Raw genomic sequence first — 113,166 nt, forward strand, 5'->3', positions numbered from 1 at the left:
GGGGGATAGAGGCTGACACACGCTGGGGGGAAAGAGGCTGACATGCTGGGGCTGGGGGGGAAAGAGGCTAACACATGCTGGGGGGGAAAGAAGCTGACACATGCTGGGGCTGGGTGGGAAAGAGGCTGACACATGCTGGGGCTGGGGGGAAAGAGGCTGACACACTGGGGCTGGGGGGGAAAAAAACTGACACATGCTGGGGCTGGGGGTGAAAGAGGCTGACACATGCTGGGGCTGGGGGGGAAAGAGGCTGACACACTGGGACAGGGGTGAAAAAGGCTTACACACTCTGGGGGTGAAAGAGGCTGACACACGCTGGGGGGGAAAGAAGTTGACACACGCTGGGGCTGGGGGGGAAAGAGACTGACACACGCTGGGGCTGGGGGGGAAAGAGGCTGACACATGCTGGGGCTGGGGGGGAAAGAGGCTGACAGATGCTGGGGCTGGGGGGAAAGAGGTTGCCACATGCTGGGTCTTGGGGGGAAAGAGGCTGACACACGCTGGGGCTTGGGGGGAAAGAGGCTGATATGCTGGTGCTGGGGGTGAAAGAGGCTGACACATGCTGGGAGGTAAAGAGGCTGACATGCTGGGGTGGGGGGGAAAGAGGCTGACACTCGCTGCGTGGTGAAAGAGGCTGACACGCTGGGGCTGGGGGGGAAATAGGCTGACACACGCTGGGGCTGTGCCGGAAAGAGGATGACACACGCTGGGTCTGGGGGGGAAAGAGGCTGACACGCTGGGGTTGGAAGGAACACACGCTGGCGGGAAGAACGAGGCAGAGACATGCTGGGGATGGAGGGCGAATGAGGCTGACACACTCGGGCTGGACAGACTGAATTTACTGACTTGGGGTGGCAGTGAGGGGTGGTGAGAAAACAAGGCTGGGCAGTAGGACAGACACTGTATTTAATTACTGGGGAGGAGTGAGGGGTGGTGAAAAAATGTTGGGGTGGGGGTGGGCCCAAAGCATATTCTTGCACCTGGGCCCACCACTCTCTAGTTCCGCCACTGACCACGTGAATGTGTAAGAATGAGACTATCATTATTCATCTGATAACAGCTCAATGCAAAGGCACAGTGATAACCTGGTGTATAGACTGATAAACCAACACCATAAGGAGTCTTTATTCACAACTTACATAATCAGGAGGAGATTTTGGATATGAATTTCTCCTTTTAATAATATGTGAATTACATTATACTGACACCCTGATACAGTGTTATGATATTTTTATTCACGAGGTATAAGTAACAATATAACAGCAATATTGCAGTGATGCTCTGATGTTAGTGACATAACTTCCTTATAAATTGGTGTGTCATATTCATTAAACACAGCGCCAACAGGATTACTATTTGTGACATGTTAATTACAATACATGTGAGATTGAATCTGAAACTATGAGGATATAGAGAGGGTGTCTGGCCACTCATGTACATAGCATCTAGAATGGATAGGAAATAATTAGAATAATTGATAATTATATACAATGATTTCATCCATCATTATAGTCGTTTAGTTACAATTATATTTCACGCAACAACACATCAGTGGATCTGCCTTCTCTTTTTTTACTATATATGTGTGTTTTGTTTGATATCAATTTTTAAACCTTATATTTCACTGTATATTTCCCCTCTAATTGGGAATATTTATTTTAAGTAATAACCAATAAAAGTTATATTTTACTTTATTATTTACTTTACTTGTGCACCCATTACCAACAACTCCTTTTCTCTTTTCTAATTATATGATCTAACTTAGTTGATTAGGGCTGCCCCCCAGTTACTCTATGAACTATCGAGCCAAGATTATATAGGGGTCTAGAACTAATTCAGCAGAGTGCAGATACTTTCCCCTTTTTCCTTTTTCCCCTTTTTTATGAATATATACTGTAGTAACAGGAGCTTTTGTGCAGGAAAAATGTGCCCCCATTCCCCCGACCCCAGTGTGCGTATCTCAGCCCCATTCCTCCGACCCAGTGTGCATCTCTCAGCCCCATTCCCCCAGCCCCAGTGTGTGTCTCTCAGCACCAGTGTGCGTCTCTCAGCCCCATGCCCCAGCCTCAGTGTGTGTCTCTCAGCCCTATTCCCCTGCCCCAGTGTGCGTCTCTCAGCCCCATTCCTCCGACCCAGTGTGCGTCTCTCAGCCCCAGTGATGCGTCTCTCAGCCCCATTCCTCCGACCCAGTGTGCGTCTCTCATCCCCATTGCCCCGGCCCCAGTATGCATCTCTCAGCCCTATTCCCCCGGCCCCAGTGTGCATCTCTCAGCCTCAGTGTGCATCTCTCTGCCCCATTTCCCTGGCCCAAGTGTGTGTCTCTCTGCCCCATTGCCCTGGCCCCAGTGTGTGTCTCTCAGAGTCATTCCCCAGCCCCTGTGTCACCCCGGCCCTGTGTTAACTCTGTCCCCCCCAACCTATCATGGATAGGTCTATTAATATTAAGGAGCTCAAATATATATATATATATATATATATATATATATACACACACTTATACAGTCAGGTGCATAAATATTGGGACATTGACAGAATTTTCATGTTTTGGCCTCTATTCACCACCACAATGGCTTTGAATTGAAACAAACAAGATGTGCTTTAACTGCAGACTTTCAGATTTAATTTGAGGGTAATTACATCCAAATCAGGTGAACGGTGTAGGAATTACAACGGTTTCTATATGTGCCTCCCACTTTTTCAGGGGCCAAAAGTAATGGGACAATCAACTGAAAAGCTATTTCATGGACAGGTATGGGCTATTCCTTCATTATTTCATTATCAATTAAGCAGGTAAAAGGTCTGGAGTTGATTCTAGGTGTGACATTTGCATTTGGAATCAATTGCTGTCGACTCTCAATATGAGATCCAAAGAGCTGTCACTATCAGTGAAGCAAGCCATCATTAGTCTGAAAAATCAAAACAAACCCATCAGAGAGATAGCAAAAACATTAGGTGTGGCCAAATCAACTGTTTGGAACATTCTAAAAAGAAAGAATGCACCGGAGAGCTCAGCAACACCAAAAGACCCGGAAGACCACGGAAAACAACTGTGGTGGATGACAGAAGAATTATTTCCCTGGTGAAGAAAAACCCCTTCACAACAGTTGACCAAATCAAGAGCACTCTCCAGGAGGTAGGTGTACATGTGTCAAAGTCAACAGTCAAGAGAAGACTTCACAAGAGTGAATATAGAGGACGATGTAAAACATTGGTGAGCCTCAAAAACAGGAAGACCAGATTAGAGTTTGCCAAACAACATCTAAAAAAGCCATTACAGTTCTGGAACAACATCCTATTGACAGATGAGACAAAGGTCAACTTGTACCAGAGTGATGGGAAGAGAAGACTATGGAGAAGGAAAGGAACTGCTCATGATCCAAAACATACCACCTCATCAGTGAAGCATGGTGGTGGTAGTGTCATGACGTGGGCATGTATGGCTGCCAATGGAACTGGTTCCCTTGAATTTATTGATGATGTGACTGCTGACAAAAGAAGCAGAATTAACTCAGAAGTGTTTTGGGCAATATTATATGCTCATATTCAGTCAAATGCTTCAGAACTCATTGGACGGAGCTTCACAGTGCAGATGCACAATGACCCGAAGCATACTGCAAAAGCAACCAAATAGTTTTTTTTAAGGCTAAAAAGTGGAATGTTATGCAATGGCTAAGTCAATCCCCTGACCTGAATTCGATTGATTTCACTTTATGAAGCCAAAACTGAAGGGAAAATGCCCCAAGAACAAGCAGGAACTGAAGACATTTGCAGTAGAGGCCTGGCAGAGCATCACCAGGGATGGAACCCAGCGTCTGGTGATGCCTATGCGTTCCAGACTTCAGGCTGTAATTGCCTGCAAAGGATTTGCAACAAAGTATTAAAAAGTGGAAGTTAGATTTAGGATTGTTTAGTTTGTCCCATTACTTTTGGCCCTTAAAAAGTGGGAGGCACATATAGAAACCGTTGTAATTCCTACACCGTTCACCTGTATATTTATGCACCTGACTGTATATATATATATATACATATATATATATATATATATATATATATATATATATATATACTTACATACATACTTTTTACATCTGCCAATAAAAAAAGTGGATTTAAAAAGTATAGCTTTCGAGAGAAAATTTTTAATGAAAATTGAAAATAGAAGTTACAGCCAAAAATTAGCACCCTTTCCCTGCTGTTGCAAGCTGCTGCCAGAATAATAAATGCCGAACCTGCAGTATATGCTTTTTTTTATAAAAAACTCCTCTTCTGTTCTCTGCAGACAGGCTGTCACTGTCAGCTCAGTCTGTCAGCGACAGCGTGGATGAGGCCGCGGTGTCCTCCTCCTCCTCCGGGCAGCTCACACAGCACCTCCGCTCCTCAGTAACACAGGAGCGCGCACGGACTGACGCCATGATATCACCGCTCGCTCATGCACCGTAGGCTAATTCTGATTGGGCCAACACAGGGGAGGCGGTGCTGTTGTCTTTCTAGGTCCTCCCGGTCAAGTGCGGGCTTATGCAGCCGCATTAAGGCCAACCTGACTTTCAGCTATTAATTAAAGTTCAAAAAAGCAAAATGGTGGCAGAGGCTAATGGGTGGTCCGGTGCACCCCCGGACCACCCCTTAGTTTCGCCTATGCTGGTTATGGATAATACAGGGAAACCCTACTCTTTGTCCCATGTATTTCCAAAACTAGGACCGGCTTGGCTGAGCCCAGTGCTAGTTGTGCTAAATACAGTGGACCCCTACGTCTTTTGTCCCCGTATTTTGACAACCAGCACTGGCTCTGAAAAGCCCGGTGCTGGTTGTGTTAAATACAAGAGACCCCTATATCATTTGTCGCCTGTATTTTCACGACCAGAACCGGCTGTGAATAGCCTGTGGCTGGTTGTGTTTTCAAGAGTGGGCTGCCATTTTTTATTTCACTATATATTCAATCTTTTTTACACAGATGCATGGATGAATCTCGCTGATCCATCCCTGCCTCTGTGTCTTATTGATTTTTTTTTTGCAAAGATGCTTGTAGCACGGATCGCATGATCCGTACGTGCATCTGTGACAGAAACTTGCATCACGGATCTCACTGATCTGTGCAAGCATCTGTCTGCTATCACGCACGATCTAATGATATGCAAATCATTAGATCGTGCTCGATAGATCTTGTGTCACATCATACAGCTTTTGCTGCATATCGTGTCCTGGAGTGCCGGGGAGAGTTCAAGGGATATCGTTAATGAGATCGTATCATTGCCTACATCATTCCATGTGTAGAGGCCTTCAAATTGAAAAAAAAAACAAAAACATTTGCGTCTGATTTGAGGAGACATTCTGATGCTTCCAGCCACTTGGTTAATTATTAGTTGAATAATCCATCTATTAACTTCAATATATTTCTATTGTGTGGCAGGATTTTTTGAATTTTGTGTACTATGGGCCTGAATCAGCATGGAACGCAATTGCGATAGCAGCTGCATAATCGCACGAAATGAAGCTGCAAAAATATGCTAATGTCTGCCACTGCTCAGCCAGCATAGAGACGCCCACTACCACTTTCTCAAATCCATAATACCTCGCAGTACCGTGTATACATCGGTAACATCACAAACAATTACAGCAGGTCTGACCTGTCTCAGAAATTGCAAGTCTTGTGGGATGCAGTGAGTACTGTAATCGCAGTGGCTAATTTATGCACGCCCATGCAATGGCATTCAAATGAACAGGCATGCCTACGTTTCTGCAACTACTCCCCCGTCACCCCCTCCAATACTCACGGCATGTCACCCACTCTGGGATGGATTCCTGTCTGCGTGCGTAATCCCAGGGTGATCGCCGTGTGAAGTCACGCCTCCAGCTGCAGTGCAGTTTCATCTCAATCAGGTATGACAAGGGGAGGGACTATCAGTGAATAGGTTACAGAGATACCGTTTTAAAAAAAATCACATATTGCGATTAAGTTTAAGACTGAATCTGAAAAAGGGCAAAGATGTTTTGATGTCAGTACAGGTTAAATAGCTTCTTACTGCATTCTATGGGCAGTCCGTATTGTCTCACCACCCAAAGCTATGTGTGTGGCATGGACTTCGGCCCAAGACTCCTCTTGTCGAGTCCTACCCACCAGGGCAGCATATTGAAAAGGTGCAAAATCAGAAAATTACTTCCAGGTATCCCTGATGCACTTACATTAGTTATTTGAGGTCACAATAATAATAAAAAATTAGACAATGTTTTGGATTGTTTCAGACAGACATTAACTTTATTTTGGATTTTGCTTAACAAAGGAATTAGCCTATAACAGCATGGAGGATTTTAAATTGTGTAGAAAGTAGTTATATGGAATCTGATTGGACAGGTGCTGACTGGTGTGAATATTATTCCATCCTACTAATTCTAGAGGCTACAGGGCTGGCTCTACTATTAGGCGAACTTAGCTGGTTGCCTTGCAGGCCAATATTTATGGTGCACCTAAAGCACTGAATGAGTGACATGGAGGCGCAGCACCAAGTAATCATTCAATGTCAGTGTTGGCTTGGGGAATGTGATTGGGACCTGTATAGCATCTGTTTAGCAGCCGGTTCAAATCCCACAGGAGAAGATCCCGACGCCGGCTGGTAAGTACCCTAACCCTCCCCTCTCCCCCCCCTAACCCTATCTCTCCCATTGGGGTGCCTAACCCTAAAACTCCCGGGGTTGTGCCTAAACCTAAGTACCCCCTGGGGGTGCCTAAACCTAACCCCCCCTTCCCGCACCGTAACCTAACCCACCCTGGGAGGGCCTAAACCCCCCAAAAAACCTAACTAACCCCGCCACACTCTCTAAACCTAAAACTCCCCCACTGTGGCTAACACTAAGGACGCCCTAGTCTTATCTCGTTCGGGCTGTCATCCTTTCGGCGTTCTGGCATCAAGATTATGATAGGCGACTGTATTTCGAAGCCTATCTTTAGTACTCCATCGAGTTTCTCTTGTCGGGATATAGACCGGCGCCATTTAGTCCGCCGGTCTATAAACTGCATCCCATGATGTCCCTGTCCATTGCCACAATTCTGGACTTAAGGGAACAGGAAATGTCGTCGGCCTTCCCCCCTCCTCAGCCTTCCCCTGTGCTTAGGTAGGAAGCAGCGGGGAGAGGTTAGTGTTGTTTCATGGGTGGGTATGGCATCCACAGCACTTGTGCCATGGACGTTTCTTTCAAAGTATTGAGTAAGTGAAATGATTTTTCTAGTTTATGCAGTAGGGCAAAAACAAGATTTATGGGGAGATTTATCAAATCAGAGAGAGATAAAGTGGAATTTCACAAACAAATTTGGAATGAGGCGACTAATTCACACAATGGTTTTGGAAGTTTCACTTATTTCTACTCTTTACCATTTCTCCTATAAATTTGGATAATGTATTTGTGTCATATATGTATTCAGTTCCATAAACAGCTAGTAGAATATATTTCTAAGTTACATATAATGCATGCTAAAGCATCAGTTATTATAATGTGAATTGTATTCAGTATGTGAGCCACCAACTGACCAACATTAGTTTACAAATCAAATCTGGAACATTTTCACATTCCCTATGTTCCAAGTACAAAACACAATAAAGACAGCATAGCAATAAGACAATAGTATTGTATCTGTAGTTATTTATTAATCCATTTCACATATTCTTTAGTGAGACGCGTGTAGACATCTGCTCCATTGGGAGTTCCACACAGTATTGATCCAAAAGAAATGGTACCTTTTTGGAATCCTCCACAAATTAGCGGCCCACCAACATCACCCTGGAATGAACAGATTCTTATTAATCACTTATATATTTGATTAAACCAAAAATGTTTACAGTTTGGCACGTCTGTCAAATTGTATATTTCTGTAAGGGCATATTTATTAAAAAATATGCAGGCAAAAATGAAGCATCCCCAGAATGTACTGTAGGGGGGGCTGCAATATATACCGGAGATATCTTCTGTGGTCTCTTTATTTTTCATCGCAAAATTGTGAAATTTATCACGCATTTTCCGGATCCGCATCCATCACCCCTTACTAGCGCATGTGTAGTCTGATAGTTGTTCATGCACATTAGGCTTGCCGGAGCCGTACCTGGAAATAAATATTGCTTCTAACTCTTTGCCGGTATTGCTTCTTATCAGAGCCCATATCTCGCCGAAAGACATTAGATAAATGTAATATTTTTATCATTTTGTATTACCACGATACATGGTCATAAGAAATTTTATTTAATAGGGCAAAATTCACAATGCTGGTATATTTGCCACTATTAGGGGTATTCAATATGGGTGCGATAACATCGTTTTTTCCGTTAATATCGCACTTTTTAACTTTTTTGCGTTAATATCACTGGTTTTAGTTTTACACCGTATTCAATTTCAAAGACTTATCGCAGTTTTGAAAAGTCTTTGATAAAAAACGGTGATAACTTTTCACTATTGAATAGGTGTCGAAAAAAAGTGCAGAATTGGGGTTTAGGGGTGTAGGCTTAAAAAAAATAGCCTGCACCCCTGAGATTGACATTTAAAAAAGAACTGTGTCAAAAAAAGTAAAAAAAAAATAGGGACACCCCAAAAAATGAATTTAAAAATTGGGGTGCAAAAAAAAAAAAAGAGGGAAAAAATTGTTAAACAATAGACAAATAGGTTCAGGGCTATTCTGCAAGTATGCGGCAGGTGTTTTCTAGAATAGAATTATAGCGGCAGGTGCACAAATGCAGAATTTTTAAAAACTTACTTTAGGGACATCAAAATATGCTAGTACCCATTTTCATGTACCCCAAATTTGATGGGACCACTTAAAAAAACGAAAAAAATAACCTAAGTGCTCTTCTGCATCACTTCTTCAATGTCGGGAAAAAAACACCTGCTGCGGCTATTTAAATCCCCGACTTTCAATTAAAGGCTAAAACGGGGGTACCCATTGTGTTCCCCCATGTTTTTACAACTTTAGGGGGGTCTTACAATTATTTTAAGGAAAAATTTGTAACTTTACGCAAATCCAACTTCGGAGTTTCCCATTTTCGTTAATTGATATTGAATACGGGGATAAGCGGGAGCGCCCACCATACCTTTACGCAGAAAAAAACTCTGATATGAAACGTTAACTTCGCCAGGGAAGTTAACCTTTCATATTGAATACCCCTCTATGGGGCTTATTCATCATACCTAAAATGGCCCGTTAACCACGCCATTCATCATCAGGGGTCTGACTAAGACCACCTAATATTCATCAAACTCCGAAAACTGAAAGTTTTCAGAGTTTGCCTGCGAGAACAAGCGCCATCTTCAGATGGCGGTTGTTCTCGTAACCACACTTTTTCCTATGGGAAGAAGTTCTGGGGATGCGAAGTAGGATCCCTCCGCCGCCTCTTCACTGACTCCCCGGTGGCTTTGTGTAGATGCGGCAATGGGGGACAGGAAAGTAACACAGCTACTTCCATAGCTGCGTTATACCAAACAGCTCCTGATGATGAATAGGGGCCTTAATGAGAAGAAGTCACCATAACCACTTCCTATTCAATCTGTTCATTTCAGGAAATAAATAGTAATTGTACTTTCAAATCCATATACAGTAGCTGCTGCATTCAATTAGGCCCTGATTCAGAGCCGGACGCTCTGACCAGAGTGCTCGCTCTGAATCAGGGCCCACCTCCATAAATATGGAGCGTCCTCCTGGACGCTCGTATAGCTGTGGGTCACCACCCACAGCATATACGAGCGTGCAGGATGATGGTCGCAATGGTCTTGATCATCGCGACCATGGCCACTGCGAGCAGAAGCCTGCGGTTGAGTTTTTCAACCGCAAGGCCACTAGTGATGTCAGTGGGGCCGGCTGCTGAAGGTAGGCGTTCCCTTGGGAACGCCTCCGTCTGGCAGGCACGCCCCCGGCACGCCCACCAAAGGGGACGTGCTGTCAATCAACATCGACAGCACGCCCCCTTTGATCAGACACTACAAGCGAAGGAAAGTCCTTCGCTCGTTGCGTCACGCGCATGTGCACGACAGAGCTCCCTCCGTCGTGCGCATGCGCAGTGCAGACCATCGACCCACTTGCGAGCGGACAGCCGCTCGCGAGTGGGTCTGAATCAGGGCCTTAGTTTCATTTTGAGATTTGATTAAATATGTAGGGTTCTGAGCACTCAAGAGACTGGGAAAGACAGAGGTAAGTGATTTTATGTCAGCACATACCTACGCTTACATGCTCCCTCCCCATTGAGATCCCTGAGGTGAGGTATAAGTTGGTGGTGCAGGGGGCGTGGCATGAACTGTGTAATTGCAGACCCGCCCCCACGCCCACTATGCAATGCCGCTATTTGTGGCATTGCGCAGCTGGGGGCAGGGCCATGATGACACATTTAGCTGTGACTGGCATCATCAAGTCCCCAAACATTTTAGTCTGTATGCAGACTTTCCTCAGGGGTTATTTGCCTTCAGTCTGGACATTTATAGGTACTTAACATTCTGTGTAAGTTCTGCAATAATGTATGCAGAGCTATTGGTGCTGATCCTGCCTAACTGAGTCTGTATCAGCTTCTTTTATGGATTATGGCTCTCTACAGAAATCGGTATGTAATGCCGGTAGCCGCTGGAACAAATACCGACAGCGGCAGCCCGGCGGCTTGAAATCCTGACACCTTGAGGTAAGTACCCTAACCCTCCCCTCTGCCCCCCCTAACCCTAACCCTCCCTAAGGGGTGCCTAACCCTAACCTCCCCCCTAGTGCCTAACTCTAACCTCCTCCCCAAGGATGCCTAAACCTAACCCCCCCTCCCCGCACTCTAAACCTAACCCTCCCGGGGGGTGCCTAACCATAACCTCCCAACCTAGTGCCTAACCCTAACCCCCTGGTCCCCTAGCCTAACCCTAACCTTCCCCGGGGAGGGGTGGTGCCTAACCCAAGGTTCCCCCGGGGATCCCTAAACCTAACCCCCCCATCCCCGGGCTAAGTGTATACTTACCCGGCAAAGAGGATGATCGGTCTGGCGTCCTTGGAGTTCCGGCATCGGGGTTTCGATGCCTATTTTAAATCCCTTCCCGGGTCTACACTGTTGGGATTGAGACAGGCGGCCGCTCATAACTACATCCCCTCTCTACATGACTGAGTAAATTTGGATGGTATGATTTCTGAAGTATCTCCTCCCCTTCATATTCCCTCCACAAAAAAATGTACATAAAAAAGAAACCATAGAAACCAAAATAAACAACAATATTGTAGTATATTTCAGGCAAGTATTGATTCCTCATAATAGATTTGTGCTCCAATTACCTTTGAACAGGGGCGGATTGGCCCTTTTATTTTGCAGTCAACATCCCGGTGGGCCGATTAGATGTGGGGACGCTTTTCAATTGTGGCACCGCCACCCTAATTCGCGTCACCTGGCTCATGTAAAATACAGTGTTACACAGGCAGCCAGGCTGCCTGTCAGTGCCTGCCCATGGCTAAGCCTCTCTCGAGAAAATTGGCCAGGCTATTAAAGCCCCACCCAGCATGCCGTCTCTGTCACACGCCGCAGTGCCATCGAGGGGTTAGGAAGTGTGCAGCGAACACACCAGCAGGCGCGGGACCGTGACGGCTGGCGTGACCGCGTGGGGTAAATTACGGGACCGGGGGCCTCACAGGCAGTCTGTCAGCCCGATTGTGTCCCCTCCACTCTCCGCTCCCCAGGCTGTAAAGTGTGGAGTTTAATTTCACAGCCTGGGTATAGGGCAGAGTGGAGAGGAGACAATTGGGCTAGCTGCAGTCAGTACCTGGTGGTAGCAGTGGTAGGCTAGTTACCAGAGGGTCAGCAGATCAGGAAAACCTGGGCTGGGGGTTTATTTAAAATTAAAATTCATGAGATCATCCCCAGCCGGAGAAGGACGATGCCTATGACAATGGGGCTGGGCTGGCTGCTTTGAGGCTGGGACTGGGAGACCTACAATAGCAGCACTGCATGTCAGGTGACATGACAGGTCGGGGCTGGGCTGATCATAGGAAGATGGGGTCTGGGGACAGCTATAAATATCGCTCATCTGTATCAGGGGGATGTCTGGGGTGGGGGCACTGGGGGGGGTGATTATTGATGATCTGAGGGGGGGTTATTCTGTACTTATTAGAGATGATCTGTCTGTGGTGGGGGAGGGTCAGAGGGAGCTAATCTTTGCTAAGGGGACATGATGATCTGTCTAAGGGGGAAAGGGGATTTGCTGAACTAGGGGGATATGATCTGTCTGTGAGGGAGGGGGATCTGCTATACTAGGGGGAGATAATTTTGCGATAAAGGGAGATGATCTGTCTGTGGGGGTGGTGGCTATTCTGTGCTAGGGCAGGAGGATGGTGCTGGGGAGAGGTAGGATAATGCCACTGGGGAGATGGGGAGCGTGGCTTGAGGACATGGCATTTCACATTAGGCCACACCCCTTGCCACAAGGCCACACCCAGTTTTCAGGGCACGCACCCCAGGCGTGTGCACATAGGGCCACTTTCACAGTTTTTTCCAGATTATTGATTGGTAGGAGACCCTTCTTGGCCAGAGAATCTACAACCAGATCTCATCCATGTACGGGCATTTTATATCATTGTAAAAATAAATAATCTTTATTTCTAATACTACACTATGGTACTTTTTTTTTCTACATGTAGAGGTACACCGATATCCCGACAGTAAATGGGGTACAGACGCCGGCATCACAAAGCGGCAGAATCCTGATCGTCCGGACGGGTAGGTAACGGCAAAGTCCCCGGAGAAGGGGGGGTTAGGTTTAGGCACCACTGGGGGTCGGGTTAGGGTTAGGCACTTCCCAGGAGGGTTAGGGTTAGGATACGGGAAAGGGGGTTAGGGTTAGGCACCACTGTGGGGAGGTTATGTTTAGGCACCCCCATGGGAGGGTTAGGTTTAGGGTGCGGGGAGGGGGGGTTAGGGTTAGGCACCCCCTAGGGAGGTTAGGGTTAGGCACCACCAAGGGAGGGTTAGGGGGGTAGGGGTAGGTTAGCCTACTTACCCACCACTGCCGGAATTCTGATCCACCCGGCCTTCCGCTGTCAGGATTTCAGCCGGCGGCTAATCATACCAGTTCTGCCTGGAACATACTACACTAGTTGTTTTTTTCTATTTCTGTTTCTCTCCCTCTCTCTCTCATTGATAAGGTGGTAGTGACATCAGATGATCTAAGGTCATTTATTTCACAGTGTATTGATCTGATACTCACATTACAAAAGCCCCTAGCTGCTTCTTTCCCGCTGGTGCACATCATGTCCTTAGTGATTCTCACTGTTGGCCTCCACTGTGCGGCACATACCTTCCTGTCCAGGACGGTCACTCTGGCCTCCATTAGCTTGCCTGACGTGCCAGGTTTTTTGTTATCAGTCCTCCCCCATCCGATTATATCACAGACACTGCCGGGCTTAGCATCAGTACATTTCTCAGGAAACAGAACAGTTTTCACAGATTTCGTTAAGTTCGCTTTACCCGACAGCTTTAAAGGGAAAAGCAAATTTACATTAGGTATTTAATCTAACGCAACAAGCCGTATCAAATCATGTGATATTGGTGGCTTGAATTTAAGGGCATATAGTGTGAAAATATACCATCATTCATAGACCGCCCTTTCATTCATCTATTGCTACCTACAAAATGGTTGAACAATTATTATTATTTACGTATTATTATAATTATTATTATTATTATTATATTTACAATTATTATTATTAATGTTAGACATTACTTTCCCCACTTTCTGAGTATTGCCCTGGGCTGAGCAGTTTGGGCTGGTTACTGCTTTGTCAGGGGGACCCCACACTTAGTGTCTCCCTGTAATGGCAACACCACCTCGGCAGGTTCAGTCCAGTTCTGGTTATAGGAAAATAGAAGAACACCGCACCAGTTCCCCCCGATTTTCCTGTACCAGAACGGGCTCAGAGGACCAGGGCTGGTTATGCTTTTTTTTTGTGGGGGGACCACTCTGATTTTTATTCCAATCTTTAACCTTTTCTTTACACTACACACAGAAGCACTGCACCGATTAGACTGATCTGTGCAGTACCTCGGCACAACACGCAGCTCACAGGCACTTCTATTCATTTCTTCTACTCCATGTTCTATTGTGTTTTTAACATGATTCTTAGTAAATACATGAGTTGTATTTCTGTCTATGAAAAGTATCCATGTGTGGTTCGATGGTCTATTGACTTCTATTTGCGTGTTTTCTCATCTACTTCATTGTGTTTTGCACTCGTCTTTGCTGTAAGTAAATCTCCAAGTTGCAACATCAGGGAAAACTCGCACGGGAATGCAATCTCAGCAAGACATAATTCTTAGGTATTACTATATACCCCCAAGTGTAACTCCTGGGACCTATTCATCATCGGGACTTAAATATGTGGAAACTATTGTTTCCGCATGGTTACTGGGCCATTTAACGTATGATGAATAGGCCCCACTATCACTCTTACTGCCAGTCCATACTGTAGCAGTGACTATTGTACATCAGAGCAGTGAAACTCTCATATTAATATAAGAAGTTAGAACCAGGGAGGTAACTTACAGTTTATTGTATCCTTTAGTAATAAACTGAAAATATGATTATAAAGACTTATTGGCTTCTTACTTTCTTTCAAAATCTATTTAGTGGATTTTAAATTTAGTATTAGCAGCATTAGTATTAGCAGCATTAGTATTAGCAGTATCAGTATTAGCAGCATTAGGATTAGCAGTATTAGTATTAGCAGTATTAGTATTAGCAGTATTAGTATTAGCAGTATTAGTATTAGCAGCATTAGTATTAGCAGCATTAGTATTAGCAGCATTAGTATTAGCAGTATTAGTATTAGCAGTATTAGTATTAGCAGTATTAGTATTAGCAGCACCTTTGTGTGTCTTCTTGTTTTTGTTTGTTTGTTTGTCTAAGATGTTGTTTGATGTTTGATTGCATATATGTGTATGACGTGTGTTTATTGATGATGGAGATGTAACAGGTGTAAATGAAATACTCCTTATGAGAGTCACAGGGCCTGAACGCACGTTAGCAGACGGACGCACCCATCCGCTGCGAGAATATACTAATCAATGCATACGGACGGAGACCGCAGCACAAGATGCAGACGCCCAGCCCCATACTAAGCCGCCCATCTCCCTTTACTCACAGCCTGATCAGCACGCAAGATAGAGTAAACATCGGTAACATCGCGAACCATCGGAGCCATTAGCATAATAGTGGTTGACCTCACCTGTCGCAGGATTTTGGCCACTTCCTGTGTACACCTTACTGTATGGCTGCATATGTCACCGGCTCACCGCACTGCCTTAATTATGCATACCCCTATAACGGCGTTATAACACCTGCGTTCCCTTGACCACCCTCCGTCACCACCCACAAACGGCACTTCCTGTCAATCAATTTAAAAAGGGTCTGAAAATACACAGCGTGTAGTCTGTGTACCATAACCCTTTTGCACTGGCTAGTTTGCACACGCACAGTGCGCTGCATACGCATGCGCAGTGCAAAAACATTAGCCAAAATCGTGCGTTCTCTCCCTTGCGTTCCTTGCTGATTTAGGCCCCCTGTGCTCTCTATCTTCTGCATGTTGTAACTTATGTCAGGTTTACTCCTTTAGGGAGTTTTCGGCATAGCAACGATCAACACATACAGACCACACTTGCTGACATTCTGGCTGCCCCTTCCTGGATAGGGTAACCAGGTCTCCACAGCGGGGGGCGTGATGCGGCATATGGGGGCGTGACCATATGCCATTACCCGGCAGTGAGGGTGGAGCATGATGACACGATTATGTCATCGTGGCCCTGTCACCACTGCAAAATGCAGAGATTGGCGGCATTGTGAAGCAGGGGGTGGGGCTACGATAACATGTTTCAGCACAAATCGCGTCATCGCCCCCGTGCTTCGGGTGTGTGTATGTGGGGGTGCAGGGGGTTCAGGGGTATGCGGGTGGGCGGCGGCCAGCCGGGAGACTTGCCCACTTTTCCGGTAGGCCGGGAGCGCCATCTGATTTTTGGAAGCCTCCCGGCTGTTCCTGGAGGGTAGGCAGGTATGATACAGTCCCACATTAAAGTCTGACTGTGGTATGGAGGAATTCCACTTCACTCCCCGCATGACTAGGAAGCAAGTGGACTTTACCTAAGTGCAGCATTGTGTATGGGACCCGCACCCACACCCCAGCTCACAGCCCTTAGTGGCTAGTTCAGTTAGTTCAAGCTACCAAGTAGCTAATAATCAGGGATGTATAGCAAAGACACAGAAGTCTGGACTATACAATTAAGGTTCTCCCTGGAGGAACAACCAAATATCCGCAGCAGGTCCCATACCATCATTGGGCCATGTAGGGGGTCCTCACAACTACAACAAAACACTGTGACACTCATTAATAAAGAGTATTTAATTTACACTTCCTATGTCTGCATCATCAATAAACACACACCATACACGTATATGCAATCCTCCTGAACAACATCTAATACCATAAGTAGACACACCAAGGTGCTATAGCTTCAACAACTGTTTATCATTGTTATATTACTAAGAGACTGGATGTCTCCAGTTGAAGTTGCTCCATATACACTTGTATATTGCCCTAAGCACTGGATCCTAACACTCCCCTTGTATGTCCTTGTGTCATGCTTTATGTACACCCTGTTTTCCCTACTGTCCGGCACTTGGCACATTTTGGTACACTATAAACAAACATACAATATTAATTGAGGTACATCTTCCTGGAAAATGAAACAAAAACATATATATGCTCTATAAAGGCACACATGATTCCATGTAGTAGATAATACATTGGGAATTTACCTTTAAAAGCAGGAGATTATTAATGTGTTTTTCTTTATTACATTTTGGATGTGGAATTGCTTGTATAACTGTGAAATGCTGTCTTTGGCTGTTTTTGGTATTCTTTATAGAGTGAACACCGAGGTCAACAGTAGTTGTCTTATCCCTACAAACACAAAAGAAAACTGTCTAATATACAGTATGCACAGACATTTCCTTTCCAGGCCTGTAGTGACATCATAGGGAACAAGTTAGCCACTTTAGCGTTGGGTGCCTTAGCGCTGCAAAGTGAATACTTTAAAATAGTACAAAACAGTTAAATGAACATGAGGTTAGAGCATATGCAAAGCACTGGCAAATGCAATATTCATTTTCCAAAGTAATATAAAGAATGAAAATTTCCCAAAAGCATACTGTAATAAACTGCATAATACATTTATTTATAATGAGATATGTACCTTACATGCAAAGTTCCATGTTTTGCAGCATAGATGTCAAAACCTAACAACATGAGCATTACAGCAATGTACATCAGACATAGTAACTGTCTATTCAAATACCTGCATATAGGCAATATACCAGCACAGCTGAAACACCACCCTATAGTCAGGACTTCAACATGGATACTCCAGGCAGGGGCGCCGAGAGGGGGGAGGGGGCGGGCACTAATTACCTTGCCCCAGGCTTGCTGGAGGGGCCTGGCGGGGGCTGTGTGCTGTATGCTGGGCTGCAAAGGTAGACTGCTTGCTGCTGCAGCAGCAGTCTCCTCTGCCAGTGGGGAGAGCGATTATCCTGATCACGCCCCCCCTGGATTTACGCTGGGCTGAGGGGCTCACTGCGCCCCCCTCCCCAGCACGCAGCACAGTTTCGTAGTCCTGCAACTATATTTTTTCTGTTTTTTTTTCTTAAGGGGGCATGGCCACGCCACCCACGATTAGGCCATGACCCCTTCACCCAGGCCTGACTCCAGGTACACATGCCCATAAAGCACTGCACAACAACAAAGAAGCAAAAGATCCTTGGCATCTGTGCCTGTGCACCACAACTGCAGCTCATCCCACAAAGCGACAAGCTCCATGTACAAGTGCAGGCAGCCCTCGCCTACAAAACGGGCAACACGTATTGTAGAATGGTCCAAGTCGCCATCCCCGTTCCTCTTGGGGGAGCTGCGTGTGATCTCGCAGATGTATGAAAATTAACATATATAAAGTTGTACAAACATGAGTAGCTTTTCGAGATTTTCGAGATTTACGATTATACAGTATATCACGTTCACTAATCAGCCCCCAGATGTAGTCTTCCATCATGTTCTTGTTATAATGTCCTTGGTAGCAGCGTTCAAACTCCAGTATGTCCTGGAGAAAGCACTCGCCTTGCTCCTCTGAGTACGCTCCCATGTTCTGCTTGAATTTCTCAAGATGTGCATCAAGAATATGGACTTTGAGGGACCTCATTGTGCCGAAGTTCCTCAATAAAGTCTCAACCAACTCTGAATAGTTTTCAGCCTTGTAGTTGCCCAGGAAGCTGCGAGCCACCGCGATAAAGCTGGTCCAAGCTACTTCTGAGCGAACTACAGGATCTTCTTGATCTGTGGTCCCACAAAAATACTGGGTTTGACCTTTGCCTCAGACAGCTTGGGGAAGAAGTACTTGAAGGCTGCTAAATCTTTATCTAGAGCTCTAGCAAATTGTTTCATGAGGCTCAACTCGATGTGTAGTGGCGGCATCAGCACCTTTGGAGTCCATAAATGGCTCCCACTTGACGTTATTCATCCCCACACAGAACTCCGTCCACAGTGGCCAGTGTTCTCTGTCGTAGTTGCCCTTGGTGTCACTGCTGTCCCAAAGGCAAAGGAAGCTGGTAAACGTGGTAAAACCGCCTTGGAGACCCATTATGAATCCCATCATGTTGAAATAAGAACATTTCAAAATATCTCTGACCAGGTCACAAAAGCATAGTTTGTGGGAAATAATTGTCACTTTCTATACTCTTGGGGCATAGGCACTTAGGAAGTTACACTTCAAACGAAAGGACAAACAAAAAAATTTTAATTTGTTACATTGGACCTGATTCGCTACGATCGGTCCGGCGTCCTGATTAACATAGACATTGGTATTTCGACGCCTATGTTAAATCCCCTGCAGGGATTGTAGTGGCGGGATTGAGACCGGCCGCCATGCGGCAACCGGTCTCAGAACTACATCCCCTTGCACGAGCCCTGACCTTATTCAGAAATTGCTAATATCCACGCACACTATCAGTGCTATGGCTGCTTATGGCTAATTTATGCATGGCCCTGCAACGGTGTTGAAACACCCTGGTATGCCTGCGTTCGCCCGACCCCCCCCCCCCCATCACCACCCACAAACGGCACTTCCTGTCAATCACTCTGCTCTGTGTCTGCAATCACAATTCTGTTTGAAATTGCTAGTTCTCGTACGTGCACTGCGATGTATATGCATGCGCAGAACGCAGCAATTGACCGATTGCGTGAGTCTTTGCAAATGTGTTCCTTGCTGAATCAGGCCCATAGTGATAATCAGATATCAATGACCAATTTAGATACTACATATAACCTAGATATGTAAGTCTAAGGCAAAACATGCTCCATGGTGATCACCAGAGCAATGGTATTAAGCTTTTCCAGATGATATACTGTCACTGAATCCATTAGTTATAATAATTGAATATAATTACAACATATGTTCTGGGGACTTAAGATCTTTCTGAGGAAACCGGAAGTGCTGGAGGCTGTAGTCAGAAGTCCAATTTCTTTGCAGCCCGGACCAGCAGGGAATTTATCCTCACTGAGGAAACTATTACAGAGGACATTCACCTCTCATCCAAAACTTGCTGTAATGTGGGGACAGCTCAGTATCATGAGAGCCAACAGTATTCCTCCAATTTGGGACTTGGAGCTGCACAGTGTCTGCACGAGTGGCAGGCCATTACCAATAAAGTTGGTAATTGGAAGCTGATTGGTAGAAGCTGATTGGTTGCCTTGGGCAACTTCTCCACTTTATCACTCTCCAAAGCTTGATACATCTCCCCCACAGCCAGAAAGTAGGTAAGCATGCCTCTACGTGCCCCCATTTGTACTGGCTTGTAAAGTCCAGAAGCAGGTACATGGAATGCGTATGAAGTCCCGGTGGGTGAATAGCCGGTTCATATCCCGACGCCGGCAGCCCGAAGGGAGAAGATACTGACGGGGCAGGTAAGTACCCTATCCCTACCCCTCTCCCCCCATAAACTCCCTTAGTGGTGCCTAACCCTAACCCCCCATGCCGCAGCTTAAACCTAACCCTCCCGGGGGGGGGTGCCTAGCTCTAACCTTCCCCCAGGGATGCTTGAACCTAACCCTCCCCCTTAGGGGTGCCTAACCCTACCCCTCCCCAAACCTAACCCCGTTACGCTCCCTAAACCTAACCCTCCCCCACGGCTAATGCTAAGGGCGCCACGGACTTACCTCATTCGGGCTGGCGTTCCGGTGTCGGGATTAAGATAGGCGTTGGTATTTCGACGCCTATCTTAAGTCCCTTGTCGGGATTTCCTTGTCAGTATTAACTACATCCCAAGGGAAGTATGGAGGTAAGAATGGAAAATCTACCAGTCTTTTCCCCATATTTGCCTAAGTACATAGATGCCAATATGCTTATACATCTGAATAATTGTAAAAAGGTCATCAGCTAATTTTTCTTTAAATAGCTTTGAGAGAAAAGTGTTATTTTTGTTTGACTGCTGGTATCTGATCTTGTGTTTTCACACCTGTAACAGGAAAAGTCTCACTTCTAACTCAGGATGTTTCATATCAGCTCATCACATTTTCACTATTGTTTTTTAAAATGTACAAATGGGGAACATTATCACAGTTCCTGTAACTGCTGTCCACACACTATACACCTCTTATCTCAGCATATTCCAGCTCATTAATGGTTAATATTTTTTAGGTTACTGAATACAAAAAATGAGTCATTTGCTGTAGGATTACCTTTATTCTGTATAAGTCTGTATATTAGCCACCAGCAGCCTTAGGACATCACAGAGTTGGATATTTGTTTATGACATACAGTATATGCAGCCCTGCCAGTCACATGAATAATCTGTACGTTTAAACTACCAGGAGCTGGATGGGCTAGGGCCAGGGTGGCATTTATTGAGTGGCTGTGGCAGGTTTTTTTGAAAAACATTGTTTAAAGAAATGTACTTTACTGAGGGCCTGATTCAGACAAGCTCGCAAGCGGGTACATTGGCAGGCAGTGCGCACATGCCGCATGCACACTGCGCGTGCGCAAGTCCTGGAGCTTGCGGCAGACGAGACCCTGCCACAAGGGTCTTGTCGCAAGCCCCGATGGTTGGCAGTCCGGCATGGATGAGATGCAGATGCTAAGGGGATGGGGGGGGCTGACAATGCCTGGTCTCCCTTCTGAGACTCCTGCTCTGCTCTCTTTCTAGAAAAGAGCACATTATCAAACATATGCTGAGCTGTCTACACTTCAAGTGAGGGGTGTGTGGCTACACCTGGTAGGGGCTGTGTGCAGAAGCTGCCCATTGTACATAAACGGGCATGGTGTGGCCATGCCATGGTGGGGTTGGATGCTCCTCTTGCACTGCCATGCTCACAGATAGACCTGCCTATTTTGTACCGCGCCTCACCCTCTTGGCACCTCTAATGCAGAGTTGTTGACAAAATGGACATAAAAAAGTATTCTTAAAAAAAGCATGGAAAAATAACATACTTCTGCCTGTGTGAAGAGCCGTACACAACATGAGATGCATTAGCCCTTGTATTGGCAGCATATGCGTCTGATTTAAGACAAGTTATCATCATCACAGTGTATTTGTGCCTGTACTGTAGCCAGGGATGGACAGGCCCATAGGGATACAGGGGAAATCCCCGGTGGGCCCCACTCCCTGTGGGCCCCACCCCCTCCTCTAGGAGTGGAGCAGGATCATGGGTGAACTTGGGTGCTTGATTTGTTTCTATGAAAACTACAACAAGATTATCCCTCCTGCCAATCAAAGTGGGTGGTGCTGACACACCCCGGTCCCCTCTTTTATAAAAGGGCCCTGTTTCTTGCATGTCCTCTCTAATAGTTGCAAAAGGAGGGGGATTTAACCCCCTATTGTACCTCAGCACACTGAATAATACCTGCAACAATATATGAAGACTATATGGTCATAGAAATTCAGAGATATTAGTTGCATGCATTTGCAAATACATGGGAGGCTGCTGGGCCACGTCACGGCTTCTCCGTTACCAGCAGTCCCTAACACTAAGGGGTTCACGTCCGGGGCGCAGTGCACCCCAAAAAACGTCCAGCCCAGGCCCCCCCCCTCAGGGCATCAAACGAAAATGGAAAAAGAGTGACAGTGCAGTGTAAAGTATAGCTGTGTGTGAGTAATCATTAAGTGTGGAATGAGAGGTTAAAATATATGTGAAAAAATACATGAATAATAAACAAACATAAAAGGTGATGTGAAAAGCAACTATGTGTATTAAGTGGTGATGCCCTGAGGAGGCCCAGCCAGACCAGTCCCGGGGGCCCTACGCCCAAACGCTCACCCCAAATGTAAAATATACCAATTATAAGGCCTCATGATAAAGGCACATATATAATTTTGTCAAATGTAAGGCCTCATGATAAAGGCACATACATAAATGCATCCAAATTGAGAGCCAGCTTACCTGGGAGTCACCCCTGGGAACTCCAACTAGCACTACTAGAACCAGCATGCCCTACTAATGCTGGCTCCTCCATGCAACTCCTAACAAACAAACAAAAATGGCAGCTGCTCAATCAATCTAGCAGTACTAATCAGGTGCATGAAAGGGAGGGGTCATACTAAGTAGCAAAGGAGGGGGATTTAACCCCCTATTGTACCTCAGCACACTGAATAATACCTGCAACAATATATGAAGACTATATGGTCATAGAAATTCAGAGATATTAGTTGCATGCATTTGCAAATACATGGGAGGCTGCTGGGCCACGTCACGGCCTCTATGTTACCAGCAGTCCCTAACACTAAGGCGGGGAGGGAGGATGGCTACCAGGGCCGGATTAAGGGGGGGGGCGACAGGGGCGGTCGTCCCTGGGCCCCACACACAGAGGGCCCCCACACCAGTGGCGGATCCAGGGGGGGGCGATTGGAGCGATCGCCCCCCCCTAGCACAGTCCGGATCATGCGCTGAGCCTGTGCTGTGATCGGAGCCTGTGTAATGCACGGGCAGCGCATTACACAGGCTCCGATCATAGCACAGGCTGAACCACAGCCTGCTCATCTCAGTGCATGATCCGGGGGGTGTGTCAGTGTCATGCTGAGGAGGGAGAGTGCACAGCCAGCCAGCTCCTTGCACCCTGCTGCTGCTGCAGGTCAGCTAGAAACCACCCCCCTGACGACCAATCCCCCCTTCTGCTTTTCCCAAAATGGGGGCGGAGCCAACATGGCAAGCCCCGCCCCCATATGACCCGAGATTCGCGGCAGTACAGCGTGAGGGGGCGGGGCCTAATGAAGTGAGCAGCAGCCTACATAGAATGTAAGTTTACTATAGTCTATATGTGTATATGTATGTGTTTAAGTGTATATATGTGTTATTGTATACTGTATACAGTACTGTATATGTTAGCGTGTATATGTGTTATTGTATATACAGTATGTGTTAGTGTGTGTGTATACTGTGTATGTGTTAGTGTGTATGTATGTGTTAATGTGTATATACAGTATGTGCTAGTGTGTGTATACTGTGTAGGTATATGTGTTAGTGTGTATGTGTATACTGTACATGTGTGTGTTAGTATGTATGTTATAGAAAACATGTTTGCTACATATGTATTATATGTGTGTGTCCGTGTTTAACGTGTGACTACTCTCCAACATGACCCGTTCCATTAGGTACAAAATACTCTGCTCCTGGACTTAACACCTAATGTATGATTGCAGTCACTTGTGTAGCACTAGGTAATTGATTAGACAGGTGATTCACCAAAGGTGACTGTAATCATAAATTAAGAGGGAAGTCCAGGAGCAGAGCATTTTGTACCTAATGGAACGGGTCATGTTGGAGGGTCTGCATATGGCGGGGGAACGGGTAGGCTCCATGTGGCTTGGTGGGGGCCCCCACAACTTAGTTGCCCCAGGGCCCCCAAAAGGCCTTAATCCTGCCCTGGTGGCTACACAAACGGAGGCGTTCCCGAAGGAACGCCTGCCGTTTGTGGGAGGCACAACTGACATCACTAGTGATGTCAGTGGAGAGCTTTCTGCTCTGTTAGAGCAGGAAGCTCTCTGGGGCTTGTGACGGGCAAGACCCTACCACAAGGGTCTCGTAGCAAGCCCCGATGGTCGCGACCATCGCGACCATCACCTGGTCGCTCGCAAAAGCTGTGGGTGGCCGACTTTAAAAAAAAAATTGGACACCCTGATTCAGAATGGGCGCTCTCAAAGAGCATCCGGCTCTGAATCAGGCCCAGTATTCCTTGTATTGTTATTTTAGATCAATATATCCCTCCTTTTCTTACACATTCTTGAATATGCTGGTGATATAAAAAGTATATTAGTAGTAGAAGTAATAGCAATACTATTACTATACTAATACTACTACTAATATTACTACTAATAGCTTCATAAAATGAAGTTGGAACCATTCTTATTTTCAGTGATTAAATTGAATTCTTGTAATTTCAATACACTGAGGATAACAGTCTACTTAACAGAGCAAAGCAACTGAAGAAGAAAACTGAAATGTCCAAAAGGTGGTGCACTAGAGAGTTCTTATATTAAATTAAAACATAACTTTTATTATTATTCAATAATATCAAAAAAATGAACAGCGAAAATTAGTTAAAAATAAAGAATGTGACAAAGAATAGAATAAGTGTATTAAAATTAATACGGCGTCCTCGCTACACTCCCAAATCTTTTTGTAACCCTGTTTGTGACTGCAGATTGGTTAAGTTTAGTGCCTCCACCCAAGCTATTTACTGTTATAATGTAGTATGGGTCCACTTGGGCAAAACCCACCTAATTACTAAATTAGTGTTGCGTTACATAAAAACATAATTTACCTGCTATCTGTATAATTCTTCTCCACTGAATTCACTCTTTGAAATATCTCACCTAAGGATTATTAAGTAAATAACACCACAGTACAAGTTTCTTTTCTATATTTTGTGATAACTTCCAAACAGAGTTTTAGAGGTTTTGTACTACTAACATATTGAATAACACATGTTTATGTTGCAAATATATTAGAATAGTAGTTGTAATACAATCAACCATACTCTTATTATTAATATAGCAATTTATATAATACCTAGCAAATAGCTAACAGGATAAATATCCTGTATATTATTACATGCAAACACTGAAAAACATCACATATGAAATTATTTAGAAAAGTCTATGAATGAGTCTATCACACAATAAACAGCCTGTGGTGTGCCTTTAGTCCTGCATCCGGGAGTAATCCCAATTTGTATCTAACAGAAGGATGTCCTCTGCTATAGTTCGCTTAGACTGAGCAGTATTTAGCTTGCTATATGTTCCGGGTAGTGTTTTATATCATATCCTGAGGACGGGTGCCGTTAGTACAGCAAATGTGCTTCTCCTGTCTCAAGTCCAGAATCCCGTTTAATATTGGCAGCTATTGTAGCGAATCACCTTGTAAAGTTATTTTCTTCTGAAAACAGAACCTCAGTAATATTGCTACTACAGTCTGCTTTTTAAGGATGTCTCATGGCCCCAGGGATTAGTTAGTGTAATAATGGTAATCTAAGCCAGAAGGTAATATCTCTGTAAATGCAATCACTGCAGGTCTAAATTAGTCCTATCTCTCCCCCAGCACTTTTCTCCATTTGGCTATTATAAAAGTTTTATAAGAGTGACTCCTAAAGCTGCATACACACACAATGATTTTTTTAATGATTATCGTTAAACGATAATTGATGGCAAAAATCGTTCACTTTCTGAGTCAAACGATGAACGATTATCGTTCATGCGCGTTCACGTTTGTAGTTTGTCGTTTGTAGTTTGTCGTTCAGTCAGACTTGTCAACTCAACGATTTTCATTAAGGGAATATGCAAAAATCTTTTGTAGTTCATAAAAATCGTTCATGACATTTAGTAAATGAACAACTTTAGTAAACGATTTTAGTTAATTTTTTCAAGGGAAAAAATCGTTTACTCAAATCGTTCATTAAAAAATCGTTGTGTGTGTATGCAGCTTTAGTGATAGCCAAATAATTCTTATTATATACTTCAGTATACTCTGCATTCAGACTGACAGCTACCTCAGCAGTATCAGCAGGGAAGGGTGAAATGAGGGGATATATAATGTTTGCACAGCAAATTCCTGATAGATATTTCTACTGTGAGGCAAAGAGGATGTAAATGCTGTTACTTGCAGTGTCTCTAACAGCTTCACTCCCTCACAAGTTAGCTAACTGAATTCCTCCTGTATAGCTGAGACCAGTGTCTGCTTCACCTCCCCTATCTCCCAGTGTTGTAATGCTGTGTTACTATCTGGGCTCACCACTCCTGTATAGCTGCTCCCAGCTGATTCCTTATGTCAGTCAGGCAAATCTCTAGCAGCTGCCTCCGCCTCCTGTCTTCTCAGCTGGGCTGCTCCACTGCTGATTGGCGTCACACAGCTCCCTGCCTGACCTCCACTATCTCAGTGGCCAGATGCTGCTGCGGCTACTCCTCCGATCTGACGCTGCTGCTCCGCAGCTCAGGTGTGTGCTGCTCTGCTCACACTGGCCTGACTGAGCCTGTTACTCTGTCTCTGCTGTCCCCTCAGCTCTTAAGCCAGACAGCATGGAGGTTATCAGGTCCGTCAGCTCTGGAGGGGGATCAGGAGACTGGCAGTTACTGCTGCTGCAGTGGCATTTATAACCTTGCTGACCTGTCCATGTGCTCTTTCTAGAACCATCCCTCCATGCGGTGTATGAGGTGCAGTAAATCACTTACACTGGGGCCATGTTTCACCCCTTCACACTTTACATATTATAATTATACACAGTCATATTAAACACATACAGATACAATACTATCTTAAAGATGTAATATACACACATATAGTTCTATTTTATTTTACATATTTTACACCCTATATGGATTATCCCTCTTTCTCATACTTATTAAAGGGTGTTACATTTTACTACCAATTAAATGTCATTATTAATTCCTATCTGTATTATCAAATAATATGTGCCTTCACATTTGGAATGGCAGGTTTTATAGGTTAGAAAAATAATGCCATATAGTAGATCAGCTAGTATCTGGTATATTGTATTCAAAATTAACAATAGGTCAAAGGTGGTTTCTAGTGAAACACTCAGTTCTATATGATTCTTTGCACTGAATAACAGGGATCTATTTTTTCAATGCAGAATATTGACCTGTTTTTATATTAGGAGTATATCTATTTTGTACATACTCTTGTCAATAAAGTATTGATAAGTGGTTCTACTGAAACGTTATTTTCCTAATAGTGAATAATTGTTCAGGTGTGATTGATGTTTTCACATATCAGTTCACATTAATTAGGAATAGATGGTACCATATATCCTATAAGGTGTTCAATCAGAATTGCACAAACTCTTGTTCACTCAAATACATATTATTTGGTTTTAAATAAAAGTGCCTTCTGGGAAATAAATATGTAAATCGTTATTGAATATATTATCCATAAGTCTCCATCTTTCACACTGGCAATAGAAGTCCAGGAAACGAACATATGTAGTTAGATATACTGTTGTGTTGTCGTCTCCTGTTTATGTGCACTGTAAGAGAGTTCCTATAATATGTCTCTCATATATTTAATCAGACAGTAATTTTAATACACTTATTCTATTCTATTCTTTGTCACATTCTTTATTTTTAACCAATTTTCGCTGTTCATTCAGAACTCTCTAGTGCACCACCTTTTGGACATTTCAGATTTCTTCTTCAGTTGCTTTGATATTTCCTAATGTGTCCATGGTAGCACCCCCCTTCCTTTAACTACATAAACAGGATATTGTGGGGAAATTAAAAAAATAAATATTATACCCTATAAATTCTTGTGCGACGGGGTCAAACCCATGTTACTCAACAGAGCACCAACATCATTTGTTGAGATAGTATTTCAGATTTTAAGTGTATATTATGTATATAATCAATGACTAATGTCACTAGTATGTCCGAAGCAATAGATGTAATAGAGATACTTACAATTTTGGATCTGCAACATTATTGCTACAAGTAATGGAATCCTTAGTAGGCTCATGTTGCTCAGTTGCCTGCCCCTTGTAACTGATCTGAATGGTGTAATGGTATACTTGCTATAATAAAGCACTAACTTGTTGAGATGTGGTTTTGGTGTAATGCTATAGATTATTAGGTTACTTTTATGTTTTCTTCACTCTGACTGTATGATCACATGTTGGGAACATCTGCTGTGTTACAATTATGCTTTACAGACTTAATCAAATGGAGAATATACATTTTTGACACCAGTGTGTGGTTTTAGTAATGCTTTATTGGAGGGAACATATGAAGAGTCAAAGAAGATGAAAGGTTTATTCTTGTAGCAGGTGAATAACAGATTGAACATTAGGTACAGATAGCTGGGTACGGTTTACTATAATAGAAAGAGATAAACATGATGTAATCATATAGAAGAAGAGCTAAATCTTGTTTCTCTTTGTTTCTTTCTCAATCCATTTGATGTAGTCATGAGTGAGGAATGTGTAGACGCTTGGTTTGTGAGGGTATCCGCAGGTTACATTGGGACCAAATGAAACAAGACCTCTGAACATGTTCTTGCAGATTAATGGTCCTCCAGAATCACCCTAGAATACACAATATTATTTCATAAGAGTTTCTCCCATTTCCATGAAAAGATGTTTAAAAGTGAATTAAAAATAATTTGACAGTGACATGACTACTGGTACACAGTAACATATCTACTGGTATACAGTAACATGATTATTGCTACACAGTGACATGAATATTGGTACACAGTGACATGGCTATTGGTGCACAGTGACATGACTATTGCTACACGGTGACATGAATACTGGTACACAGTAACATGACTATTGCTACATGGTGACATGAATACTGGTACACAGTAACATATCTACTAGTATATAGTAACATGACTATTTCTACACGGTGACATGAATACTTGTACACAGTAACATATCTACTAGTATATAGTAACATGACTATTGCTACACGGTGACATGAATACTGGTACAGAGTAACATATCTACTAGTATATAGTAACATGACTATTGCTACACGGTGACATGGCTATTGGTACACAGTGACACGACTATTGCTACATGGTGACATGGCTATTGGTACACAGTGACATGAATATTTTCGTATAGGCTCTAGGGCTGATGCGGAGTCAATATTTCGCCCTTTTGTGATGTGCCTCTTGCATGGTTTTGTACTGCATATGCTACAGAAGCTAGAGTAGGCAGCTGAGGGGGAAGCAGGGGTGCCAAGGGGAAAGTGAGGAGACTCTTTATCCAGGCTCGTGATGGTTGGAGGGGCCTGGTAGGGGCCCACTTCTGTCTCCCCCCCCCCCATAATAGATAGATGCATATCGGATGGTAAGAGAGAAGAGAGAGATGACTGACTCTCCAGTCCAGCACACACACTGATTTGGCCATGTCCCCAGTCCCCCTGCCCATCACCGCTCTTGGCGGCCCTTTTATTATGTAGGCAATGTTCAGTGAGGGTGCGTTGATGATATTGTGGGCTGAGCAGGTGGATGGGGCAGATAGGATCAGGGGCGCCGAGAGGGGGGGGAGACTGCTTGCTGCTGCTGGTGGACCCAAAGCAGAAGTAGGTTTTGACTTTTATGTGAAGTTTCTACTGAACCCACCATCGGTATTTTTGGACACAGGCCACATATTGAGTTGCATTCCTACTTATAGGGTTGGTTCTATAGACCAGGAAGTGGATGCAAATATTGGAGCAAAACTATTTCACATGTTTTACTTTATATAGAATACATTATTTACTTATTTCAAAATGTTAACTTTTAGCTCAGTTAGGACCCTATTTATCAATATTATAGGTTGAGTCTCCCATATCCAAAAATAATACGAAATACAGAATTTTTTCATCATGACTGAGATAGTGAAACCGTTGCATGGTTCAGTGTACACAAACTTTGTTTAAGGCACAAAATTAGTAAAAATATTGTATAAAATGACCTTCAGTCTGTGGACCTGATTCAGACCCGTTCGCTAGATGCGGCCGCTTGCTCCCAGCGTATGGAAATTTGGCTAAGTGACGTCAAGGCAGCCGCTCGCAAGGCAAGTCATAAGCATGCCCACTATGTCTGGGCGAGCGATCACTTTATGTTTGTAGACTCCCACCAGCCTGTCTTAAGACTCCCACTTGCGTACGTTATCTCCCGGAAGTGTATGAAACCATTGGTACATCGATCACCATCGGAACTGATCGCAGCACTTGAGGTTGACTATACCCTGCCGCAAGCACTGCGAGCACTTCAGTATCTAAATCAACCAAATGACGTGTCCTATGACACTGCCTGGTAATTATGCACGCCTCTGAAATGGCGTTCGGATTCTCAGGCACACCTGTGGCCGCACCTCCACTCCCCCCATTTCTAGTGGCCTTCCCCTGTTACCACCCACAAACAGCTTGACCTGTCACTCATTCTGCTGGGCTGTCTATGCTTGGCGAGCGAGAGTTTCCCCATCTTCGTACCAGTTCGTGCACGCGTAAAACAAAGAGTATGCATGCGCAGATTGAAAAACATCGGCCGCGTAGGAGCGCGCCGCAGCTTGTGAATGCGTCTGAATCAGGCCCCTTGTGTATAAGGTGTATATGAAACATAATTGAACTTCATGTATATACACAAACTTTGTTTGAGCCACAAAATTATTGAAAATATTGTATAAAATTACCTGCAGGCTGTGTGTATAAGGTGTATGTATATAAAACATAAATGCATTCTGTGTTTAGATTTGGGTCCCATTCCCAAGATATCTCATTAGGGTATACAAATGTTCCAAAATACGTAATATTCCAATATCCAAAATACCCCTGGTCCCAAGCATTTTATATATGGGAGACTCAACCTGTATTTAAAAAAAATATATGAAAAAGGGTGTTTTCGCGCCCTTTTCACATTGTTTTAGTATTACATTAATGTATTAAAAGGTTTATTGGAGCAGTTTTCATGAAAAACTGCTCCAAGCCCTTCAATTCGCATATTTTTAGTAAGCAGATCTCATTTCCCATACTTGCAATGGAAAATACTAAGGGGTAAACTTACTAAGCTGAGAGTTTGGGCATTTTTTCTCACTGTCAAATTACTAATGTCAAACTTGGGAGAGAGATCTCCTTTGCTACGGGAAAATACTGGAGAGTTAGCAAACTCTCTTCAATTCACCATCGGGAAAACTTGAGAACCTTTTCACTGGTGAAGATAGAATTCTGGAATTTACCAAGCAGAGAGTTTCGAAACTCTCATGAGATGGGCAAACTCTCCTGCAAAAACTTGTGAAAAAAATACACCTGCCTGTGATCTGAGGGCCTGATTCAGAGCCGCTCGTAAGCGGCCGCTCGTTCGTTCCGACCGATGTTCGCACAACTGCACATGCGTACGGATTTTAATACGCATGCGCGAACCAGTCAGTGCGGCCGAAAATCGTGTGCTCGCTAAATAGCGAATGCTTGCTATTTTGAGTGACAGAATGAGGCGTTTGTGGGTGGTAACAGGGGAAGGTGTTTGAAAACGGGGAGTGGAGATCCGAACGCAGGCGTGCCAAACGGTCAAAACGGGCGTTTTAAGGGTGTGCATAATTAACAAAGCAGCGTCATCGACCACGTCACTTGGTTGTTTTATAGTCAGAACTGCTCGCATGATTGTGGTAGGAAAAACCAACCACAAGAATAGCGAGCAGTTCATACGCCGTCCGATGTACTCGATTAATCTAATAAATAGCGGACATGACATAGAGGCGTGAACAGATCGCAAAGAGCGAACGGTTAATTTAAATAGCCAGCCCCTTTTTCTGTACGAGCGAGCGCAAATAGCGTCCAGCTTGAATTAGGCCCTGAGAGTTTAGCAGAAACATACACAGATCGCTGTTATCCATGTATGTTTCTGCCTGTAAATACAGAAAATAAATTTAAATATCAGAAAAAAATTAACTTAGGGTCCCCCCTAAAGTTTAACCAGCCCCAGGCTTGCCAGCCTGTCCTGGTTTCTAAGATTATGGGGAACCTTTTGTTCCCCGTAATCTTAGAAACCAGGACAAGCTGGCAAGCCTGGGGCTGGTTAAGCTTTAGAGGGGGGCCCTATGTCATTTTTTTTAACCACTTTTAACCCGTTTTTTTAACAGGTACAACATAAGCAGACCAAAAAAAAAGATATTTGTGTAGCCGGATGGCGCTGGATATTCAAATATAGAACAATAAATATGGTACTTAGTCCTTATTGTAGATGGAAGATCCTGAAGTATGTCCCTTTATATGCGGAATTCTCGTGGTCTCCCAATGTTGTTCATTTAATACATGAAAAAGAATAAATACAGAAAAAACTATCTTAAGAAGGCTGATGGATTTTCTTTTAAAGTGTCTATATGTAATAAATGTGAAGAAGTAATATAATTCTTATTAGTTGGTCAGGTATAGTGGGAGCATACCCCGACTCACGTTCAAATAAATAAATGTTATGCCAAAAAGGTTTCTTTGTCCTTTTTATTCATTAAGAGTTGTTTTTCTGTGTGTATGCCGTATTCACAAAGAGAGGGTTGGGTCATGCGTACCCTACTCACGTGGTAGGTGTCTTGTATTCTGCCTATAAAGGTTTCTTTTGGTTGTCAACAGAGTTCCCTTTGTAGTTTATCTCCATATAGTAGATCCTCAAAGAAAGAGGAATGGTGCCATGTATAATATAATATCTTTAATAATACACAAACTGACATAAAACACAAAATACATAATTAAAAAAATATGAAAAGTGATGACCTGTTAGTTTGATAGATAATGCCAGGTCTCCTGTTTTGTTATCCAGCAAGTTCCTTATAACCAACGCGTTGCAACCTGTCACCGCAGGTCTTTTTCAAGGTATAAGGATTGGTACACACTTGGTTACTTAAATACCCAATGTGGCCAATTAATTAGACATAGGAACTTGACTAGTGTGTGTTAAAGAACATGTGCATAAAAAACCTGAATATAACCAATTACAATTCATGTTCCTGGGCTGAAAATAAGCCCAGTTGTTATCACTTGTCCATTTATTTTCAACGGATTTACTTCCGGACGTGACGATGTGTGTGTTCTCATAAACACTCCCTGGCCATCCGGCTCCGGCCTCCCACGTGTGCGCCATCCAAATTTCTCCCCCCAGAGCACATGGTATCCACGCACATCAGCCAGTGGGCGCAGCGAAAGTATACCACCCGCATGGTCCGTCAACAAAACCGGAAGACGCGTCACTATCTAATGACGCTCTTCCGGTGACGGACAGAGATGGTGCGGAAACATAAGGGGTGAATTGGTCTCCTTTTAGCGGAGTATCCATGTTGAAGTCCAAAGTGGCACAGACCGCAACATTTCAATTCATTGGCAGCATCCACCTCAATCTAAGGCATAAAGTATAAAAACTAGCAGCACACGAATAGGACATCATGCAAGGAAAATGCCTGAAATGTTTAGGATACTTAAACTACGTTATGTAGTCTCCTAATTACAGAGCATCCTAGTGTAAACAAGAACAATGTGGAAAATACCATAAATAAATAAATAGCAGCATTCATAATAATAAGATGTAAAACTAGCAACATATAAATAAAATATAAAAAGACATGCAATCTATAGATAAATCACTAGGCGCAACTGAAAGTAATATCATAACGAAGGCCCAACACTTAAAATAAATAAATAACTTAATAACAAAGTTAAAAGTATAGGTGAGCAAATATTTTAAAAGATTTTTAAAAATTAAGACACATTTACTATAAAAACCATTTGACTTCAAAGTCTTGGTTAAGGCCGCCAGCGGTTAATGTTTTATATTTGTAAATCATTTTCATTTCCTCCCTAGCAATCGCCGTCATGTTGTCAGTACATCGTATGGGCTTTCTTACTATTTTTAATCCCAAAATTTTTTTTATCCCATCCGTCGCACAATGGTGGATATTTTTAAAGTGGGCTGATAATGAATGTGTTTCTACACCTTTTCTAATACTCTTGAGATGTTCTCCTATCCTAGTTTTTAAATTCCTTGTCGTCCTCCCGATATAGTACATCCCACACTAGCACTCAATAGCATAAATAACATTTTTGGAGTTACATGTAGTAAATATGGATATGGGAAGAAACGGAAAAGAGGAGGGGTCTGACACGCAAACCAAAGAGGAGGGTTGTAGAGTTAAAAGAACGCAACCAAAATATTGAAACTACAGATGGCAGAGTCAACATTTTTAATCTAAGCACTTATGTCTTGAACCATAATGAAGAATCAGTCCTGAGTAAGGGTTTGAAATATGCCCCTTCTACTAAAATAAATGACTTCTCCATATACATTGACGTACAAAAATATGTAAGAAAACTCACAATAATTTTTTTTTTTTTTAATGAAAGAGCGTGAAGACCCCAATGTATTAATGGAACCAGAAACTATATCCACGTTCAGGCCTAAATCAACTTTTTTTCCATCCCATCTAAAAGGTAGCTTTATTGACACCTTTTCAACACAAATATTGGAGGATCTAAAAGGGATAACAACAAAAAAAATAAAATATAATTTAACATATGGGGAGAGGAATGCACTGAAAGAACTGGCAAAAAGAAAGGATTTTATTATAAAGCCTGCTGATAAGGGGGGGGGCAATTGTCCTGATGGACACCGCAAAATATGTGGATGAGGTCTTGAGGCAACTCAATGATATTAATACCTATAAGAAGCTAAGGAAGGACCCTACAGAGAATTTCCAAGACGAACTAAAAATCCTGATAAAAGAGTATACTGATATGGGGACACTGATGGATATGGAGTCTAATTTTTTAGTTAAGGAAAATCCTGTCATTCCAGTCATATACGTATTGCCAAAGATCCATAAGGACCCAGTATGCACCCCAGGCAGGCCAATTGTGTCGGGGATCGACTCAGTCACAACAAACCTTTCAGAGTTTATCGACTTTTACCTACACTTGCAAGTTCTAAATCACATCTGAAGGATACACGTGATTTTTGAAATAGATTATTAGATGTTGAATGGGAAGATGATTACACAATGATAAGTGCAGATGTCAGCTCCCTATATACTATTATTAAACATAATCAGGGCGTGTAAGATGTTAAGTTAACACTGGAAGGATCTTTTATTGAAAGTAATTTGCAAGAGATTTTAATTCAAGGTATTAACTTCATTTTAAGACATAATTATTTTCTTTTTAAGGATACCTTTTACTTACAAGAAGTCAGTACCGCGATGGGCACCAGGTTCACACCAAGTTACGTGAATATTTTTATGTGAGTGTGGGAGGATTTAACTATTTGGAACCACAACCCTCATAGTGCGAACCTGGTGCTTTGGTGCAGCTATATAGATGATATATTTTTTATTTGGAAAGGGGAGAGGAGTCTTTTAGATGATTTTTGTACTAAACTTAATTATAATGATAGAAATATCAAATTAACATTTTATATTCAGACTGAACGAATTAACTTTTTAGATGTGACGATTTATGTAGAAGATGGAAAGATCCAAACTAGAACCTACCAAAAACCTACAGATTCCTCGGCATATATACAAATGGGTAGTTGCCATCACAATCAATGGCTTGAATCTATTCCAGGAGGCCAACTGAAGAGGATAAGAAGAAACTGCTCAAAGATAGAGGACTTCAAAGACCAAGCCGAAAAGATGAAAGAAGCATTCATAGCTAGCGGGTATGAAGAGAATATGATATTGGAAAAAATAGAATCAGTAACGAAGTTGGACAGAAAGAAATTGTTAGTAACCAAACCTAAAGAAACTAAGGATGAAAAATTTAAGTGGGCTTTCATCTCGGATTTCAATTCCCAACACAGGGAAATTGAGAGGATTTTTAGAAAGCACTGGTCGATACTAAAAAGGGATCCGGTTTTGGGAAAATGTATTCCCCAGAAACCAGTACACATTTATAGGAAGGCAGCAAACCTCACCACTAAATTGGTTAAGAACGCACATCTAAATCAAGAGAGTTTAAATATTAATAAAACTGTCGGGTTTCATCGATGTAGCTTATGTTTAGGGTGTCGGATTGTGAAGAAACCTGGGAAAGAGAAAAAATTTGTGACTATTAATATCAATGGACAAGATTTTACCATATCCGAATTTATTACATGTAACTCCAAAAATGTTATTTATGCTATTGAGTGCCAGTGTGGGATGTACTATATCGGGAGGACGACAAGGAACTTAAAAACTAGGATCGGAGAACATCTCAGGAATATTAGAAAAGGTGTAGAAACACATTAATTATCAGCCCACTTTAAACATATCCACCATTGTGCGACGGATGGGATAAAAAAAAGGTTGGGATTAAAAATAGTAAGAAAGCCCATACGATGTACTGACAACATGACGGCGATTGCTAGGGAGGAAATGAAAATGATTTACAAATATAAAACATTAACCCCTGGCGGCCTTAACCAAGACTTTGAAGTCAAATGGTTTTTATAGTAAATGTGTCTCAATTTTTAAAAATCTTTTAAAATATTTGCTCACCTATACTTTTAACTTTGTTATTAAGTTATTTATTTATTTTAAGTGTTGGGCCTTCGTTATGATATTACTTTCAGTTGCGCCTAGTGAATTATCTATAGACTGCATGTCTTTTTATGTTTTATTTATATACTGCTAGTTTTACATGTTATTATTATGAATGCTGCTATTTATTTATTTATGGTATTTTCCACATTGTTCTTGTTTACACTAGGATGCTCTGTAATTAGGAGACTACATAACGTAGTTTAAGTATCCTAAACATTTCAGGCATTTTCCTTGCATGATGTCCTATTCGTGTGCTGCTAGTTTTTATACTTTATGCCTTAGATTGAGGTGGATGCTGCCAATGAATTGAAATGTTGCGGTCTGTGCCACTTTGGACTTCAACATGGATACTCCGCTAAAAGGAGACCAATTCACCCCTTATGTTTCCACTCCATCTCTGTCCGTCACCGGAAGAGCGTCATTAGATAGTGACGCGTCTTCCAGTTTTGTTGACGGACCATGCGGGCGGTATACTGTAGCTGCGCCCACTGGCTGATGTGCGTGGATACCATGTGCTCTGGGGGGAGAAATTTGGATGGCGCACACGTGGGAGGCCGGAGCCGGATGGCCAGGGAGTGTTTATGAGAACACCACATCATCACGTCCGGAAGTAAATCCGGTGAAAATAAATGGACAAGTGATAACAACTGGGCTTATTTTCAACCCAGGAACATGAATTGTAATTGGTTATATTCAGGTTTTTTTATGCACATGTTTTTTTAACACACACTAGTCAAGTTCCTATGTCTAATTAATTGGCCACATTGGGTATTTAAGTAACCAAGTGTGTACCAATCCTTATACCTTGAAAAAGACCTGCGGTGACAGGTTGCAACGCGTTGGTTATAAGGAACTTGCTGGATAACAAAACGGGAGACCTGGCATTATCTATCAAACTAACAGGTCATCACTTTTCATATTTTTTGGATTATGTGTTTTGTGCTTTATGCCAGTTTGTGTATTATTAAAGATATTATATTATACATGGCACCATTCCTCTTTCTTTGAGGATCTACTATATGGAGATAAACTACAAAGGGCACTCTGTTGAAAACCAAAAGAAACCTTTATAGGCAGAATACAAGACACCTACCACGTGAGTAGGGTACGCATGACCCAACCCTCTCTTTGTGAATACGGCATACACACAGAAAAACAACTCTTAATGAATAGAAAGGACAAAGAAACCTTTTTGGGATAACATTTATTTATTTGAACGTGAGTCGGGGTACGCTCCCACTATACCTGACCAACTAATAAGAATTATATTACTTCTTCACATTTATTACATATAGACACTTTAAAAGAAAATCCATCAGCCTTCTTAAGATAGTTTTTTCTGTATTTATTCTTTTTCATGTATTAAACAAACAACATTGGGAGACCACGAGAATTCCGCATATAAAGGGACATACGTCAGGATCTTCCATCTACAATAAGGACTAAGTACCATATTTATTTTTCTATATTTGAATATCCAGCGCCATCCGGCTACACAAGTATCTTTTTTTTGGTCATTTTGTATATATTGGTATTTTGTGAGTCTCCCTTTTTTTGTGTTAGGTCGGAGGCAGCAGGTTTTGCGCACTATACTATATAGTCAACTTTTCTGATATCTTAGTGTCTATTTCTCACAACACAAGCAGCTTACACATTTCTCACTGATATGTGCAGGCTGCTTGCTCAGGAGAGTTTTGCAGAGAGAAGACGCTGCAATCTTGAGTGAGTCATCTCCTGCAAAACGTGCTACTCGGCAAAGAAATCTCATTCTGCTTCACCATCGGCCATCTCACTCTCAGCTAAACTCACTTTTTTGTAAATTTGAGGGTCTCAGGAGCTTCAAATCACCCGAGTTTAGGTGAAGCTAATCGAGTTGAAAAAAAAGCAAACTCTCCTAGACTCGATTCTTAGTAAATTTACCTCTGTTCAGAATGAATAAAAATTAAATACAGTGAGATATGTGCGGAGGGGATTCGCAGGGACAGGGGGCTTTATCGCAAGCTCTGTCCCTGCAAGTGATAATTGATACATCCCTGTGATAATTCCTACATTTTCAATGCAAATGTGGATTGTAGTAAATAGAGGCCTTAGAGATGAATCATTTCCATGTATTTAAGTTGTGCAGATACAGTAGGATGCAGTAGGAGTTATATTAAGGAAAGTAACTGGTTTGGGTGAGAAATGTAAGTTCAGGAGTGTCTGCCCTGCCAGAAGCTCATATATTGTAATCTGCCCTTGGATGTCTCCATCTCTTTCCATAGGTATGTAATCATGGTGATGCACCTCCTTTATTATAGTCACATACTGTACTTACATTGCATACATCCTTTCCTCCACGTTTTTCAGAGGTACACATCATATTCTTTGTAACTTGTAGTGACCTCAGAGATCTCATCCTGGCATTACATGTCTCTCTGTCTAGGACTGCAAGACTGACTTCCATCAGCTTGTCGGGAACACTGACTTCCATCAGCTTGTCGGAATTCTGGACACCGATGCTTTTGGTTCTACCCCATCCTGCAGCCTCACAAACAGTCCCTCCTTTGACATCAGTGAAAGTTGTGGGTAATGCCAGGGGTTTGACAGCTTTGTTTAGCTGTGCTTTGCGAGAAAGCTGTCAAATAATAATAATAATAATAATCATGATAACAATAAAATTATAATTATCATCTTCAAATCTGTTACGAAAAACAGGAAAATATTTTCAACAAGTTTAAACAAAGCACTATTTGTATTATTATCTTACATTTTTAAGGTGCCACAAAGTGCCCTTAGCACTGTACAAGCAATATATATACTAACAGTGTAACTTGACCAATCATAAGTATAATACAGTGTAAATTGACATATGATTGGAAGAGGGGAGATAGATGCAGAAGTGGCTAGTGGGGCATGTGCCCCAGTGCTAGACATGGAGGCGCCAGTCAGTGCCTGACAAAGGGAAGGGGTGAGGTAGCACTGGCATGTGTGCATAAGAGAATGCATTGGTACTGCCTGCTGCACTAGTACACACAATGCAGCTATCACACACTATGACTGACTCCTATGAGACAAAGCACCTTGGGCCCACAGAACATGTTCTGAGCTTTATTGAAAGAGATGATCAGCAGCCTCATGGGAATGATCTCATCAGAAGTTGCCTGCTCTGCTGCAGATTGTCACCTACAGAACCCATGGACCTTTTGCCAGCCCTGCAGCCTATGAAAAACCAAAATTTTGAATGGTATTATCTTGATACAGGAGGAGGTTGGGGATGTCTGATGGCATGTGGAGGACATCTGGTGGCAAGTGGAGGACATCTGGTGGGATTATGAGGGAATCTGATGAAAAGTGAAGGGAATCTGATGTCATGTAGGTGAAGGCTTGCATGTGTGTGTGGGGTCTGATTTCTTGTGGAAGGGGTATGACTTTATGTAGAAACAGGCTGGTGGCATATGGGAGTAATCTGATGGCATGTGGAGTATGTTTGATGGCATGTATGAATGACTGATGGCATGTACGTGACATGTAGGGAGGTGTTAGTGGCATGTGGTTAGGTCTGATGGACACTCGCCATATGGCGTATTGAGGTTAGGTGTATGAAGACACATCTGTATTTTGGTAACTAGGAAGGAAGGAGGCATAGGAAAGGATACAACAATATCCTTATTACATATCACAAGTAACATATAAATCAACAACAATTATCACAACCTAATGGAACGAGTAGCCTGGTAGGTTTCAGAAATTGGAAACTATAACAACAACTTAACTCTACACCAGGAGCGCTAATCGCTAACAACCATCAACAATAGCATAGTCCTTATAGTAAAGATGTCAAATTCAATTGCAAGTCGTTGGTAATATTCCCACAAGGTTGTAAAGCAATTTGTTAGAGCCCAATAGAATAGCTGAATAGATATTACGATGTCTGGTTAGGGATTCGGTCAACATCCCGACAGTCGGATGCAAGCGCTTAGAATGCCGGTGCCAGAATCTTGACCACCATCATCCCGATGGTAAGGAGCTGGGTTAGAAGGAGGGTTACTGTTAGGCACTAGGGGGAGGGTTAGGGTTAGGCACTAAGGACCTCATTCAGAGGAGATCGCAAGAAGCGATCGCTCTCTCTGAATGAGGGCGGCCGCTTCTGGGCTTTTGGTGCGGCCTCCTGGTTGCAAGCTAAGCTGTGGGTTACCACCCACAGCTTAGCTAGTGACCAGGGTGATGGTCGCGATCCTGATCACCATCGCGACCATTGGGGCTTGCGACCAGACCCTAAGGTTGGGTCTGGGCACTTGCAAGCCCCAGGGAGCTTTCTGCTCTGATCGAGCAGGAAGCTACCCACTGACATCACTGATGATGTCAATGCGGCCTCCGTTTTGGAAACCACCCCCCGGACCGCCTACAAAAAGGGGCGAACTATCGATCAACATCGACAGCCGCCCCTTTTGTAGAGAGCTCCGAAGCGAGAGAGTTTCTCTCTCACTCTGGGGCTTGTGCACACGCAGTGCGGCCGCTGCTCGTGCGCAGGGCCACCCATCGACCCGGTTGCGAGCACATTGGTGCTTGCAACCAGGTCTGAATGACCTCCTAAGTGTGTAAGTGTCGATATTTTAAATCTGTCAAGCTGCCAACATCGGGATTCTGACCGCCGGGATCCCGAGCACCAGCATCCCTTACCCAACCCTCCGGTTACTAGGGGAGATGTATTATAGCGGCACTTATCGTGTTGTTATAACACTTCCTGCTATGTCTCTTTACCGAGATGAAGCAAGAAGCCCTAATGATGAGATGTATTACCATCTCTTCTGTCAGACAAGGGGAGTGATAACTCCCCCCTCTGGCGATCCCTGCTAGAGACCACAGTGCATCAGCCTAGTGCTGATGCGCTGTGTCTCAGTCCCAGCTAGCTCCCCTCAGCATGCGTGGGATCTCGCAAACATCGCGAGATCTCACGTGCAGCCTTGGAGCCGGCAGCCTGTCCCTATGCCGACAGTGGCACTCTGCCAATCATACATGTGCGCTGATGCCGCTTTGGTGGTTCATACATCTCCCCCACTATGTCTTGCTGTTTCCAGAGGCTCGGCACACCCAACTTGACAGGAATCTAGGACCCAAATGTCTTGAACCCAGTTCACGAGGTTACTCCAGAGGCCATTGTATGTAGAATAGCAATGATGAGTCTTTGCTATAATCACATGGGTCAGATGGGACTGCAACCTCAAATTTAACCTTTGTAAGGATCAATTCATGTACAGCCCATCCTAGCTGTTGGATGAATCTTTTATAGGTTCCCTTACACAGATACCTTTAAATATTTTCACACACATATTGGCAGGAGGTAAAGCAGTGGTGTGACAGTGCTACCAATTAAGTATAACATGTACCTATTTGATTTTAAACATCCTTTAGCTATAAATTCAGTGTTTATAGCTAAATGCCAATCCTCTGTGATCGCTATGCTGTCGCAGAACAACATAAGGACACCCATCTTTCCTTACACACATCTGTAATGCTTAGCAAGACTGTAAAACCATCGGTAACATCGAGTACCATCGCAGCCTCACACACACTTGCAGAGCACAAGCTCTGACCTTAATCATAACTTGCTAACCTCATCGCACGCAGTGAGTATACAAGCTGTGGAGGGCATCGCAGTGGCTAATTTATGCACGCCTCTGTAACAGTATTCAAACACACTGGCACACCTGAGTTTCGCCAACCACCCCCCTGTCACCACTTCCAAATGGTACTTCCTGTCAATCGCTCTGCAATGGGTCTGCGTAGCCACTGCGATCACAGTGGAGTGTTCGCGCACTGCGATGCATACGCATGCCAGAACGCAACAATCAGCCAACTGCATACGGAATCGCAATTGCGATCCTTGTTGAATCAGGCCCAGAAAGCGGTTGTCCATATTAAATGTTAAATCCCCCCCCCCCCCAAAAAAAGGGAAAGAATAGCTCTAGATTTGGTGAGGGCAATAAGCAGCACCCCAGCTGTTGTAGAACTACCACAACCCAGCATCCCATATCATAGGTTCTCAAACTCAGGGCCTGATTCAGCAAGGAATGCACAGGTGAGAACGCACGCACTTGGCCAGTGTTTTTGCTCTGTGCATGCATCGCAGTGCGTGTGCGCAAACTAGCCAGTGCGATCGGATTATGGTACACAGACTACACGCAGTGTGTGTGCAGACCCTCTGCTGTTAATTGACAGAAAGTGGCATTTGTGGGTGGTGACGGGGGGTGGTCAGGGGAATGCAGGCGTTGTAACGCCATTACAGGGGCATGCATAATTAAGGCAGTGCGGCGGCATAAGCAGCCATACCGTAAGCTGTGCAAAGGAAGCGGCCAAAATCCTGCGGCAGGTCATGTCAACCACTATTGTGTGTATGGGTCCATGGTTCTCAATGTTACCGATGTTTACGCTATCTTGCGTACTGATCAGGCTTTGAGTAAAGGCAGATGGGCGGCTTAATATGGGGCTGGGCGTCTGCATCTTGTGCTGCGGTGTCCGGGCGTATGCATTGATTAGCATCTTCTTGCAGAGGACGGGCGCGTGCGTCTGCTAGCGTGCGTTCCTTGCTGAATCAGGACCTCAGTCCTCAGAAGACCAGAGCAGCAGGAGAAAAGTCTCACACTTCCGAAAAGCTGTCTCTGCCGAAAGAACACTGTTTTGGAAATGATAATTAAGTAAAGGTGATATGATGAGTGCCTCAGTTGCTTATATTGAACTTGCGAGTTCAACCCTTAATTATAACAGAGCACATTGTTTTCTTGAATAGACCCTTTTATCTTTCTCCACTTTATCACTTTCCAAGCTTTGATAAATACGCCCCCAAGTTTGAGAACCACTGTGCTGCATTCTGCTCAAAGCTATAGCTTATTACTCGTTTTGAAATCCATTCAGTTCTCTTTAAGGGCTCTATTTATTAACATTATTTTTACTAAAATAAAGTGAAAAGGGGTGTTTTCACACCCTTTTCACATTATTTTAGTATCACCTAAAGTTACTACAGGGCAATTGGAGTAGAATTCCTAAAATTTTACACCAAGCCCTAATTATCACTTATTTTTAGTAATCAGATCGCATTTCCCATAATTGTAATGGGAAATATGATCTGGCCAAAGTTACTAAAAATAAAATGTGAAAAAATACCGGGGAAAGCCCTGTGATAATAACGCCACCTGGAGGTGGCGTTAATCAGCGTCTCTCCCGGTTTCCGGACTCCTGCACCACTCTTACGCGCCCAGAGCCGGCCCCAGTGATCAGCTGTGTGGTCTAAGCAGACCACACGCTGATTCACTGTAAAAAAAAAAAAACTTAAAAAACCCCAAAAACTTACCTGAGTCCAGGGACCGGTGATCGGGATCGGGGCTCCGGGTGATGTCCTCCCTCCGGCCAGCAGGTCTCCCATGCTGCACTGGAGCCAGGTCGTCACCTGACCGGGTCCCAGTGCAGGATGGGATGTCAGCTGACCGGAGCCACGGAGGACATCACAGGAGCACCGATCACCGGAGGTAAGTGTAATTAATGGAGGGGGGTCACGATTGCGGGGGCGGGGCTTAGCAACGGCCGGTTGCCACATGTGCTGGCACTTGTCACAGTATTTTGCAAAAATACCGTGATAAGTGTGCGGAGGGGATTCAAGGGACAGAGCTTTCTCGCAAGCTCTGTCCCTGCAAGGGATTTTTAGTAAATAACACACTACAATCTACATTACAAATGCGGATTGTAGTAAATAGAGCCCTAAGGGCTCTATTTACTACAATCCGCATTGGTAAGGCAGATTGTAGTGTGTTATTACCGACTGAATTCGCATTGCGAATTCCGGCAATATCACAGGGATTTACTACAAATCCTTTGCAGGGACAGAGCTTGCGATAAACCTCTGTCCCTGTGAATCCCCTTCGGAGCCTTATCACAGTATTTTCGCAAAAAATACCGTGATTAAGTGCCAGCGCATGCGCCGACCGGTTGCCGCTGCTAACCCCCCTGCCCCACCCCCCGCAACCCCCCTCTCCCTTACTTACACTTACCTGCATGCTCCAGGCCTCCGGTGATGTTCTCCATTCCTCCGGTCAGGTGATCTCCCATACTGCACTGGGACCCGATCACCTTATGACCGGGCAGCATTGCACTATGGGAGACCAGCTGACTGGAGGGGAGTCATCACCGGAGGCCCGATCACCGGTCCCTGGAGTCAGGTAAGTAAAAAATTTTTTTGACTATTTTTTTTTTCTTTTTTTTACAGTAATCAGCTTGCGGTCTGTTTAGACCACACAGCTGATTACTGGGACTGACTCCCGGCTCTGCTCTCCCCGTTAGAGCAGGGCAGGAGGCCGGTAACCGGGGGAGACCCTGGATAACACCACCTCCAGGTGGCGTTATTATCACAGGGCTTTCCCCGATATTTTTTTCACATTTATTTTTAGTAACTCTGGTCAGATCACATTTCCCATTACAGTTATGGAAAATGCGATCTGCTTTACTAAAAATAAGTGATACTTAGGGGTTGGAGTAGAATTTTATGAATTGTACTCCAATTGCCCTATAGTAACTATAGGTGATACTAAAATAATGTGAAAAGGGTGTGAAAAAACCTTTTTTCACTTTATTTTAGTAAAAATAATGTTAATAAATAGAGCCCTAAATGAGTTGTGTGGAGCTCTGGAGACTTGACAGTTCAATTTTATAGCTTCATGAGCTCATGGCAGGATCCAGCTGCAAGCTTCAGGTAAGAGAAGGATCCAGGAAGCACTACCTGCTTCACTGTATGGTGGGCAGGTTACATTAAGTGTGGCTGCCCAAAGGTGGACAAGGCACTTCGTATTTCAGGTAGTGACATACATATCTTTTCTCCTGGAATTCATGGGAGTCTCCCGATTTTTCGGGTAGCCCCCCGCTCTCCCGGAAGGGTAGACACTTCTCCCACATTCTGCCCATTGCCTAGTGAAGTGGGCAAAATGGGGAGAATTTCCGCAGCGATCGTGGGTCCCCGTATAGGTGGGCAGGACCTAATGACACGATTCTTCATGAATCGCGTCATTTAGCACCGCCCCCTATTTAAATTTGAGCCAATCACGTCAATTTACTGGGAATGGGTAGTGATGAATGTGCTTCAGATGCTGGTCAGAAAATCCCACATTACACTTAGGGGCCTATTTATCATTAAATATTTGTTGCATATTCCCTGAAAAAAACCCCCAGTTTTTGGGGAATATCTGCAAATATTTAGTATCTCCCCAATGTATGAAGGAGGGACCGCAGTAGGTATCGGAGGATGCAGTATCAGTCTCCCTGACTAAGGGGCCTATTCATCATTACTAAAAATTCTATGGGGTAAATTAGGTTTAGAACTCGCATGGAACTGCCTAATTACCGCAGGAATTCATCATTCCTCCTCTCCATCAGTATCTAGTCTGAAAAGCGTCATTTTTGCAATGACAGATTTTCGGGACATAGATACTTTTCCCTCTCTACTCTAACTTACCGCAGCTGTAATCAGTGCTGCGCATGCGCCGTTACATTCACAAAAGCAGCTCATGTGCAGCACTGCCTACATCTGCGGTAATTATAGGACAGAGGCTATGGGCCTGATTCAGCAAGGATCGCAACTGCTAATAGGCACTCAATCGGCCGATTGTTGCGTACTGCGCATGCATCACAAGCCACTGTGCAAACCAGCCACTGCGATCGGAACTGCGATCGCAGAGGCTATGCAGACCCACTGCAGAGTGATTGATAGGAAGTACCGTTTGGGGGTGGTGACTGGAGTGTGGGTGGTTTGGGAAACGCAGGCGTACCAGTGCATTTGAACGCCATTGCAGGGGCGTGCATAAATTATCCACTGTGATGCCCTACGCAGCCTGAGCTCTCACTGCGTACAGGAAGGTTAGTAACTTCTGTTTCAGGTCTGACCTTGTGCAAGTGTACATGAGGCTGCGATGCTACTCGATGTTACCGATGGTTTTGCAGTCTTGCTAAGTATTACAGATGTGTGTAAGGTAAAGTGGGCGTCCTTATGTTGTGCGGCGGAGGCATAGTGATTGCAGTGGATTAGCATATGATCGCAGTGAGCCTACGTGCATAATCGCTATTGAAATCGCAGTTGCAATCCTTGTTGAATCAGGCCCTATTTCAGTGTCCACTACTCCCTCATTTGAGAAAAGTATATTTCTGTGGGAATGAGAAATCCTTCAGCCATATAATACCTGATGGTATATTTACCTCAGATTCTGAAGTGAAATTTTAATGTAACTATTCTTGTTCTTCTCCATAATATGGTAATTATGATGCTATCAAAGATACTGTAAATAAATATATATATATAAATAATATGGAATTCTCACAGGGAAGCTTGTTAAGGCAAATCTATTTTTTCATTCCCTGGAACTGCCCGTAGCAGGCAAATATATCCTGTCCAGAGCTGACAGAACAGTTCTGCCCATAGTTGACATCAAGTGGAGACCTGAAATTTTATTATAGGGTACTCTCATGATAAACCCTTTGCTTGTCCTTCCCATATTGAATAATCCACAAGTCCCTTTTCTGTGGCAGATGGGGAGTCTGAGGCAGTAACTAGATGGGACAGCTGTGTATTAAAGTCACATTGTGCATTTAGGAATTTCTGTCAGAGACTGATGATAGAAGATATAGGCTGGGATGTACTAAATGGAAATGCGATAAAACCCCAATTTTCGGTGGTTTTACCGCATTTTCCATATATACTATTGGGTGGCCGCCAGGGCACCAACGCGGAGGGTGACGGCAGATTTTGCTGGAATTACCCTATAGAAGCCTATGGGCTTCTACTGAATCGGGTCCCTCCCAGCATGCCCCGTGGCAGCCGCGTCACTCTGCACATATGCAGATGGACACCCAGGTCATAAACCCAGAAGTCCAGGGTGCAGCAGTGATCGCAAAGAACTAATCGCATATGTTAGTACATATGTGATCAGCAGGGATGTGGTGACCAGGGTCGACGAGAGGGGGGGAGGGTACTATTTACCCGGGCCCGGGCTTCCTGAGGCCCGGGTAAATAGGTCCGGCACTGCCCCCTCCCTCTCTCACAGCAGCCCAGCACACAGCGTGTGCTGAGCTGCAGTGGGAGACTGCTCATGGCTGCTGAGCAGCAGCCACAGCAGTCTCCTATGCCTGTGGGGGGGAGCAATCACACTGATCACACCCCCCCTGGCTTTACACTGGGCTGAGGGGGCTCAGAGCGCCCCCCTCCCCAGCGCAGCGATGCTTCTTGGTGCTGCAAAACAGGTTTTTTTTCTCGAAGGGGGCGTGGCCACGCATCCCGCAATTCGGCCATGCTCCCTTTTATCCGGGCCCACCGTGGCTCTTGGCAGGCCTGGCAGTGCCTGACGGGATGTACTCTGCAAGGTTAGTACATCCCGTCCATAGCGTTGGTTTCTGTCACAGTTACAGTATATATATTTTCACCCCTGACTGTAGCAGGCTCGATCATGCTAAAAAAATTTTTATAGACTTGTCACTGTATCATCATCATCATCATCTTTCTCCTTTGGTATTAGTTGTGAGGAAATAAATAAGTAAATAATAATCCCTCAGACTCTGAGGTAAAAATGGATTCTGACCATAATGTCACGATCATTGCTGTACCACCTCCTGCCAGTGGTGTCGCTGTCCCGGTGCTGCCTTCAGCACACCTCAGACTTTTTATGTTTGCTTACCTGGTCTATTTGCTAATTAAGCAGTTGTGGGCAACACTTAAGACTTACCAATTTATACCTGCTCCACTGTGTGTTCTGGGCTGATTGGCTGGACACCGCTGATGCTTCCTTCCCGTTCCTCAGCATCAGCTGTGTCCAGCCAATCAGCTGTGTGAGCTGTGACTGAGGCATTGACAGGAGGACAGCACTTGATCAGAGGGGAGGACTAAGCTCTTCATTTCGATACAAGAGGATTTTTGAGGACCTATCAAAGAAACCTTGATGAGCTTCTTGAATGTTCCCTGCCTGTAAGTAGGGTACGTGTTTGCCTTTGTATACCACCTCCAGTTGTTGTGATTTATATATCGGGGGACGAAACGAGGAGGGAAGGTAAAGTTACCTATATAGGATTTTCCCAACTTGCTTATATATTTCAAACACCCAAAAGGAAGTGTATCTAATATCGAACCAAAGGGGAGAAGGAGAAAAAGAGGATTAAGTAGTTCTCTTTTGGACATTATATTTATTCTTTGAGATTTTGATATGCAGCGCCATCCCGTGTGCAGATTGCTTTTGTTTTATACTGTATTTTGAGTAGGGTGATACTCGGAATCTGTACAATAGGAAGGCTGCAGGTTTTGCGCACCCTCTCCTGACACTTTTTTTAGTATCAGTACTGGATCATGTTGGAACTGATGATGAATTGCAGTACTGGTTCGGGTTGGGACAGATGATGATGAATTGCAGTACTGGATCAGTTTGGGACTTAGGATGATGAATTGCAGTACTGGGTCGGTTTGGAACCGATGATGGAAGTATTGGATGGGGCTGATTGTTGGAGGTATCGGCTGGAAACGATAGAGGTAATGTTTACAAGTCTCTGAGGTAAAACCAGACTGGAGTGTTAGATGGAATAGGAGTCTCGATAACTACACTTGGAGCTGGAAAATAACGGCCTGGGACCATTCAGATTCGGAGTACCTGGGAGCTCAGCACAGAGCTGTAACTTCAGCAGAAACTATGTTGTGTTGGCAACAGAGGCCAGTCAGGAAATGGAATTTATAGGCTGCACCCATACTGTGGTTTAGGAGGGAATTCTGGTGTGCAGCTTGTGTGCCATCATGCTGGGATGACACGCTGTGAGCAAGGGGCTGCTGAGAGCCATCTCCATGATCAGTGACAGGACAGTGAGTGGACAAGGCAAGAGCAGCGCAGACAGACTTCAGCACCAGCCAGGAGCAATGTGCAGAAAGAGCGGGCATCTGTGATATCCGGGAGTGATGCACAAGCGGACCTCAGCGCTAGCATGACACAGGGGGCACGAGTCTTGTTGAACTTCTGTTGTATGATGATGACATTAGTTATATTTCTACACAGGCATCTTTCAGACCATGTGATCTCCTTTGAAAATAGTGACTACTGACTGAAGTCACCATCTGCCCAGGGAGGATCAATTTCTTCAGAGATTCCCCATTACAGAGAAACCACCATATAGGTAAGGTGTATTTTGATTTAGTATACACAAAAATAGTAGTATTTTTTATTTTTTTGAGTGGGCGCCAAAGTGACTTGTCGCCCTGGGTTCTACTTGGTCTAGAAGCGACCCTGCCTGCTTCCAGTACATGCTTCGAATAATGGTACCTGACTCCTCTAGATAAATTGGGAGTAACAGAGAGTTTGGCTCTGACTTACAAAAGCCCACAATTGCTCTCAATGATTTAGTTGCACTAACTGGAAAAATTATAGCTCTCTCTTTGACTTTCTTCCATGTACCTCTCCTATGCAGGAACTCACAAGTTCTCCTCATGTTTCTTACAAACCTGTCACTACTAGTCAGGCAATATTTTACCTGTCCTCCCATGTCATATGGGAGATGTCCAATTGGTATACACAGGCCTCTGTTAAGGAATCGGTTGTAATGCCAGGGGCTGAATAGCCGCTGGATCAAATACAGACAGCGGAAGACCGACGGCTCGAAAAACACGACTGGGGGTGGTAAGTACCCTAACCCTCCCCTCTACCTGGCCTACCCCTAACCCTCCCTTAGTGGTGCCCAACCCTAACTTCCCCCCGTTGATGTCTAAACTGAACACCCCCTAACCATCCCGGGGGGGGGGTGCCTGGCCCTAACCTCCCCCTTCCCCTAGCCAAACCCTAACTCTCCCAGGGGGGTTCCCAACCCTGTCCCTAAATCTAAACCCCCCGCGTCTAGAACCTAAGTCACCCGGCTTACCTTCGTCCGGTATGCCGGGTGTCAGGATTTCGTCGTCGGGCTAATGATAGGCGTCTGAATTTCGATGCCTATCTTTAGTCCCATGTCAGGCTTTTAGTGTCGGGGTTTCGGTGGCCAGGATAGCAGCCGCCGGTATCCTGACTACAGCCCTCTGTTAGACCCTCCTGATTTTAACTATAACATCAGATGTGTCTCCACTGAGATAGAAAGATATTTACAAAGAAAGTAGAGGGTGAGAAATGCACAGGACTATATACTAACCTCTCCCAAATCCCTAGGGATTGGTAGAGGTGGAAAAAGATAAATATAAATTAAACCAACTATGTACACTTGTACCACAAATGGAAACCTGTCACGCTTGGCGCTGGGGAAGTGGAAACTCTGGGTCCGGTTTGCGGGAGGAAACGAAGGCGAGGGGCCTGGATATATGTTCTCCTCATCCACAGCTCTTGAGTGTTGACGAGACCTGGGCAATGGTGCGGAGTCTAACCCACAGGATGGTGTTCGCCAGTGACCCCTCCAATCGGGATTTGGGCTTAGCTGCACCCTGTGAGCAGGTCACGGTCCTTTGACCAGGTACCCGAGCTCAGTGGGAATTGGAGACACAAATAACTGTGGCCCTAATAAGAGATGCCTAAGATTTAAGGCACTGTGGAGTGATCCACAAACAACGTAAAGAAGTCTGGCAATAGTGTAGCACAAAGTTCACTAGTGACACGTTTAGCACACAGGCAGATATGGTAATTCACTGTTGTATGAAGTTCACTAGAGGCTCGTTAGCACACAGGCAGATGGTAATTAACTGTTGCACCTGGTTCACTAGAGACTTGTTTAGCACACAGGCAGATGGTAATATACTGTTGCATGAATTTCACTAGAGACATGTTTAGCACACAGGCAGATGGTAATTCACTGTTGCACAAGGTTCACTAGAGACACATTTAGCACACAGGCATATGGTAATACACTGTTGCAAGAAGTTCACTAGAGACACGTTTAGCACACAGGCAGATGGTAATACACTGTTGCAAGAAGTTCACTAGAGACACGTTTAGCACACAGGCAGATGGTAACTCACTGTTGCACAGGGATCACAGTAACGTCTTGGCACACAGGCAGAGATGGAACACACTGTAGAGGAAATAGAACGCCAGGAACCTGGACCGGAACTCAACTGGGGACTAGGAGACAACCGTTGTTCAGGCAGTTTGCAGAAAGGTGGATGCAGGCTATATACCCCACAGAACCCTTTGATAGGTGCACAGCGATCAGCTGACGCTCACCTATCCCAGGCCGGAAGTACAGTCACATGGGCCGACTGACATGGCGGCGCCCATGCCGGGAACCCCGATTCCAGACACCGGACCGCCCGCAGTCCCCTACGCATGGAGAGAATGCTCAGCGTCCTCTCAGCCGCCGCGCCAGCTGCCCGACCGCCCGGGAGATCAAAGGAAGCCGGCGAGGAGGTAAGGCCGCGCTGATCCCCGGCAGAGCCCTGACAGTACCCCCCCTTTCAGGGTGGGCACCGAACACCCCATAGGCTTATTTGGAAATTTCCTATGGAAGTCTCGGACCAACCGTGAAGCATGCACATCGGAAGCCTTGACCCAAGCCCTTTCTTTGGGACCATAGCCCCTCCAATCGATGAGGTATTGAAGAGTATTAAACTTAAGGCGTGAATCCAAGATCTTCTCCACTTCAAACTCAGTACCCTGTAAAGTTTGTACTTGAGGCAATTTGGGAGGAACAATTTGAAATCGATTGAGCACCAGAGGACGTAAAAGAGAAATATGGAATGTATTGCAGATTTTCATTTGTGGAGGAAGTTCCAACTTATATACTACTGGATTGATTATCATAATGCGATAGGGGCCAATAAAGTGTGGAGCAAGTTTCATCGTGGGTACCTTCAAACAAATGTTCTTGGAAGATAACCAAACCATATCCTAAACTTTTAAAAATGGAACACCCAAACGTTTCCTATTGGCAAATCTCTTATAATTCTTTGAGGATTGTACCAAAGAATGGTGAATTTTATTCCACAGGGTTGAAAATGACTCAATCTCCTTGACTGCTGCCGGAACTTCTACCGCTGGAAGATGTTCGAAGTCAGGGACTCGGGGATGTCTACCGAGGACAGTGAAGAAGGGTGTGGACTTGGATGACGAATGATACTTAAAATTGTGAGAAAATTCTGCCCATGGTAGAAGGTCCACCCAATCATCCTGAGAAGATGATACAAAAAGCCTGATGAAGGTCTCAAGTTCTTGATTAACCCTTTCGGTTTGACCATTCGTCTGAGGGTGGTATGCTGAAGAAAATTTTAATTTAATTCCACATGTATTGCACAGGGCTCTCCAAAATTTGGCCACAAATTGGACCCCATGATCAGAGATTATCTCCTTAGGGAGACCGTGTAATCTGAAGATATCCCGGATGAATATTTTAGCCAATTGAGGAGCCGATGGCAGACCAACCAGAGGAACAAAATGTGCCATTTTTGAGAAGCGATCCATGACCACCCATACCGTATTGTGTCCCTTGCATCGAGGTAGCTCGGAAATGAAGTCCATAGAGATATGAGTCCATGGGGCAACTGGAACCGGTAATGGGCGTAATGGACCCATCACCCTCCTGTGAGGTGTCTTATGCTGCGCACATTTAATACAGGGCAGGACAAATTCTCTGACATCTCCCTTCATGGTGGGCCACCAGTAGGAACGTAGTAGGAATTGATAAGTTTTAGTGATTCCTGTATGACCAGCAAATAATGAAGCGTGAGCCCGTGTCAACAGTTTTTTACGTAAACTGGGAATAACAAAATTTTTTCCCGGAGGCGGAGAGGATATCTGTGTAGGAGCGAAAACAATTGGATCAAGAATTGGACGTATCTGCGGATGGTCCTCTTCCTCTACCATAGTCATAAAAGAACGGTAGAGAGCATCCGCTTTTTTGTTTAAAATGCCTGGGCAAAATTGAAGCCTTAGATTGAACCTGGAAAAAAAAAGAGACCATCGGGCCTGCCTTGCATTCAATCTATGAGCAGTTTGTAGATAAGTTAGGTTCTTATGGTCTGTAATGACCGTAACTGGAAATCTAGCTCCTTCCAGAAGATAACGCCATTCCTGTAGTGCCAAGCGTATAGCTAATAGTTCCTGATCTCCAATAATATAATTTTTCTCTGCGGGAGAGAATTTCCGGGAGAAGAATCCGCAGAGGTGGATCTTCCCATCTTCAGCGATCTGAGACAATACGGCCCCAATTCCAACAGAGGATGCGTCCACTTCTACCGTAAATGGTTGATCCAGCTGAGGCTGGCGGAGAATTAGGGCTGTGGAAAATGCAATTTTTAATTTTTTAAAAGCTTGTATTGCTGGATCAGGCCAAGAGGATGGGCTGGCTCCCTTCCTTGTTAGAGAAGTGATAGGAGAGACCAATGTGGAGAAATGTGGAATGAACCTCCTATAATAATTTGCAAAACCCAAGAAGCGTTGAGTAGCTTTCAACGAAGTAGGCTGAGGCCAGTCGGCAATAGCTTTCAGTTTATCAGGGTCCATTTGAAGAATTTTTCCAGAGATTATATGCCCCAGGAAGGGTACCGAGGTCTGATTAAAGAGGCATTTTGACAACTTTCCAAAGAGACGATGATTTCGGAGACGAGACAACACTTCTAGTACATGCTGATGATGGTCTTGTAAGTTTGCAGAAAAAATTAAAATATCATCGAGATAAACTACCACAAATTTATAGAGAATGTCCCGAAAAATCTCGTTGACGTAGCCTTGAAATACAGCTGGTGCGTTACAGAGTCCAAAAGGCATTACCAGGTACTCGAAGTGTCCATCCCTAGTATTAAAAGTGGTTTTCCACTCATCCCCTGCCTTTATCCGAATTAAATTGTAGGCCCCGCGTAAGTCTAGTTTGGTGAAAAACTGAGCTCCTCGGACCTTGTCGAAAAGTTCGGAAATCAGGGGTAGTGCATACCGTTTCTTTATCGTCATTTGGTTTAGGCCCCAATAATCTATACAAGGGCGGAGCCCTCCGTCCTTTTTCCCTACGAAGAAGAACCCTGCTCCAGCAGGAGAGGATGATGGCCGGATAAATCCTTTAGCAAGGTTGTCCTTAATGTACTCTGCCATAGCGGTAGTCTCAGGAACAGATAATGGATAAACATGGCCACAAGGAGGGGTCTTCCCCGGAAGCAGGTCAATAGCACAATCCCATGGTCGATGCGGAGGGAGTTTATCTGAGTTACGTTCTACAGCTGTAAGCTTCTACTTATTGACCTGCATGGGTTCTTCTTCACTACTAGGAGAGAGAGAAGACTGGTTCACAGGAGGAGTACGGACCTGAAAGCATTCCCCCCTGCCTCTACTAGCCTGCTGTTCCCGATGGCGAAGGTCGATCTTGATGCAGAGGGAGATGACATCAGCAAAGGACTCCGGTAAATCTCTGGAGGCCAACTCGTCCTTCATCCTTTCTGATAGTAAATGGAGGAAGGATGCCTTGAGAGCCTCCTCGTTCCACTTTAGCTCAGATGCCAGGGTTTGAAACTGAACTACATACTGACCAACAGATCGGGTCCCCTGGCGCACACGAAGCAAATCGGATGAGGCTGAAGCGGAGCGGCCTGGTTCGTCAAAAATCCTTTTAAATGCTGAAACAAATCCTTCGTAATTTGACACAATGGGGTCAGCTCGTTCCCACAGGGGAGAGACCCAGTCCAGAGCAGCCCCGGTCAACAGGGAAATAACATACGCCACCTTTGCTCGAGAGGTGGGGAAATTCTGGGGAGACATTCAAATTGGATCTCGCATTGGTTAATAAACCCTCGGCACCGCCTGGGATTACCATCAAATCTCTCCGGGGTTGCCAACTGGAGACGAGATTTAGATCTCGAAGCCCCTTGAGGCAAAACAGGTGGAGGGGGTGCAGCGGTTGCAGCTGGTGGAACCGGGAGAATAGATACCAATGTAGTTTGGATCGAGACCAGCTGTCTAGAGAGCTCCTGCAGGTACTGGGCCACTTGCTGTTGGGCTGCCTCCTGGTTATCCATCCGAGAGGCCAGGTCCAGAAGGGACCCTGTACCTTGGGACCCAGCGGCTTCCATTGTGCGGCCTGAACAAACTGTCATGCTTGGCGCTGGGGAAGTGGAAACTTTGGGTCCGGGTTGCAGGAGGAAACGAAGGCGAGGGGCCTGGATATATGTTCTCCTCATCCACAGCTCTCGAGTGTTGACGAGACCTGGGCAATGGTGCGGAGTCTAACCCACAGGATGGTGTTCGCCAGTGACCCCTCCAATCTTGATTTGGGCTTAGCTGCACCCTGTGAGCAGGTCGCGGTCCTTTGACCAGGTACCCGAGCTCAGTGGGAATTGGAGACACAAATAACCGTGGCCCTAATAAGAGATGCCTAAGATTTAAGGCACTGTGGAGTGATCCACAAACAACGTAAAGAAGTCTGGCAATACTGTAGCACAAAGTTCACTAGTGACACGTTTAGCACACAGGCAGATATGGTAATTCACTGTTGTATGAAGTTCACTAGAGGCTCGTTAGCACACAGGCAGATGGTAATTAACTGTTGCACCTGGTTCACTAGAGACTTGTTTAGCACACAGGCAGATGGTAATACACTGTTGCATGAAGTTCACTAGAGACATGTTTAGCACACAGGCAGATGGTAATTCACTGTTGCACAAGGTTCACTAGAGACACGTTTAGCACACAGGCAGATGGTAATACACTGTTGCAAGAAGTTCACTAGAGACACGTTTAGCACACAGGCAGATTGTAATACACTGTTGCAAGAAGTTCACTAGAGACACGTTTAGCACACAGGCAGATGGTAATACACTGTTGCAAGAAGTTCACTAGAGACACGTTTAGCACACAGGCAGATGGTAATACACTGTTGCAAGAAGTTCACTAGAGACACGTTTAGCACACAGGCAGATTGTAATACACTGTTGCAAGAAGTTCACTAGAGACACGTTTAGCACACAGGCAGATGGTAACTCACTGTTGCACAGGGATCACAATAACGTCTTGGCACACAGGCAGAGATGGAACACACTGTAGAGGAAATAGAACGCCAGGAACCTGGACCGGAACTCAACTAGGGACTAGGAGACAACCGTTGTTCAGGCAGTTTGCAGAAAGGTGGATGCAGGCTATATACCCCACAGAACCCTTTGATAGGTGCACAGCGATCAGCTGACGCTCACCTATCCCAGGCCGGAAGTACAGTCACATGGGCCGACTGACATGGCGGCGCCCATGCCGGGAACCCCGATTCCAGACACCGGACCGCCCGCTGTCCCCTACGCACGGGGAGAATGCTCAGCGTCCTCTCAGCCGCCGCGCCAGCTGCCCGACCGCCCGGGAGATCAAAGGAAGCCGGCGAGGAGGTAAGGCCGCGGTGATCCCCGGCAGAGCTCTGACAAAACCCTTATATGTTGGTGGTGCTCCCCAGAGTCAGGCAAGGATCAAAAAATTTAAGAGAAAAAGAAGACTCTTGTTTTGTGGGCACCTTAATTGTAATTATTTAAAGTATTAAAATATAACCTTTAATAATATACCTTTAAAAAATGGTTGAACATACAACATGCAAACCTAAAATTTAAATACATATAAGAACGATTTCCTATATGAACTCAGGAACCTGCTGTGACAAATCAATAATTTGCAGCAGATATTAATAATACAAATCCCATCATATGATTAGCGAATTAATTAAATCATTACAATCATTGCACATTGGAAGCAATGTATTTATAGAAACACACAGTATCACAATGCACATACAATTGAGCCAGCCTATTCAATAATTATATCCGCAAGTCACTGCACTGTAAATAATTTGTCTGAATAGTGAAATGATAACCTGCCAACATCTAATACCAGTTCCCATTAACTTCCTGATGATCATTGGTTGAAAAGTTACCCAGCCAAGATATATCGCTTATGTCTCCTCTCTGATCAGAATGCTTCAATCCAAAAGTCAAACATATTGTTGCTGTGTACATTTGCACAATTTACATATATTGTTATTGCATGCATATGTCTACCAAAGAAGTATCCTATGCAATAGTGCATTGGTAATATAATATAATTAATGCAATGAATCCCTCATCTCAAACAAGGGCTTAATAGTCTCTAAAAGTTATACACAGACAGCAGAGAACTTTCCACTCCTTATGCATTCATAAAATAATTTAGTAAGTTAGATATTCAAATATTAATAAACAGATTAGATAGAGAAACTCAATATATCCAGTAGCTATAAAGTCCAATTGGTAAGCGACCGGATTTATGACTTTCAAAATTTGATAAAGCCCGTTGAACCGTGAAGCAAATTTCATGCTTGGCACCTTCATTTTGATGTTTTTAGTAGAGAGCCAGACTTTGTTACCAGGCTTCAACAGGAGAATGGCCATACGTTTCCGGTCAGCAAACTTTTTGGAATTGCAAGACTTTTTTTTAAGGAGGCATTAACTTTTTTCCAAATTCCAGAATATGATTCAAGAAGTTTTGAAACCGCTGGAACTTCTAACAGGGGTAGATCTTGGAACTCTGGTACCTTGGGATGTCTACCAAACATTGTGAAGAAAGGTGTAGACTTTGTAAAAGTATAGTATCAGAAGTTTTGGGCAAATTCCACCCAGGGTAGTAGATCCAGCCAATCATCTTGAGAAGATGACACAAACAACCTTATGAAGGTTTCCAGTTCCTGATTCACTCGCTTGGTTTGCCCAATAGATTGAGGGTGGTATGCAGAGGAGAACTGCAGCTTGATTCCACAAGAGAAACACAGTGCTCGCCAAAATCTAGCCACAAACTGCACACCCCTGTCGGACACAATTTCGGATGGTAGACCATGGAGATGAAAGATCTCACAAATAAAAGTTCTGGCAATTGAGGTGCAGAAGGTAATCCAAGCAATGGGATAAATTGAGCCAGCTTGGAGAACCGGTCCACGACCACCCAAACAGTGTTACAACCTTTAGAGGCAGGCAGCTTAGTAATAAAATCCATGGAGACATGGGACCATGGCCTAGTAGGAATAAGTAGAGGTAGTAGAAGTTAGAGCATTTTTCTTATACTGAGGACATTTGACACAAGAAGCGATAAACTATTTTACATCTTTAGCCATAGATGGCCACCAGTAAGAGCGTTGTAATAGTTTGAGTTTTAAAGACACAGGAATGTCCAGAAAACAAAGAAGCATGGGCCCACGTAAGAAGCTGTTTCCGGAGTCAGAGACTACAGTCCAGAGATTACAAAGATTTTACCTGGAGGTTGAGTATCTAATTGGGTTTGAGCAAACAACATTGGATGAAGTATGGTTTGAGACTCAGAGCGATCTACATCTTCCCCGACAGACACAAATGCCCTTGACAGAGCATCTGCTTTTTTATTTAGCTTACCAGGGCGAAACACAACTTTAAAATCAAAATGAGAGAAGAGAAGTGACCATCTTGCTTGTCTGGGATTGAACCTTTGGGCAGTTTTTAAATACAGAAGATTTTTATGGTCTGAAATTATGGTAACAGGAAACCTAGCCCCCTTAAGATGATGCCTCCACTGCTCCCAAGCTAGTTTCATAGCTAAAAGCTCTTGTTCGACAATGATGTCATTTCTTTCCGCAGGAGAGAATCTTTGTGAGAAGAACCCACAAGGATGACTCCGGCCATCTGCGGCCACTTGAGACAATATTGCTCCTTCTCTGACAGAGGATGCGTCAACTTCCACCGTGAATGGTTTTTCTAAATCTGTCTGGTTAAGGATGGGTACAGACACAAAAGATTCCATGAGCATCTGGAAAGCTATCACTGCGGAAGGAGGCCTGAAAGCGGGATTAGCACCTTTTTTCGTGAAAGCCGTAATGGGGGCAGCAATAGCTGAAAAATTATGGATAAACCTTCTATAATAGTTCGAAAAATCTAAAAATCATTGAGTTCCCTTCAAAGAATTTTGCTGTGGCCATTCCCTGATGGCGTTCAATTTTTCAGAATCCATTTGTAGGGATTCTCCGGAGATAATGTGACCCAGAAAAGGTACAGAAGATTTTTTGAAAATGCATTTAGAGAACTTTCCGTATAAATTATGTTTTCGGAGCCGAAAGAGAACTTATTTGACATGCAGATGATGAGATTTGAGATCCTTAGAAAACATTAGAATGTCGTCAACATATACAACAACAAAATGATAAAGAATGTCTCGAAAAATTTAGTTGACATACCCTTGGAAGACTGCTGGGGTGTTGCACAACCCAAAGGGCATTACCAAGTACTCGTAGTGCCCATCCCTGGTGTTAAAAGCAGCCTTCCACTCATCTCCTTCAGGTATACGAATGAGGTTGTATGCATCCCGAAGGTCAATAGTGGCTCCTTGCACCTTGTCAAATAATTCAGAAATGAGAGGTATAGGGTAGCGGATTTTTATAGTAATGTCGTTGAGACCTCTGTAATCAATACAGGGCTTAAGAACCCAGCCCCAGCCGGAGAAGCAGATGGTCGAATAAACCCTTTTTCCAGATTTTCTTGGATATATTTAGACATAGCAGAGGTCTCAGGTACAGAGAGAGGGTAGATACGGCCTCGAGGAGGAGTCCATTTGGATGGGGTGGTAACTTATCCGCTGCCTTCTCACAAAAGACATCTGTGAAATCACGGTATGGTTCAGGTAGTGGGACAGAAATGAAGTCAGATGAAGACTTCAACTTTTGTATACAACTTGGAATGGACCATACAGGAAGAACTTTAGGCATGTACTTGTTATGACAATTGGATCCCGATGCCAACACGTGCATATAGGTCCAGTCCAAAGTTGGATTATGGATTTTCAACCACGGTAAACCTAGAACTAAATCATGAGTGTAACTGGGTAGAACAAAGAACTCAATCATTTCCTGTTGAAGCGCACCAATGCAGAGAACAATAGGTACAGATTTGGAGGATATGATCCTGTTAGGAAGGTTTAGTCTAGGAGGGTTATGCTGTTACAGCCTTGGGGCAGGTGACCTTGGCTGACTGTGGCCTGTGGGCTGTGAGCAAGATGTGGCCTTTGGGCCGTGTAGCAGTTTTGAGGGCTGGAAACTTGGCTGGTTGCGGCCTGAGGGCCGTGAGCAAGATGCAGCCTTTGGGCCGTGTAGCAGCCTTGAGGGCTGGTATGCCTTGGCAGGTTGCAGCCTGTGGGCCGTGAGCAAGATGCTGCTTTTGGGCCATGTAGCAGCCATGAGGGCTGGAAAATTTGGCTGGTTGAGCCTTTGGGCAGTTTTTAAATACAAAATATTTTTATGGTTCGAAATTATGGTAACTGGAAACTCAGCCCCCTGTAGATGATGCCTCCACTCATCCCAAGCTATTTTTATAGCTAAAAGCTCCTGGTCCCCAATGATGTCATTTATTTCCGCAGGAGAGAATCTTCATGAGAAGAACACACAGGTTTGCGCACTGAAGACAGCGAGTGCACTCCGTGCCGCCTGGATGACACACGCGGCAGGGATCTGGAATACACACCGTGTCACCTAGGTGACACAAGCGGCAGGTGGCAGATATTATACATTTATTCATTGAGCCACGCAGATCAATTTCAGCTTCCTCGGATCTTCTGCAGCTTCGACAGTATTCTCGTACTGTAGGCCAATTTGTAGTAACATTCCAAATGACCGCAGTACAATGGAACGATGCTGTCAGGTTTGGATTATTTTTTTGACCCAGGGTGGATGCAGAAGAAAAAACTGGAACGGGTTTGCTTGCAGTATTGAAATGCAGCAGGTTTAATAGAAGTATTATAATTCATGAAATGGTGATGAATATATAAACTGGCAGAAATAACCAAGTCCAAGTGATGTGTGGCTGAAAACAAATGTCTTGGCAGGAAAGCAAAGTTCAATTAGTAAGGCTGGAAACAGGTGTCAGGAAGAGAAAACAAAGTACTGGAGTGGGTTCATGCCGCCTCGATGGTACAAACGGCAGGCAAGAAATAGAGTTGGCAGGATCACTGGAACTCGACTGGAAACAACAGGAGACTGACCACAACCGGAAACAAGTGAAACGCTTTCACCGGCATCGGAGCAGCGTTTGCACTAGAAGAAAATAGAAGTAGGAGCCAATCCAGATCAATCCTGGCATGATGGACAGGAGGCAGGAGGAGTTTCATTGAACGCTCACCCGGCATTCGTCTCGCCCTGCATTTGCAGTGCGGCAGCTTGTGACAGATCCCAGCTTCAATGGTTAAGGCTTCTTGTTTCCCGACAGCAGGGAACATGATTTCAGAAAATGACCTGACCCAGCACAGTAGAGGCAGAGTTGATATTGCATCTGACGACTCCGTTCAGCTGGGGTCAACCGAGATTTGTTGACCTGCATGGGTTCATCTAGATGGGAAGAAGATGGACCTCGGATGGTATGAGAGATAGCTGGACGGGCAGAGGTATGGAATTCACACCCCCGATTAGCTTGTCTTTCCGGATGCCGCAGATCAATTTTGATACACAAGGAAATAAGATCAACCAGGGTGTCAGGTAGATCTCTTGAAGCCAGTTCATTCCTTCATTATTTTGGACAGACCATGCAAGAAGGCTGCTCTGAGGGCTGCATCTGTCAAGATCAGAGTTGTTGTACCTGGTGAGTCACGGTCTCTGCCTGTGCAGGTGCTTTGGCGCGGCCCTACCGGTGGGGGTGCTGGTGGCTGGAGGTTGGCGCGATGTGCGTGTGGATGTCTGAGGGGTACAAGCCATGTGGTGACAGGTAAGACTGGCAGTGCTGCCACACTGGGGATTGCTGGGCGCTGCCATTTTGGTTTTGGGCATGTGACCTTAATGGGCTAATCAGGTTGGAGCATCTTGTGTTTACTCTCAGTAGCCTATCATGCAATTTTCCATGGTACTTAAGGGTGTTCAGCACATCCTCTAGTTGCCAGTGCAACGTATACACAGCGCAAGCTGTGTGAGAGTTCTCTGTGCTCCTTAGCTCAGTGTGATATTTTCAGTCCCAGCAGTGCTCTGTCTCCTGCTCTGTCTCTATCACAGGCTGTTCCCAGATACCCGCATCTCCCCTGCTATACCCCGTTACTCACCCCAAGGTTTGTGTACCCTCCAGCTCTCCGGACTCAGAATCCACTCCATTACTTTGTTTTCTCTGCCTGATATCTGTTTCCAGCCTTACTAACTGGACTTGGTTTTCCTGCCAAGACATTTGTTTTCAGCCACACATCACTTGGACTTGGTTATTTCTGCCAGTTCATATATCTATCACCATTTCATGAATTATAATACTCCTATTAAACCTGCTACATTTCAATACTGCAAACCCATTCCAGTTTTTTCTTCTGCATCCACCCTGGGTTAAAAAAATAATCCAAACCTGACAGCATCGTTCCATTGTACTGCGGTCATGTGGAATGTTACTACAAATTGGCCTACATTACGAGAATACTGTTGAAGCTGTAGAAGATCTGAGGAAGCTGAAATTGATCTGCCTGGCTCAACAAATTGTGACACAGGTTAGGGGTCCCTCTCCTGGGTAGAGGACTCCTTCCTTACACACACACACACAGCAGCAGGGAAGCAGCACACCAGTCTGGATGCAAGTACAAGCTGGTCGGCGCCAGTCTTTATTGTACAATGTCAGAAACATAAAGAAAACATAAATATAAATCCTAGCCCTGTCGGGGCACTAACTTCACAGGTAGTTCCCTCACTACCAGAACCTGGCAGGGCCTAATGCCCTCGCCAGCATCAAAAGCACAGCACAACACTCACAGTTAGGTATCCAAGTGTCTCTGAGCAAACTCCTTGTCTGCTCTCCCAGGTGAGACAATCAGCCCTAAACACACTAGGCTTATATTGGCCACTCTCAGGTGGAAAACTAACAAGCCTGATACCAGGCTGCGAGAACCAAAACCTGGAGTGGCCGTGGGTGGAGCCCTCCCTCTCCTCTCACCCACAACCCCCAGGTCCCAAACCGGCTTTTCAAAAAGCCGAAACTCAAGCCTGCTACACTGCAGACTTTCTCCTGGGGGTTTAAAACACAAAAGACAGGAATCTGGGACAAATGTACCTGCCACAGACCATTTTACCAGTGATCCTATCACAGAATTTATGCTTGAAAGCTTTAATAAATTTGTCGTAGTTGGACACCAATGGATCTGCCCGCTCCCATAAGGGCGACACCCAATCCAATGCAGCACCAGTAAACAAATAAATAATGTAAGCTATTCTAGACCTTGGAGTGGGAAAATTTTGCAGCAAGTATTCTAAATTGAATTTCGCATTGCTTGATAAAACCCCTACAATTCTTAGGCTTGCCATCAAAATGGTTAGGGTGGACCAAGTGAAGGTGAGATTTGGGGAGTACCGGAACTCCCGGAGGATTAACAGAAGAAGCTTGAGAAGGAATCCAGGCAGTGAGCAAGTTTTGAATAGAAGCAAGTTGATGAGAGACGTCCTGAAGATGTTGTCCCATATGTTGCTGGGTTGCCTCTTGTGCCTCCAGAAGAGACAGTAGAATCTGGAGGACTCCTTTACCCTGCGACCCGGCGGCTTCCATTTGGCCTGTGCAAACTGTCAGGCCCTGGTATAGATTGTCCTCTGCTTTGTAGTCAGTGGTCGGGGGGCTAGGGTGAACTGGTAGTAGAAGACGGGGAAGCAATATATAAGTCTTCCTCATAGGCTACTCTCAGATGTTGATGAGATCTTCTCTGAGGCGCGGAGTCTAATCCACTTGATTCGCTGCACCAAGTGAACAGGTCGGTGCCTCCAGAGTAGGTATCTGAGAAAAGTATAAAGACAAGGACAGAGCTAGGAATGTACTGGAGGAATAACAAGGAGTATCAGCAATGATGAGGCAGATGCTGAATAACGATCGGTACTGCTCTGGTGATTTTGATGCTGTATAGCAAGGATTGGTTGCTGGGTATCCAGATGCTGAATAGCGATAGGTATAGCTCTGGTGTATTTGACGCCATATAGCAAGGATAGGTTTCTGGGTATCCAGATGCTGAATAGCATTAGGTATAGCTGTGGTATATTTGACGCCATACAGCGAGGATAGGTTTCTGGGTATCCAGATGCTGAATAGCGATGGGTAACACAAGGAATCCCAACTAGAAAGTGAACACTAGAAAACAGTGTGGAACCTAGGATGAACACTAGTGAAGCAAAGTTGCACAGGCAACTTCCTGTTCCAAGAGTCAAATTGAAATAACCCTATGTAGCTAGTCATTGGCCGAAGAAAGCAGCTGACCGACCGCAGGTTACCAGTGGAGGATACCAATCAGATGACACGAAACAACATGGCGGTGCCCAAGTCTACACTCGTGGCAACCAAGACACGCACACGAAGGTTCTAGCAGACTCTGGTTCTACTCAGCCACTACCGGTTACTATGTCCGAACACTTGGGAGCTTGAAGACGCCGGCAAAGGTAAGAGTAGTGGCCGATCCCAGGCCGCATCCTGACCCCTGCACATTAGTAAATAACACCCTATGACAGCTATGTCCTACATAATCAGAATGGGGGAAATATTGCTTTGCATGGAAGCTTTGGACATTTGGCAGGAGACCATAGAAAGTAACACAGGGCCTAAATCAGAGTTGTACGCTATTTGCATCGCTGCTGCATCACCCCAGTTTTGTAAAATGGTCACTGTCCCCACCCCCACCCCCAAACAGCCGCAGCATGTCAATCATCTTGTGGCCTAGGGAGTACTCTGAACAATATCGCAATCACTGTACAGATTTTGTGCATGCGTCAATCGGCCACCACAGGACTTGTAAGCAAACCATTGAGTTTGCATACAACTGAATCAGTTGTATGCTAAAGCAATAGACCTGCCTGGTAATATTAACTAACTGGCAGATTCCCTTTCCTCTACTTGGCTACCTTGACTTCTTTATCAGACACTGCGCTAAATGTAATGGGGTTAAAGTAATAGAGTCTGAGAACATGCAAACTCCCATGATTTAAACTCTCATCCAGATGTTTTCCCATTTTGAAGATAAATCTGAACCAATGTGAGAGATTACTGCTAAACTATCACATTTTCTAAACTCTCATCCCATTTCATTTGGCCCATTATGTATATTTCTAAGGGCTCTATTTACTACAATCCGCATTTGTAATGCAGATTGTAGTGTGATATTACCGAGTGAATTCGCATTCGAATTCAGGCAATATCACAGGGATTTACTACAAATCCCTTGCAGGGACAGAGCTTGTGATAAAGCTCTGTCCCTGCGAATCCCCTTTGGAGCCTTATCACGGTATTTTTTCAAAAAATACCGTGATCAAGTGCCCGCGCATGCGCCGACCAGTCGCCGGTGCTACCCCCCCTCCGGCGCTAAGCCACACCCCCGGTGCTAAGCCCCACCCCCCATGATCGCGGACCCCCCGCGACCTCCCCTCCCCCCCGCGACCCCCCTCTCCCTTACTTACACTTACCTGCATGCTCCAGGCCTACGGTGATTTTCTCCATTCCTCAGGTCAGGTGATCTCCCATACTGCACTGGGGCTCGATCACCTGATGACCGGGCAGCAGTGCTCTGTGGGAGACCGGAGGGGAGTCATCACCGGAGGCCCAATCACCGGTCCCTGGAGTCAGGTAAGTCATTTTTTTTTTACTATTTTTTTTTAGGTTTTTTTACAGTGATCAGCTTGCGGTCTATTTACAACTGGGACTGACTCCCGTCTCTGCTCTCCCCGTTAGAGCAGGCCAGGAGTCCGGTAACCGGGGAAGACCCTGGATAACGCCACCTCCAGGTGACATTATTATCACAGGGCTTTCCCTGATATTTTTTCACATTTTATTTTTAGTAACTATGGTCGGATCACATTTCCCATTACAGTTATGGGAAATGCGATCTGCTTTACTAAAAATAAGTGATACTTAGGGGTTGGAGTAGAATTTTACGAATTCTACTCCAATTGCCCTGTAATAACTATAGGTGATACTAAAATAATGTGAAAAGGGTGTTAAAACACCCTTTTTCACTTTATTTTAGTAAAAATAATTTTAATAAATAGAGCCCTAAGACGCTGGATACCCTTTTAGCTTTAGCATTTGTAAGAAGAGGAATTGAGCTAAGTGGCAGATTTTACCTAGGGGTTGCAGGGCTGCAGCCACCCCCAGTAAGATCCGCCACTTCAGTGAGCCAGTTGCATTCCGTGACTGCATTGTCTACACTGTGACTTTGCTGTGGCTTCCCATTGGAAGCGCTACCTGCCAGTCACACATAGGCCTTGCATCCCCAGAGAGAGGTGTTTTCTCCCCCTGGGACTGTCAGTCCGGGCTGCGATCAGCCAAGAGCATCTTCCAATGGAAGGCGCTGCTCTGCCTTTCAGGCAGCCCCACATGGGTTCCGGCGCCTACCAGATCCATTGTGCAGGTGTGGGGCCTTGCCGGCTGGACCAGCAACAGCATCCCCCCTCATGCAGAAGGCTCGCAGCTGGCTGAGCTTGTTAGAAGTGGAGAGTGCTACTGCGCAGCCATCAATATGGCTCCTCTGGTTGACCGTCAGTACTGTTACAGCGCACATTGACCGCTGTTCCAGCACCTGCACCCACTACCGCATATCTGAGACAGTCATCGGCTGGTGATCTGTGAACGACGTCGTTCACAGACATATCGCGTTGGCTGTGCTGCACAGCCAATGGACAGATATATCTGCAGACATATCTGTCCATCGGCAAGTGTGATCAGCCGATCGCCCAAACACATACAGCAACAGCAGCGGGGAGGGGGTCAGGGCACGACCCCCGGCCCACCGCTGCCTAGAAGATGATGGTCATTCAGTGTATATGAATGACCATCACCTACATGTATAACTGCAGATCACTCGATGTGCAGCTAGATCTTTGCAGTGCATAATAAACCACACTGTCTGGGTAAGCTACACTGGACTGGCTCTTGGGTCATCTTGCAATCCCCTGGTGTGTACATTTCACTAAAACCACCACCTGTGCACACATTGCCAACAGAGAGATAATTTCCTTATTAAGTTTCCCATACCCATGGTTTCTCAACCCCCGGAAGTGTACCAAATTATTCTCAAGGCTCATACCGAAACATCTCTTATGTAGAATTCTTTATTAGCATCAGACATAGTTAAAGATGATAAAGAATCAAACTTTTACATTGTCTCCAATTTTCTACTTACAGAGGTGTCACCGAGTCTGGTGACATCCGGTGTGCACTCTTACTATCCCTGCATGGCAGTGGCGCGTCTGAAAAGTGGGCATGGCCTAAAATAAAGGGGCATGGCCTCGCGGGGGATCCCGATGACTTCACTCTGGGGGCAGCCCAGCATTGCCGGAGATGCAGGGCTGCCCCCTGAGACTGGGCTGTCAGCATTGTTGGCTCCTCTACTATGACAGGAGTTGGGTGCTGCATGAGAATGTCACACTGACTGCAGCACCCGACTCCTGTCACCAGGGCCACCGTCAGGGGGGGACTGCCGGGCCCAGAGTCCCGGGCCCGGAGAGAGCGGGGGCCCGGGAGACAGCAGTGCAGAATATATGAATCAGCAGCCGGGAAGACACAGCGCCACCGGCGGTATTTGATATATGGTGCCGGCCGCAAGAATTTATAGCTCGCGGACCGGCAGCCAATCAGGAGCAGCCATTGCAGCCGCTCCTGATTGGCTGTCGGTCCGCAAGCTGTGATTGGCTCGCGGGAATCATCATATTTCAATTACTGCTGGCTGCGCTGTGTCTACCCGGCTGCTGATTCATATATTCTGCACTGCTGTCTCCCGGCCCGGGCCCTCTGAAGAAACAAGGTAGGAGGAATCCCTGCCCTGTGCCCCTCCACCTGCTGCAAGAAACCAGCAAACCTTCCCTGCCCTAACCCTCTACTCCAGCCAGCCTTCCCTGCCCCATGCTCCCCTAGTCCAGCCAGCCTTCCCTGCAACATGCTCCCCTAGTCTCGCCAGCCTTCCCTGCCCTGTGCCCCCCTATTCCAGCCAGTCCAGCCAGCCTTCCCTGCCCCATGCTCCCCTAGTCTAGCAAGCCTTCCCTGCCCTGTGCCCCCTCTAATCCAGCCAGTCTTCCCTGCCCTGTCCCCCACCCCAGTCCAACCTTCTCTGACCTGTGCCTCCCCCCTAGTGTACCCAGCCTTCCCTGCCCCCCCTAGTCCAGCCAGCTTTCCCTACCTTGTGCCCCCCCCAATTAAGGTCCAGCCTTCCCTGCCTTGTGCACCCCCAGTCCAACTTTCCCTGTGCCCTCCCAGTCCAGCCTTCCCAGCCCTGTGCCACCCACTCCCATCCTGCCTTCCCCACCCCAAACTTTGAGAATTTTTAAACTGGGTCATGCACTATTGACGGCTGACCCCCCCTGTGTAGCTCCACCCACATTATACACAGCTCCACCCACCTCTGCGCCATCCCCCAGGGGGTTTGTCAGTACCGGGCCCCACGATTTCTGATGGCAGCCCTGCCTGTCACTGCAGAGGAGCCGGCATTTTGGTGTCACCCCCCTCAAAGGTGACACCCAGGTATGGCCGCACCCCCACACACACCCCCCTTTCATGATGCCACTGTCTGCTCACCTCGCTCTTACCACTCTTGTTAAAATTAGGGATGCGCAGGCTCGGATTAGTGAGGATTTTGGTGCCAAAAATTGTGTCTCACAAAAGGGCAAAATGTCATCTTACATGGACAAACATCATCATTCCTGGACAAAAGTCCAAGAAAGATGATGTTTGTCCATGAAAGATGACATTTTGCCTCTTTCTGAAACATGATTTTTGGTGGGAAAATCCTAACTAATCCGAGCCTGCACATCCCTAGTTAAAATATACTGAAATTATTTGTCACCTGTAGAAAACCTCACTGTACAGCTAAACCCTCTATGCCTACTGGATGCAGTTTGTTACATGGTAGCGGCTAGTATTACTATTTCTCAATCTAAGGGGCTTTATTTACTGGGTGGTGCTGCCTTTAAAACTGCTTCAAAGTCTTACCTCTTCATACTATCATGCACATGGCAAGCTGGTCATCTACACATGCTGTACGTTTGCAAAATACTATGGAGACTGGTAATCGGGAGGCTTACTAATACTGCCTATACCCTCCAATTAGCTTGAAGGGAATTTTACCTCACACTCTGATATACCCTCAACTTCAAAGGATTGTGACTGCAGTGCAGATATTGACACTACTCAAAGTTTTGTAACCATTGATGGTCTATGGCTGATAACAGGTGTTTTTGCCATTGATGTCGCAGCACTGATGCTAAAAACACTGGCGCCGCAGGTCCGATGGCCAAGGTCTGTGCATGCGCAGCTTTTAGCCATCGATAGTTATATACTAATGCTTTTAAACCATCGACCATCAATGGCCATAACTATCTCTCACTCCTTGGGCCTGATTCAGAGCCGTTCGCTATTTGCGGTCGTTCGTTCAAAAACAAGGGGTGGCTATTCAAATGATCCGTTCTCAAATTGCAGTCTGTTCACACCTCTAAGTCTGAACGAGCGAGCAAAACATACGCTCGTTTATTTGATAAAAACGCCCCCTGGCCGCACGCACCATACGTCATGTCCGCTATTTATTAGATTAATCGAGTACATCGTACAGCGTATGAACTGCTCGCTATTCTTGTGGTTGGTGTTTTCAACCGCTATTTTGCGAGCAGTTCTGAGTTAAAAAAAACCAAGTGACGTAGGCAATGACGCTGATGTATTAATTATGCACTCTCTTAAAACGCCCGTTTTGACCTTTAAGCACGCCTGCGTTCGGATCTCCACTCCCCGTTTTCAAGCACCTTCCCCTGTTACCACCCACATACGCCTCATTCTGTCACTCAAAAAAGCAGGCACTCGCTATATAGCGTACAAACGATTTTCGGCCGCACTGACTGGTTCGCGCATGCGTACTAAAATCCGTACGCATGCGCAGATGTGCGAACATCGCTCGGAACGAGCGTACTGCCGCTAGCGAGCGGCTCTGAATGAGGGCCCTTGTCTTTCTGGCTTTGTGTAGCGCCATCACAAATAATTAACTCTCCTATCCTCTCCTGCAGGCTTGCAATGCTTCCTGGGAAATGTAGTTTATCCAGCACTTGTAGTTCCACAGGTTTAACAGTCACAAAACATCAAATAGCAGGTCACTCTACTGGTGATCATCAACAGCTCTGCCAACGATTGTTGCTGGTTTTAAACTATTGAACACAAACCATCAATGGTTTTGCACATGGACAGTCAGTGCCTGTTTAAAAAGCATTTGTGTTTCACCATCGGGCTCAGCCATCGATATTATACCATCAGTGGCTGATCAGAAGATCAAATGTGCGACCGATGGTCCATCTTTGTAGCTGCAGATTTAAGACGCCGCCTGTGGGCATCTCTGTAAAAATTCCTGCGGAGGCATCATTTGCGTATTTTCACAGAACCAATGCATACGGAATTGCAAACGCAACGGGATTAGCGCCCATCTCTGAATCAGGCCCAAAATAATGACTCTCAATAGATGTACACTGGATTATTCTTACCTGTACTAGCTGGATGTCATTGTCCAATGTTTTTGTATTGTAATAATAGTGTTTAATCCACCTTGAGACAAAATGTTGCTGGAAAAATGAATCTCGACGTGATACAGAATGGACACCAAGATGAACTTCAGTAGCAGCATTACTTAGAGAAGGAAAGAAGAAATAGAAAAATATTATGTATTTTCAGAATATGGTGTTACTGTACATTTCTCGTCACTCTGGGAACATTCCTTTCCATTCCATATGCACCTTAATGCCCCCAGTAGTAGTGCCACTTATGCAGTGCCTCCAGTAGTAGTGCCACTTATGCAATGCCCCCAGTAGTAGTGCCCCATATGCAGTGCCCCCTGTTATAGTGCACATTATGCAGTGCCCCCAGTAGTAGTGCCCCTTTTGCAGTTCCCCCAGTAGTGCCTCTTATGCAGTGCCCCAGTAGTGCCCATTATACAGTTCCCCCAGTAGTGCCCCTTATACAGTGCCCCCAGTAGTACCCCTTATACAGTGCCCCCAGTAGTAGTGCTCCGTACATATAAAACATACAGCCACACATAATTATACTTACCCGAACCCTCACTCCTGCCTCTGCCTACGTCCGCTCCTCCGGTCCCCCCCGGCACTATGGGAGAAATGTCATGACGTCTCTTCCTTCACCCACTGCGGGAGCCGGAAGGTGGAGCTCATGAGTGATCTCCAGCCCAGCACCGGCCCTGGGTGCAGCAGCCAATAAGAGTCTGTCTGACCCTTATTGGTGCAGTGCTAAAACAAGTTTTATGGGTAAATTTACTAAGATTCGAGATGGTCCCGATTTTCAAAGTGATTTAACTCGCTGAAATTCACCAAAATTCGGGTTATTTAATCCCTTTTCTTTTACCAAATTTACCAACAGGCGATTTGAAGCTAAACGAGTTTGCCGATGGTGAAGCAGAACAAGATATCTCTCCCGAGTAACTCGTTTTGCAGGAGATTAATCACCCGAGATTGCAATATTTTCTCTCTGCAAATCTCTCCCGACCTAGCAGCCAGCACATATCAGTGAGGGTGTGGTATAAGAGATAGACAAAAATTAGTTAGACAATGTCTAGATCTACCCCAGTTGTTAGACAGTCAATAGATCGACAGGTACAAAAGGTCGACACCATACAGGTCGACATGTAAGAAGGTCGACAGGTACAAATGGTCGACAGAGTCAAAAGGTCGGCATGGAAAAGGTCGACACGAAAATGGTCGACACATTTTTAAAAACATTTTTTGCATAAATACCATTCTGCCCCTTGCGGGCTCTCCTCACTCGCCATGCTGCGGACACGGTGGCTCGCGTCGCTCGCCACATGGATTTATTCCCCCTCCATGCCCACTTGGATGGTAGGGAATGACGTTGGATGCTAGGGAATGACGTTGGACACTGGCTCATCTTAAGTGCCTAACCCTAAACCTAAAAAAAAAGTTGATCATTTTTGTGTCTACCATTTTCATGTCGACCTTTTGACCCTGTCGATCATTTGTACCCGTCGACCTTCTTACATGTCGACCTTTAGTGTGTCGACCTTTTGTACCTGTCGACCTTTTGTACCTGTCGATCTATTGACTGTCTAACAACTGGGGTCGATCTAGACATTGTCTAACTAATTACTGTCTATCTACAGTCCGGCACCCATCAGTGAGATATGTGCTTGCTGCTTGTGTTTTAAACCTAGTAAAAAATAGATACATTTTTAAAAAACAAAATGACATGAGGTCCCCCCCAAAACACTAACCAGCCCTGGGCTAGCCACCCTGTCCAGGTTCTTAAAAATACAGTGAAAGAAATGTGTAGTGTTTCACTGTATTTTAAGAACCAGCACAAGGCAGCAGGGACAGAGCTGGTTTTCAATATACGGAGAAAAAAAAATTACATGAGGTTCCCCGTATATTTAAAACCAGCCCTGGACCCTTTCTAATGGGGGACTGATGCCACAGCCAGGGGTGCTCTTTCACCGGGCCCCCCAGCCGCAGCATCAGCCCTGACCACTAGTCAGCCCAGGCCAGGGATCCCTGAGGAGTTGGTGACCCCCCCAATAAAGGGGTCACCCTCTCCAGGGCACCCCTGGCCTAGGCTGAAAGCCCAGAGCTATCCCCGCCACCCCTGGGCAGTGGGTGGGGGGTTGATAGTGTTTGGTGTTGTGTAAAATTAAGATTGATCATCATTGTCTTTAAAGTGGAAGTACAGGTCCCAGCCAGCCTCCCCGGCATGCTGGTACTTGGAGAACCACAAATACCAGCATGCAGGGCATTAAGGGCCCACTGGTCCCTGTACTTCAGCTGTGATGAAATGGTTAAATAAACACACAACACACCTGTAAAATAAAGCTTTATTACATACATACATACACATACATACTCACCTGGTTCAAGATGTTCACGTGGACTTGTCATCGTTAAGTATTTATTTGGAAGTATCTGTAAAAAAAGATCCAACACTCACCTCTCTGTCCCAAGACGTTCTCCGTAGAAATCCAATACGGGCCCCTGATACAGTGTAAAAGCAAGCTTCTGCATGGTGTTACACTGCGCTACTGTCTGCTTGTGGGAACGAGCAGACTTCAGTCGTGGGCCGCCGGCCAATCAGCAGCGGCTTACATTAGCGGCCGCTCATTGGCTGAGACCCACATGGAGGAGCCGCTCATTGGCTAAGCCCACGTGGGTCCCAGCCAATAATTGGCCGCTAATGTAAGCCGCCGCTGATTGGCCGGCAGCACGCTACCGAAGTCTGCTCGTTCCCACGAGCAGACAGTAGCGCAGAGAAAGAGCATGTAGTAACATGCTGTTACACTGTATCGGTGCCCATCTTGGAATTCTGCGGAGAACGTCGTGGGACAGAAAGGTGAGTATTGAATCTTTTTTACAGGTTATTCCCTTTGGATACTTTACAATGACAAGTGGACGTGAACATCAGGAACCAGGTGAGTATTTATGTGTATGTATGTATGTATGTATGTATGTAATTAAGCTTTACTTTACAGGTGTGTTGTGTGTTTATTTAACCATTTAATTATAGGTGAAGTACAGGTACCAGTGGGCCCTTAATGTCCCGCATGCTGGTACTTGTGGTTCTCCAAGTACCAGCATGCGATGGAGGCTGGCTGGGACCTGTAGTTCCACTGTAATGACAATGATGAACAATCTTAATTTTACACAACACAAAACGCAATCAACCCGCTACCCACCGCCCAGGGGTGGTGGGGATAGCCCTGGGCTATCAGCCTAGGCCCGGGGTGCCCTGGAGAAGGTGATCCCTATATTGGGGGGGGGGGTCAGCAACTCCTCAGGGATCCCTGGCCTGGACTGACTAATGGTCAGGGCTGATGCTGCGGCTGGAGGGCCCGCTCGGGCTGCAGGCTATTCTAACCTTGCTGGATCTTTACTACTGCACCTATTGGACTGAGCAGGCACCCGGTAATTTTATTTGGAGCCTCCATTGACTATTCACAATGCTTTTGCAAAAGAGGGATTGTTCTATATCTCTGGTGTTTTAAAATACTCATTCTACATAATTTCTTCTTAAAACTATAGCCCTCATTCAGAGCCGCTCTCAAAAACCGAGCGCTTGCTCTGAATGAGGGCAGCCACTTTTTTTTAAAAGCCAGCCTCCTGGCCGCTCGCAAAGCTGCCTTAGCGAGCGGCCAGGTGATGGTCGCAACCATCGCGACCATCGGGCTTGCGACCAGACCCTTGCAGTAGGGTCTCGTCTGCTGCAAGCCCCAGTGAGCTTCCTGCTCTAATAGAGCAGGAAGCTCACTCCTGACATCACGAGTGATGTCAGTAGGGCCGCCCCCAAATGGCAGGCGTTCCTTCGGGAACGTCTCCATTTGGCCAGCCACCCCCCAACCCGCCTACAAAAGGGGGCGAGCTGTTGATCAACATCGACAGCCGCCCCGTTTGTAGCGATCCCCGGAGAGAGTGAATTTCTCACTCGCTTCGGGGCTTGTGCGCGCACTGCCCAACAATCAACCCGCTTGTGAGCGCATAGCGCTTGCGAGCTGGTCTGAATGAGGGCCTATATTATAACCATATGTTTGTGTTTGTTATAACATTTAGATTGCATATTATGTTTATTAAACTTGTTATGTAAATTTTTGTATAGATCGCTCACACAGTATTTATTTATTTATTATTAATTGATACATTTATATATGTTGGTTTTCCTTTTTTTTGTTTAATTTACATTACATTTATGCGCCGTTTTTTCTAGAAAATAGCTTTTAGGTTTGTTTTTCTTGGAAGCGGCGCATGCGCAGAACTGATTACAGCTGCGGTGATACAGGAGCAGACAAGGAAAAGTATCTATATTACTTAAAACTGTCATCACAAAAATGCCAGCTTTTCAGAAGAGATACTTATGGAGAGCAGGAATGATGAATTCCTCCAGTAATTAGGTAGAACTCAGGGCCTGATTCAGAGCCGCTCGCTGTTTGCGAGCGATCGCTCTGAATCAGGGCGTTTTTTTTCTTCCTCCTGCCCGCTCGCTAAGCTATGGGTGGATTATCACGACCATCGGCAATGCGAGTAGACCCTAAGGTAGGGTCTCAGCACTTGCAATGCCGAGTGGACTTCCTGCTCTAATACAGCAGGAATGCCACTACTGACATCATGAGTGATGTCAGTAGGGCCGCCCACAAACAGCAGGCATTCCTTCGGGAATGCCTCCGTTTGTGCAGCCACCCCCCTATCTGCCTACAAAATGTGGTGAGCTGTCGATCAACATCGACAGCCACCCCGTTTTGTTGCAAGCCCCGGAGCGAGTGAAGGTCTCACTCGCTATGGGGCTCGCGCATGCGCGTGCACACTGGGCCACCATTGACCCACTTGCGAGCGCTATGTGCTTGCGAGCGGGTCTGAATCAGGCCCTCAATGCGATTTCTAAACCTAATTTTATATGATAATGAATAGACCCCATATTAACAAAAGTACCTGTAAGTTAAGTATAAAGCTGAAGCAGGCATGGTTGTACTGTAATAATTACAAGTATAGTAATCATACTAAATGGGTACCTGACCGTTTCTATTTTATGTTGCAAGCAAATAAAAACAAATACAGTTACACAACTCATTTCCCTTCCTGTATAGTCCGGGGCTGGTTTTACATTATGGTACACTGATCCGTGCAGTGCTTTGAATCCGCCTACTGTTCAATGCTGTTTTGAGGGCATAACCGCATGACACGCCCCCGTTCATGTCATGCTGGCGGCTTGCCAAGTGCATTGGAAGCTGCTGGGCATCCCCCCAACCTCTCAGGGCATAGTAGAGCAGCTCTGCTATTTTGGTGTCACCCCCTCAGATGGTGACAGTGGGGTCCGCACCGTTCTAATGACACCACTGCTCTTGCATACCCCTGTGTAAAATGTGATGCACTTACTGGTAATTTTAATCTTCAAACTAATAAATACTTACACTACACAGTGAGCTGCTGTTAGCACCCAGTTATCTTTTATTAAAGTTCCTCCACACGAGAATCCCCCTGTTTTCAATAGAGCCATGTACGGTCTAGAATGAGGAGCAGCTTCTCTCCCACCTATGATTTTAACACATTCACCTGCAGAGAGATAAAGAAAAAACGTACAGGAATAACATAAGATGCAAAGTAGCCAGAGTTTTTTTCCCCTAAAAATTATGGTAACTAAGGGCTTACATGAAAGTGGGTGGGATGTACTAAGAGCAGAAATGCGGTAACCCCCCCCCCCCCCCCTGAAAATTAGGTTTTAAAATCAACATCGAAGTGTTCCTGGGGCTAAATCACACATTTACTAAAATGTTGATCGATTTTGATTGATATTTAAACTGGAAACTGTTGGCCCAATCAGAGAGATTACTGGAACGCTCGCCACGAGGTAACAATAGAACAAACAGAGGAGCGCTGGATCCAGATAACAATTTAATAAGTTATAATAACACAATTGAAAACCACAATTAAAATACATTATAACTACTCACAGCCAGAGATTCAGTTAAAATGCAAAAATACATGTATAGCAACCATATATCGATTCAATTACAACAGTAATGAATTGATTATTTCAGTGTTGCTAGTACCAGTCCATATGTAGAAATCAATACTGTAATTAGTCCATTAATGATTTTGGGGTAAATTTAAGTGAGAGTTTTTAGAAGTGGAGATGTTGCAAATAGCAACCAATCAGATTCTAGCTATTATCTTCTAGAAGGTGCTAGTTAAATGTTAAGCATGCCTCCCAACTGTCCCGCTTTGGGCAGGACAGTCCCGTTTTTCGCCCACTCGCGATAAGCTCGCCCCTTGCCGCTAGGCTCCGCCTCCTTTTTTGGTCGTGCTCGATATGCCCCACTTTTATATTCAGTAATGTTGGGAGGTATGGTTAAGTACAATCTGATTAGTTGCTATGGGCAACATCTCCACTTCTAAAAACTCACTTAGTAAATAGATTATTTTTAAAAAGCAAATTGTAGATAGGCCCAGTTCACACAGAGGCCCTGATTCAGAGCCGCTCACGAGCGCTTAGGAACGCCTGGCGTTTGTTGGGAGGTCTTACTGATATCACTACTGATGTCAGTAGTGGACTTCCTGCTCTATTAGAGTAGGAAGTCCACGCGGCCGTGTGGCATCCAAGAGCCGATTGTAGGGTCTTCTCGCAAGGCCGATGGTCGCGATTATTGTGATGGTCTCCTGGCAGCTCGCACAAGCTGTGGGTGGTCTCCCACAGCTTAGAGAGTGGCTGGTGAAAAATAAATAAATAAAAACCGCCCACAAACCCAGCGAGCGTCTAGCGAGCGGGTCTGAATCAGGGCCAGAGTCCAACAATGTATTAGTAGAAGCTGTTAGTAATTAGCTTGTTAGTATTACTTATGGACTGGTTAATTTGCTGATGTCCCAGTAAATAAATACACACTGCTGTAATCCTCACCTCCTGGCTGCTGGAGATCCTATTATGCAATGCCACAGGAGGGCAGCGCAGTACTATAAATACATAAACAGGTTCTTATTCTTACTTCCCAGCTGCTTGATAACAGAGCCCACAGCTTAGGGAGAACAGTCCCATGTGCAAATTAGCAATCAGCTTATATTTGCAGTATAAACTGCTGAACGTGGGGACCCAGTCTCCGTTTCACAGACTCAGCTGCTCCACTCACAGCCGGCCAGCTTCCCACTTATAGGCAGTTTTACTACAACTCCAGAAACGTGGTCCCCGGCTGCACCAATCTCTAGGTTGTGTGGCTGGATGCAAAAATGTGCTAAACAGCGTCCGCAGATGTGACTTCACGCTTTCTCCCCCTTTTCCGATCAGTGGCTTCGTCAGAATATATGTACATTTCTGCATTTTAATTGCATCACTGGCCACGTGAAGTTATAATCTGTTTATTCTAGGGATGTGCAGGCTCGGATAGGTTCGAGTTTGCACGCCGAGTTCGGATTTTTCCCTCCAAAAAACGGGACTCAGAAAGAGGCAGGACGGTTCTCGCAGCCTGGTAACAGGCTTGTTAGGGTTTCCACCTGAGAGTGGCCAATATAAGCCTAGTGTGTTTAGGGCTGAGTGTCTCACCTGGGAGAGCAGACAGGGAGTTTGCTCAGAGACACTTGAAAATCTATCCGTGAGTGTTGTGCTGTGCTTTTGTTGCTGGTGAGGGCATTAGGCCCTGTCAGGTTCTGGTAGTGAGGGAACCACTTGTGAAGTTAGAGCCCCGACAGGGCTAGGATTTATGTTTATGTTTTCTTTATGTTATTTCTGACGTTGTACATTAAAGACTGGCGCCGACCAGCTTGTTCTCGAATCCAGACTGGCATACTGTTTCCCAGCTGCTGTGTGTGTAAGGAAGGAGACCTCTACCCAGGAGAGGGACCCCTAATCTGACTGTGTAACAATATATATATATATATGAGACCCATGGAAGAGATGGAGAAGTTTTTTGGAGGTAAAGTCAGGAGAAACTAAAGTGGAGGGGATATCTAGTAACAAGGAATTCCTTTATTTTGAAGAACCACTAAAGTTCCACTTGTCAATCACGCAGAATGCCAACTTCCATTCACTGCGCATGTCCAAAACTGAAACACAGCATACGCAGTTGTTATTTTTTTTATCTGAATATGAAAAAATCAACTACAGGTTGAGTCTCACATATCCAAAATGATTGGGACCAGAGTATCGGAATATTCCGTATTTTGGAATATTTGGATATGGGAGACTCAACCTGTATACAGTTGTTTTCCCAATATTTAATTCGAAAACTAAAATGCAAAAATGATCACAATTCCCATTTTTGCTGAAAATACATGATGTCTGACGGAAAGAAACTGGATCTTTTTGCATTTTTTTATACATCTGTCCCATTACCACTAGGGGGGTGGAGGTTAATATTGCTGGGCATTGTTTTTTACACTGGGGGGGATATTTTTGATGGAGGGTGGGAAATTACATTTCAGTGGGGTCCTATGGACACAGGGGTTGGGAGGGTGTATAACACCCCCTGGGTAATTTTTTTTTTAAATAAAATATTTAAATATATTTTAAAAAATACTCTTTAAACTTAATTAGTTTCTGTGCGGTTTTGACAAAAATAATTGTCAGTCAAGGATGTTGGTTCTGGCTACGGATGGAAATAGCATAAGATAGTAAATTTGCGTGTTGCAGCTGTTCGCGCTGTTGCGATTGTCTTGTGTCCATCCAACTCAGAATCAGGCCCTTTATGTTTTTGTGTATATTAAATATGTATACATTGCTTTTTTCAGATGATACTCAATTTTGTATCATTCTCAATTCAGATTTTTAGATACAAGAAGAACTTAAAGAAATAATTTCAGAAATTAATAAAATACGCAACTGAGGCGCAATAAGTCTTGTATCAACCTGTACGTTTAGGTAAGTAATGGCATGGCATAATTTGTGTGTGTATATATATATATATATATATATATATAGTGCATACGGTCAATACATAATCCGCAAAACTTTGCTCGGTGCTTCCATTATGCAAAAAAGCAACACATAGGTCTAAGGGTGCGGCACTCAGAGCATTATCATAAGTAAACTACAGGCACACAGGTCTGCTTCAATCTGTGTGCCTGTAGTTTACTTATGATAATGCTCTGAGTGCGGCACCCTTGGACATACATATATATATATATATATATATATATATATATTACACACCCATTCCTAAGAACAAAGAATAAAATTAAATGTCCAGCTATATATTCATACACCCCTGCACAGATTGGGATGAAACCAATGCGAGGTGGTCCAGTTGGACCCTGGCCAGGTTTTAGGGGGTTTAGGATCCTGGTCGGTCCTCCCATTGGTGTAGGCTGGGCAGAACTTTGACCAGGAGAGCCTGTCCTGAGCCTTCTACTGGATGGATTTGGATGAAAAATTCTGAGAGTGGTAACATTGGATCCCAGAAGACATACTAGGAGCCTTCCACTGGATGGATATGGATATGGATGAAAACTTCACAGAGGGTAGCAATTGATCTGGGATGCCTAATGGAGTGGTTAGGGTCTCGGTCAGACCTCACAGTAGAGTGCGCCGGGCAGAACCTTCCTCATGGGTGTGTTGGAAGACATGCTAAGCTGCTAATTATTTTTAAAATGTTAACAGTTACATCCAACTCATTGATAACTTAATAACTTGAAGAATTAAACTCGGGCAACCCTGGGTACTTCAGCTAGTATATACATATATATGCACTATGATAACTTAAAGAAAGTTTACAGTTGTTGGTTGAAAGTCTTAGTAGTGTTAGTAGTAAATATTAGTAGTAAATGTACATGTACACGACATGACAATGTAGAGAAAACATAGAGTTATAGGTTGAAAGTTTTAGTAGTAAATATGAAAGTCCCATTACGCTACTGGAACACAATGTAATATTATAATGAAGTGTTGTTTACACTAAAGAATATTGTGTCTTGACAGTGTTATTAATAAGTGCAAATTCATATTAACCTTAAAAAATATATTGAACTAAGAACTATCAATATCCATCATTAAGTGATGTAAAGTCACCTGTAACTTACATTTCTGTAGGAGCAGAAACGCTACTAGAAGATGTTGGATCCAGAAGAGAATCATATTCACATCAGCTCTCCTGCCTGGGCAAAGACACATGCAGACTACACACCCAGAGTTTTATCTGCTATAAGTAGAGGGAGTGGTTTCACTTTCAGTCAGTATTCAATGTATCATCCTTACTCAAAGGGATAATACACCACCCACTATTATTCAAAAGGATAATACACCATCTGTATGAAAGTAGAAATTATTTGTTTCTTTTTAAATGCAGTCATCTACTGTATATAATAAATGCTTTTGTTTGTTTATGAAATATACAGTGTGTATATCATACATATTTTCATTAAAAAAAAGCAATCTAACCCTTCCAGATGTCCTTTTTATGCCATTAGACCCCTCCACATGCCTCTTATATGCCATCACACTTCTCCAAATGCCAGTTTTATGTCATAAGGTCCCTGCACATGACCCTTATATGCAATAACTCTACACCACATGTCTCTTATAATCCATATATGAACTAGGGGTGTGCACCGGCCACTTTTCGTGTTTTGTGTTTTGGTTTTGGATCTGGATCTTTCTTTGTGTTTTGGATCTGGATTGGTTTTGCCAAAACCACCCTTCCGTGTTTTGGGTTCTGGGTTTTGTGTTTTGGATCTGTATTTTTTTGAAAAAAAGCATAAAAACAGCTAAAATCACAGAATTTGTAGGTTTTTCTGCTCCTATGCTATTATTAACCTCAATAACCTTAATTTCCACTCATTTCCAGTCTATTCTGAACACCTCACACCTCACAATAGTGTTTTTAAGTCCAAAAGGTTGCACCGAGGTAGCTGGATGACTATGCTAAGCGACACGAGTGGGTGGCACAAACACGTGACCCATCTAGGCGTGATACTGCAGAGGCAGACAGGATGGCAGTTTGAAAAACTAGGCCCCAAACTGTACATAATGCAAAGAAAAAAAAGAGGTGCAAGATGGAATTGTCCTTGGGCCCTCCCACCCACCCTTATGTTGTATAAACAGGACATGCACACTTTAACAAACCAATCATTTCAGCGCCAGGGTCTGCCACACAACTGTGGCTGAAATGATTGGTTCGTTTGGGCCCCCACAAAACAAGCTGGCAATTAATCTGTCCCTGCACAAACTGGCTCTACGGAGGCAAGATGTCATCCTCATCCTCCTCATCCACCGATTCCTCACCCTCTTCAGTGTGTACATCCTCATCCTCACAAAGTATTAACTCGTCCCCACTTGAATCCACCACCACAGGTCCCTCTGTACGTTCTGGAGGCTGGTCTCCCTGGAAGAGCTGATAATTCATTTTGATGAACATCATCTTCTCCACATTCTGTGGAAGCAACCTCCTACGCCTTTCGCTGACAAGGTTCCCGGCTGCACTAAACACTCTTTCGGAGTACACACTGGAGGGGGGGCAACTCAGGTAAAATAGAGCCAGTTTGTACAGGGGCCTCTAAATTGCCTCTTTTTCCTGCCAGTACAGGTATGGACTGTCTGACATGCCTACTTGGATGCTGTCACCGATGTAATCCTCCACCATTCTGTCAATGGTGACAGTATCATATGCAGTGACAGTAGACATGTCAGAAATTGTTGCCAGTTCCTTCAGTCCGGACCAGATGTCCAAACTTGGTCCTGCCTGCCCTGCATCACCGCCAGCGGGTTGCTTAGGATACCTAAGTTTTTTCCTGGCAGCCCCAGTTGCGGGAGAAAATGAAGAAGGAGCTGTTGACGTGTCACGTTCCGCTTCAGCTGACAGTGTGTTCACCAGCAGGTCTTTGCACCAGGGCGGATTAAAAAAAAAAAAAATCTGCCTCCAGTCTGCTCGCATAGCTGTGGGTGACCACCCACAGCATGTGCGGGTGGCCTAGCGATGGTCGCGATTATCGTGACCATCAGGCTTGCGACAAAACCCTTGTGGTAGGGTCTCATCTGCCGCAAGCCCAAATCACAAATGATGTCAGTAGGGCTGCAAACAAATGGCAGGGGTTCCTTAAGGAACGCCTCTGTTTGTCCAGCCACCCCCCCACCCGCCTACAAAACGGAGCGAGCTGTCAATCAACATCGACAGCCGCCCTGTTTTGTAGCGAGCCCCGGAGCGAGTGAAGTTCTCACTCGCTCCGGGGTTCACTCGCCCTTGGGCTCACGCACATGCATTGTGCATGCTGCGGACATTTCATTGCCACCTGTAGCCCTTACATTGTTTTATGTGGACATTTAATATTTTATTTTTTTCTGTATGGACATTTGTTTTTTATGGTTCCAAGTGGAATTAAAGATTTTTTTAATGAGAAGCCTTGCTTGTTCCAATCTTCCATGAAAAGTGGTTCTTAAAGAAACCAATATGTGCAAGAACCAAGGGGGATAAATGGTGAGTGTATGTCCATATACCCTTACAAGTATGATGTGCCTGAAGAGAGAGAAAGTATAAAAGAAATCTTTCAGTGAACGTTATTATTTACCATATGTTGAGCTCTATCCATTATATGTGGAAAAGAAAAAATCCCGTTTTGGAGTGAAGAGACTCTCTGTGATAGAGGTGGACCTCTCACATGTCCTACTATAGAGACTGCGCTACTGATACTATCTCCTGTTGTATAAAGGTTGTGTATTTAGGTTGGGGTGAACCTGAGATAGGACATAGCAGCGGTCTCTGGTTGTGAGTCACAGCTATTTCCCCCTTTTTTTGAATACAGAGCAATGATTAGGAAGGAACCAGTCCTGCAATAGCCTTGAGGGCTGGATCTCTTGGCAAGTTGCGACTGTTACAGCCTTGAGGGCTGGTGGCCTTTGGGCTGTGAAGCAGGATGCGGCCTTTGGGCTGTGTAGCAGCCTTGAGGGCTGAGAACACTTGGCTGAATGTCACTGTTGTGCGACTTGTGCTGCCAGGTTGACACAACAAGCAGCAATTGGTTAAGAATTTTCTTTAAAAAAAATTAAAGGGGCATGCAGGAGATGCTGTCTGTGGCCATTACAATTTCTGGACATTCATAAAACATAACATTAAAAATGTGAGACAGCAATGCCCCAAACAGCACATAATCGAAAGGAAAAAGGTGCAAAATGGAATTGTCCTTGGGCCCTCCAACCCTTGGGCCCTTATATTGTATATATGAAACAGGACATTCACAGTTTAACAAATCAATCACTTCAGTGACAGGGACTGCCACTTGTGGCTGAAATTATTGGTTTGTTTGGAACCCCACAAAACAAGCTGCCAATGCGCAGTGGACATTGGTGGCAATGATCCCATACACAAACTGGCTTTACAACATAGGTAAGATCAGATGTCGTCATTGTCATCCCCATCAGTGTGTACATTCACTTCTTCACACAATATTAATTCGTCCCCGCTGGAATCCACCATTACAGACACTTTTGTAGTTTTTTTACTTAATTGCTGGTAAAGGTCTTCCTCATGGAATTTGTAATTCATTTTGATGAACATCATCTTTTCCACATTCTGGAGAAATAATCAATTACGCCGATCACTGCCAAGGTTCCCAGCTGCCCTGAAAACTCTTTCACAGTACACACTGGAGGGTGGGCAACTTTAGAACAGCAAACAAGTTTGTGTAAGGGACTCCAAATTGCCTCTTTTTCCTACCAGTAGTGAAACAGACTGCCTGACATGCCTATGTGGATGCTATCCCTAAAATAGTAATCCACCATTCTCTGAATGGTGACCATATAAGACAAAGTCACGGTAGACATGCCACTCATTGTAGGCAGGTCTTCCAGACCCAACCAGGTGTCATTTGTTTTTGCTGACTGATCTGCATCACCACCAGCAGTGGGTCTCTTAAGAAAATGTAGTTTCTTCCTGGCAGCTGCAGAAACTGAAGGTGGAAAAGATGCCGTGTCACGTGCCACTTGAGCTGACAATATTTTCACCAACAGCTCTTTGCATCTTTTCAGATTTATGTCCATCTGAAAGAAAGACACAAGGTATGACTTAAACCTAGCATCAAGTATGGTCGCCAAAATATAGTGATCTGATTTCATGAGATTGATAACCCTTGGATCCTGGTGACGCAAGTGAAGGGCTTGATCTACCAGTCCGACATACCGAGCGGAATCACTCCGTTTTCAGCTCCTCCTTCAGTTTCTCCAGCTGCTTTTGCAAAAGTCTGATTAGGGGAATGACCAGACTCAAGCTGGCAGTGTCTGAACTAACTTCACATGTAGCAAGTTCAAAGGGTTTGAGAACCTTGCACAACATGGAAATTATTCTCCACTGCGCTTGACTAAGGTGCATTCCCACTCCTCTCCCTATGTCATAGGCCGTAGTGAAGCCTTGGATGGCATTTTACTGCTCCTCCATCCACTGAAGCATATAGAGGATAGAATTCCACCTAGTTACTACCTCTTGCATCAGCTGATGGCAGGGCAATCTGCGTGTCGAAGTTTAGAGATTGCTGTTGCTCCAATATTTGACACGCAGTTGCTGAATGCCGAAAATGTCCCGAAATCTTACGGACCACCGAGAGCATCTCCTGCATGCCCCTGTCATTTTTAAAAAAAATGTTGCACCACCAAATTAATTGTGTTTGCAAAACATGGGATGTGTTCGAATTCACCCACATGTAATGCTCGCACAGTATGGCTGGCATTGTCAGAAGTCACAAATCCCGAGGAGAGTCCAAGTGGGGTAAGCCATTTTACAATGATTTTCCTGAGTTTTTCTAAGAGGTTCTCAGTGGTATGCCTCTTAGTGAAAATGGTGATACACAGAGTAGCCTGCCTCTGAATGAGCTGGCATTTGTTACATGCTGCTGCTGTTTGCACTGTTGGAGACATTACACCTATCCAGTGGGCTGTCACAGTCATGTAATATTTAGTTTGCCCTTTCCCACTTGTCCACATATCTGTGGTTAAGTGGACAGTGGGCACAGGGCCGGTGCAAGGTCTCCTGGCACCCTAGGCATTTCTTCAGCCTTGTGCCCCCCCCACCCTTGGATAGCTACACAAGCCCTTATACAGTGCCCCCAGAAGTGGCCCCCTATGCAGTTATTCCAGTAGTGGTTCCCCTATGCAGTGCCCCTTTTATAATTCCCCCAGTAGTAGTCCCCCCTGCGCAGTGCCCCTTATATAGTGCCCCCAGTACTAGGCCCCCCTGTGCAGTGCCCCTTATTTAGTGCCCCCAGTACTAGTCCCTCCTGTGCAGTGCCTCTTATATAGTGCCCCCAGTACTAACCCCCCCAAGTGCAGTGCCCCCAGTAGTAGTCCCCCCCAGCAATGTCCCAAATAGTAGCCTCCCCCCAGCAATGCCCCCAGTAGTAGCCTCCCCCCAGCAGTGGCCCCAGTAGTAGCCTCCCCCCAGCAGTGCCCCCAGTAGTAATTGTGCCCCCAGTAGTAGCCTCCCCCCAGCAGTGCCCCCAGCAGTGATCTATCCCCCAGCAGTGATCTCCCTGCCAGCAGTGCCCCCAGTAGTAGTGCAGTGCCACCAATAGTAACCTCCACCAGCAGTGCCCCCAGTTGTGATCTCCCCCCAGCAGTGCCCTCAGTAGTAGTGTGGTGCCCCCAGTAGTAGCCTCCCCCAGCAGTGCCCCCCATAGTGATCTCCCCCCCAGCAGTGCCCCCAGTAGTAGCCTCCTCCCAGCAGTGCCCCCAGTAGTGATCTCCCCCCCAGTACTAACCTCCCCCCAGCAGTGCCCCCAGTAGTAACCTCCCCCCAGCAGACAGACACACGCGTATACTAAAAAACAATCCACTTACCTTAATCCCCGCTCCGGCATCCGCTCCTCTGCCCCCCGGGCGGTCGCTCTGCATGATGGGAGAGACATCATGACGTCTCTCCCATCGCTCACTGCAGTAGCCGGAAGATAGAGCTCATGAGTGAGCTACAGCCCGGTTCCAGCAGTGGGCGCAGCAGCCGATGAGAGTCTGTCTGACTCTCATCGGCTGTTAAAACAAACACACAGCTGCCGGTGCCGGCGGCTGTGTGTTTGTTCCTAGTAGGTAGTCGGACTGCACTTATGTGTGGTCCACAATACTGCCCTGCAGGGCCGGCGCTCTTAGGCAGCTGCCAAGTTTGCCTAGTGGTAGCGCCAGCCCTGAGTGGGCACAATGGCATTTCAGAGGACATTAATAAGGTTTTTTTATGTCCTTGTACAGATTGGGAATTGCTATTGTAGAGAAATGGAATCTAGAAGGGACATGGTAGCGGGGACACAGGACCTCCATTAACTGTCTAAAACCCACTGCATTAATGGCAGATACTGAATGCACATCTAATACCAGCATAGCTGTTATGGCGTCAGTAATCCGCTGTGCAACTGGGTGTTTGCTGTCATACTTGTTTGCCAATGCAAAGGATTGTGTGACAGTCAATTGTTTGGTTGAACTTGAACTACTAAAGTAGTCTTCTTCCTGGTCCCCTTCTGGAATGAAGATCCACTCATAATAACAGGAGCAGCAGCAGGCGTAACACTCAAGGATACTTCTGAGGAACAACTGATAGGAGAGGAGTCAGTCCTTATGAAATTGAATGCAGGACTACTTTCGATCACAAATGAGGATACTGATGATGATGCAGGTGTTGGTGGTGGAGATTGCAGGCGTGTGGATGCACATAGAAGGGAGCAGCTAGGTGACACTGGACTGATTGTTGTCTGTTTTTTTGTCCCCAAAGTTTCAGAATTTTAAATACCCTTTCCAATTTGATGAATGCGATGCAAGTGATGTAACAGGGAGGAGGTTCCTAGATGGTTAAGGTCCTTACCTCTACTCACTGTTACATGGCAATGGTTACAAAGGGCTTGGCAAAGGTTGTCTGGATTTATGTGGAAATAATTCCACACATGAGAAGTGGATTTTTTGCTCCTTTGCCCATGCATGCCAACAATGGGATTTTTCCCACCATGGGCAACAAGTGTTGCCTGATTTACAGATTTTGAACAAACACCCACGGCATCAACATCCTCATCATCATCAACATCCTCATCATTCTTGTTGTTATCGCCAACTACAAAAATATCCTTCTCATCCTCCTCGTGCAATTCCACAGAAGCATCCTCGATTTCTACGTTAGCATGTTGACTTGTGCTGCTCATCCCCACATTTGCAGAGGGCACACAAATGGTGGAAGTATGATCCTCTTCAAGTTCAATATTAGAAAGGTCAGGCTCACACATGGCAACCGCGGACACACTTGGACTCTCCTCGGGGATCCGTGACTTTTCGGAGACTATTTTACATTTTTGTACCTCTTCTACAAGCAGAGGGGCTTAAATCATCACAACTAGAACCGCCAGTTATAAATAAAGGCCAAGGCCTTATCCTTTCCTTGTCCCTTCATGTAGTTTATGGCATATTGCCAATTTTTTGTTTCTCTAAAGCTGACTCAGCTTTAGATTTTTTTTCTTTAACAGGGTAAAAGTTGATTTTTTTTAGCCTGACTTTTTGGCCTGACTTAAGCCCTGGTACATCAGTCGTCAAAGATGATGTTGATGGCCTTGCATCGTCATCATGATTGCTGCCGGCAGCTACAAGACTGGTATGTGGTTCTAACTTAAAATGTATGAACTGCGCTGAATACCTAAAATAAGCAAGATGCCAGTTGATATTACTAGGACGCAATGGTTAAAAACCTCATAAATATTTATGATATAATTAATCAAAGTATATGCATATATATAATCACAATACAGTATATCAACCACATACATATATAAATTGTGACGGCAATATATAAAACTAATGTATAAAAACTAAACAAAACAGGATAGTAACACTGTAATAGAAAGTATCAGATTAGTTGCAAACCGTGAAATTGATGTAGAAACCTCTTTTGTTGTAAAGAGAAATTATTTGAATGCAAACCACAGTCAGCATAATAGCAGCAGCAGCACGATAAAAAAACGTATAATATATACTGACAATCCCAAATTGATAGAGAGAGATTATTGATATAAATCCATGGTCAGCATAAGAAACACAGATCCTGTAACATGGGTCAAACTTATTAGTCAGCGTGTGATGATCTGACAAGCAATCCCCACTTTAAAAGAATACTGTTACTTAATAAATAACAACAGCAGGTGTTGAGATCTGTGTATACTAACAATCCCAAGAAAATATGGCTCCGGTCTGTACACGGATATCACGTATCATCTACCGCACAACACTAGCTTGTGATGTGCCAATAGAATTAAAAGTCACAATGTTGCAAAAGGAAAAATAAAATGAATCCGTGTATGCTCATGGCACTGCCGTGTGCTTACTCACGCTTCTGCAGTTCCGAATATGCTCAACCTCTCTAACCGAGTGTCCTCGGAAGCTATGGGGAGCAGTGGTAAGTGCTGGTAATCCAAGCCCGGCCGGGCAAAAAAACAGAGCAACTCTAAGTGCAGCGCTGGATAATTTCACCTTCCCGATGCAGACAGCGCTTGGCTAATGCCGTGTGGTATGGGAATTCTTTGAGGCATTTCGTCACGTACCACGTGACTTTATCAAAAATTTGAACTCCCACAAGGGTTTAATTAGATCTGCTGCAGTTCACCTCAAACAAGTAAGATATTTTCAGATTGTCCCATTAGAAGCGCTTAGGTTATTGTGGTATGTGGTTCTAGCTCTCCTGTCATGTGACTGTTCTCCATACTCACTGCAGTTTTACAGCAGTGTCATCAAGCAATTATAGCGCAGCTACGTTGTGGCTAATGCTGGTGGTGTGGATAATACGCACAAAAAATTGTTTTTATTTTTTTTATACTGGGGATGAAGAAGAGCACCCCTGATGGATAGAGCACCCCCTGGACAACACAGCAGAACATCCAGCCCCTATGGACAACAGCCAGCCAGCCCCTATGGACAGGACAACAGTCAGCCAGCCCTTATATGGATTAATATGGACAACAGCCAGCCAGCCCCTATGGACAACAGCCAGCCAGCCCCAATGGACAGGACAACATCAAAACAGCCAGCCAGCCCCTAAGGACAACAGCCAGCCAGCCAGCCAGCCCCTATGGACAGGACAACAGCCAGCAACAGCCATCCCCTATGGACAACAGCCAGCCAGCCCCTATGGACAGGACAACCTCAATTATGCACAACAGCAGCACAGCACAGCTTCCTCCCTCTTCACTCTCCACAACTGGAATGAAAAATGGCGGCGATCGCGGGTCCTTTATAAAATCCAAAACCCGTGAGAATCCAACAGCGAGATGATGACGTTTTGCCTTGTTTTGAGATCTGATTCAGGCGGGAAAACCCGAACCGGCTCGGATCTGACTCGGATCCCCTAAGTTTAGGTGGGTTTGGATCTCTGAGATCCGAGCCTGCTCATCTCTGGAAGAAACTGTGCCCTTCTTTTTGAACAAGGAAACATAACTTTTACCTTTTACCTTACCTTACTAGTTTATAAAAGTATATAGGACACAGTGTGAAGAGGCAATACCCATATCTGGCACTGTCATGTTCCCCTAAAACGTGTGAGATAGAGTACTTCATTAGAAATATGTGTGTCATCCTTAGGTTTCCTACTTAAATGTGTTAAAAAAAATAGGGGAACATGAAGTATACCACATCACAGAACAAGATTAGAACTTTATCTTTTTAAAGCAGAAATGGAATATTACAGTAAATACTGATCATTATCGAAGGATTAATCATCAGACAGCATCAAAATATCTGTATTTTTCAGTCACTGTAAGAGAAAAAAATAAAGCATCAAAGTAATGGTGATATGCCCCATTTATAAATAATTAAGATTTGGCGAGTGACCTACAGCATCAGATATTGAACACAACCAAGGCAGCTAAAGAATGAAGATACAACTGAGGGACTTAAGCTGCGTACACATGGTACGATATCTATGAACGAACGATATCGTTCAAAGATATATCGTTCATATCATTAATTTTTATGCAGCGAATGACCAACGATGTGCGTTCCCGCATGATTGATAACGATATCCATGATCGTCCGTACATGCAGGCGAACTTGCACGATATGGTCAACTTTGCCTTTACAGAGGGGATCAGTATGAAAGACCGCTGGACCTATGTCTGGCGGTTAAAATCCCGATGCCAGAAGACCGACAGCAGTGAAGATCCTGACGAGGTAAGTAACTATCTATCCCTAACCTTCCCCCCCCAACCCTAATGAACCTTTAGGGATGCCATAACCTTCCCCATAGTGCCTAATCCCCCTGTAAGTGCCTAAACCTAACCCCCCCTTCCTCGCAACCTAAACCTAACACTCCCAGGGGGGTGCCTAACCCTGACCTCCCCCCGGGAGTGCCTAACCCTAATCCCCCCTTCCCCTAGCCTAACCCTAGCCCTCCCAGGGGGGTGCCTAACCCTAAGTGCCCACAGGATCCCCTAACCTAACCCTCCCCAACCGTGGCTGTCCACGCTCGCCGCCTGGCTTACCTTCATTCGGTATGCCGGGCGTCGGGCTCCCGGCGTAGGGATAATGATAGGCATCGGAATTTCGACGGCTATCACCAGTCCCCTGTAGGGATTGCACAGTCGGGAAGCTGATGGTCGGCATTTCGACCGTCGGCTTCCTGACTGCATCCCGTTCAGAGATGTGGCAGGATGACTTCACTGAAAGATATCTTTCAAGTCGTTGGTGGTACAGATCGTACCGACATGCAGCTAAGGGCCTGATTCAAAGTTGGGAATACTATGAATCAGGGCCTCAAGGCGCATATCCACTAGGCGATTAAACAGGCCAATTGAATGATAACGACGTCGTTATAGTTCAATCACTTGTTAATCGCCCCCAGATCGGCAGCAAATCGGGCATTTTAAAGTAAAAAACGACCAGCGATGCGCGTGCCTGCTGGTCGTTTTTTACATCTATCATCGCTTGTACATGCTGGTCAAGATAACGATCACTGGGGGTCATTCAGACCCGCTCGCGAGCAAAAGTCGCTCGCAAGCAGGTCGATGTTGCCCCACTGCGCATGCGCACGATGGAGGGAGCTCCGTCGTGCGCATGCGCGAGACCCGGATAGCGACGGGCTCTCCGTCGCTCCGGGTCTCGCACCAAAGGGGGCGTGCTGTCGATGTTGATTGACAGCACGCCCCCTTTGGTGGGCATGCCGGGGGCGTGGCTGCCAGACGGAGGCGTTCTCATGGGAACGCCTACCGTCTGAAGCCGGCCCCACTGACATCGGTAATGATGTCAGTGGGAGTGATTTTGGCTCTGATAGAGCCAAAATCACTCCTGGGCTTGCGGCAGCGAGACCCTACCGCAGGGTCTCGTCGCAAGCCCGATGGTCGCGATGGTCAAAGACCATCGCGACCATCTTTTTGGCCACTCGCATATGCTGTGGGTGGTCACCCACAGCTATGCGAGCGGCCAGGAGGCCGCTCCATTTTCAGGTAGGAGGCCACTGATTCAGAGCGAGCGCTCTGGTCAGAGCGTTCAGCTCTGAATCATACCCACTGAACGTTCAGTGTAGGCACATCACAGACTGAAACGACAGCATGTTTACAATGTACTTTCATTTACAATGGCACCTAAAACTTGGTTACTGACACCGTGCTGCTTATTTAGGTGCTATGTAGCATTGTTTATAAATCATGTACTTGTCCTGAATTGTCTGTACTGTTAATAACTGTTGTCTTGTGTGCTGATTTGTTTCTGTACTTTGTAAGGTGCTGCGGAACCCTTGTGATGCCATATAAATAAAGGATAATAATAATAATAATAATAATAATAATAATAATAATAATAATAAAAAATAAATTTGTCATAATCTCGTTTCTTTGTCTATTAGTGGATATGCCCCTTTAGATAGAGCAAGTAACTGTGCATCTTGGTAAAACTATGCTGCACTGTAGGTGGGGCAGATGTAAAATGTGCAGAGAGATTTAGATTTGGGAGGGGCGTGTCCAAACTGTCATCTAAATTGCAGTGTAAAAATAAAGGTGTCCAGCATTTGTGGGCTACATGTAAAAGCAACCAGTATTTACCAGACATGCAAAAACAAATGTCTGTATTTGCACCCCTTGAATTGCCACATGGGTTATCCATATATGCAGTTAATTGCTCTAACTCTGGGACTAATTCAGACCCGCTCGCGAGCGCTGAGTGCTCGCAAGCAGGTCGAAGTTGGCCAAATGCGCATGCGCACGACATAGGCGGCTCTGTCGTGCGCATGCGCGAGACCCGAATAGCGACGGCCAAGCCGTCGCTATGAGTCTCGCTACAAAGGGGGCATGCTGTCGATGGTGAGTGACAGCACGGCCCCTTTGGTGGGCGTGCCGGGGGCGTTGCTGCCCAGACGGAGGCGTTCCTATGGGAACGCCTACCGTCTGGGGCCGGCCCCACTGACATCACCAGTGATGTCAGTGGGAGTGCTCTAGGCTCTGATAGAGCCAAAAGCACTCCAGGGCTTGCGGCAACGAGACCCTACCACAAGGGTCTCATCGCAAGCCCGATGGTCGCGATGGTCATGACCATCGCGACCATCTTTTTGGCTGCTCGCTATAGCTGTGGGTGGATTTGGGAGAGGGACGGCCCTGATTCAGAGTGAGCGCTCTGTCAGAGGGTCCAGCTCTGAATCAGGGCCTCTATTCCCAAATCTGAATCGGGCCCTGAATGAGAATTCTTATGCTGCATGGTTACCAGTTTGTTTGTCATTACTATTGTAATTCCCATCTAGGGGTATAATTACCAAAGTGAGAGTTTTTAGAAGTGGAGATGTTAACACATTCTAGAAGATAATAGCAAGAATCTGATTGGTTGCTATGGGCAACATCTCCACTTCTGAAAACTGTTGCTTTAGTAAATTTAACCCCTAGTATCTATTGGTCCCAAGCAGTGACATGACCAGTTTATAAGATACTCACCACAGCCTGCAACCAGACATATATGTAAAGAGCACTATTAGACAATTAAATCTATTTGGAATAAAACACCTTTGCCTATACATCAATGTACAGTTTAGTTTTAGTTTAATAGTTGTCTGGCATCCTGTGAAATAAGGAGAGTTATGGAAAAACTTATGGTGCCCACACACATATCGATATTTTACACGATCTGGCCGATTCCAACGCATTGGAACAACAGATCATGTAAAATATGGCCAAATCGTGAGAAAATCGTGAGTCCCCACTCACGATCACGATGCGATGCACGTACCCGCTGGTTGCACATCGCATCGTCATATCTGCCGTGCAGTAGGGCAGATCTGACAATCTAGGAGGTGATGCAATGTAAAAAGTCTGACTGCAGGAGAGATCGTTTGAAGATTGGACACCAAATTGTGTGCAGATCGTGTGGAGATCGTGTGCGGAGCTGCCGGGGAGAGTTTCAAGGGAATTTGTACACAAATCGTACACATCGGCTGATCGTGTGCAGATTGCTGTGTGTGTGGGCACCATTACCCTTGTTAACTTTCTAACTTCGAAGTCTATAGGGTCCACCGGGAACCAATGGGGTGTAGCAAAGATTTTTTCTATCCCAGGATGCTCCGGTCCTTCCTCCTATACCCCACCCACAGCCTGAAGGCAACTCAGTTTTGTTAACAAGCCCAAGGCAGGAGCAGGATAGGACAGAAGGAAGACTGGTACACTGAGGATTCACACTCTCACACAGAGAAGTGACCAAGAAAAGAAATACATAGAAGCCAGGTGCGTCAGGGCGGGTGCCCTGTGGACCCTATGGACTTCAAAGAAAGAGAGTTAACAAGGGTAAGTTTTACCATAACTCTCCTTTTCTTATTCAGGGTCCATAGGGCTCCACAGGGAGACAATGGGGATGTCCCAAAGCAGTTTTTCAAGGTCGGGGATGCTCCTGAGCTGAGAGGAGAATCCAGTGCCCGAAGGAACCATCCTGAGAGGCAAATGTATGAAAGGCATGTGGCCGCCTTACATAATTGTTTGGCAGCTGCGACATAGCGGGCTACCCACGAGGGACCCACAGAGTGAGCAGCATGAGGAGATACTGTAGCCGGCACAGGAAGGCCAGTCTGAACCACAATTTACTCATTAAGGTGGAAATGAGAGACCACCTTGGGAAGGAAGCCAATCTGGATGAAATATCAGAAATGGGGAGCGACAGAAGAGCGCCCCTAATCCGATACCCTATGGGCAGATGCTAAAGCCAGAAGAAAAAGAGTCTTCGCAGTGAGCCATTTGTTATCTACTGAATCCAAGGGTTCAAATGGAGGTTCCTGAGTGCTTGGAGAACCACTGACAAGTCCCACAGAGTCACAGAAGGGACAGAGGGAGGTTGTTTACAGAGAATACCCTGCAGGAACGGGTGAACATCTGGCAGAGGAGCAATTCTGTGCTGGAACCTGATGGACACAGCAGAGACAAGCACTTTTAGAGAGGCTAGGCGGAGTCCGAGATCCAATCCAGCTTGAAGAAAGGCAAGGATTCGAGAAACCCTAAAAACCTGAGTCATAGTTTCTAGTAGCACACCACTGGAAATATGTATGCTACACCCGGTGATAAATCCTGGCAGAGGCCGATTTACGCACTCTGAGCATGGTCTGGACCACAGAGCTAGAAAACCCTTTAGACCTTAGGAGGGATGTCTCTAGAGCCAAGCTGTTAAAGACAGATGGGCCAGGTCCAGATGTAGACAGGGACCCTGAGACAACAGGTCCGGTCATAGAGGAATTTGGAGAGGAGTGTCTATGGAGAGACTTTGAAGGTCGGAGTACCAATGGAGTCTGGGCCAAGCCAGAGCTGCCAACAGGACCGTGCAACCTTCTTGCATGAACTTCTGAAGTACCCAAGGAAGAAGGGAGACCAGAGGGAAGAGGTACGCCAAATGGAAGGTCCACATCACAGATAATGCATCCACGAAGTCTGCGTCGAGGTACCTTGTCCTGGCCGTGTACACTGGAAGCTTGTGGTAATGTCGTAAGGCCATAAGGTCCACGTCCGGTAGACCCCATTTGTCCACCAGGAGCTGAAAGACTTCTGGATGTAGAGACTACTCCTCTGCATGCATGTTGTGGCAGCTGAGAAAAATCTGCATCCCTTTTGAGAATCCCTGGGATGAACAGGAGATGGCTGGGAGATGGTGTTTGGCCCATGTGAGAATGCATGACACTTCTGTCATTGCTGACCAACTTTGAGTGCCTCCTTGGTGATTGAGGTAGGCCACTGCCATGGCGATTTCAGACTGTACTTGTACTGGCCTGCCCTGAAGAATGTCCTGAGCCAGAGTGAGGGCTTTGTAGATGGCTCGGAGTTCCAGGACATTGATTGGTAAGATCGCCTCGGCTTGAGTCCAGCATCCTTGGAAGGAGTGCTTGCTGGTCACTGCACCCCACCTGTAGAGGTTTGCCTCCATGGTGAGGATTGCCCAGTCCAGGATCCAAAAGGGGTGACCCTTGTTATAAGTGGCACATCTTTAGCCACCAGGATAGGGAGAGGCAAACCTCCGGAGAGAAGCCCATCATTTGGGATCTGAGCAGATAGGGTAGCCCATTCTACCTAAAGAAGATCAGGTGTTGTAGGCACCTGGTGTGGAACTGAATGATGACCATGTTGAAGGTAGACACCTTGGATCCCAAGGTCTGCATTGCAGAGTGAATTGACACTCAGCGACTGTGGAGTAACCTGTGCACTCTGGTAGAAAGGCAATTGTTACTTGTAGATGGCGGTGAAGAATTGCTAAGAGTAAGAGATCGTCCAAGTACGGAAGTAGTTTGATCCCCTAACAATGAAGCTAGGCCGCCATGACTGCCATGATCTTTGTAAATACCAGAGGAACTGTAGAAAGCCCAAATGGCACTGCTTGAAATTGGTAATGTTGCTGTAGGACAGCAAACCAGAGATACTGCTGATAAGAGGGTGCTATAGGTACATGTAGGTAAGCTTCCTGAATGTCCAGAGACATCATAAAGTCCCCAGGCTAAATAGCCAGGTCAATAGAGCATAGGGTTTTCATACAAAACCTGGGCACCCTGATAACTTGTTCAGAGACCTGAGGTTGAGGATAGGTCGATGAGACTCGTTGGGTTTCTGAACCAAGAAAAGGTTAGAATGATAACCCGTCCCTCGCTGTGATGAAGGGACCAGAATTATTACACCCAAGAGCAGCAAGGACTGAATGGCCTTCTGAAGGAGCAGGGCTTTGCTTGGGTACGTTGAAGATCCTGTGCAAATGGACTGCTGGGGAGCCGCTTCAGGAATGAGAGAGCGTATTCATGGGAGACCACTTCTTGTACCCATGCATCTGTGGTGGTCTGATGCCAGGACTGGGTGAACTGAAGAAGTTGGCCTCCCACCCTGGGAGCCCCCAAGGAGAGGCCCACCCCATCAGGCTGAAGGCTTGTCCTCAGATTTGGTAGGTGGACGTCTAGTAGCCCAGACCTGTTTGGTCCGAGGCTTGAAGGCCTTTGCGGATGCAGACTGCCGTGGAAAGGGCTAACCTTTAGCTTTCCCATGAGGATGAAAGGATGACATCAGAGGCTTCGTAGTAAATGCAGAGGGCAAGAACGCCGTCTTAGAAGCTGCCAAGGTAGTCACAATCTTGTCCAATTCTGGGTCAAACAGGATCTCCCCAGAGTAAGGCAGATACTCCAAAGCCTTTTTAGAGTCCAAGTCTGCCTTCCATGAGCTAAGCCAAACGATACGATACCACGGAAGTAGCAGATGCCTTGGAAGCTAGGAGACCAGTATCCAAAGCCGCTTCATCCCTAATGTGAGAGATGTAGGACAGCTGTTCCCTCGAAGCATCAGAGGGAATGTATATTCTAGGGCCTGTGCCCAACTCTCAATGGCTTTTGCCACACAGGCCGTAGCCCTGGCAGGCCAAGTAATAGCTCCTGTAAGAGAGTATATAGACTTCAGGTAAACTTCAATCCTTCTATCCATACTCTCCTTTAAGGAGGTTGCTCTATGGATAGGAAAGGTAGCGTTCTTACCGAACCGTGTCACGTTGGAATTCACTGCAGGGGGAACTTCCCATTTAGTGCAATCAGTAGCTGGAAGAGGGTAAAGAGAAATCAAGCATTTAGGTAGCTGAAACCTTTTATTTGGCACATTCCATGCTTCACTCATTAGATCAGATAGCTGATCAGAATGAGGAAACTCTGGCAAAACTACCATCTGTCGCTTCAAGAGTGGCTCTTTTGCCTTAGAAGTGGGTTCCATCTCTTCTATTTGAAGAATAGATTATACATCTCTCACAAGTGCAGGTATATTCAATTTAGAGGGGGGCTCATACTCTCCCGAGGGGGAGTCAGAGTAAGAGAGGTCAGCGTCTTCTGCCTCCCCAGATGATAACACGGAATCTGGGTGGACTGGGAAGATAACACAGTACGCTTAGTAGGTTTACTAGGCAGTGGCATCACAAGGTGGGTGCGGTCCGCACCCGGGTGTCACCTACCGAGGGGTGACACAAAGGTGCAGACTCCCCCTCACTGACAGGAGCTGGGTGCTGCACTGCAGCATTAAGTGCAGCACTCGGCTCCTGTCACTGAGGGATCCGAATGGCACTCCACACAGGGACCTCCTGCACCCCCATTTCCCCCCAAGTAATAGGCACAGGGGTTTGGGCCACATGGCCACACCCCCTTCTCATGTGGCCACACCCCCTTTTTGCGTGCTTCAAAAAGGGGGTGTGGCTTATTTTCCCTCCCCACACCGGGTGACATCGCGGGGAGGGAAGCCACTGTTACTAGGTAAGGGTCTCACCTATTGCAAGGCTGTTGTTGAAAGGCTGTACAGGTAGCCTAAAGTTTACCTCAGAGAAAATAATGAGAATAAAGGGAAACAATCATAGTGTAGTATTTTTAAAAGATTGTTGATCCACCCAATGTGAGGGATTTTGTTTATGCAAGAATAGGTGTTGATAGAAATGTCCCATCCACCTGATTTTTAAGGTACACACCTCTTGATATGTTTAAAACAAACACTTTTTAATACCCCTTCAGGTTTTAAGGTTGCCTTGTGATTTTCCTCACATAAAGAGGATTCAACAGCATAGATTTCAATAAAATCCTTTATTGAAACTCCAACACACGATTTCCAGGTGATATTTCATGTCCCCTGTGCCAGTATAGGTTATGCTCTGGTGGTCTAGTAGAGTCCCGGATGAACCGGTGTCCACATCAGTGCCTCCTGTCTGTCTCCTGAGAGCGGAGGTAAGACTGCACATAGACATGGGGCCCCGCAAGCGGGGACCCATCTTACCTGTCCTGACTGCAGTCTGGGGTCACAGGAGCCCTACTAGCTAGATCACCTGCCGAGAGTACCTAGCCAATGGCTGGAGTCGTGGCTCTGTGGAGGGGTGATGGAGGAGCAGTGCAGATGTCCAGGGGACTGTCTAGCACTGCTTGCTCTGTAGTAAAACATGAAAATAAAAATAAATCATTAAAAAAGCTTGGGCTGCTAAAAAGCAGTCCCACTGTTCTAACAGTGATCCAGCTCCTGGAGGACACCAACAAAACTGAATTGCCTTCAGGCTGTGGGCGGGTTACAGGGGAAAGCATCGGAGCATCCTGGGATAGAAAAAAGCTTTGCTGTTGTTGTCCGGTCCTCCAAGTAGCACCTACACCCCATTGTCTCCCTGTGGACTCTGAAGAAGAAAATCCCTTTCTTCGGTTTCTTTGGGGAACAGATTCTGCTATGAGGCCTTAGGATGTTCAATACTGACATTTGGGCTGCAGACAGATGGGAATTGTGTGTGAGGGGGTGCGGAGTAGTGGTTGTGTAATATCCCGCTAATTGGGTGCTAAGGGGGTGCAATGTAAAGCTCCAACCGGATGGTATGTACCACTCTTTGCAAGTTCTTGTGCCTCTATTGGTGCAACAATGAGGTAAGGAATGTTTTCCAGATACAAAGGATTAGAACAGTTGGTTTCCGAATAAGTTTCACTTTATTCAAAAAGATTATTTTTCCGATTAGTTTAATAACCACAGTCCCAATAACAGCTTCTCATCAATTCAAACTTTAAACATTTACATGTAATTCATACAAAATAATATTACATTAATAGATGCATCATCACCAGTATTCCAGCATAAACAAATAAAGATACTATTGTGCTTATAACACAAAACATATATATCCATTAGAGAAGAGCGGGTTCGGTTCCCAGAGAACCGAACCCGCCCGAATTTAGCATATCCGAGTTGGATCCAAGCAGGCTCGGAGGTTCCCGCCTTACTTGGATCTCGAAACCGAGGCAAAATCATAGAGTCGGAAATCTCGCGGTTCGCGAGCTTTCGTCTCTATGATCAATGCAGTATATAAGGGACCACGCGACGGACACCATTTCCACTTCGGCTGTGGAGACTGAACAGGGAGGGTGGGTAGTGTAGGGCTGGGAGAGGTGCTGGTGCTATCTGCTGTGTCCTGGGCTGGTGCTGATCCATTCTGGTCTCTGGTCACGGTGCTGTCACTGTGCTGTCTCCTGATCCATTCCGGTCTCTGGTCACGGTGCTGTCACTATCACTGTGCTGTCTGCTGATCCATTCCGGTCTCTGGTCACTGTGCTGTCACTATCACTGTGCTGTCTGCTGTGCTCATGGGTGTTAGGCTTAACCACAGTAGCACACAATATCCAGCCAGTAACGCACGTTGCAACAACCTTGCGCTGCCTGACTACTGTCGTGCTCCAAAAAAAACCCAATAAAAGTGTCTTATATTTTTTTCTTCTGTGTGTGTGTGTGTTAGGCTTAACCACAGTAGCACACAATATCCAGCCAGTAACGCACGTTGCAACAACCTTGCGCTGCCTGACTACTGTCGTGCTCCAAAAAAAAACCCAATAAAAGTGTCTTATATTTTTTTCTTCTGTGTGTGTGTGTGTTAGGCTTAACCACAGTAGCACACAATATCCAGCCAGTAAAGCACGTTGCAACAACCTTGCGCTGCCTGACTACTGTCGTGCTCCAAAAAAAACCCAATAAAAGTGTCTTATATTTTTTTCTTCTGTGTGTGTGGGTGTTAGGCTTAACTGCAGTAGCGCACAATATCCAGCCAGTAACACACGTTGCAACAACCTTGTGCTGCCCGACTACTGTCGTGCTAAAAAAAACCCCAATAAAAGTGTCTTATATTTTTTTCTTCTGTGTGTGCTCGTGGGTGTTAGGCTTAACCGCAGTAGCGCACAATTGCCAGCCAGCAACGCACATTGCAATAACCTTGTGCTGCCCGACTGTCGTGCTCCAAAAAAAAAACCAATAAGAGTCTCTTAGATTTTTTTTCTTCTGTGTGTGCTCGTGCGTGTTAGGATTAACCACAGTAGCGAACAATATCCAGCCAGCAACACACGTTGCAACAACCTTGTGCTGCCCGACTACTGTCGTGCTCCAAAAAAAAAAACAATTAAAGTGTCATATTTTTTTCTTCTGTGTGTGCTCGTGGGTGTTAGGCTTAACTGCAGTAGCGCACAATATCCAGCCAGCAACGCACATTGCAACAACCTTGTGCTGCCCGACTACTGTCGTGTTCCAATAAAAACCCAATAAAAATGTCTTATATTTTTTTCTTCTGTGTGTGCTTGTGGATGTTAGGCTTAAAGGCAGTAGCGCACAATATCCAGCCAGCAATGCAAGTTGCAACCTTTCGTTGCCCGACTACAGTCTTGCTCCTAAAAAAACCTCTGGGGCCAAGTTCTTCAGGAGCTGACAAAAAATAAAAATCATAATTTTTTTTTTCTAATATTTTTGTATGTGCGCACGACTGCACGTGTGTGAATTTTGTAACCGCACCTTGGCTACACTATTGGTGATTGTGACACGCCATCGATATGGTAAAGCAAGTTTTACTGAAATTAAGAAAAAAAAAATTGAAAGGATATTTGCCTTTAGATAAACAAAAAATTGACAATATGCCATTCATTACACAAAGTGGAAAGGAAAGGATAAGGGCTTGGCCTTCTTCCTTTATGAAGACTGCTGATTCTGATAGCTCTTCTGCTTGTAGTAGTAGTGGTGGTGGTCCAATTAAAAATGTGAAAGTTGTTAAGACAGCTCTGGAAAAACCAACTGTGTGCCCTGAGAAATTGAAATCGAAAAATCCCAAAGGAGAGTGCAAGTGTGTCCGCGGTTGCCATGATCTCTTCTAGATTCCACTTTGCTAGAACAGCAATTACAAGTCTGTACAAGGACATTAAAAAAACCTTATTATTGTCCTCAGAAATGCCGTTGTACCCACTGTCCACTTGATATGTGGACAAGTGGGACAGGGCAAATTAAGGATTATATGACTGTGACAGCCCACTGGGTAGGTGTATTGCCTTCAACAGCACCAGCAGCAGCAACATCTCCCAAAAGACAGCTGATACAGAGGCTAGCTACTCTTTGTATAACTGGTTTCACTAAGAGGCATACCGCTGAGAACCTCTTAGAAAAACTCAGGGAAATCATTGCTAAATGGCTTACCCCACTTGGACTCTCCTCGGGATTTGTGATTTCGGACAACACAACCAATATTGTTAGAGCATTACATGTGGGCGAATTCCAACACGTTCCATGTTTTGCTCACACAATTAATTTGGTGGCAACGTTTTTTAAAAAGTGACATGGTAGTGCAGGAGATGCTCTCGGTGGCCCGCAAAATATCCGGACATTTTAGACATTCGGCAACTGCTTGTCGAAGATTGCATGAACAGCAGGTACTGTTAAATTTGCCCTTCCATCAGCTGAAGCAAGAGGTAGTAACTCGGTGGAATTCTACCCTCTATATGCTTCAGCGGATGGAGGAACAGCAAAAGGCCATCCAGGCCTATACAATGGACTATGACATAGGCCGTGGAGGAGGAATGTACCTTACTCAAGCTTAGTGGAGAATTATTTCCGTGCTGTGCAAGGTTCTCAAGCCCGTTGAACTTGCCACACAAGAAGTTAGTTCAGACACTGCCAGCTTGAGTCAGGTTATTCCCCTCATCAGACGCTGAAATTGGAGCATTAGCGCAAAGTATGTCGGACTGGTGGATCAAGCCCTTGATTCACTTCACCAGGATCCAAGAGTCGTCAATCTATTGAAATCTGAAAAATATATTTTGGCCACCATTCTGGATCCTAGGTTCAAGTCCTACCTTGTGAGTTTTTTTCCAATAGACCAAAATCTAAAACTCTGCAAAGAGCTGTTGGTCAAAAAATTGTCAACTGCAGCCACAGCCGCATGTGAAATGCCTTCATCTCCTCCTACAGTTTCAACAGCTGCCAGGAAAAAACTCAATATTCCTTACAAAATGCCTGCTGGTCATGCAGATTGTTCACCAAAAAATTACATCTGGTCGGGCCTGAGAGAACTGCCTACTAGTGACATGTCTTCTACCGTGACTAAGTGTGATATGGTTTCTATTCACAGAATGGTGGAGGACTATTTCAGAGATAACATCCTAATAGACATGTCAGACAGTCCCTTTCAGTACTGACAGGAAAAAGAGGCAATTTGGAGTCCCATACACAAACTGGCTTTGCATTACATAAGTTGCCCTCCCTCCAGTGTGTACTCCGAAAGAGTTTTCAGTGCAGCTGGCAACCTTGTCAGTGATTGGCGTAGGAGGTTACTTCCTCAAAATGTGGAAAAGATGATGTTCATTAAAATTAATTACAAATTCCACGAGGAAGACCTCTACCAACAATTACACCAAAAAATTACAGAGGCGCCTATGGTGGATTCCAGCAGGGATTAATTAATATTGTGTGAAGGAGTGGTTGTACACACTGATGGGGATGACGAGGACGAGGACAACTTGCAATGTAAAGCCAGTTTGTGTATGGGATCAGCTTGTTTTATGGGGGTCCAAACAAAACAATCATTTCAGCCACAATTGACAGTCCTTGTCACTGAAATGATTGGTTTGTTAAACTGTACTGTTTCGTATACAAAATAGGGGTGGGTGGGAGTGCCCAAGGACTAATCCATTTTGCACCTTTTTCCTTTGCATCATGTGCTGGTTGGGGCATTGCTGCCAGACATTTTAAATTAATGTTATGGTTGGTTTAGGAACCAATTAATTGTTTTTAAATTAATTTATGATCAATTGAACAGCCAGGGGCTGCACCCAATGAATTGTTTTTAAATTAATTTATGATCAATTGAACAGCCAGGGGCTGCACCCAATGAATTGTTTTTAAAATTCATTTATGAACAATTTAACAGCCTGGGGCTGCACCCAATGAATTGTTTTTAAATTAATTTATGATCAATTTAACAGCCAGGGACTGCACCCTATGAATTGTTTTTAAATTAATTTATGATCAATTTTACTCCTGGCTGTCACTGTCATCTGCGTAGCTGTGCAGGGGTGCTGTGCTGCTTTCTGTCAAGGGGCTGCGTGAATATTGCAATGAAAGCTTTATTTTTAAGTTATTGGGTTACAAAAAGTTTTTTTTTTAATCTTAAACATGGCAGAAATGTTATCCTAACATCTTATAAAGTTATATGCTCTAAAAAACTAAAGCCTATATTTGTAAGAAACCAAAGCCTAATTCTGCCAAAAGAGAGACGGACACCACGGCTAAACATAAGAGTCACCTTCTGGATGTGAATTGTCTCTTTTGCATGGGGAAAACCCAACCCTCAGATGAGATGGATCTCAGCCAGTGGACAACATTGAAATGGATCTCAGCCAATGGATAACATTGAAATCACCATTAAAAAGTCACAATGGAAGACTACAGTGTGGAGAATCTTTCTTCACAGTCAGGAGAGGCCTCAGAGAACATGAAAAAAGATGCTCTAGGTGCTGAACTTCAAGGAATTTCTCCATCATGTTCTGCAGTGTGGAAAGGTTTCATTTACATGTTTTCTATAAAGCAGTTCAAAGTTACAGCCTTCAAAGTGTATGGTAATTCCTGGCAAAGGTGGGTGTTATAGATAGCCACAGATTATTACAAGCAAATGATTCATCTGTCCAGAATCTGTCTGGGAATTCATGGATCGTATTTGGCCTGAAGACATCCAGTGATTCTGTCACTGTATTCTGTAGCCGACTTTATCCCTACCTGAATCACAAACTGAAATACGGAATAGTAAGCACAGACAACATGGAAGCCTTTGTTATTCCGCTGCCTGCATGCCAACCAATACCTCCCAGACTACACCCACTGGGGGGACCAGGTCTTGATAATGACCATTCCCATCTGTTGCTAGGCCTTCTTCTTCCAAACCATCCATCCTGGACTTCCTGTCCAAAAAGGGTAAGCAGGGTACAGAAAGAGGAGCTAGATGTCCCCAATGACATTTTTTTCTTCTATCATAGATGATGTGGAGAGATAAGAGCTTCAGATGTTGGACTTGGAACAGGGGCTCCCACCTATTTGGCTCCCGTCCAGAGAACAGAGCTCTGTTCCTCAGGAACTGTCTATGCCTGAGGCCTGAAATGATAGGTAGGTAGTCTCTGTCTGTTGGTAAACACCCTTCAGGAGATGGCAACCCAGAATAACAACAACTATAATGTGTCCACTGATAACCAGCCTGATCCCTTAACAGCAACATACCCCATATGGCCAACTCATAACATGACACCCAGTTTGCAGCCTCCTCTTCCTTATGACACTAATCCAGTTGCCATGGTTGATCAATCAGCCATGTGTGGTCTACCCAATTTTTGGCCTTCTACATTCAGTCACATATCTAAAAGAAGTGGACAGTGGGAACAATGGAAATTTGAAGGCGACTAACTAACTCTGTTTCAATTAATGTCCCTGTACAGGTTGGGAAATTCCGTTACAGAACAGAAGGTTTGCAAAGGATTATTTAAGTCAATTGTCTATTTATTTTTGGAAAGCACACTTCCTTGTCCCCTTCTGAGATGAAAAATATCAACTCCCAGCAAGCAGGCATGGCGCAGACACAACGTAATAATTAAACCTTAGGTCTGAAATGTTCCGCTTTTTCACAATATATACAGTATATCTCATATGGTTAAGTGGACAGTCGGAAAATGGCAGTTTGAAGGCCACTAACTAACTATGGGCCTGATTCAGACCCACTCGCGAGCGGCTGTCCGCTCGCAAGTGGGTCGATGTTATGGACTGAGCATGCGCACGACGGAGGGAGCTCCGTCGTGCGCATGCGCCAGACGCGCCGAGCGAAGGAAAGTCCTTCGCTCGTTGTGTCCGATCAAAGGGGGCGTGCTGTCAATGTTGATTGACAGCATGCCCCCTTTGGTAGGTGTGCCGGGGGCGTGCCTCCCTGACGGGGGCGTTCCCACGGGAACGCCTCCCGTCAAAAGCCGGCCCACTGACATCACTAGTGATGTCAGTGGGAGTGATTTTGGCTCTGATAGAGCCAAAATCACTCCGGAGCTTGCGGTTGAAAACCTCAACCGCAGGCTCCGGCTCGCAATTTCGATGGTCGCGATGGTCACGACCATCGCGGCCATCAAAATGCACGCTCGTATAGCCTGTGGGTGGTGACCCACAGCTATACGAGCGTCCAGGAGGACGCTCCATTTTCATGGAGCCCGGCCCTCATTCAGAGCGTGCGCTCTGCTCAGAGCGTACGGCTCTGAATGAGGGCCTATGTTTTTTTTATGTCCCTCTACAGGTTGGGAAATGCCTTTATAGAAGATTTGCAAAGCATTATTTAAGTCAATTGTTTATTTATTTTTGGAAAGCACGCTTCCTGGTCCCCTTGTGAGCTGTGAGGTGGTCAAAATTGACTGGAAACGAGTGGGAATAAATGTTATTGAGGTTATTAATACTGTAGGAACAAAAAAGGCCCATTTTATGTGATTTTAGCTGTTTTTTTTATTTTTTAAGAAAAAATCCAGATCCAAAACCAAAACCAAAACACGAAAACAAAACACGGAGGTGAGGTTTTGGCAAAGCCAATCCAGATCCAAAACTAGGGGAGATCCGGATCCAAAACCAAAACACGAGGGTCGGCGCACATCTCTAATATCCATGCAAATATGAATAATTCAAAAGATGTCTGAAATAGTAACACAGCTAACAACAAACTATATAATGAAATCACATTTCCTCTACTATAGATATTGAAAATACCCAATATATTTAACAAAGACCAAATGTGTCTTTGAAGCTGTTGTACACATATAGGCCCTCATTCAGAGCCGCTCGTTAACAGCAGTACGCTTGTTGCGTTCCGATGTTGAGAAACCGCGCATGTGTCGGTGTAACACTGCGCATGTGCGTACGGCAGATTGCCAGCTTTTTTTCACTCGTTCGGCAAATTGCGAACAGGAAGTGACATGTCAAATGCGATTGACAGAACAGGCCGTTTTTGGGCGGTGACGGGGGTGGAGATGGAAAAACGCAGGCGTGGCGAGGCGTTTTTGGGGCGTACATAAATTAGCTCATGCGAACGTCCAATGTGTTCGTACCAACTCATACGTCACTGGCTGATCCTCTTTCCGTTCAAACTGCTCGCACAGCTTAGGGTCTGGATTACTCGACCACAATGGCGATGGCCTTGTCCTTTTGCCCGGGCCTCGACGAGGTTTCATCGATTTATCACGACTTGTTAGATAAACAATCAACTTTGGATTGAAAACCAGCTTGTTTTTTTGGGGGGGTTTCACTTTGTAATAGCACAAAACCGTACGCAGCTGAAAATCTCGGCTACTAATTTCTGGATTACACAATCAATTAGCGTTTTTTGGTAGTAATGTATTTTACAATTTGGTTAGTATTTTTGCATTTTGTAACAAGATTGTATTCATCTTTGTGTGTATTGTAACCTTTTGCCTTTTTTTGGTTTTTATAAATACATTTATTCCAAAGTGTTTTTTAAAGTAACAGTTTGTTTTAACCCTTGATTTTTTGCAAGTCCCAAACTCCGAATTCGTTTTTACCTTGTGTGCCAGAATTAACTATAAAACAATTGTTAATTAATGTCACAATACAGTTGTGAACAATTTGTATGTTTTGTTTGCCAAACACATTTTTAAACAAATCATGTGCATTGTCATGTACATTTTTGGGGTCCTTGTTACCCACTAATATTGGACACATTTTTGCGGAAAAAATTATATTTATGGCACACAATCGAAAAAAAATATAAAAACAATTCACAAGAAAGGAGAGGGAAGTTTTGGCCAGAAAGGAATATGGGGCAAGCACAGAAGGTGTGTGGGCAAAGTAGCCAGTGCTGTCATCGTTTCTTTCCCCGTTTAGCTGGGGTAGGGTGGGCGCCAGACCGGCTCCGGGATGTCCTCTGGCTGGCCTGTCCAGAGGCAGATGTTGTGGCCTCTGGACTAGGCACAGGGCTAGGCACATTTCGAGGAATGGCTGTTGTTGTGCCAGAGGTGGAGGATCCTGATGTTCCGGCAGGAAGGGAGGTCGGCTCCACCATGTGCTGATGAACGAGCTGCTCCAGGGCATTGGCGATTCGGATGTTGGCCCTGGTATTTTTAGCCAGGGCCTGACCAATGGTCACGTTGGCCGCCGCATTTTGCTCCAGGGCCTCAGCCACCCGTAGCAGACTGGCGTCCATCCTCTGCAGAATCTCCGTATGGGAATCCGATTTAAAATTGAGTTCTGTGAGGAGTGCCACTGCCTGCGAGGGGGATTGCCCAGGACTGGCTTCTGCAGGGTCTTCAGCCGGATGTACTGGTTCCTCCCCTGCAGAGCCAGCAGAAATTCGCCGGCCAAGGCTCCCCTCTGGAGCAGACTCATCCGCCTGTGTCTCTGTGAGAAAAAAGAGAAAAGAGGAACATTACAATCTACATATTGTCACAATAACATTTCAGAGTTGGTTACATCACAACATTTACCTGGGACAACATGAGGAGCCGCAAAGTCTGGCATGTCCGTATCCATGTTCGACACGCCAAACACCTCCACAGTCTGCACACACCCCTGTGCCAGCTCTTCCAAATCATTCAACTCCAATGACACAGGGGTGGGACCCCCACCTGTCCCCCTTGCATGCCTAGCCCTGTCCGCCACTTTTTGTTTCAGGCGATATTTGAAGTCTTGCCATCTGTGGGTGAATAAGTAACCATTATTCCTGCATTTTGTATTTTTTTGGTTTTAGGGGGGTCAAGTTTTTACTTACCGCCGTTTGACATCCCGGGCTAGACGGACATAATCACCCACCCTATTGACAGCACTGGCTATCTCCTCCCACATTTTCCACTTCTGGCTTACGCCCATATTCCTGTCTGCCTGTGGCAGGATGTCCACACACTTCTGAACCAAAACCTCCATCTCCTTTCTTGTGAATAGTGGTTGCCTTTTCTTTTTCCCTGCTTTGCCCGGAATACTGGGCCCAGCAGCCACTTCCATGTCATCCTCCTCACCTATTTTTTTACACGTTGAGAAATTTTAGCTTGCAAACTTTCACTATATTATGTTTCAAAATAATCCTTGTTTGGAAATGCCTGAAAAACTTACCGGCCGCCTCTTGGCCATTGTTTGCTTGGTCTGTAGCCATTTCTTCTAGCAAAACAAGAAATACACCAGACCTTTTTTTTATGGTCGTGACGTATTTATACATGCGTCCTTATTTTTCGTCCGCATCATTGATTGTGCGTTCCTATGATCCCTCCTTAATTTGAGCGGGAAAATAAACACTATTTATGGCTTTGGCCGTCTCGAGTCTAGGTGGCGGGTGTTGGTTGTTGGAGGTTACGTTGGTTGGAGTGGATTGTTGGCAGGAATTGTATTTGGCGGTGTTTGGCGTTTTTTTCAGTGTTTTTTGGGAGTTTATCTTTCTGTTCGCTTTTTTTGGTGTGGTTCTTTTATTTGTCGTGTCTTTTTTTGATAAGTTTTTGGCCGTCTTCCTTTTGTTCAATTTGGGTATCCTTCTTTTTGTTAAATTTTGTTCTCTAATTTTTTCACAATTATCCTTTGGTAGGTTTCTTTTGGCTCTGCCCCAACGACCTTTTTCTCCGGTGACTTATATATCCTGTATTGGTAAGTTTGGATTTTCACTTATTTATTAAATGTTCATGTCATTTTTATCGCAACTTTGTTTCACCTTACAGTTTTTACCTTTGGTTTTGTGTTTCCTAAATGTATGAACTAATTAGCGCATTTTTCTCGGCTTCTTTTCTGTATTGTAATTGCGTACTAATTAGCGCATTTTTGACTGCTTCTTTTCTGTATTGTAATTGCGTACTAATTAGCGGATTTTTGACTGCTTCTTTTCTGTATTGTAATTGCGAACTAATTAGCGCATTTTTGACTGTTTCTTTTCTGTATTGTAATTGCGAACTAATTAGCGCATTTTTGACTGTTTCTTTTCTGTATTGTAATTGCGAACGAATTAGCGCATTTTTGACTGTTTCTTTTCTGTATTGTAATTGCGAACTAATTAGCGCATTTTTGACTGTTTCTTTTCTGTATTGTAATTGCGAACTAATTAGCGCATTTTTGACTGCTTCTTTTCTGTATTGTAATTGCGAACTAATTAGCGCATTTTTGACTGTTTCTTTTCTGTATTGTAATTGCGAACTAATTAGCGCATTTTTGACTGTTTCTTTTCTGTATTGTAATTGCGAACTAATTAGCGCATTTTTGACTGTTTCTTTTCTGTATTGTAATTGCGAACTAATTAGCGCATTTTTGACTGCTTCTTTTCTGTATTGTAATTGCGAACTAATTAGCGCATTTTTGACTGTTTCTTTTTTGTATTGTAATTGCGAACGAATTCGCGCATTTTTGGCAGCTTCTTTTCTGTATTGTAATTGCGTACTAATTTGCGCATTTTTGGCTGCTTCTTTTCTGTAGTTAAATTGGTTGAGATTTACCGTTAGCAATCTTGTTTTTTTTTTGGGTCCCAAATTGTGGTAGTCTGCGCACTGTCATTTTGCTCTTTGGAGAAATGTGTGTTTATCCCCTTTTATGTTTTGTATTGTACCCAATTTAGAATCCAAAATGGCCACCCTAAATTTTAGCATTTTTTTTTTTTTTTTAGGCTTGGTAAATCATGACAATACCCCGGCATTTAAGCATCATTGGATTGTATCGTAAAGATAAGTATTTTGTTTGTTTTTTTATGGGGCAAACAAACCTTACATTCAATTCTTGCCATTTCAGGTTGATCTTGGTCGGATTGTTGTGGCCATGCTCCCGGAAGCCGACCAACCTCAATCTCGTCCCAGGCGTAGGCATCGTAGGCGTGCAAGGCCCCAGATATATAGAACACGTGTCACCCTTTTTGGAATGCCCGATGATGAGGTGTTAAGACGCTACCGTCTTCCGCCCCAAATCATCATAGACACTCTCTCATTAATAGAGAGTGATCTTGAGCGGCAAATTGATAGTCCTACAGCAATACCACCACTTACGCAATTTATGGTGGTGTTACATTTCTGTGCCTCAGGATCCTTTCAAACCACGGTGGGAATAGTTGCGGGAATCTCCCAATCCTCCTTTTCCAGGATCCTGAGGGCAGTGATGGAGGCCCTTTTCAAGCACCTCCATCATTTTATTAAAATGCCTTTGGATATGGGTGCCCTTAGTGTGGCCAAGGCCAATTTTTACCAAATAGCTGGCTTCCCACACATCATAGGGGTTGTGGATGGTACTCACATACCACTTCAGCCTCCAGCACGGCTGGAGGCCATTTTTAGGAACCGCAAACACTATCACTCCCTGAATGTAATGGTGGTATGTGATGCCTCCCTCCAGATCCTGTCCCTGAATGCAAAATTACCCGGGAGTGCACATGACTCATTCGTCATCTGGCAATCAGGGATATGGCAAAAATTAGACAACCTACAAGCTGGTGATGCGTGGCTTCTGGGTAAGTGGAGACCTTTAGTACATAACAATGTTAAGCTTGATACACAGTGATCCTGATGTTGTCACTTCTTTTTCACAGGAGACAGTGGCTACCCTTGCACGCCCTGGCTGCTCACTCCTTATTTGGCTCCCACACCAGGGCCACAAAGTGATTTTAATTCCGCACTTACAGCCACCAGGCAAGTGGTGGAGCGCTGTATCGGCCTTTTAAAAGACCGATTCAGATGCCTCCACCGCTCTGGTGGCGAGCTCATGTATTTGCCGGATATGGTATTGAAAATTGTGGTCCTGTGTGGGATATTTCACAACATCACCATAAGGAGTGGTGTCCCAATGCAGCCAGAGGATGCCTTGCCTGAGGATGGCCCCCCCGAGGTTGGTCGGAGGTCAGTATGTGGGGGGGCCATACACGATGATGTGGTGGCCAGATATTTTAGGTAATTATTGGCACAAAAGAAGTTTTTTGACACAATGGGGTAAGGATTTTTGGAGACCATCTAATTAATTTGTTTATTATTTCCCATCTTCTGTTTGATTTCATAATCTTTAGGACTGAAACGATGACTACTTCCTGCTACCCAAAACAAACCTTCATGGGGACACATTGGATATATATTCTGGACCCAATATTGCAACGCCACATTTGTGTAATAATGTTGGCATGCTCATTCGTCAACCAGTTCTTGATTTTTCTTTACTTTTTTCATATGGTGTTTGATGGTTTGTACATTTTGTTATCACTGTGTGTATTGTTTGTGAGCCAACACTTTGGTTTTTTAGTTATGTGGTGAATACATTTTTTGAGTTTGTAATTTCCAAAATTTTCTTGAACATTACAAGCAAGTGTAATCAGGTTCACCCACGTTAAAATTGCTTGAGGGTTAATCCTGTAATGTCGCAATTTGCACAATATTTAAATATGCTTTCTGGGTCAAAACCAACACCAAAAGGTATTATGTAGAATCAGTATGCTTTGGAATCTTGGTCTAAGCAGGTTGCCCCCAAAATTGGAACATGTAAAATGTACTAATTGAAAAAATGTAAATCCAAAAAATGCCCCAAGCCGATTGTTACTGTTAGCTGTTTCATGTGCCTGTTTTCTAAAAATCAACAACACACAATCTTAGTGACATTAGTTGCAAATACTTGCTGCAAGAGTCTACTTATGTAAGTGTAAACAATCTAAGATTTGGAGACAAGGAATGAGACTGAACTCAAAATTTAACTTTTTAATTATGAAAAATAATTTGGCTATAAAATAAAAAAATTATGGACGCAGGATCCCTGCCATATGATCAAGGACCACCAGCAGGCCGATCACGTGGCCCAGCATCACTTGGACGCACCCGGCTAGGTCCGCCAAACGCCTCTGGTCCTCTGTGGGTTAGAAAATTGTGGGGCTTAATACATAATTTAAGAATCACCCAGAAAAAACAAGCAAAATAGAGCTATCCAATAATGACAATAGTGTGACCAAAAGCACATTTAGCCAAAAAAACCAAAGGCCCAAAAAATGGACACCAAAAAAAAAAAAAAAAGACAGACAAGTTTGACTGTTTTGCCATGTGGG

The 113,166-nt window shown here is 44.9% G+C and overlaps 2 protein-coding genes across 2 annotated transcripts; both read right to left on the reverse strand.

Moving 5' to 3' along the window:
• Window positions 1-6,263: 6,263 nt before the first annotated feature.
• On the reverse strand, window positions 6,264-28,033 carry LOC148527160 (granzyme A-like). The gene is made up of 5 exons (XM_088469452.1): window positions 27,979-28,033; window positions 26,297-26,372; window positions 16,789-16,933; window positions 13,189-13,455; window positions 6,264-7,770 (listed from the first exon to the last, which is right to left on the reverse strand). The coding sequence occupies exons 1-5, from the start codon at window positions 28,031-28,033 to the stop codon at window positions 7,630-7,632; spliced, it is 684 nt and encodes a 227-aa protein (XP_088325578.1). The 3' UTR covers window positions 6,264-7,629.
• Window positions 28,034-28,287: 254 nt separating this feature from the next.
• On the reverse strand, window positions 28,288-81,046 carry LOC148527161 (granzyme A-like). Its single transcript, XM_088469418.1, has 5 exons — window positions 80,976-81,046; window positions 76,385-76,526; window positions 70,959-71,100; window positions 38,884-39,183; window positions 28,288-28,598 (listed from the first exon to the last, which is right to left on the reverse strand). The coding sequence occupies exons 1-5, from the start codon at window positions 81,028-81,030 to the stop codon at window positions 28,434-28,436; spliced, it is 804 nt and encodes a 267-aa protein (XP_088325544.1). The 5' UTR covers window positions 81,031-81,046; the 3' UTR covers window positions 28,288-28,433.
• Between the last annotated feature and the right edge of the window lie 32,120 nt (window positions 81,047-113,166).

This window comes from Taudactylus pleione, unplaced genomic scaffold (genome assembly GCF_031769625.1).
Source record: "Taudactylus pleione unplaced genomic scaffold, aTauple2 ptg000092l, whole genome shotgun sequence".
Classification (NCBI taxonomy): Eukaryota; Metazoa; Chordata; class Amphibia; order Anura; family Myobatrachidae; genus Taudactylus; species Taudactylus pleione.

Bases quoted from the DNA above. Each gene is read 5' to 3' on its own strand.
- LOC148527160 (XM_088469452.1), bottom strand. From the start codon at position 28,033: ATGAGCCTACTAAGGATTCCATTACTTGTAGCAATAATGTTGCAGATC. The intron at 26,373-27,978 runs GTAAGTATCTCT...CCAGCTGAGAAG, and splicing joins AATGTTGCAGATCCAAAATT to ACAGGAGGCGGAGGCAGCTG. The intron at 13,456-16,788 runs GTAAATTCCCAA...TTCCCTTTAAAG, and splicing joins ATAATCTCCTGCTTTTAAAG to CTGTCGGGTAAAGCGAACTT.
- LOC148527161 (XM_088469418.1), bottom strand. From the start codon at position 81,030: ATGATTCTCTTCTGGATCCAACATCTTCTAGTAGCGTTTCTGCTCCTA. The intron at 39,184-70,958 runs GTAAGAATAATC...ATTATTTGACAG, and splicing joins ATGACATCCAGCTAGTACAG to CTTTCTCGCAAAGCACAGCT. The intron at 28,599-38,883 runs GTAAGTACAGTA...TGTGTATTCTAG, and splicing joins GAGGAAAGGATGTATGCAAT to GGTGATTCTGGAGGACCATT.